General features: G+C 40.8%; 5 protein-coding genes and 1 long non-coding RNA gene across 18 annotated transcripts; 4 read left to right on the top strand and 2 right to left on the bottom strand.

Annotated features, from left to right (window-relative positions):
* The first annotated feature begins 485 nt into the window (after positions 1–485).
* On the top strand, positions 486–20935 carry Plk4 (polo like kinase 4). 3 transcript variants are annotated; one of them, XM_090356971.1, is made up of 16 exons: positions 486–736; positions 1612–1707; positions 2404–2499; positions 2715–2829; positions 3390–4413; positions 6189–6286; positions 9086–9426; positions 11036–11140; positions 11715–11817; positions 13236–13385; positions 15580–15713; positions 15790–15881; positions 16031–16181; positions 16840–16980; positions 19566–19672; positions 20778–20935. In XM_090356971.1, exons 1-16 carry the CDS (start codon positions 707–709, stop codon positions 20875–20877), a joined length of 2883 nt encoding a protein of 960 aa, XP_090213097.1. In that variant the 5' UTR covers positions 486–706; the 3' UTR covers positions 20878–20935. The 3 variants fall into 3 exon arrangements, with proteins under 3 accessions (XP_090213097.1, XP_090213098.1, XP_090213096.1); XM_090356972.1 differs by lacking the exon at positions 486–736 and adding an exon at positions 1355–1527 and having other exon boundaries at positions 3390–4284; XM_090356970.1 differs by lacking the exon at positions 486–736 and adding an exon at positions 1356–1527.
* Positions 20936–22423: 1488 nt separating this feature from the next.
* Positions 22424–57925, bottom strand: Mfsd8 (major facilitator superfamily domain containing 8). 6 transcript variants are annotated; one of them, XM_090356961.1, is made up of 13 exons: positions 57885–57925; positions 44654–44794; positions 41129–41220; positions 39080–39123; positions 36643–36883; positions 35561–35674; positions 34550–34694; positions 33893–33948; positions 31183–31291; positions 30385–30519; positions 26470–26573; positions 26134–26381; positions 22424–25013 (listed from the first exon to the last, which is right to left on the bottom strand). In XM_090356961.1, exons 2-13 carry the CDS (start codon positions 44716–44718, stop codon positions 24807–24809), a joined length of 1560 nt encoding a protein of 519 aa, XP_090213087.1. In that variant the 5' UTR covers positions 44719–44794; positions 57885–57925; the 3' UTR covers positions 22424–24806. The 6 variants fall into 6 exon arrangements, with proteins under 6 accessions (XP_090213087.1, XP_090213089.1, XP_090213091.1 ...); XM_090356962.1 differs by lacking the exon at positions 22424–25013 and adding an exon at positions 25094–25249; XM_090356963.1 differs by lacking the exon at positions 35561–35674.
* On the top strand, positions 45299–70905 carry Abhd18 (abhydrolase domain containing 18). Of its 3 annotated transcripts, XM_090356969.1 has the most exons (12): positions 45299–46210; positions 47432–47516; positions 48234–48334; positions 50589–50667; positions 50775–50859; positions 52552–52579; positions 54961–55099; positions 59883–59972; positions 61011–61109; positions 63320–63698; positions 65405–65567; positions 68039–70905. In XM_090356969.1, exons 1-12 carry the CDS (start codon positions 46119–46121, stop codon positions 68088–68090), a joined length of 1392 nt encoding a protein of 463 aa, XP_090213095.1. In that variant the 5' UTR covers positions 45299–46118; the 3' UTR covers positions 68091–70905. The 3 variants fall into 3 exon arrangements, with proteins under 3 accessions (XP_090213095.1, XP_090213094.1, XP_090213093.1); XM_090356968.1 differs by lacking the exons at positions 45299–46210; positions 47432–47516; positions 48234–48334; ... (1 more) ...; positions 50775–50859; positions 52552–52579 and adding an exon at positions 52043–52056 and having other exon boundaries at positions 54045–55099; XM_090356967.1 differs by lacking the exons at positions 45299–46210; positions 47432–47516; positions 48234–48334; positions 50589–50667; positions 50775–50859 and having other exon boundaries at positions 52071–52579; positions 54045–55099.
* On the bottom strand, positions 57934–75432 carry LOC150047522 (uncharacterized). The gene is made up of 5 exons (XR_016539452.1): positions 75347–75432; positions 74597–74745; positions 72367–72501; positions 61950–62028; positions 57934–58064 (listed from the first exon to the last, which is right to left on the bottom strand). It is a non-coding gene; the product is annotated as an uncharacterized LOC150047522 (long non-coding RNA).
* Positions 75433–76115: 683 nt separating this feature from the next.
* LOC150047521 (la-related protein 1B-like) lies at positions 76116–124626 on the top strand. 4 transcript variants are annotated; one of them, XR_016539449.1, is made up of 12 exons: positions 76116–76701; positions 88857–88915; positions 89279–89338; positions 93967–94141; positions 98823–98963; positions 100290–100433; positions 100984–101149; positions 103408–103552; positions 106440–106614; positions 113486–113658; positions 116947–117265; positions 124541–124626. XR_016539449.1 is itself a non-coding variant. In XM_090356957.1 (11 exons), exons 1-11 carry the CDS (start codon positions 76203–76205, stop codon positions 114465–114467), a joined length of 1770 nt encoding a protein of 589 aa, XP_090213083.1. In that variant the 5' UTR covers positions 76117–76202; the 3' UTR covers positions 114468–114482. The 4 variants fall into 4 exon arrangements, 3 of the variants coding, with proteins under 3 accessions (XP_090213083.1, XP_090213084.1, XP_090213085.1); XM_090356957.1 differs by lacking the exons at positions 116947–117265; positions 124541–124626 and adding an exon at positions 114435–114482 and having other exon boundaries at positions 76117–76701; XM_090356958.1 differs by lacking the exons at positions 113486–113658; positions 116947–117265; positions 124541–124626 and adding an exon at positions 107104–108137 and having other exon boundaries at positions 76118–76701.
* LOC150047520 (la-related protein 1B-like) lies at positions 124567–136250 on the top strand. The gene is made up of 6 exons (XM_090356960.1): positions 124567–124647; positions 126485–126645; positions 127031–127175; positions 132064–132173; positions 132901–133028; positions 135323–136250. Exons 1-6 carry the CDS (start codon positions 124607–124609, stop codon positions 135494–135496), a joined length of 759 nt encoding a protein of 252 aa, XP_090213086.1. The 5' UTR covers positions 124567–124606; the 3' UTR covers positions 135497–136250.
* Positions 136251–142061: the final 5811 nt, after the last annotated feature.

Below are 142061 nucleotides of genomic sequence, written 5' to 3'. Positions count from 1 at the left end.
ACTCACACTCAGCAAGCACACACGCACGCACACGCGTGCGCACACACAGGCATGCTCACGCGCACACGCACGCACACGCGCGCGCACACAGGCACGCTCACGCGCACTCACACTCAGCACACACGCACGCGCGCGCACACACAGGCACGCTCACATGCACGCGCGCTCACGCACGCACACTCAGCACACACGCGCGCACATATAGGAAAACCCGCAAGTGGGGCTGAGGCTCAGGCGGTGGGGCTCTGGCCTTGAGGAAGTCCAAGGACGGGGCTCGAGCCCTGAGCTCAAGCCCAGGACTGGAAAAGAGAAAGAAAAATAAAAAGGGCCACGCGAGGACGTGGCGACCGACCCGAGGCCTCGGCAGGGGAGCGGAGCGGCCTAGGCCCAGCCCGCCGGCCGCGGCGCCGGAAGCGGGCGCAGCGCCCGGCCGGAAGCAGGCGCCGCGCGCTCAGCGCGCACGCGTGGCCTGTGACGTCACGCCGGGCGTGTCGGCCTCGGGCGGGAGATTTTCAAAATGGGGGCGCGGAGGCGCCGCCCCGGCCTCAGGAGCTGTCCGGGAGACTTTTCGGTGGCGTCCGCGTTGTCGCCGGGAGCGGCGGCCTAGCAAGCAGAGCCTGATGGGTGCCAAGACCGGCTGGCTGCTTGGAGCGTTACCTCGAAGGTGCTGCGCGAAGGGAGCGAGCTCGGGCCGCGGCCCGGGAAGATGGCGACCTGCATCGGCGAGAAGATTGAGGTGAGAGACGCGGGGCGGAGAGGGCCGCAGGCTGAGGGGAGGGAGTTCCGGGGGGGGGCACGAGGGCTGCGGGGGTCGGGGGTGGTCCGCGGGGTCTGGAGGGCAGAGGGGCCGGAGGGCGGGGGTACCGGAGTCCGGGGCGGGGGACGGGAGCTCGGGGGCCTCGGGGAGGTTCGGTGGGGTGGGCGGGGCCGGGAGCTCGGGAGGGGCGGGAGTCAGGTGGGGTGGGCGGGGCCTGGGAGGTCCAGTGGGGTGGGCGGGGGCCGGGAGCTCGGGGGCCGGGAGCTCGGGAGGGGCTGGGGAGGTCCGGTAGGGTGGGCGGGGGCCGGGAGCTCGGGGGCCGGGGAGGTCCGGTGGGGTGGGCGGGGCCGGGAGCTCGGGAGGGGCAGGAGTCAGGTGGGGTGGGCGGGGCCTGGGAGGTCCGGTAGGGTGGGCGGGGGCCGGGAGCTCGGGAGGGGCCGGGGAGGTCCGCCCCCGCTCCGCCCCGCCAGCTGCTTGGGGGCGGGGTGGCCCTGCCCCTCCGAGTCCGCGAGGCCCCGCCGGGCCCGGGTTGCGGCCTGGGAGCGCGATCCCGCCGAGGCTGCCGCGCCTGGCGGCGGCGCCGCCTCCCTCCGCCCCACGGGGATGGCGGTTGGCCGCGGCGGGACCGGCGGCGGGACGGGCGGCGGGCTCTGGGCGGGCGGGGTCCCCGGCTGCGGAGCTCTTTCGCTAGGGCGCCGCCGCGGGCCCGGCCCGGCGCTCGGGAGCCCGAAGCCAGCATGCCTTCCTCCCCGCGCGCCGGACGAATTGAGGTGCAGTTTCTGCTTCCAGCCCCTTCCTACCCTTCTTTTCTTTTCCTGTGCCTTCTCACCTAATGTTGACCTTTCACCTTTAAGGATTTTAAAGTTGGAAATCTTCTGGGTAAAGGATCATTTGCTGGTGTCTACAGAGCTGAGTCCATTCAGACCGGTTTGGAAGTTGCCATCAAAATGGTAAGACTATACTAATCGTGTTTCTCCTGTACTTTGCAAGTCCGTTCACAGGTATGCTGTTCCACAAATTCTTGACCTCTACCAGCCATTTCTTTTACTGGAATGTATGTAAAAGGACATAGACCCAAGTCCTATAATTGAGCTTGAGGGTATTTGAGGAGAGCTTGACCTTGCTTCACTAGATTTGTGGTTGGGTCAAAATCCAGTGATTTTTTTTTTTACAATACAGATATGTTTAACAGTCCAAAATACTAGTCTTAATTATTAGAAACCAGTCTAATAAACTAAAATAAACCAGAGTTGTCTACCTGGTGATAAGAACTACAGGTAGAATGCTTGCCTAGCATGAACAGAGTTGGTGAGTTACATCCCTAGCAATTTAGAGCAAGAGAAGAATTATCAAAACCCCTTGGAAAAGGAAAGAGGACTTTTGTGTTGATTTACATAGGTTCCCCCAGTGGTTAGTAGAAATATTTTTCAAAGTACTTAAATTGAAAGAGGGTATTAGAATGCAAAAGACAAAACTTTACTGTGTAGGTTGCCAAGCAGGTTTCTTGAGAAAATAGGCATAGACTAGGACATAAATTAAAAAAAGACTTGTCTGTTTACATTACTTCTAGATTTTCATTGTTGTCTTCTAACAACTTTCTATTTATAAGTTTATCATCAGCATTTAAATTTCTGTGCTATTTTTAGATAGATAAGAAAGCCATGTACAAAGCTGGAATGGTACAGCGGGTCCAGAGTGAGGTGAAAATACATTGTCAGTTGAAACATCCTTCTATCTTGGAGGTGAGTTATAAGTTTAATAAAAGTACCTAAGGAGGAGGCATCATTTGTTACTTGTTTGGATGTTTGAGGTAAAGTCAGTCTATGTAGTCCATACTGACCTCAGACTCACAGTTCTGTTGGCCTCAGCTTCTAGAGTGCTAGAATTATAGATAGGTTTCAGCTTGCCCAAGACTCAAGTTTTGCAAAAATTTATTATATACCCTTTTACATTTCAGCTTTATAATTATTTTGAAGACAACAATTATGTGTACCTGGTGTTAGAAATGTGCCATAATGGAGAAATGAACAGGTACCTAAAGAACAGAATGAAACCTTTCTCAGAAAATGAAGGTAGGCTTCTTTGTCTCTTCTTTCCCCCCTATTTGACAATATAAACATTTTGCCTTCCAGAGTAGTTTTGAGAAGTGTGCTATTTTCTAATACTTTAAGTTTTCAGTCACTATTTTAGGTTAGAAAAGGAGATTTCTGCTTTGCCTCCCTATAAACCATTCACTGATTACTGAAGTAAGAAATTGGTTATCCTTCTTATGTCCCCCCAAATTTACTGTAAATTAAAACAACTAAACATTTCTAAACATTTGGTAATCATATATATACTTTCTAGTCTATAAAGTTTTTGTTTTTTTGAGGGGGGGGTGGTAGGTCATGGGGCTTGAACTCTGTCCCTAGGCACTGTGCTTGAGCTCTTCAGCTCAAGGCTAGCATTCTTCCACACTGAGCCACAGCACCACTTTTAAGTTTTCTGATGGTTAGTTAGAGATAAGAGTCACAGTGTTTGCTGCCTGGGCTGGCTTCGAATTATAATCCTCAGATCTCAGCCTCCTGACTAGCTAGGATTACAGGTGTAAGCCACTACGCCTGGCTGAGTTCTCCTTTTTTCATCCTCATAGCGCGACACTTCATGCATCAGATTACTACAGGAATGTTATATCTTCATTCTCATGGTATATTACACCGGGACCTCACACTTTCTAATCTCTTACTTACTCGTAATATGAATATCAAGATTGCTGATTTTGGACTGGCCACCCAGTTGAACATGCCACATGAAAAGCACTATACACTTTGTGGAACTCCTAATTACATTTCTCCAGAGATTGCAACACGAAGCGCCCATGGACTGGAGTCTGATGTCTGGTCCTTGGGTTGCATGTTTTACACGTTACTTATTGGGAGACCACCTTTTGACACGGACACAGTCAAGAATACCTTAACTAAAGTGGTAATGGCTGATTATGAGATGCCAACTTTTTTGTCAAAAGAGGCAAAGGACCTTATTTACCAATTACTGCGTAGAAATCCTGCAGATCGTTTAAGTTTGTCTTCAGTATTGGACCATCCATTCATGTCCCAAAGTTCTTCAGCAAAAAGTAAAGATTTAGGAACTGTAGAAGACTCAATTGATAGCGGACATGCCACAATTTCTACTGCAGTTACAGCATCTTCTGGTACCAGTGTAAGTGGTACTTTATTTGACAGAAGAAGACTTTTGATTGGTCACCCACTTCCAAATAAAATGGCTCTATTTCCCAAAAGTAAAAGTTCAAGTGACTTTTCTTCAGGTGATGGGAGCAGCTTTTGTACCCAGTGGGGAAATGAAGAACAAGAAACAACCAGTATTAATGGAAGGAGAAGAATAATCCATGATGCAGAAGAAAGGCCACATTCTCGATACCTTCGCCGAGCCCATTCCTCTGATAGATCCAGCTCTTCTAGTCAGTCTCGTGCAAAAACATACATGATGGAAAGATGTCAATCAGCAGAAGTGCTTTCTAAGTCCAAAAGGTCAGGAATTTATGACAAGGAGAAGATATATTCACCCCCAAGCAGTGGTGTCAAGGGTTTGCACTTGTTTAAAGAAAAAACATCCAGTACTTCTGGATCTTTGGAAAGACCTGATAACAACCAAGCAGTGTAAGAATTCTACAAAAGCATTTTACTTTCTGGTAAACATTGTGTGGCATGCATCTAAGTTATGGGGCCCCTAGGGCAATGAATATTGATTTTTATTACAGAAAATAATTTTTAAATTATGGTTAAGGTCTCTTTTTGTGGCACTGGTGTTTGAACTGGGCTAAGAAGGTACTATAGTGCTTGAGTCATGTTTCCAGCTCTTTTTGTTCATTTTTTTTCTTCATGTTATTGGGGTGAGAGCTTAATGGCCTCACCGTTCTAGTGCTCTGCAACTTGAGATACAATTCCACCCCTGACTTTTAAATTTTATTTATTTATTTATTTATTTATTTATTTATTTATTTATTTATTTATTTATGGGTCATGCTAGAGGCTACTGCCCTACCCTTGGGCGTGGGCATTGTCCTTGAGCTCTTCAGCTCTAGGATACTGCCCTACCCTTGAGCCACAGCCCCACTTCCCATTTTCTAGAGGTTAATTGAAGATAAGAGTCTCACAGCTTTGGCTTTGTAGTGCCCAGGCTGGCTTTGAACCTTGATCCTCAGATCTCAGCCTCGTAGCTAGGATTACAGGTGTGAGCTACCGCACCCAGGTTGATTTTTTTTTTAAGTTTGGAGATGGAGTCTGTCTACCTGGGTCTGAGTGGTCAGATCTTGCTTTTTCTAGGCAAGTCTGGAATGCATTTGTATGTGTAACAAGCTGGAGTGACAGGTGCACTCCACCATGCCCCAGCCTTTCCGTAGTGGGGGGTGGGGTGGTGGTCTTCATGAACTTTTTGACAAGGCTTGCCTCAAACCACAGGATTCCTAAACTCTTGTCTACAGAATAGCTAGTGTTTATAAGCATGAGCCTCTGGTTTCTAGGTTTTTTTTTTAAATGAGTGTGGCTGGATATGGTGGCAGGCATCTATAACCATAGAACCAGGAAGATTGGGAGCAGGAGGGGCTTGAGTTTTGAGGCCAATGAATCCAAGGCCTAGTTAGATTATAGTTGTCATAACCAACCCCTCCCACTAAGAAGGGCAAAAATGCATAAATATCTATAGAATACATTTAATTTCGGGTAATTTCAATTTTAACTGGAGTAGATTTCCATTGATATATTACATATTTAAATGTGATCCCTAAACTACTCTAAAAACTGCACGGACTAGTGGGATAAGGGAGCATTGATCCCATGGGCTCTATAAGGCCCTGTCCAAGTAACTGCCTCTGAAATTCGAAAGTTAATAAATCTAGTAGCTTTTTCCAAAGAGATGAAAGCAGTCTAGGCCTGTGAGTGTTATAAATGTCCCAATGGTCTTTTTTGCAGAGAAAAGGTTCTCCACCCCTGCCTAATAGGTAAAAAGCTGAGTCTTGGGAGAAGATAAATCACGGTATTGACTGCCTTTTTCTTTGGTGGGGGGCATTCCTGGGACTTGAGCTCAGGGCCTGGGCACTGTCCTTTTTGCTCAAGGATAGCCCTCTGCTACTTGAGCTACAGCACCATTTCTGGCATTTTCTGCTTGTGTATGTACTACTGAGGAATCAAACCCAAGGGGCTTCATGCATGCTCGGCAAGCACTCTACTATGAAGCCACATTCTATTTTCTACAGTTGTTTTTGAAGTTTTCAGGTATTCAAATCTTCTCTTAATGTATCTACTTGAAAAAGTTGTGTGAGGGTTGAATAACAACCCTGGGTTTTATCTTAGCATGACCTCCCCCCAAAATAGAAAGTTGTCTGATGACTTATTAGTTAATGGGTTTTTCTTTTTGTTGTTGTTCTCTTCTTTAGCTCTAATCATCTTTGTTTAGGAAAAACTCCCTTTCCATTAGACCAGACATCTCAGATGGAAATAGTACAACAATGGTTTGGGAATCTGCAAGTAAATGGTGAGTTTTAATGGAGTAGTTAATGGAAAAATTAGCGAGCTGGAAAATTACAAACGATTACAGATTTCTTTCTTTTCTTTTCCTTCCTTCCTTTCTTTCTTTCTTTCTTTTTTTTGCCAGTCCTGGGGACTGAACTCAGGGCCCAAGCACTGTCCTTGGGCTTTCTCATGCCTAGAGTTCTACCACTTGAGTACCAAGGAATAGAACCCAGGTCTTCGTGCATGCTAGGCAAGCAGTCTACTACCAGGCCCAACTCCTGGGCCTATCTTTTTTTTTTTTTGGTCAGTCGTGGGGTTTGGACACTTGGCGGTTTTCTGGTGATTAATTGGAGATAAGAGTCTCAAAGACTTTAGTACCCTGGCTGCCTTTCAACCTAGATCTCAGCTTTAAGGATTATAGGTGTGAGACCCTATTTGTATTTATTTATTATTTTATTTTATTTTTTTGTGGGTGTTGGGGCTTGAACTTGGCCTGGGCGCCGACCCTGAGCTCTTCAGCTCAAGGCTATCACTGTACCCTTGAGCCAAGCCCCACTTCCCTTTTCTAGAGATGAGTTGGAGATATGAGTCTCAGGTTCTTTTGTGCCCCCGCTGGCTTTGAACCTTGATCCTCAGATCTCAGCCTCCTGAGTAGCTAGGATTGTGGATGACATCCCATGCCCAGGGATGTCACCCTGTTTCTAAGCACTGTTCCCTTGATACCATTGTAGCATTCACATCACCTCAGTGTTTGGATAGATTTATCTTTAAACATGGTAATGATGTAGGTTATAGCTATGACCCTCTGCTATGGCAAAAAAAAAAATCCTCTTCCTTTTGGAGATATATTTTCTTATGAAAACATTTCTAGTAAATTTAAAAAATATTTTGCAATAGCAATAGTGCATATTTAGAACATTTACTGTAAGCCAGCTACTGTATATTCATATATGATTAATTCACTAAATTCAAATTTAAAAATATCAGAAAGATAGCATTATTGTCCTAATTTTGCAGGTGAGAAAACTATACATAGAACTCAGGTTATAGATGCTACACAACCATTTAAAAGAGAACTTAGAATTCTGAGACACATGGTCCTAGCTGATCAGTTGTATTTCTGAGCCTTTTGCTTGTACGGTTTCTGGAGCATAAGCATAATATTTTAAACATGATTTGCCTTTTGTTAACTTAGAGCTGGTAACAGACATTGTGGTCAAGAAACCTCTTGCTAAAGTGAACAGCTCCTACAACATTTTAAAGCAGCTGTCACCCAAGTAATTATAGGTACAGAGTGTAAATAATCCTCCTTAGTGAACATACCATTCACAGAAGGTGAACTGCAAAATAATGATGGAAGAAGGGGGCAAAAAACATATGGAGAGGCCGGGAGTTTGGCCTAGTGGTTAAAGTGCTTGCCTAGCATGCATGAAGACCCGGGTTCGATTCCTCGGTACCACATACATAGAAAAAAGCCGGAAGTGGTGCTGAGGCTCAAGTGGTAGAGCTCTAGCCTTGAGAAAGTCCAAGGACAGTGCTCAGGCCCTGAGCTCAAGCCCAGGACTGGCAAAAAAAAAAACATATGGAGAGGAGGAGATAATTCTTACTAAGTGTTGAATTAGCTTACAGACAGAGTCCATGAGCCTGTAATTTAAGCAGAACTGTTAAGTCACTTCAACTCCACTTTTTTTTTTTTTTTTTTTTTTGTGGGTGTTGGTGCTTGAACTTCAGCCTGGGCTCTGTTCCTGAGCTCTTCAGCTCAAGGCTACCACTCTACCCTTGAGCCAGGCCCCACTTCCTGTTTCCTAGAAGTTAATTGGAGATAAAGAGTCTTAAGTCCTTTTGTGCCCGGGCTGGTTTTGAATCTTGATCCTCAGATCTCAGCCTCCTGATTAGCTAGGATTACAGGAGTCAGCCACTGCACCAGCCAAGTCTGCTCTTTTTAAAGAAGAAATGGATATGATTTTCAGATGCCTACAAGGGAATTACTGTTTTCATGTGTACTTGTTGGAGGTAATTCAAGATTGTTTTTGCCACGTACACAATCATACACTTGTATTTACAAGTATTTTCATTTGGTAATGTGAATTTTGAGATAATAGTAGTATGGACTCTAAAACTGAATTAACATTAAAGCTATTGATATAGCCATTTTTTTCTAGGTAAAGATGGATTAGACAGACCTGAGTGTAAAAGGAATGAATATATGTTTTTCAAATATGGAATGATTATCTGAGACTTCTCAAATCTGCTTATGTTGAAACATTGCTTTGCTTTAGAATTGATAGTTGATGCTATAGTTTCTTATCTTAATTGGAAATTTCATCTCAAATATATATGTGTATATATAATTGTTTATAATGATTACCATTGTGAAGCAAGTTAATATAGCTGTCAGAGTTAATTATTAGGGTTACAAACTTCCTTTTGGCCAGAAAACTAACTTACTGATTTAGATAGTTCTGAGAACTGGGTGCAATGGCTCACTCCTATAATCCTAGCTACTTAGGAGGCTGAGATCTAAGGATAGTGGTTCAAAGCCAACCCAGCACTAAAGTCTGTGACAATTATCTGCTATTAATCACTAGAAAAGTAGAAATGGCCCTGTGGCTCAAGGGGTGGGGTGGTAGCCATGAGCTAAAGAGCTCAGGGACAAGGCTCAGGCCCAGATTCAAGCCCCACGACCGACAAAGAAAAAGAAAAGCAAAGATTCTGGGTACATATATGCTTGCACTTTCATTTTTTTTTAATGTTATGGTCAGCATGTTTATGTCACTTTTCAATTATTTGCTAAACTGCTTTTTTTCATTCTGTGTTCTAGCTCACTTCAGAGAAACTTCTGAGCACAATGACATTAGCCAATACCAAGATTCCCAGGGATATCCAGATTGGCAAGACACATCAAATAATGCTTGGACTGATACTTCTGAAAATGCTCATTCTGTAAAACAGCTGAACACTATGAAATTCATGACTGCACTTCATAGTAAACCTGAGATAATTCAACAAGAACATATTTTTGGCTTAGATACTCCTGAACAAAACAAGACAAGGGGTATGGAATCAGCTTTGGGTTGTCAGAAACGTACATTACGAAGCCTTACAGCTCCTTTGATTGCTCACAGGTTAAAACCAATCAGACAGAAAACCCAAAAGGCCGTGGTATGTGTCTTTTTAAAAGTCACTATTTGATATTTTTCTTAAAGTTTAGTTCTCATGAGTGTAATAATTTTTAATTACTTGATTGTGAAGAATGTATATGATAAAGTTATTTAATAGAAAAAAAGATTGAGTATTCATGGAAAAATATCTTTTTTCCCTCTGGGTTTTTTATTTTTGTTGTTCGTGTTGCTGTTGTTGTTTTGAGACGGGGCTTCTAGTTTATAGTTAAGTCTCGCCTTTGAACTTTTGGTCCTCATGTTTCAGTATCTCAGGCTTAGGATTACAGGTGTACACTAGCACCTAGTTGCTCCCTTTACCATTTTTTCTTCTTTCTTTTTCTTTGCCAGTCCTGGGGCTTGAACTCAGGGTCTGGATACTGTCCTTGGGCTTCCTCCAGGATAGATCTCTACCCCTCGAGCCACAGCACCACTTCTGTCTTTTCTGTGTATGTGGTACTGAGGACTCGAACGCAGGACTTCCTGTATGCTAGGCAAGCACTCAACTACTAGAGCACACTGGTGGCCATTCTTGGTTCTTGAAGTCAGGGCCTCGGCATGAGAATTTTTGCTCAAGGCTAGAGCTTGCCACTTGAGTGACAGCACTACTTCTAACTTTTTCTGTGTATGTAGTACCAAGAGATTGAACCTAGGGCTTCGTGCATGCTAGGTAAGCACTCTACCACTAGACCACCCACATTCTAGGCCCTCAAAGTTCTTTAAGTGTTGTTTTTGATTTTTTTTTTTTTTCCTTTGCCAATCCTGGGGCTTGAACTCAGGGCCTGGGCACTGTCTTTGGGCTTTCTCAATGTTAGTGCTCTACACTTGAGCCACAGCGCCACTTCTGCCTTTTTCTGTGTATGTGGTACAGAGAAAATGAACCTAGGTCTTGGTATATGCTAGGCAAGTACTCTTACCACTAGGCAGACCTCCCTGCACTGGTAAAATGTAAATTTATATTTTTTATATTTTTTGTCTGTTGTGGGACTTGAACTCTGGGCTTGGGCATTGTCCCTGAGCTCTTCAGCTAAAGGCTATCACCCTACTTCTTGAGCCACAGTGCCATTTCTGGTTTTCTGGTGGTTAACTGGAGATGAGTCTCACAGACTTTAGTGCCTGGGCTGACTCTGAACTGAGATCCTCAGATCTCAGTTTCCTGATTAGGTAGGATTACATGCATGAGCCATACCACCCAGCTTAAAGATACAAAATTTTTAACAACTAAAATTCAAAAGTAATTTGTATGTATATTTCAAAATTTTAAGATTGTATGTGAAGTATGGTTTTTTTCCTTTACAAATGAATTTTGTTTGTTCTTTCTTTCCTATTTCATCCATCTTGCCTTTGGTTTTCTTTTGTCTTTTCAAAGCCCTTATTCTCCACCCTACCTTCTGTTTTCTTTTCCCTCATTGGATATCATTTCACACTTCATTATACATCTTTACCTCACCACCTTCTGGCTTAGATGTGCTCAAATTTCCCTGCAGCCTCACTATTAAAGTGAAGCAGCTACTCAGTTTTGACACTGATGTTTGTTTCTGTTATGGTTAAGTACTTTTTAAGTGTCAGATGTTCTAATAAGCAAGATAATTTTTAAAATAACCTTCATTCAGGTGAGCATACTTGATTCTGAGGAGGTGTGTGTGGAACTACTAAAGGAGTGTACATCTGAAGACTATGTGAAAGAAGTTCTTCAGATATCTAGTGATGGGACTGTGGTAGGTATTTGATGATCCTGAAGCTTCAAAATATGATAGATATTTAGTATCCAAGTTTACCTTCCAGTATCAGTATCTTTGGAATTCAAAAATTGAAACACCATACTAAGTATATTTATTTAAGTGGGTTAACTTTAATACGTTTTAGCGAAGTCAGACATGTGTCGCAAAAAAGGAAAAAAAGTATAGGTTACAGGGCTGGAGTTGGAACCTTGGCTCTATGCATGAGGCTTGGTAATAAAAAATCTATACTTCGGGGCCGGGAGTTTGGCCTAGTGGTTAAAGTGCTTGCCTAGCATGCATGAAGACCCAGGTTCGATTCCTCGGTACCACATACATAGAAAAAAGCCGGAAGTGGTGCTGAGGCTCAAGTGGTAGAGCTCTAGCCTTGAGAAAGTCCAAGGACAGTGCTCAGGCCCTGAGCTCAAGCCCAGGACTGGCAAAAAAAAAAAAAAAAAAAAATCTATACTTCGCTAAGTTTTTAAAAATTAAATAACATATTTCTCAATGCTACTATTATGTTTCAACCCTCTATATGCTTAATATAATGATACACAATTAAAAACCTTTACAGATCACTGTTTATTATCCAAATGATGGAAGAGACTTTCCTCTTGCAGATAGACCTCCCTCACCTACTGACAACATTAGTAGATACAGCTTTGACAATTTACCAGGTATGTACCTTTTGTTGTTGTTAGTCATGGGGCTTAAACTTGGAGCCTGGGTGCTGGCCCTGAGCTCTTTTGCTCAAGTCTAGCACTCAATCACTTTGAGCCACAGCTCTGCTTCCAGTTTCCCGGTGGTTAATTGGAGATAAGAGTCTCACAGACTTTCCTGCCCCGACTGGCTTTGAACTACTTTCTTCATATCTTAGCCACCTGAGTAGGTAGGATTATACCCATAAACGTTCAGTGCCTGGCCAGATATGTCAATCTAATAGTAAATAAAATCATGTGATAAAATTTGTATTTCAAGGTGTGATGTCACATGCCTGTAATCTCAGAATTCAGGAGGCTGAGGCAGGAGGATCCTGAGTTCAAGGCCCGCCCTGGCTGAGTCATTTCCTAGATAGGCCTAGGATACATGGCAAGACCCAAAAGAAAAGTAAAAGGAGCAACACTCGTGGCTGGTACTCTTAAACTTAGCCACTCAGAAGACTGAGATCTGAGGATTCCCGTTTGAAATTATCCTCAGCAGACAAGTTTCAGACCTTTTTTTTTTTTGCCATTACTGAGGCTTGAACTCAGGGCCTGAGCCCTGTCCTTAGGCTTTCTCCAAGATAGAGCTCTACCACTCTACTTGAACCACAGCAACACTTTCGACTTTTTCTATGTATGTGATACCAAGGAATCGAACCTGTGTCTTCGTGCATGCTGGATGAGTACTCTACCACTAGGCCAAACTCCTGGCCCCAAGTCTTGAGACTCATATTTCCAACTAATTAGTAAAAAGAACTTAGATTGGAGAATTGGCACAAGTGGTAAGAGCACCAGCCTTGATTTAAAATGCTGAGCAAGAGTCTTCAGAGTCTTAAGTTCAAACCCTAGAACTGGCACAGAAAATATACACAACTGGGATTGTGGCTTAGTGGTGTAGTGGTTGCCTAGAATGTATGATTCTTGAAATTATAATTTTATGCATATAAGTGTGTATAACTTGTGTTCTTGTTCAGTTACTAATCTTTCCTGATTCAGCTTTTAGATATTAAGGGTTAGGGAAGTAAGTACTGAATAGCAGAACAACACTTCATTGAAATGACTTTTAGAAGCAAATAAAATCTGTCTAACCTATCCATATGAGAAATCAAATGGGGGACTGGGAAGGTGATTTAGTGATAGAGTGCTTGCCTAGCATGCATGAAGCCTTAGGTTTGATTCCTCACTACCATGTAAACAGAAAAAGTTGTAAGTAGCTCTGTAGCTCAAGTGGTAGAGTACTGGCCTTGAGGAAAAGCAGCTCAGGGACAGTGCACAGGCAGTGAGTTCAAGCCCCAGGATTGGCAGAAAATAATAAAATAGGTAAGACTATATAGGTAAAACTTCATGTTAAATCAACATTTACTTCCTTAATATTAGGTCATTTTTCCCCTTAGAAAAATACTGGCGAAAATACCAATATGTTTCCAGATTTGTACAACTTGTAAGATCTAAGACTCCCAAAATCACTTACTTTACAAGATATGCTAAATGTATTTTGATGGAGAATTCTCCTGGTGCTGATTTTGAAGTTTGGTTTTATGATGGTAAGTACTATTTAAAAATGGTATTTTTTTCTTTTTGTTTGGAAATTAGTAGTTGTATATATTAAAAATTAATAACAGGAGTCGGGAGTTTGGCCTAGTGGTAGAGTGCTTGCCTAGCATGCACGAAGACCTGGGTTCGATGCCTTGGTACCACATATATAGAGAAAAGCCAGAAGTGGTGCTGAGGCTCAAGTGGTAGAGTTCTAGCCTTGAAAAAAATCCAAGGACAGTGCTCAGGTCCTGAGCTTAAGCCTAGGACTGGCCAAAAAAAAAAAAAAAAAAAAAAAAAAAATTAAAGTTTGCCAAGTGTGTTTGTATAATTATATACTATATAATATACATTTTATATAGTTATTGTGGGTGTGGGGGCTAACATCTGTAATCGTAGCTACTCAGAGCTCTGGCCTTGAGCAAAACGTGTCCAAGGAGAGTGCCCAGGGCCTGAGTTGAAGGCCCAGGACTGGCAAGAAAAAAAAAAAAGAGCTGGGCACAGTAGCTCATTTCTGCCTGTAATCCTAGCTACTCAGGAGGTTGAGATCTGAGGATCATGGTTCAAAGCCAGCCCAGGCACAAAAAAGTCACATGAGACTTCTTGTCTCCAATTAAACTACCAAAAAACAGAAGTGAAGCTATGGCCCTAGGATAGGGCAGTAGCCTTGAGTTGAAGAGCTTAGGGACAGTGCCCAGGCCCAGACTTCAAGTCCTACAACTGACCCCCTCCCCCCCCAAAAAAAGATTTTTAACCAAAATTGACTTAAATACATACTTCTATGGTATTATATATGCATACAAGTCCTCTTTCCTAGTCTAGCTCGGAATTCAGATTGGCAAAGTTTCTTTTCACTAGAAACTCAAATTGACATATACCACATTTTGAGAGCTATAAAGGTGGCATAAAAAAAAAGCAAGGACAGTTTGTAATAGAGAATCTCATATTCTAGACATCTTATCATTTTTTTTTGTCTTCTGAGTAGTTTATTGGAGCTAAGAGCCTGGGCTTGCCTTAAAACATGATCCTTAGATGGAAGCCTCCTGAGTAGCTAGGATTACAAGCATGAGCTACTGGCACTCAATTAACACGATGAGCTTTTGATTGATTGATTGATTGATTTTGGCGGGGTGGAGGGGGCGGGTGGTCAGTCTGGAGCTTGAACTCTGGGCCTGAGCACTGTCCCTGAGTCCCTGAACTCTTTAGCAGCTCAAGGCTACCACCCTACCCCTGGGCCTGGGCATTGTTCCTGAGCCTTCAGCTTAAGGTAACCACCCTACCCCTTGAGCCACAGCCCCACTTTTGGTTTTCTAGTGGTTAATTGAAAATAAGAATGTCAGGACTTCAGTGCTGGGCTGGCTTTGAATCTCAGATCTTAGCCTCCTGAGTAGCTAGGATTACAGGCGGAAGCCACTTCACTGGCTAACATGATGTACTTTAAATTATGAATCACTCTTGGTAGATAACCATGCATACATATCACAATAGTGCACAAAGCATGATGGCTGTCGTTCAGTTATGTTTTTGTTTTGGTGAGTAATGGAGCTTGAAGAAGTTGGCCTGGGCACTGTCCCTGAGCTCTTCAGCTCAAAGTTACTACCCTACCCTTGAGCCAAGCCCCACAACCCATTTTCTAGAGGTTATTTGGAAATAAGAGTCTCAGGTCCTTTTGTGCCCAGGCTGGCTTTGAACCTTGATCCTCAGATCTTATCTTCCTGAGTAGCTAAGATTACAGGCATGTGCCACTGCTCCGGCTCAATTATCTTTTTGTATGAGAGCAGTGATTATTTTTTAATATAAAAATATCAGCTAAAGGGGCCGGGAGTTTGGCCTAGTGGTTAAAGTGCTTGCCTAGCATGCATGAAGACCCGGGTTCGATTCCTCGGTACCACATATAGAAAAAAGCCGGAAGTGGTGCTGAGGCTCAAGTGGTAGAGCTCTAGCCTTGAGAAAGTCCAAGGACAGTGATCAGTCCCTGAGCTCAAGCCCAGGACCGGCAAAAAAAAAAAAAAAAAAAAATCAGCTAAAGCGGTTACATGCCAGAAAAAAAAAATGGGTGACCTGTATAATTGGATATTTTGAGTATCATTTTATTCGATAAATGAATATCAATTACACCTTGATCCTAGAACTATTATTTATTGTTATGATCATTTTAAAACAGGAATGTTAGAAGAGAGTATAATGGTTCTGCTTGTTTTTTAGGAACAAAAATACACAAAACTGAAGACTCAATTCAAGTGATTGAAAAAACTGGGCAATCTTACAATTTGAAAAATGGAAATGAAACTAACATCTTAAAAGAAGAAATAAATATATATGTGGATCATGCTAATGAGGTACCTACCTACTGAAATTAAAAGTGATTACAAATTAAATAAGTAAAGTACTGACAGCACTCTTCTTTTGAAATAGGGTCATCATATTTGCTTAGCACTGGAATCTATAATTTCAGAAGAAGAAAAGAAAAGTAGAAGTGCTTATTTTTTCCCAATAATTATAGGAAGGTAAGTATTTGAAAATTGTAAATACATGTCTAAAATGTATAAGATATATGTAATTCTTAAAAGAATTTCATGTTTACATTGCAAATATTCCTGTTTTCCATCTGGAAAGTTTTAACAGATTACATTTGGAAATGTCCTCTTTACTTCAGAAAACCTGGTAGTACTAGTTCACCTAAGGCCTTATCACCCCTTCCTTCTATGGATGCCAACTACTCAGTGAGAGAGAGGCCAACTTTGAATAGATGGATCATGAATTGTGCTGCTTCTCCAACACAGGAACCAAGACTTCAACCTAAGTCTGTAAGTAAATGTGTCATTTCTGACCTTTAGACCAATAGTGACTGACTGACACCTCTATTAAGTCAGAACTTGATACTGCAGGAACATAACTCTATGGCTCCACACCTATTTATCCTGAGTGACACTCTGGATTTGATCCCCACAACCACAGTCAGTCAGTTAGGGGGGAGACAGTTATGAAACTATAGATATTCAGAAGAACTCTGCTAAGTCGGGAGGGATGTGGTTATGTGTGCTCACATACATATTCTTATGTGTAGCAATGAAAAAAAATTCCTTGGGGGAAAAAAGAAAGACATGTGCCCAAATAAAAACAGCAAATATGTGTTTTATCTTTGTGTTTTCATTATTTTTTTTACAATTGGTATCTTAATTTTATAATTTTTGTTTTAAAAGTTTATTCCTTTATTAATTTATCTTATCTACATTTCATCCTATCTATCTAATGTGCTGGTACAGGAGCTTGGACTTTGGGCCTCATGCTTTCATTTGGATTTTTCTGGTCAAGTTTGATGTTCTACCATGTGAGCCAAAGCTCCACTTCTTAACAGCTAGGCACCATAGGCTCACATCTGCAATCCTAGCTACTCAAGAGAGTTTGTTTTCAGGACTTTGGCAAATAAGATCAGTAAGAAATAATCTTTTCTGTCCTTTGCAGGTAGTTGCAGTGGAAGGACCAGGCCATACAGCTCCAGCTTCAGGAACAAGCATCTCTTCTAATAGTCCAAAAGATTGTCATCCAAAATCAGCACAACTTTTGAAATCTGTTTTTGTGAAAAACATTGGTTGGGCTACACAGGTAAGAAGTTTCAATTTTCTCAGAACCATTTCAGTTGGTTTCTATTGACTAGCAAGTTATTTGAGAAGATTATTTTAATAATTTGACTATCAGGAAGTTTTTATATGTTTCTACATTGGCAGTGTTGTTAAAATGTAATAATATATGCATAAAGTAGAGGTCAAATATAAAATTGAATCTTGAGTCTTACAGCCATTCAAACAGCAAAAAGCTTTAATCTCAGCTACCTCTATAGCTCTAGAGCTTTAAAAGTCATCCTGACCTGACAAATTACTTTTTTCCTCCTGTCGTGGGGCTTGACCTTCTGGCTTGAGCATTGTCCCTGAACTCCTTTTGTTCAAGGCTAGCAGTCTAACCACATGAGTCACAGTGCCACTTTGAGCTTTTTTTGTGATAATTTGGAGGTAAGAATCTCACAGGGAATTTTTTCCCTATGCTAACTTTGACGATCCTCTGATCTCAGACTCTTAAGTAGCTAGGGTTTCGGTGTAAGCCACTCTGCCTGGCCTGAGAGTCTCTTATAGCCAGTTAACCAGCAAAAAGCCAAAAGTGACCATGTGGCTCAAATGCTTAAGTGCTAGCTGTAAGTAAACAAGCTAAGTGAGAGCGCAAGGCCTAAAGTTCAAGCCCTACTACTAGCACAAAAGCCCCAGGACTGTCCCCTAATCTCTGGTCCATCTCTTCCCCTCCCCCTGCCATGGTAGTTTTATATTGTCTCATCTCTGTCAGTACTTATAAGTGAGCCATCTTTTGTGTATTTGGTCTCTGAAGTGTGCCCATGTTTTGTTTTGTTTTGTTTTTCCCCCCTTTGTACTTTGTTTCTTCCTGTTTAGAATGGAATAGTAAAAATTAATGACTAAAAGAAGTTTCAAAGGCTAAGGTATACCATTCTCATTCAGGACATAAATTCTTGAGGCCTAAGGATGAAGTGTTTTTTGTTGTTTCCTGAGACCCTTCTTTTTTCTTTCTTTTTCCCAGTCCTGGGACTTGAACTCATTCATGGCTTGAGCACTGTCCTTGGGCTTTCTCAAGGTTAGAGCTCTACCTCTTGAGCCACAGCACCACTTTCAACTTTTTCTATGTAGATGGTACCGAGTAATCAAACCCAAGTTTTCAGGCATGCTAGACAAGCACTCTATCCCTTGGCCAAACTTTTAGCCCTCTGATGAATCCCTTTTGGATGAGAAATACTATCTGGCGGCCGGGAGTTTGGCCTAGTGGTTAAAGTGCTTGCCTAGCATGCATGAAGACCTGGGTTCGATTCCTTGGTACCACATACATAGAAAAAAGCCAGAAGTGGTGCTGAGGCTCAAGTGGTAGAGCTCTAGCCTTGAGAAAGTCCAAGGACAGTGCTCAGGCCCTGAGCTCAAGCCCAGGACTGGCAAAAAATAAAAAATCATAACTCCTGGGGCCAGGAGTTTGGCCTAGTGGTAGAGTGCTTGCCTAGCATGCATGAAGACCTAGGTTCGATTCCTTGGTACCACATACATAGAAAAAAGCTGGAAGTGGTGCTGAGGCTCAAGTGGTAGAGCTCTAGCCTTGAGAAAGTCCAAGGACAGTGCTCAGGCCCTGAGCTCAAGCCCAGGACTGGCAAAAAAAAAAAAAAAAAAAGAGAAATACTATCTGGGACAAAAAGGAAATTCCTGCTCAGATAATGTAATAGAAATCAATGGGAGACAGGATGCATTTACAATTATTTAAGTATTATGGTGCCTTAGCTATTGAAAGAATTATCTAGCTGGATGTCTATCAGGAGACTGAGAACTGGGGGATTGCCACTCTGGGTCAGACTGAGGACTATAAGCATGGTTGAGGTCAAAATACAGGAACAGGTGCGAGCAAACAGAATGAGTGTGTGTGTGAAAAACCAATAAAACGAAGTAAGGAATCATGTGGCAAGACAGTCTCGGTGCCAGGACAATTACAGCCCTAAATTTTTGGTTATGTAACTTAGAAGTTTATTTTAATAGTTTTCTGCATTTTGGGGGGGGGGTGGTTGTGGGGTTTGAACTCTGGGCCTGGGCGTTATCTCCAAGCTCTTCTGCTGAAGGCTAGCTAGCACTCTCCTTCTTGAACCACAGCCCCACTTCTGGTTTTCTGGTAGTTAATTGGAGATAGAGTCTCACCGATTTTTCATCCTTGGGCTGGCTTTGAACTGCAACCCTCAGTATCCTGAGTAGCTAGGGCATGAGCCACAGGTCTTGGCTGTTTTCTGCATTTTATTTGTGATAGCCTATAAAGTCCAGGTTAGCCTGGCAGTCACCATATATGACCCAGGTTGATCTGGAAGTAAAATTTCTCCACCTTCGGCCCAGGACTTCATGTATACTAAGCAAGCATTCTACCACTAGGCCACGTCCCCAGCCCTAATGACTTTTCTGAAGCTACTTAGATGGCATGGTAGTGCATACCTGTAATCCCACACTCAGACTGGTGCAGGAGGATTTAGGCAGCGTGAACTACTTGGTGAGAACCCTGTCCATGAATGAAAGACAATGTATGGAAACCTATTAAATGAGTACCTTTGAAGAAAATGAGATCTCTACCATGTAGTCATTTTCTATGTTTGTTTATTTATTTTTTAGTTAACTAGTGGAGCTGTGTGGGTTCAGTTTAATGATGGATCACAGTTGGTTGTACAAGCAGGAGTATCTTCTATCAGTTACACATCACCAAATGGCCAAACAACTAGGTAAGTTCTTAAGGATGTGCGTTGAAATGCAACCTTTTCCTGTAATTTTGCTGTGTTCATGTAAATGATAAAGAAAAACCAGTTTTTTGTTTTTTTTTTTTTTGTCATGAGGCTTGAGAAAGTCATGCCTTGTCACCGTCACCGTCCATGAGCTTTTTTTTTTTCCCCCTTAAGGTTCTACCACTTTGCTGCCTGGGTTGGCATCAAACCACAATCCTCAAAGCTCAGCCTCAAGAGTAGCTAGGTTTATGATTCCATAGCCTGAGGAGGATGGCCATTTCAGAATGTACTTCCAAGTAGTATATCTAATACAGAAAGAAATAATCTCTCACTTTTTTTTCTTTTTGTCATGGGGCTTGTGAACTTGGCCTGGGTATTGTCCCTGAGCTCTTCAGTTCAAGGCTCCTGCCCTATCCCTTAAGCCACAGCCCCACTTCCAGTTTTCTGGTGATTAATTGGAGATACAGTCTCGTGGATTTTAGTGCATGGGGCTGGCTTTGAACCAAGATCCTCAGATCTCAGCCTCCTGAGCAGCTAGGATTACAGGTGTGAGCCACCACGCCCGACTATAGTGAGGCTTTGTTCTAAGAATCCTACAGGTGTAGTCAAGTGAGCCTCACCTGTGGTCCCATGACCAAGATTTTACTTTCTGTGGTGTTGAACCTATTGACATATATAGAAGTGATTTCAATGAGTCCAGATTGACAGCTTTAGAAATTGAAGTCTTTTTCATATAAAATTTTGTTAAATATGTTTAGAAACTCATGCGTATAATCCTAGCTACTCAGGAGATTGAAATCTGAGGATCGTGATTTCAGGGCCAGCCCAGGCATAAAAGTACATTGGGTTCTTACTCCAATTAAACAATAGAAATGTAGAAGTGGAGTTGTGGCTCACAAAAGTAGAGCAGTCACCTTAAGTGAGAACACTTAGGCAGTGACCAGGCACTGATTTCATTACCGCCATACAGATATGTACTCATAAATAACTGTATTGTTTTTTTTTGAGGCATTTATATCACTGAAGAATTTCGTAAAAATGTAATGTGCTTTTTTCTTTGTTTTCTTAGAACCAAGTTATATTTTTATATTTCTGTTTCACTTAGGTATGGAGAAAATGAAAAATTACCGGAATACATCACACAGAAATTACATTGTCTTTCTTCCATCCTTCTGATGTTTTCTAATCCTTCTAGTTTTCATTGATCAAAAACTTCTTCCAGATGTCAACATGTAATAAATAACTTTTTGGCTGGCTTTCAAATGAAGTGATTTTTTTTTTTTAATTTAATGCAACTTCTTCAGAAAGCCTTTCTATTAAGGAGAATGGAATCTGAGTTATCAAATATAGTGGTCTGAGAACATATACCCCCAATTTGTTGTGATCATACATTGGTATTGAACTTTTTTTTTTTTTTTTTGCCAGTCCTGGGCTTGAGCTCAGGGCCTGAGCACTGTCCTTGGACTTTCTCAAGCCTAGAGCTCTACCACTTGAGCCTCAGCACCACTTCTGACTTTTTTCTATATATATGGTACCGAGGAATGGAACCCAGGTCTTCGTGCATGTCAGGCAAGTACTCTACCATTAGGCTCTTTTTTTTTCTTTTTTGTCAGTCCTGGGGCTTGAACTCAGGACCTGGGCACTGTCCCGGAGCTTCATTTGCTCAAGGCTAGCACTGTACCATTTGAGCCACAGCACCACTTGGAGCTTTTTCTGTGTACGTGGTTCTGAGGATTTAAACCCAGGGCTTCGTGCATGCTAGGCAAGCAGTCTACCACAAAGCCATGTACATTCCTAACCTCTCAACTCTTTAAAGCAGAAATATAAATGATGTGTGGTATTGTACTTTTATTGTTTCCCCTTTTTTTCAGATGTATTCAGAATCATGGACAAAACAGGCAGTAGTTTTGGCAATTTTGGATGTGTAAATAATGTACATTTTTAACATGTAAACATATTTTATATTTATTTTTGTAGCACAGTGTCTGATGAGACATTTCTGCAGTGTATTTTATAAAACATAATAAATGTGGTGATGTTTCTTTATCTTTTGCTTTATTTAATACTTTGAAGTACTATAAAAATTAGCTTTTAAATTATGTTAAAATTTTAGTTTCATAAATTAAATGTGAAATACTTTTTCTGTAAATATTGTTTATAGTAAAATATGTAGACTTTCATGAGGCTGGGCATGGCTGGCTCACACCTGTAATCCTACTTATGAAGCTGAGATCTGAGGACTGCAGTTCAAAGCCAGCCCGAGGACTAAAGACCATGAGACTCTTATCTCCAATCACTAGAAAACTGGAAGTGGGGCTGTGGCCCAAGGGTAGGTTGGTAGCCTTGAGCTGAAGAGCTTGGGGAGAGCACCCAGGCCCAGAGTTCAAGCTTTCATGATGTCCAAGAAAAAACTGTATGATATAATGTGTTCGTATACAAAGACTAGATGATACTGGGACAGTTATTCTCAATGAACACTAAAGGACTGGAGTAAAATTACTTAGATATGACAGCCTAATATTTAGGATGGTTTGTATGCCAGGAAGATAATTAGGCAAATATACAACCACCAGTGTACTGATTATTTTGGGGGGAGGATTAAAAAATTTACAAATTACATATTTAATTTTTTAAAGCCTAATAGAAAAGTAGACAAGGTAACAGATAGTTTGAAAGGAAGAAATCCATATGATGAACCAAATAGAAATTGTACAATCTTACTAATGGTGAGGAAATGCAAACTTAAACCAGAAGAATCATTTACTTTTATGAGACTTGGTAAAATTAAAACAAAAACTGTCTTGCATCAAGGGCACAAGTACATCAGGACTGTAATCTAGCAACTCTGTAAGGCTGACATCAGGAAAACTGCTGTTTGAGGCCAGTCCAAATCAGAGATTGCCCTTGCCAGGCAAGGTGGCTCACACCTGTAATCTTAGCTACTCAGGAGGCCAAGATCTGAGGATCAAGATTCAAAGCTGGCCAGGGCATTAAAATCCATGAGACTCTTTATCTCTAATTAACCACCAGAAAACTGGAAGTGGTGCTGTAGCTCAAGAAGTAGAGCAGTAGCCTTGAGCTGAAGAGCTCGGGTACATACTTCACTTAATATGATTTTTTCTAAGTCTTTCCATTTCCTAACAAATGGGGCGATGTCATTCTTTCTGACAGCAGCATAGAATTCCATTGTGTACAAATACCACAACTTGTTGATCCACTCATCGACTGAGGGACATCTAGGTTGGTTCCATATCTTTGCTATGGTGAATAATGCTGCAATGAACATTGTTGTGCTAGTGGATTTAGTATGTCCTTGTTTCTGGGTGGTTGGGTAAATGCCAAGTAGTGGAATTGCCGGGTCATAGGGGAGTTCTATGTTTAGCCTTTTGAGGCACTGCCACACTGCTTTCCATAGTGGTTGAACGAGTTTGCACTCCCACCAACAGTGTAGTAGTGATCCCTCCTGGCCACATCCCCTCCAGCATCGGTTGTCATTCGTTTTCCTGATCCTGGCCATTCTAACTGGAGTGAGGTGGAATCTTAGAGTTGTTTTGATTTGCATTTCTTTTACGACCAGAGATGTGGAGCATTTCTTCATGTGTCTATAGGCCATTTTTGTTTCTTCTTCAGAGAAGACTCTCTTTAAGTCTTTGGCCCATTTTTTAATGGGATGGTTGTTACTTTGCAGGTTAGTTTTGGAGTGATTCAATTTTTTGAGTTGTTGATATATTTTAGATATGAGGCCTTTGTCCGTTGTTTGGTTGGTGAAGATCTTCTCCCACTCTGTAGGCTTCCTGATTAGTTTCCCTCATTCGTCATAATCAGTAGAAACCTTGGGCTCTACTAGCAGAGATTTTCAATAGAGCAAAATCTTGATACATAAGGCCATATAATGTGAAGCTAATTGAAAGGACCTCCAGGATATTGAAACAAAAGCCATATAATGAATGATTGTTGTCCTTAATGTACTATGTTGTCTCTCATCTCCTTTGCTGTCCCTTGGTTATCTCATATTGGTATAGTATCTCACTTTGTTATCTGATATATTAAATTTATTTGTATTTGGATATTTGAAATTTGATAGGGAAGGGGGGAAAACCAAGACGGGTGGGAGGTGTGGGGGGGGGAGGGAAATGGGTACCAAGACATGTGAAAGGGTATCAATGTATGTGAATTAATGCACCTTCTATCTGGCAAAAATCATGTAACCCTTTTACTAATTACAATAAAAAAAAAAGAGCTCAGGGACAGCACCCTGGCCCAGAGTTGAATTTCCATGACCAACAACAACAAAAAAGAGATGCCCCATCTCAATCAGTTAAATAGCTGAGCATGGTACAATAAGGAAAGAATAAATAGAATCTCAACCCAGATCAGACCCTATTTTGAAAAATACTAAAATCAAAAAACGGGGCTGGGAGTTTGGCCTAGTGGTTAAAGTGCTTGCCTAGCATGCACGAAGACCCGGGTTCGATACCTTGGTACCACATACTTAGAAAAAGCTGGAAGTGGTGCTGAGGCTCAAGTGGTAGAGCTCTAGCCTTGAGAAAAATCCAAGGACAGTGCTCAGGCCCTGAGCTTAAGCCCAGGACTGGCAAAAAAAAAAAAAAAAAAAAAAAAAAAAGATAAAAGCATGGCTTAATTAGTAGAGCACCTGCCTCAAGTACAAGGCCCCAAGTTTAATCTCCATTTTTGTGCTAGTTCTGGAGCTTTTTTGTTTTTCTTAATGATAGCGCCACTCTTCTTGAGCCACAGCTCCACTTCTGACTTTTTGCTGGTTAACTGAACATAAAAGTCTCCTCTGGGATGGGAGGGACAGTGAGAGAAAAACATGGGGAAAATGGGTATCAGTATTCACGGGGTAATGTACCCACTACCAGATGAATATAACTGTAACCCCTCTATAATCATCCCAACAATAAAATACAATTTTTTAAAAAAGGGGTTTTCTCCTGCCAGGCTTATCTTCAAACTGTGGTCCTCAGATCTCAACCTCGTAAGTAGGACTACAGGCATCTGGCTGCTTTTATAGTTTAACATCAAAATGCAGTATCTGCAGACTGGTACACAGCAGCTGCCTAGCAGAGTAAAACACTAGGAAATGCCACACAGCAAGTGCTTTTCCCTTCTTGGCTTACTCTTGAATCCCCACGTGCCTCACAGAAAAGGCAATGAGTCTCTTGTATACTACTCCCAGGAGTGTGATGGTGAGTATCACTATTCCGCATACGAGGCAGAATGCCCATCGTGGTCCCAGGTAAGTATAAACATGGCTGATGAACACAGGCCCAAGAATCCGTGCTCCGCTTCCAGAAGCTGTTAGCCATCCCATGTACACGCCCTGGTAATCCAGTGTGGGTGGGGAGGATGGGGGAGGAAACAGTATTCAAAATTAAGTTATTTGAAGAAAAAAACAGTGCCAAACTAAACTATGGCAAACAATCACAGCAAGGCCCCCACCTCAAAAACTAAGTGAACAAATAAGCTTATATTACAAAGAAAAATAACTCTAGGACAGGGTTGAGAAGGTGGCTTAGTGGTAGAGTGCTTGTCTGCATGCTGTTCAGGCCCCCAGGACTAGCAAAAAAAAAAGAAAAAACAGGATAGATTTTTTTGTGTGTATGTGGTGCTAAGCATAAACCTCAAGCCTGGGCTGGGAGTTTGGCCTAGTGGTAGAGTGCTTACCTAGAATGCATGAAACCCTAGGTTCAATTCCTCAGTACCACATATACAGAAAAAGCCAAAGGTGGCACTGTGGCTCAAGTGGTAGAGTGCTAACCTTGAGAAAGCCCAAGGCCCTGAGTTCAAGCCCCAGGACTGGCGAAAAGAAAAGCTGGTATTTGGCCGGGAGTTTGGCCTAGTGGTAAGAGTGCCTGCCTAGCATACACAAAGACCCTGGTTCGATTCCTTGGTACCACATACATAGAAAAGGCCAGAAGTGGTGCAGTGCCTCAGGGTAGAATACTAGCCTTGAGGAAAGCCCAAGAACAGTGCTCAGACCCTGAGCTCAAGCCCAGGACTGGCGAAAAAGAAAAAAAAAAAGTTGGGTTTCAAATTTAAAATGCCGAATATGATTTTTAAAGAATCCTCTGTCTTGAGGTTGGAGGCAACGAGTATGAGGAAAAGCATTAGGTAACCCAGTTCTGTTCTCAGACAACTCCCCCTCCCCCCAACACACAATCATCTACGTAAAAGGGAATGGCAGCAAAAAATTTTTTTTTTTTTTTGCCAGTCCTGGGCTTGAGCTCAGGGCCTGAGCACTGTCCTTGGACTTTCTCAAGGCTAGAGCTCTACCACTTGGGCCTCAGCACCACTGCCAGCTTTTTTCTATGTATGTGGTACCGAGGAATCGAACCCGGGTCTTCATGCATGCTAGGCAAGCACTTTAACCGCTAGGCCAAACTCCCGGCTCCATCAAAGCAAAAAAGTTTTTTAAATGTTTACCAAAAGTGGTTGGTTACCTGAGGTCTTGGTCCTATAATTTTTGAATATAGTGTATATGACATAACGTTGCAGGCTGGATAGCCTATTCCAATTAGCGCAGCAGCAGTGAGGAGCTGGGCCAGGTGGATTACTGGGGTATACAGACACCAGGCTTGCTCAATTGGGCAGCCAGTTGGTGGTTCATTGTGATGTTCTCTGGGAGAGTTCCAAAGACCAATAATGATTTCCCCAAAGGTAGTATTAGGAGCTGAATTATTATGTAAATCTGTAAAAACAAAATAGTGCAGAACTTGTTAGTTTAACATAACAGGCTACATAACAAGGGCTAATATCATAGAAACATATAGTTGTACCTTCCCATTGTATTTTAGGCAGTTGACTTCCCCAAGGTAACAAGATAAAGAAGCCAGCCCACACAACTGTGAGTCCTCCCAGTAGAACAGCACGCTCACCAATCCTGTTAAAGAACAGATACTGACTTTTAAATGTCATAATAGTTCTATTATTTTCGTAGTTTAAAAAATAACTTGTAAAAAAAAATAATTGCAGGATACTTATACTAATACAGGACGATTGAGAGTTCTAGGCCAGCCTGGCTATACAATGGTTTTGAGACCAGACTGGGCAACACAGACAATGCAAAAAAAAAAAAAAAAAACCCAAAACAACGACCAAGATCTCTCTGAAAAATACCTAATTTTTGTTTTTTTGTCAGTTGTGGGGCTTCAACTCTGGGCCTCGGTGCTGTTACTGACCTCTTCAGCTCAAGGCTAGCTAGCTAGCACTCTACAACTCTGAGCCACAGCTCCATTTCTGTTTCTGGTGGTAAACTGGAGATAGTCTCTTGGACTTTTCTGCCCAGGCTGGCATTGAACCACGATCCTCCTGAGTGGCCAGCATTACAAGTGTGAGCCCCTGGTGCCTTGCTAGCTAATGTATTTTTTTATATCAAGAAACAAGATACATATCAATTAGGGCATACCTATTTAAGACAAAGGGGTCAGGGTTGATTTTAAAAAGCTGGTCAAAATGTGACAATGTTAAAGAAAAAATTAAAGTATGACAATGTGAGCACTAGAAAAATAATGGTGGCTGGGCGAACATACAGGATAAAGCCTGGCTACCCACCAAGTTCTAGGCTAGTCTGGCCTACAAGACTGTCCCCTCAGTGCTCCCTCGCTTAAAAAAGAAAAAAAAAAAATGCCAGTACAATGTTTCACACCCCAGTGATCCTGGCAGGAGGCAGGGAGTGGTTCAAATTCAGCACAGGCAAAACGTTGATGAGACTTCATCTCAACCAGAAGCCGGGATGATAGTAAACAGCAGCAGCCATCTGTCAGCCACAGTGGGAAATAAAAATAGGAGGATCGGGGCCGGGAATGTGGCCTAGTGGTTAAAGTGCTCGCCTAGCATGCATGAAGACCCGGGTTCGATTCCTCGGTACCACATACATAGAAAAAAGCCGGAAGTGGTGCTGAGGCTCAAGTGGTAGAGCTCTAGCCTTGAGAAAGTCCAAGGACAGTGCTCAGGCCCTGAGCTCAAGGCCAGGACTGGCAAAAAAAAAAAAAAAAAAAAAATAGGAGGATCCAATCCAGGCTGGCCTGGGCAAAAAACCCCCACAAAATACCATCTCATAATTAGAGTTCCTGCTTAGCAACTACAAGGCTGAGTCACATTCCCACGGTGTCCCTCCTCCTAAAAAGTGTACACAGTGGTAGTGTGTCTGCCTAGCAAATACAAGGCCATGGATTCCACTGTCAGTAACAAAGATGAAAAAAAAATGATACGTGAACTGAAATATATACTAGTTTAATAATCCAGGAATTAACATTCTGTTAGTGCTGGGGAATACAATCCAGGGCCTTGCTTTTGCTAGGCAAGCACTCTACTACGTGGGCCACACTCCTGCAGTTCTATCTGAAGCAAATCTCTGCTTAGAGTTACCTTCTTCAGAATTCAACTTTTTCATGATGATGATGAAGTATTTATAAATGGAAAATGTAAAAATTTAAACTAAGGTCAGCAATTTCATGAGTTTATCTTGAAACAGGGTCTTCCTACATAGCTCAGACAGGCCAGGAACTCATGACCATCCTGTCTCTGGCCCTGGAGTAAAGTTCAGTAATTTTTTGTGTGTGTGGGTCATACATAGGGTTTGAACTGGGCCTGGGCGCTCTCTCTGAGCCCTTCAGCTCAAGGCTATTACCCTACCCCTGGGCCTGGGCACTGTCCCTAAGCTCTTCAGCTCAAGGCTACTGCCTACCCTTGAGCCAAACCCCACTTATGTTTTCTAGAGGTTAAATGGAGATAAAAGTCTCAAGTCCTTTTGTGCCCAGCTAGCTTTGAACCTTGATCCTCAAATCTCAGCTCCTAAGTAGCTAGGATTCCAGGTATGAGCCACCGCCCCACCCTGCTAAAGTTCAATAATTTTTTATATCAGTTGTGGGGCTTGAACTCAGGGCCGTGCTGTTCGTGACCAACATTTGCACTCAAGGTTAGCGCTCTACCACTCTGAGCCACAGAGCCGCTGCTTCTAGTTTCACTGGAGAAAAGAACCTCATGGACTTGCCTGCTTGGGCTGAGTTCTAACTGTAATTCTCAGATCTCAGCCTCCTGAGTGGCTAGGGTTATAGGCATGAGCCACCGGCATCCAGTTCTTGTTTTGCTCTTTGGACAGGATGGCAGGACTGCCTCTGCTCCCAAGCAGTACAAGTGACTACTGTAAATTCAGTTTGGTACTAACCAGAATTTTCAAATTTAACACAATGGTTGCAAAGCATATATTACTATATAGGAGGGTAATATTTTGTAAAATACACTTTTAGAAATGCTTTTCAAGAAACAAAATACAGAAGGTATATTAGAGGACAAGTATTCACTTTGCAAGATATTTTGCTTTATCAAAGATATGTCATATTCTACACTACACATCATAACCCAGGATATGATAAGGACACCTGCTCAGCCATGTTCATCACTGCACACTATTCACAATAGCCAGGTGATGGAAACAGTCCAGATGCCCCACTACAGATGAATGGATACAGAGATGTGGTACATATATATAATGGAATTCTACATAGCCAATGGACAAAATAAAATAATGGCATTCGCTGGGAAGTGGATGGAACTACAGCAAATCATGTTCAGTGAGAGAAGCCAAGACCAAAGGAACAAAAGGCGCATGGTATCCTTAATATGTGGCTATAAGATCCAAACAGTACAAGAATGATGACTCAATGTTTGGTACCCAAGGCTATGGACATATGTCAGTCTTGGAGATATAAACATAGCTACATAGACAAAAAAGTCTATGATGGGATATATGCTGTATAGACATAATGTTATATAGATTGATATGTATCTATGACATACAAACTCAGCTTAATTTTAATTATGTTTTAAAATTTATGTGCCAGTGATTGCATAGAGATTCTCTTCTTGAATACTTGTTCGTTAAACATGACATTTGAAACATGATGTAAAAATTAGTGTTAATAAAAATCTTTCAATAAAAAAATGATATGCCATAGAATATATAAATGACATGAGGTCTCAATAAACTACACATCTGCAAAATTCCTTTTATTTTCCTTGTGAGTCATAGAGCTTTGAATTAAGGGAACTGTCCTTGAGCTTTTGTGCTCAAGACTAGTGTTAACAATTTTGATCCACAGCTCCACTCTGGTTTTTCAGTGGTTAACTAGAGATAAGAGTCTCACAGACTTTCCTGCTGAGGCAGGCTTCAAACCTCAATCCTCAGATCTCAGTCTCCTGAGTAGGTAGAATTACAGCATAAACCACCAGTTTGTAAACTTTAGAGAACTGAAACATACATGAGAAAAACTTTAAATTATTTTTAGTAGATTTACAATGTTAGCTTTATTTCATATTTTGCTTTTAAAAATATAGATTTGATATGAGCTCCAGAGACTCATAGGCAAAACATCCATAGGACTCTTTTTTTTTTTTTTGCCAGTCCTGGGCTTGAGCTCAGGGCCTGAGCCCTGTCCTTGGTCTTTCTCAAGGCTAGAGCTCTACCACTTGAGCCTCAGCACCACTTCTGGCTTTTTGCTATGTATGTGGTACCGAGGAATTGAACCCGGGTCTTGGTGCATGCTAGGCAAGCACTCTACCACTAGGCCAGACTCCCTGCCCCCCATAGAACTCTCTTAAAGAGACACACACACAAAATAAATGAGAAGTGGAGGTGTGGTCCGGGAGAGTGCCCAGGCCCTGAAACAAATCCAGAAAAAATTTTAACTTACGTTTTAGAAAGTAATTTAACTCCCATGAAGACTGCAACTGCTTCAACTCCAAGAGCAGCAAGTATTATTCCCCCATACAGCACTGCCTGCTCCTGAGTCCAGCCATACATGTCCATGGTCAATGGAGTCAGTATACTAAGAAAAACAAAATAATTACTGTGACCTTATTTAATGCTCTCATTTAAATTAATACCTACACATTCAAGAATTTACATCTTGTAACAATGACACCAGGCTACAACCACAGCTTATTATGATTGTTTGTTTATTTATTTATTTATGTATTTTTGCTGGCCCTGGGGCTTGGACTTTGCCTGGGCAATGTTCCTAAGGTCCTTTATGCCCAAGGCTAGCACTCTTTAACACTTGAGCTTCTTTTTTACTTTTATTTTTCTCTCTTTCTTCATCAATTTTGTAATACACTTGTTTTTTTTTCTTTTCCGAATCAAGATTTAAATAGAGCTAAAATTGTCAGACTGGGTCCAATCCACATAAGAAATTATGTAGTCTAACATTAATTATATCTTAATACAGTTTACATACTTTCAAACATAAAATATGCTTAATGTATTTTATGTATTATGTAATATACCTATAATTGTAACTATATTTCAATACTGCATATATTAATTTATAATTTAATATATAAATTTACATTATAAATTATATTTACACATAATTAAATATTACTATATTATATACATAATTTTACACAAAATATTTGTATATATAAAATGCCTAAATAACAGCAGATGAAGAAAAACAAGTTAACATCTAATTTGGGTAAGTAAAACTTACGTTTCAAAAAGGGCAAAAATAAACAGAACCACAAAAAATAGGATATTGGTGGCCACAACTGCAACTTGATCAATATTTCCTTGGAGAATATGAGCTTCATTTGTAGTTGCTATAAGTAAATAGAAAAATCACAATAACATATATATTAATTTGCTCATGATGCTAACATAATATAGAAAAGTTGCTGCAAATTCTGTGAATAAGCACTTTTATAGGTTTTGGTCACCATGTATGCCAGTCCAGGGGCTTGAACTAGGATCTGGTCACTGTCCTGTACCTTTTGTGCTTAAGGCTAGCATCTTGCCACCTGAGTTACAGCTCCACTTCTGGGTTTATTTTTGGTAGATAATTAGAGATTAAGAGTATCATGAATTTTCCTGCCTTGGCTGGCTGCAAACTATGATCCTCAGATCTCAGCCTCCTGACTAGTTACGATTACAGGAGTAAGTCATGGGTGCCTGGCACCTTTAAGTTTCAAAGCAGTGTAAAAGTAACAGGATTCATATAATAAAAGTGTGCGTGTGCATGCACACGCATGTGTGCTAAGCATGGGACTTGAACTCATGGCCTGGGTAAGCTTCTTTTGATCAAGGCTAGCACTCTACCACTTGTGCCAGAGCTCCACTTCTAGCTTTGTAGGGGGCAAAGGGAGGAGTATAATTTATTAGAGGTAAGTCTATGGACTTTCCTGCCGTGGATGGCTTTGAACCATATTCCTCAGATCTCAGCCTCTTGAGTAGCTAAGATCACAGGTATGAGTCACTAGGATCCAGCTAATAATAGAATGTGTGTCTGTGTGTGTGGTTAATCGTACTGAGACTTGAACTCAAAGTCTTGAGGTCTCAGGTTCGTTGCCTATGGCTTGCACTCTACTACTTGAGTCAACGTCTCCAGTCTGTAATCTCTCAAGTCTGCCCAGGCTATCTTTCAGTGCTGTCTTCCAGATCTCTGCCTCCTGAGTAGCTAGGATTACAGGCATGAGCCATTGGCTATGTCAAAATGATACTTAAAGCAAATAGAAGCAGGGCATGGTGGCTCACGCCTGTAATCCTAGCTACTCAGGAGACTGAGAACTGAGGATCAAGGTTCAAAGCCAGCCTGGCCACAAAAGGATTTGAAACTCTTATCTTCAATTAACCTCTAAAAAATGGAAAGTGGGGCTTGACTCAAGAGGAGGGCAGTAGCCTTGAACTAAAAGAGCTTAGGGACAATGACCATGCCCAGGGCTAGTGCAGTAGCCTTGGGCTGAAAAGCTCAGGGACAACGTCTAGGCCAAGTTCAAACACTATGACCCACTAACTAACTAACTAACTAACTAACTAACTAACTAACTAAAGCAAGCAAGCAAGCAAGCAAGCAAGCAAGCAAGCAAGCAAGCAAGCAAACAGGCCACGTGTTTGGCCTAGTGGTAGAGTGCCTGTCTAACATGCACAAAGACCTGAGACCTGAGTTCAATTCTTCAGTTAACAAAAATATAGAAAAAGCCAGAAGTGGTGTGGTGGCTGAAATGGTATAACACTAGGCCTTGAGAAAGACCAAGGACATTGTTTAGGCCCTGAGTTCAAGCACCAGAACTGGTAAACAATGAAAGGAAGGAAGGAAGGAAAGAAAAAAAGAAAGAAAAAGAATTGATTCTTCCCCAGAGATAGACTTCAATCCATTCTATTACCTATCAGAAAGATTCAGATTTTCTTTTTTTTGGTCAGCCATGGAGCTTGAACTCTGGGCCTGGGTGCTGTCCCTGAGCTCTTTAGCTAAATACTGGTTCTCTACCACTTGAGCCCCAAGCACCACTTCCGGTTTCCTGGTGGTTAATTGGAGATGACTCTCACAGACTTTAGTGCCCAGGCTAACCTCCAAAAGCCAAAGTTGCTAGGCAGATGCTCCATCACTCACGATACACCCAGACCTTCTGGTGTTTGTTTTTTAGAGACAGTTTCAAATGCAGGCCCTTCTACTTCCAGTTTGTTTGTTTGTTTGTTTGTTTGTTTCTTTTTTGGCTAGTTGTGGGGCTTGAACTCAGGGCCTGAGCACTATCCTTGGGCTTTTCTCAAAGATAGCACTCTGCCACTTGAGCCACAGAACCAAGTCCAGCTTTTCCAATGTATGTGGTGCTGGGGAATCGAACCCGGGTCTTCGTGCATACTAGGCAAACACTCTTACCACTAGGCCAAACTCCTGGTCCCCTCTACTACCACTTTCTACATAGGTGGCATTACAGGTGTGAGGCACAGGTATGCTTGGACTGACAAAGTGACTTTTTTGGTAATGGTTGGAATCTTCCAAATACTTTTCAGCTGAGGGCAGTGGCTTACCCCTGTAATCCTAGCTACTGAGGAGGCTGAGATCTGAGAATCAAGGTTCAAAGCTAGCCTGATCACAAAAGGACCTGACACTCTTATCTCCAATTAACCTCTAGAAAACAGGAAGTGGGGCTTGGCTCAAGGGTAGGGAGGTAGTCTTGAGCTGAAGAGCTCATGGATAACTCCCAGGCCCAAGGGAGGGTGGTAGCCTTGAGTTGAAGAGCGCAGGGACAGCACAGAGCCCAGGCTGAGTTCAAGCCCCATGACCCACAAAAAAAAAACAACAAAAACTTTTCACCCTTGAACATGTTTTCCAACACCCATTTTTTGTCCTCAGAAGCCAAATCCAAGTAAACACCAACAAAATAATTATACACAATTTAATAATGTCATCAGGCTAACAGTACCTTCCTCAAAATTAGTATTTTTACACTGTTGTCCTGTGTCAGTCACACGATGTTCTCTTAAAAAGAAAAACATGGCATAAACATGTAGAAATCTTTCTATATATAACTAATGTAGGTTAATTTTTTAAAGAAAATATTGCATTTATATATATATATATATATATATATATATATATATATATATATATATATATATATATATCTTCTCCCCCTAAAAACTTCCTGAGGTTTTAACCCAGGACTTGTACATGCTAATGATACCACTCCAGGCATGCCCCAACTCTTTTTATTATAAGGTACTTGTTTAGATAGCTCGCTCTATCTATCTATCTATCTATCTATCTGATATTTTCTTCTTTGTGGCCCTCTCAATTCAATAAAGCACCCTGAAGAGACACAAACTGGCTAGAAGTCTATGGCTCCTGCATGTAATCCTAGCTATTCACGAGGCTGGAAGTGACCGGGGTTTGAAGCCAGCCCTAGAAAGAAAGTCTGAGACTCTGATCTTCAATAAACTACTCAGAAAAAGCTGGAAGCTCAAGTGGTAGTGCGCCAACGTTGAGCACAACATCTTAGACTTAATAGGGCTAATTATCCTGTAATCATGACATACATTTCATAGTCTACCTAAGAAGCTTACTATTTCCATCTACTTACCTTAAAACAGTAATGATCAGAATAATATTTAAAATCCCCAGGAAGGCACCAAGTAAAACTGGTGCTGTGTACATGTTTATCTGCAGCTGAATGGCATTCCATGTCACACCCTTTTCTCCAATGAGTACAAAACAAGTCTGAAAAACTAATTAAAAGAAAATGTAAGCTGGGCAGCAGTAACTCACATCTGTAATCCTAGCTACTCAGGAGGCTGAGATATAGGATCTCAGTTCAAAGCCAGCCCAGGCACTAAAGTCCCTAAGACTCTTACCTCCAATTAACCACTAGAAAACTGGAAGTGGTGCTGTGGCTCAAGAGGTAGGGCCCTTGACCTGAAGAGCTCAGGGACAATGCCCAGGCCCAGAGATCAAGCCCCACGACCAACAAAAAAAATGTACACAGATGAATTATTATATGGGAGGCTCAGGCCAGATATATGCAAAAGACATCACAGAACTGGAAACAACATTATGCATTCTCAACAAAGCCAAGAAAAATGATTCATATTATTCTCGTGCAAAGCACTGATATACACACAGTACATAAAATATGTTTGATAGATGTGTTTATAATTTCATGGAGAAGTATTTGGAAAAATTATACTAGGGAAGCAACAAAGAAAAAGCTGAGATACTGATATACATGCATACAAGGGATTATATCTCAAGCACTTTGTTAGTATCTTTTCTTTCTTTCTCTCTCCTTTTTTTTTTTTTTTTTTTTTTTGCCAGTCCTGGGGCTTGAACTTAGGACCTGGGCACTGTCCTTGGGCTTTCTCAAAGCTAGAGCTTGGCTACTTGAGCCATGGCTCCATTTCCAGCTTTTTCTGTGTATAAGGTAGCAAGGAATCAAATGCAGTGCTTTATGCATGCTAGGTGAGCAATCTACCACTAGGCTATGCTCCCAGCCCAAAAAACAAATTCTTGCAAAGATGTCAAGCTCCATGATTATTTGAAGGCCACAAAGGTTTTATTCATTCAGCTCTAAGCTGTACCAGGTGGAGACACCTACCTGGTCCTAGTATGAAGCCTAGTGCTTGGCATGTACTTGTATTTGCCATGGAACCCGTTCTCTCCTGAAGAGAGGTAGCACCAGCAATGTATGACCGAACAACTGCTACATTGCCTATGGAAAAATACAATTATCCAAAGTTAAAAAAAAAAAAAAAAAGCAACCCTTTCCATTTATAAAATTCAACTTAATTTTGTTTTTAAACAGATGAAAAAATAATGGCCAACACTACTATTTCCTCTTTATGATCATACAAAGCATGTAAGATATCTTTTTTTTTTCTTTTTTGCCAGTCCTGGGCCTCTCTGTGATAGAGCTCTACTGCTTGAGCCACAGCACCACTTCTGGCTTTTACTGTGTATGTGGTACTGAGGAATAGAACACAGGGCTTCATGCATGGTAGGCAGGCACTCTACCACGAAATCACATTCCCAGCCCTGTAAGATATCTTTACTAGACTAATTAATTAATGGAATATAGTATTTTTTACTAAAGTAAAAATAATTTTAGCTAGAGTTCAAGCCCCACAACCGACAAAAAAAAAGTTATCAAAAACTGTCTCTAACTAAAAAAAGGCTTATTATCTAATTTATAAGCAAGGATGAAAAGAGAAAAGACTATAAATGAATGCCAGAAACATAGTAGAAAAAGTAAAGCTCTACTAAGGGGCTGAGATGGCTCCATGTAAGATGTAGATCTTTTTTTTTTTTTCTTTTGGCAGGTCTTGAGGGCTTGAACACCGTCTGAGCTCTTCAGCTCAAGGCTATCGCTCTACCGCCTTGAGCCGCAGCACCACTTCCGGTTTTCTGGTGGACTTTCCTGCCTGGGCTGGCCTTGAATGGTGACCCTCAGATCTCAGCCTCCTGAGTAGCTAGGGTTACAGGTGAGAGCCACCCGCACCAGGAAGAACTTAACCTTTGATCTTGAAGGAGAAAGAACCATGAGAATAAATGAGAGAACAACAGAAAACAGGGACATAATCAAAAGAAAACTGAGAAGGAATGAAGTAAGAGAGAGGGCCATAAAAGTTAGGATGAATATGAACTGAACACAACCAAACATACAAATAACGAATATGTTACCTGCTCCGAATCCCACCAGTGCACGAGCAATCAACATGTAGTATTTATTATGGGTAGCTGGGACATGGACATATGCATACAGGCAGTTGGCTGCCACCGAAATAAAGATGGAAACAATAAGAGGTTCTTTTCTTGGCCTATAATTCGACCATAAACCAAATATAGGTGAAGCTACCATTTGGCCAAGACTAAATGAAGCAATAACCCAGCCCAAAAAACTTGCATCAGCTGTCTGATCAATCTGCAGAAAAAAGTACAATGCTTTAGGAATTGTTATCCAAGAAAAGATTTCACCTTTTGACAATTATGAATAAAACAACAGTAAATATTCGTATGAATATCTTTGTGTCAGTTGGGCTACTACATTAGAAGCATGATTTCTAGATCATATAGAAAAACTAGAATTAGCTACGCAAGAAACTGTCAAGCTATACTGTTTGTATTCCTATCTGCAACTCTTACTAGTTCTGGTACTTAATCAAACTCAGGGCTTTGCACAAGCTAGGCAAGCACTCTACCACTAGGCCATGCTCCCAGTCCCTGTTGAAACCATCTAATCATACTAACGGGCAAAGTAAACTAACGTACTGTACATTCCACAGTAAGTATTAATGATTTAAAATGGACATTTATGGAAATAGTTCTCCTTTGGTATCCATAGGATACCAAAGTTGTAGAACTCCTTGAGATACCAACATTAGCAGATCTCCAAGTCCCTTAATGAAATATATTTGCATATAACCTATGTACATTCTCCTATACATCCTCGGCCCTTGAACTTATAATGACTAATACAATACAAAGGCTATGTCAATAGCTTTATTATTTAGAGAATAATAAGGAAAAGCAGTCTTTTTGCAATATTTTAAATCTGCAGATAGTTGAATTCACAAATGTAGAATCAGAGGATAAAGGTGGACATTTATACATGGAAACCCTTCTGACTCAATCTGAGGTGAAGGACAATGAGAAAAAGCTTTTCAGAGGAGGTGACACTAGGGCAAAGGTTGAAGAATGAACGAAAGGTAGCCTTGAGCACAAAAGCTTAGGGACATTGCCCAGGACCTGAGTTCAAGCCCTAGGACCAGCATCCTGACCCCCGCAAAAACAAACAAACAAAGGCACATGGTATCCTTAATATGTGGCTATTAAATCCAAAGAGTACAAGAGTGAGGACTCAGTATCTGCATACCTAATGCTATGGACATGGTAATAGAAATATAAACATAACTATATAGATATAAAAACCTATGACTCTATAGACATAATGTTTTAGTTCATAAATTAATGTTTCTATGACATACAAACCCTTAGCCTAATTTTGATTAAGTTCTAAATACTACATCTCAGTGATTGTAAAGAGAGATTCCCTTCTTGAACATTTAAACCTGTCATGTAAAATGATATAAAAATCAACTAATAAATTCTTAAAAAAAAAAAAAAACAAAAAACAGAATTAGTTAGGAGAAAAGCCAGAAGAGCAATGTCATTAAAGCATTGAAATTAAAAGATGCAAATGAGTACAATACCAAACACAATCTGAATGCCATCTAAAGTACTAAAAACTATTAAACATACACGAGCTATTTTTTCTTGTCATTATCTTCTAAAACACAATTTGATGAGTATTTATGAATATTTATATATTAACATTCTGCTATTACATATGATCTAGAGATGATTCAAAGCACATGAAAGATGTAAGCTGAACATATGCAGACTCTATATTGTTTTGTATAAAGGACTCAGGCATACATAGATTTTGGTGCCCTTTTGGGAGTCCTAAAAAAACAATCTACTGACATAGCAAGAGGCAAGTATACATTACTAATTCTTTTTGTTGTGTGTGTGGTCATGGGGATTGAACTCTGGGCCTGGGCTCCACCCCTGAGCTCTTCAGCTCAAGGCCTGCGCTCTACCACTTGAGCCACAGCGGCACTTCTGGTTTTCTGGCAGTTAACTGGAGTTAAGAGTCTCATGGACTTTAGTGTCTGGGCTGACTTTCACAATCTTTTCTGGAAACCCAAATTAATTCCATGGGGAAAAACATGAAATGACTCTGCATAAATATCATCTGTGTATTTTGGGAGTTTAGACTATTTCTAGTTTAGTTTCCTTTTTATTAGGAATTGGTAATGATGGGATGTAAAAGTAACTTAGAAATAGATGATCAGATATCTTCTTTTGCCTGTGACTTCAAATATAATCATTTTCCTAGCACAACACATTTCTACATCAAACAATTATATTGTTTACACAATAAAATATATGCTAATATACTTATGTTTCTTTTGAGAAAGTATTATCTCTTGTTATTCTAGTATAAATTAAACTACAGAACACTAACAAAACTCTCTAAGATGCTTACCTACTAAGCATCTTAGACGTAAGAGTTAACCTACTACAGTTTTCTGAGAATAGACTGAAATGCACAAACCTTTTGGAGGTATGGCCATATTGACATTATCACAATAGAAAATCCTGTGAAAGGGAAAACTTCATTAGTTATGACAATATAATTGCTATTATAGATGTGATTTTTCAAAGTATAACACATGTTTTAAAATATTCTGAGCAGAGCGAGCGGGGCCGGAGTGAGCGGGGCCGGAGCGAACGGGGCCAGAAAGAGAAGGGGGCCAAAAAAAAAAAAAAAAAAAAAAATTCTGAGCTTATAAATACATACAGGCAAATCTCTCGTTATCAGAGAAATACCAAATTCTAAACAATATGAAAACTGATGTAGTAAGCCAGGTGCTAGTGGCTCACATCTGTAATCCTAGCTACTCAGAAGCCTGAGATCTAAGGACCATGGTTCAAAGCCAGCCCAAGCAGGACAGTCTGTGAGACTCTTATCTCCAATTAACCACAGTAGTGCTATGACTCAAAGTGATAGAACCCTAGACTTGAGCATAAAGAGCTCAGAGACAGCATCCAGATCCTGAGTTCAAGCCCCATGGTCAACCAAAAATAAAAAATTAAAATTAAGACAGACATGGTGGCTCATGCCTGCAATCTTAACTACTCAGGAGGCTAAGATCTAAGGATTCTGGTTCAAAGCCAGCCCTAAAGTCCATGAGACTTTTATCTTAAGGGATAGGGTGGTAGCCTTGAGCTGAAGAGCTCAGGGACAGCACCCAGACAGAGTTCAAGTCACATGATCCACAAAAAAAAACAAAAACAAAAACAATTAAAAGCCAGTGCAGAGACTAATACTTTACTCCTAGTTACTTAGGAGGCAAAGATTGAGATGAGTGAAGTTCAAGGCCAGTCCAGACAAAAAGTTCCTAAGATCCCATGTGACAGAAAAAGCTGAGAGTGGAGTTCATGATTCATTCACAATACATGGGAGGCATACATAGGAGCAGTGGAGTTCAGGCCAGCCTAAACAAAATGTGAATCCTTATTTGAAAATGAGCAAAAAGGACTAGAGGCATGGCTCCTGTGTCACAGTGCCTACATAGCAAGTTTAAGGTCTTGAGTTCAAATGCCAGTACTGCCCAAATAAAATTTGAAGCCACTGTCTGCAGATCTGATGGCAGGCAGAGGCCAAGCTGCTGCCCCTGCAGCAGATACCTTGAATGGGAGAAGCAATGCGAAGCTGACTTCTGGACTATACATGACACCACTTCTTCACAGGGCAATAAGTTTCAGATCAGATCAGTTGGTTATTAGAAAGCTACCAGAAAAAGTAGTAAAAACATATAACCCTTGCGCCTTCATAAAAAAAAAAAAAGTTCTTGGGAAAATAACTTAAGGATGTAACCATTAATGAGGCTACTTACTAAAAGATATAAAGAGACACACATCTCCTTAAGGACCACACTATGTCCTTGTCCTCTGAATTTTAGAAAGTAGATATACTCTGACTGGCCTAATGGAAACCTCATGGCTCATGAATGTAGTACATTACATTCATGTAGCACACTATTTAGTCTTCTAAAGGAAATTCTGATATTGGTGATGATTGAGGACATTATGTGAAATGATATAAGCTAGTAACAAAAAGTTAAAGAATTGTGATTCCATTTTTGTGGTCAAATTCATAGGAATGGAAAGTAGAATAAGTGTTTACCAAGGTGAAGGAAGGAGGAAGTAAAGTTATTTGAATATAACATTTCAGTTTCAAGAGGTGAGGTTTTAGAAATTATACAACAATGTTAATATGCTTAATACTACTGAACTTAGAAATGGTACGCTTAATCTTAAAATATTAAATGAGTAAAGAATATTTTGTATTTTTTTTGGTCGGTCATAGGGGCCTGTGGACCTGGGCGCTGTCCCTGAGCTCTTCAGCTCAAGGCTAGTGCTCTACCAATTGGGCCACAGTGCCACTTCCAATTTTCTGGTGGTTATTTGGACTTTCATGCCCCAGCTGGCTTTGGACTTTGATTCTCAGATCTCAGCCACCTGAACAGCTAGGATTACAGGTGTGAGCCAGCAGTGCCCAGCTGAATTTTTTAAATCAAGTATAATTTCTAAAACTTACCTATACTGCTGAGAAACATAGTAAGATATAGAACCCTAATAGATCTCCACCGGCTCTTATAATGTTCTTCAGTTTCTATAGCATCCCATTCTCTAGATACAAAGAAGAAAAAGGTAATACAAGTAAGCATTTATCATTGAAAATCCAAAATACACTAACATCTGGAATTTTTTAAGTATTTATACCCTAAATAGAAAATTTTATAATCTTACATGACAAGTTGTCAAAATGCAAGTACATTAAAATATTACATAGAACTATCTTTATCTGTTCTAAAATTGGGGAAAATCCAAAGTCTGAAACACATCGTTTCTAAGTACTTTAAATATATAAAGTTGAATATCCCTTATCTCATTTAAAGAATTTTTTAAATTAAAGCCTTTTAATTTATTTATTTTTGGTCAGTCGTGGGGCTTGAATTATGAGCCTGGGCTCTGTCCCTGAGCTCTTCAGCTCAAGGCTGGTGCTCTACTGCTTTGAGCCACAGCGCCATTTCCAGTTTTCTGGTAGTTATTTAGAGATAAGAGACTTTAGTGCTGGGCTGGCTTTGAACCACTGTCCATGGATCTCAGCCTCCTGAGTAGCTAGGATTACAGGGGTGAGCCACCAACCTGGCATAAAGCATTTTTATATAGTAGTAATTTTCTCTTCTATATAGTTATTAAAATGAAGCTGGTAACTGGTAGGTCATGCCTGTAATCCCAGGTACTGAGACAGGGAGCGAGGAGAGAGGGAAAGAAGGTAGGAAGGAAGAAAAGAAAGGGAGGGAGGGAGGGAGGAAGGGAAGGGAGGAAAAAGAAGCAAAGAAAGAGAGGTCTGATGCAATCAGACAATATCCACCCTGGGACCATTGGGACATTGGCCTTTGCTCCAACATGAGTTAACAGGTACTTTCTTGGAAAATAAAAAGAGACCATGTCATCTGCATTGCATAGGCGTCTGGTCTGGACTAAAGGCAAGTACACTAACTGGACATCTAACCTTGACAGGTGATACATAAATGTGTGTGCACAGTGTGCCATAGGAAATGCTTCATTATGATACATATCATAAAATTCACCTGGGTGAGGTGGCTAGGTGTAATCCTAGCTACTCAGGAGGCTGAGATCTGAGGATCGTGGTTCCAAGCCAGCTTTGGCACTTTTATCCAATTTGGTGCTGTGGCTCAAAGGGGCAGGGCGGAGGTCTCCACTGAATAGCTCAAGGACAATGCCCAGGCCCAAAGTTCAAGCCCCCAAAATAAAGTAAGTAAATAAATAAATTAATTCACTCCACTGGTCTTTCTCATCAGTCCTTCATTCACGTGTGTGTGTGTGTGTGTGTGTGTGTGTGTGGGTGTGGGTGTGTATCTGTATGTATGGCTCGGATTCTAGGATGATAGGCCACAGTGCTGAGCTATTGCTTAAGTTGAGGTCTTAGTGATTTTTTTGCCCAACATGGCCTCATACTAGGATCTCTTCAATCTTTGTTTCTCAAACTGCTGAGATTACAGCACATGGCCTCATGCCATTTTTATTTTAGGTGTAGACTCTGTTTTCTTGACAATACATGTAATATTTATTTTTCTGAGTCTGGCTTATTTCAATTAACATGAACTATGCTCCATCTATTTTCCTCCAAATGCCACTTTATTCTTGATTGTACAGATACCCATTTTACTTACCTGTTCATTGGTTAACAGTCACCAAGGCTAATTCCGTTGCTTGGATATAATAAATATTGCTGCACTAAGTGTACAGGTATATCTATGTTGATTTACATTCTTTCATATGCAGAATACACATATGCACAAAAGTGGTAAAGCAAGGTTATGTGGTAGTTCATTTTCAGCTTGTTGAAGACATTGATTTCCACAGTGTCTGTAATTCACTTTCTACTTTTGTAAGGAATAATGCTGGACTTTTTTTTTTTTTCCTTTGGCCAATCTTGGAGCTTGAACTCAAGGCCTGGGCACTGTCCTTGGACATTTTTTGCTCAAGGCTAGCAGCCTACCACTTGATACACAGCGTCACTTCCAGCTTTTTCCGAGTATGTGGGACTGAGGAATTGAACCCAGGACTTCATGCATGCTAGGGGAGCACTCTACCACTAGGCCATGCATCCGGCCCTGACATCCCCTTTTGTATTGGTTATTTTTATTTTATTTTATTTATCTATCTATCTATCTATCTATCTATCTATCTATCTATCTATTTATTTATTTATTTATTGCCAGTCCTGGGATTGAGCTCTGGGCCTGAGCACTATCCTTGGGATTTCTCAAGGCTAGAACTCTACCACTTCAGCCACAACACCACTTCTGGCTATTTTTCTATGTATGTGGTACTGAGGAATCGAACCACAGGTCTTCGTGCATGCTAGGCAAGCACTCTTAACACTAGGCCACACTCCCGGCCCATATATTGGTTATTTTTTGAGATGGAGTCTCATTTTATGCATGGGGTTGCCTGGATTATGGTCCTCTTATTTGTGCTTTCCCACTTCACAGGGTAGGAAAGGAACATATCTTGTGCCCATCCGCAAGGGAAGTCCAATAATATTTGTTTATTTATTTATTTTTCCTAGTCCTGGGGCTTGAACTCAGGCCTTGGGCACTGTCCTTGGGATTTCTCAAGGCTAGGGCTCTACCACAGCACCACTTCCAGCTTTTTGTGTGTATGTAGTACCTAGGAATTGAACCCACATCTTCATGCATGCTAGACAAGCCCTGTACCATTAGAACACCCACCTGGCCCTCAATGATTTTTTTTTTGAGGGGGGTGCATTCCTGGGACTTGAACTCTGAGCTCTTCTGCTCAAGGTTAATCATGTGAGCCACAGTTCTACTGGATGTTTTGTGTGTGTGTGATTAATTGCAGATAAAAGTCTTTTGTATTCTTTCTTCTCCTGGCTGGCTCTGAATTTTTGCCCAGGCCACCCTCAACAATCCTATGAACTTCATGACTCAAACAGCTAGGATTACAGTTTGAACCACCACAACGAGTTTAGTGTATATGTCTGTATTTATACTAAGAATACAAGCAGTATGTGTATGTGTATGTGTGTGTGCTGGTACTAGGCCTTGAAGTCAGGGTCTCAGGCTCTTTCTCATCTTTCTCACTTACAGCTCCTGATCTACCACTTTAGCTGTGTCCCCAGCCCAGCATTTTGCTGGTTAACTGGAGGCTGACTCCTGGACTTCAGAGCCTCAGGGCTCCGCCTCCTGAGTAGCTAGCTAGGCTTACAGATGTGACCCGCCAGTGCCCACTAGCATTGTGCTATTTTTCACGAGTCTATTACTGCTTTCTTACAATGAGAAATCTGGACATTAAATGCCTGACCACTCAAGAAGAGATGTTTAGCACCACTCCCTCCAGCCACCGCAAGAGCCTGGGCGCCCCGGGACCGCTCGCGCCCTCCTCGGCTCGCAGCCCCCGCGGGCGGCCTGGTACCGCCCGGCGCAGCCCGGCCCGCCGGTCCAAACGCTGCGGGAGGGCTTCGGGGAACCCTGAACGGACGCCGGACGCGTCCCCAGTGCCCGCTCACCTGCTTCCGGGCGTGAGGCGGCCCAAGAGCGGCTCCCGCTCCCCCTCGGTTCCCTCGCTCGCCATAGTTTAGGCCCCCCACAGGGTGGCGCGCGGACAACTCTCGCGACACCGGCTCTCGTCTACTTCCGGCGGCCTGAAGCTGTCAAAAAAAAAAAAACAAAAAAAACCCAAACAAACCTGGAAGTGCGCGTGCGCAAGGCAGCTGGCTACCGGAAGTGCGCTGTTCCGGGCGGAAAGGGGCGGGGCGTCGTGCTGCGGGCGGCCTCCAACGGCTTGTGTGTGCGGCCGTCCGGCAGGACTGCGCCGGCAGCCGAGAGGGCGATCCCGGCGGGCATCGGGGCTGCGCGGGAGAGCCGAGAGGGCCCTGGGGTGGGCTGGTGAGCCCTGCGGCGTTTCCGCCGCGCCCGCCGCCCGCTTTCCGGAGCGGCTCCGCGGGGAGCGCGGTCTCGGGGGCTGGCGGCGGCGCCCGCCGCGCGGCCGGTGAGTGGCCGGCGGGCCGAGCCCCTGCGCCGCCGGCCGCTGCGTGCGTGCGTGCGTGCGGGCCGCGGTGTCGGGGCGCGGGCGCGGCGGCCGGGACCCTGGGGTGCCCGCTGGGAGAGTCCTCTGGAGGTCGAGGAGGCCGGCTCCTGTCATCCCAAGGACAGGACCTTCGCCCCGGGCGGAGGGGCCGCGTCCTCGGTGCCCCGCCTCGTGAAGGACTCTTCTGCGAGCCCTGGCTAGCTACGAGTCAGATCCCAAGAGAGACGCAAGGCGAGGTGTCCTCTGTGTTTACACTCTGAGAGCCATGCTGTGTTGCAGAGTTGAGATGCACATCTAATACTTTTCAGCTAGTGTCCCTACGTTGCTTTCCCACGTACGCTAGGTGTGCATGTTTATGGTATTGGTGATGTTTCTGATTTTTGTCCAGTCAGGCACGCTCCATTGGTGAGTAGCTAAACTTGAAATGTATTTTCTGTTCAGAATTATCTTCTGAATCCACGCCTAATTATTTTGTTCTGGTTGGATTTAGTCTTATAAATTAAGTTGTTACAACTTAAAATAACATGCACGGTACAAGTTAGGCACCGGTGGCTCTTGTCTATCATCTTAGCTACTCCAGGAGACGGAGATCCAAGGAAGGTGTTGAGTTCAAGGCCAGCCCGGGCGTGAAAGTCCAAGAGCCTCTCATCTCTATTTAACCATCAGAAAACCGGCACAATTACCAACAAAGGAAAAAAAGCCGGAAGTGGAGCTGTAGCTCAGTGGTTTGATAGAGTGAGGAGCCCAGCAACAGGGCCAGGCCCTGAGTTCAGGCCGTCCCTACATAGATGGACATGTCCGTTTTTAGCCATAATCTTTCTTTTTCTTTTCCTTTTTTGTCGGTCATGAGACTTGAACTCAGCCTGGGCCAGACTCCCAGCCCCAACATACCTGTGTGTAGTTAAGTCATTTAAAATTCTTCTTCTAGATGGTATCTGCTAGTAATGGGTGTGAGCAAGTTAGATGTTCTGTACCGCAGACTTCTCCTCACAAAACTTTTTATCAGAGGATGGGGAAGGCCAGAGGATCTCAAAAGGTAATTTTTTTACTTGAATACTTGTTTTGAATTTATCACTTTAATAAACATTTTAGATTTTAGTTTATAAAATCCTTTATCCTTAAATATAAAATGATTGTTCAAGAAATTGAACATTAGACATTGTAAAAACATATATGATTCCTTCTTCCTTTTTAGTTTTCTTTTAGTTTCTAATAATGTAAGATGGACTATTAAGAAAAACAATTTAGGGGCCAGGAGCCCGACCTGGTAGTAGAGTGCTTGCCTAGCATGCATGAAGCCCTGGGTTTGATTCCTCCCTACCACATACAGGAAAAATGCTGCAAGTAGTGCTGTAGCTCAAGTGGCAGAGCACTAGCCTTCAGGAAGCCCAAGGACATTGCCCAGGCCCTGAGTTCAAGCCCCAGGACTATGAGAGAAGGAAGGAAGGAAAAAAAAAACACATTTTTATTCATTTTTTTCCAGACCTGGGGGTTGAACTCAGCACCTGGGCACTCTCCATGAACACAGTTTTCTTAAGGCTAGTAGTGCCCTGCCACTTGAGCCACAGCACCACTTCCAGCTTGTTCTGAGTATATAGTACTGAGGAATAGAACCCAGGGCTTTGTGCAGGCTAGGTGAGCACTCCACCACTAGGCTATGCTCCGGGCCACAAAATTTATGTTTTAAAATGAACACAAACTGGATATTTAAATTCATTATCATCATGATCATTTTTATTTATTTATTGCTAGTCTTGCACCGCTTCCATCTTTTTCCCCCCCTATGTATGTGGTACCGAGGAATCCAACCCAGGTCTTTGTGCATACTAGGCAAGCAATCTACCAGTAGGCCAAACTCCCAGCCCATAAATTATCATTATTTAACTAACTAGAATTGTACATGGCTTCTAAAACACTGACTTTTCTTGAATGTGTAATGACTCTAAAACTGGGATGCTCTGTAGTTCATGGAAAGTCTTGGCTTAAGTAAATTAATTTTTCAGGAGTGGTTCCTTTGAATTTCAGTCTAAAATGTGATAATTACTTTGTGGGCAATATTATTTATCTTAATTTTTCTGAGATTAGCATTTAGCTTGAAAAACAGTCCCAATAGCCTACCCTTTAATGATGATAATTAAGTTTTTAAGATGGGTCATAAACTATTTATTTTAGTCACTATTCATCAGTCTGTACATTCAGTATAATGAGTGGTGTAAAAGTTAATTTTTTTTCTTGTTTGTCTCCTTTTTTATAATAGACTCTTTGAATTCAGAAAGATAATTGGAAATCGAGAAAGATGCCAAAATCTGGTTTCAAGTGATTATCCAGTATACATTGATAAGGTATTCAAAAGAAAAAAAATATGCATGTATAGAAATTTTGGATTAACATACCCAGAAATAGACTGAGTGTCAGAATAACCCCTAGGACATTAGTACAGTGGATTTTTATATGTAATATTTAAAGATTGCTATTTGTACCCTTACCAGATTTTTTTGTGTGTATGTATACAGGTCTTGAGGCTTGAACTATAGGCATGGGCATTATCTATAAACTTTTTGCTCAAGGCTAGCACTCCCACTAAAGTCACAGCTGTACTTCTAACATTTTCTTGGTTAATTGGAGATAAGAGTCTCTTAGAAGACTGGTGGCTCATCCCTGTAATCTTAGCTACACAGGAGGCTGAGATCTGAGGATCGAGGTTCAAAGCCAGCCCTGGCACTAAAGTCCTTGAGACTCTTTATCTCCAGTTAGTGGCACTGTGACTCCAAGGATGTAGCCTTGAGCTGAAGAGCTTAGGGACCCCGCCTACGCCCAGAGTTCAAGCCCCACAACCTACCAAAAAAAAAAAGGGGGGCGGGGGAGAAAGTGCATGTGTACTTCACGTAGTACATTTTCAGCCTTGGGGGAAAAAAAAGAATCTATATAGCAATGCCTTGAGAGTTTCAGACCCCATACTGGCAAAATGAATAATTTTTCGTCAACAGTTTTTTTTACTAGAAAAACATGTATGGAAAACCAAAATCTCTCAGCCTACTTTGGTGGTTTTTTTGTTTTAGATGGAAGAACAATCTGACTGTAAGATCTTAGATGGACACTTTGTCTCTCCCATGGCCCATTATGTGCCTGGTATCATGCCAATTGAGTCTGTTATTGCAAGGTAAGAATGTTTGTTTAGAAAGTTTAAGCAAGGGCAGTGGCTCACGCCTGTAATCTTAGCTACTCAGGAGGCTAAGATCTTTGAGAATCCTGGTTCAAGGCCAGGAAATGGGACTGGGGCTTTAGTTATAGGCCTTGATCTGAAAAGCTCAGGGACAATACCCAGGCCCAGGGGTAAGGTGGTAGCCGTTAGCTGAAGAACACTTAGGCCCAAGAGTTCAAGCCCCATGACCCACAAAAAAAAAAAAGATGAAAAAGTTTTTTTTTTTTTTTTTTTTTTTTGCCAGTCATGGGCTTGAGCTCAGGGCCTGAGCACTGTCTTTGGGCTTTCTCAAGGCTAGAACTCTACCACTTGAGCCTCAGCACCACTTCCGGCTTTTTTCTATGTATGTGGTGCCAAGAAATTGAACCCGGGTCTTCATGCATGGTAGGCAAGTGCTAGGCCAAACTCTTGGCCCAAGATGATGGTGATGGATAGGAAGTAACAGCTGGATAACCAAGTATATGAATAATACCATTACATGGTAAACTTATAAATGGTAATTTGGGTTTAATAAGTCATACAGGAAAATACATTAAATAACAACAAGATAGCCTGGCACAGGTGGCTTATGCCTATAATCCTAGCTATTCGGGAGGCTGAGTAATGGCAATCAAGGTTGTAGCCAACCCTGGCATGTAAATTGCCCAGAATCTTATCCCCAGTTAACCAGCCAAGTCTGGTGGGAGAAGGGAAGAGGCAGGCTTCAAGCCAGTTGTGACTGAAAAAGACAAGCAAACACTTGGGTCTTTAAGTTCTGGCCCAGTACCACACATTGTGAAGAGAAGAATGACAAAGAAAACCATGCTTACTATTTTCTGGTATAGATTCACTTTATCTCCAAATACCAGATTTTTAATGAATTAGATTCTACCATATATTACAAGGGTGAAAATATAATTTTGTAGTTATTTCAACAGCTTGTATAACAAAGTGTTTTTCCTATGAAGAGAAAAGGCAGAGCTATACCATTAAAGTATATTAAAAATTTATCATATATTTGTAAAGTTTTGATATGAAACTAGATAAAGAATAATGTGTTTGGGGCAGGGAGTTTTGCCTAGTGGTAAGAGTGCTTGCCTAGTATGTACAAAGACTGGGGTTTGATTGCTTGGTGTACTACATACATAGCAAAAACAGGAAGTGGTGCTGTGACCCAAGTGGTAGAGCACCAGCTTTGAGAAAGCCTAAAGGTCAGTGCTCAGGCCCTGAGTTCAAGCCCCAGTACTGGGCCCTCCGCCCCCCAAAAAAAGAATGTGTTTATGTTGTATTGAATATTAACATATTGAAACTAAGCAAATCTACAATATCTTTGTAGCTTTTCCATATATAATAGTTTAATCAATTACAAATTAACTGTTAAAGTTTACATGACACTATCTTAGAAGTAATTTTAAGAGCTGAAGCTGGACATGATGGTTGTCACCTATAATACATGTTCTCAGGAGGCAGAGGCAGAAGGAACTTGAGTTTAAAGCCAGGGTGGATGAAATAAGTTCTAGGCAGTATGAATTACATAGACTCTGTCTCAAAAAGAAAAAGACAAAGTTTGAATTGAAACTCTTGTCTATGTAGGCAGAAGTAGATATTGGAGCTTGAACTCCAGGCCTGAGCACTGTCACTTAGCTTTTTTTTTTTCTCAAAGCTGGCACTGTACTATTTGAGCGATACCTTCATTTCCCAGGTTTTGCTGGTAAATTGGAGATAAGAATCCCCTGGGGCCGGGAGTTTGGCCTAGTGGTTAAAGCGCTTGCCTAGCATGCATGAAGACCCGGGTTCGATTCCTTGGTACCACATATATAGAAAAAAAGCCGGAAGTGGTGCTGAGGCTCAAGCGGTAGAGTTCTAGCCTTGAGAAAGTCCAAGGACAGTGCTCAGGCCCTGAGCTCAAGCCCAGGACTGGCAAAAAAAAAAAAAAAAAAGATTATTCCGGCCGGGAGTTTGGCCTAATGGTAGAGTGCTTGCCTAGCATGCATGAAGACCCGAGTTCGATTCCTCGGTACCACATATATAGAAAAAAAGCCAGAAGTGGTGCTGAGGCTCAAGTGGTAGAGTTCTAGCCTTGAGAAAGTCCAAGGACAGTGCTCAAGCCCTGAGACCAAGCCCAGAACTTGCAAAAAAAAAAAAAAAAAAAAAAAAAAAAAAAAAGAATCCCCTGGACTTTTGAGCCTGACTTGGATTTATTTTAAAGAGAATTTCATTGTTTTAAAAATAGGTTCCAATTTATTGTACCTAAGGAATGGAACAGCAAACACAGACCTGTATGCATTCATCTTGCTGGAACAGGAGACCACGTAAGACTTAGTTTTTATACTTTAACCTCTAAATATTTTGTTAAGTATTTTCCTTAACCATTTGGGTTATTAGTGCTGTGTAAATATGTTATCTTTTTTTTCCATAGCATTACTGGAGAAGACGAACACTGATGGCCCGTCCTATGATTAAAGAAGCCCGAATGGCTTCTTTGTTGTTAGAAAACCCATACTATATCCTTTTGTGATACCTAAGAAGCTTTTTCATAGGAATGATACATAATAAGCTTGTCTGAACTAGTTAAATTCAGTCAACAGCACAGAAAATATTTAAAAAGCAAGAACAAGGAATGAAAGTGAAATTTTTTTTGTTTGTTTTTGCTTTTACCAGTCCTGGGGCTTGAACTCGGCCTGAGTGCTTTCTCAAGGCTAGCACTCTACCACGTGTGCCACTGCACCACTTCTGGCTTTTCTATGTATGTGGTACCGAAAAATTGAACCTAGGTCTTGGTGCATGCTAGGCAAGCACTCTACCACTAGGCAAAACTCCTGGCCCTGGGGGTGGCTTTGAACCCCAGTCTTCAGATCCAAATCTCCTGAGCAGTGCTAGGCTCAAAAGGTTATTTTATGTGTCTTTAAAATTCAGTGGAAGGAGTTTGACATGGTAGCTCACTCCTATAATCTCATCTTCTCCAGAGTCTGAAGCATGAGGATTATATGTTTGAGGCCAGCTTAGGTAGCACAGTGACACCTTATCTTAGGGAAAACAAACCTGAAGATTATGCATTCATTGTATGATAAATTTCAGCCTGGCACTATGGCTCATGCCTCTAATCCTAGCTACTCAGCAGGCTGAGATCTGAGGATCTCCATTCAAAGCCAGTTCAGAAAGGAAAGTCCAAGAGACTTATCTCCAATTAACCACCAGAAAACCAAAAGTGGCACTGTGGCTCAGAGGGTAGAGCAGTAGCCTTGAGCTGGAGAGCTCAGGGACAATGTCCTGCCCTATGGTTGACCAAAACAAAGATAAATTTCATTTTTCTTCTTCAGAGGCTTGTGGATTTTAATGTTAGTAAACCTTTTTTTTGGGGGGGGGTGGCGGTCATGGGGCTTGAACTCTGGGGCATTGTCCCAGAGCTCTTTAGCTCAAGGTTACCACCCTATCCCTTGAGCCTCAGCACCACTTGCAGTTTTTCTAATGGTTACTTGAAGATAAGAGTCTCACATTCTTTAGTGCCTGAGCTGGCTTTGAACTGCGATTCTCAGATCTCAGCCCCCTGAGTAGCTAGGATTACAGGCCTGAGCCACTACGCCTGGCAAGAAACTCATGTTTTAAATGCATTGCAGTAAAGGTGGAGGTTTAGAAGAGTACTTAACTAATTTTCAAGATGATGTCAGACTATGCACAGAAGAACAGAAACTGATGCACAGGTATAAAGAAACATTGAACATTGCTGGCAATAAAAGAAACAGATTTAGGAATATGGCTCAGTGACAGAGTGCTTGCCTAGCATGCATGAAAACCCAGGTTCCATTCCTCAGTACCACATGCATAGAAAAAGCTGGAAGTGGTACTGTGGCTGAAGTGTCAGAGCACTAGGCCTTGAGAAAGCCAGAGGACAGTGCTCAAGCCCTGAGTTCAAGCCACAGGACTGGGGGGAAGTACAATACTGGAGAGGCATCTGAACTGAGTCAATACTACTAATATCTGAAAATTGGTCAGGTCTTTACTAAAAATAGCATTTTTACTGCCTGTCTTGGGAACTTAAAGATGCCTTACATCAAGGCTATTTAGGTAGATAGAAAGTTTTTTTTTTTTTCAAATATTTAATTGTGTTCACATGTAACAGTTTTGCTTATGTCAATGTTTTGTGACAGAAGTACATTTAATTATTTTAAAACTTTCTCTTTGACCCACAATATTAAATGGCTGCAGAAAACCCAAGGACCAAGTGTAAGTGCATATTATTACCTTTTTTTCAGTCTTTGATCTTTTTTTTTTTTTTTTGCCAGTCCTGGGGTTTAAACTCAGTTTCTGGGCACTGTCCTTGGACACTTTTTGCTCAAGGCTAGTGCTCTGCCACTTGAGCTACAATGCCATTTCCAGCTTTTTCTGAGTATGTGGTACTAAGGAATCTAACCTAAGGACTTCGTGCATGCTATATGAGCACTCTACCACTAGGCTACGCCCCCAGGCCCACATTATTTTCAGCGTATATCAAATTTTCATCAATATTAAAAAATTTGGTAGCCTTTAGCCAACTATACTGAGCTTTAATATCCTCGTATTATGGGAGTAGGGAGTGTGAAAGTGTAGCAAGGAGTATTGACTTTTCTTCTTCATTCTTTCCTTATTTTTGATAGTTGTGGGGTTTGTCTGGGCCTGGATTCTGTCTCTGAGCACGTGACCTGTAATTATAGCTGCTTGGAAAGTTGAGATCTGAGGATCTCCTTTCCGAAAAAGTCCAAGAGACTCTTATCTCCAATCACCAGAAAACCAGAAGTGGCCCTGTGGCTTGGGTAGGGCAGTAGCCTGGGGCTGAAGAGCTCCGGGACTACATCCAGGCCAAGGGTAAGGGTGGTAGCCTTGAGCTGTAGAGCTCAGGACCAAGTGTTTGGTGTTTGGCCTAGCAGAGTGCTTGCTTGCTCCAGCATGCATAAATCCCTGGGTTTGATTACTTGGTTACCACATACACAGAAAAGGCTAGAAGTGGTGCTGTGGCTCCAGTGGTAGAGCCCGGTCCCTGAGCATAAAACAAAAGGACTGGACAGTGACAGCTTAAACATACAAATGCTAGCTACCCAGCAGGCTGAGATCAAGGCAGGATAGTCTGTGAAACTCTTTATCTCAAAAGCTGGAAGTAGAGCTGTGGCTCAAGTGTTAGAACATTAGCCCTGAACACAAGTTCAGGGACAGCATCCAGGCCTAATGTTTGAGCCCGAGGAGAGGCACAAAGTAAATATCAATAAAATGATTTTTTGTGAGATTTGGTGAGAGTTCAACTAGTAGTTATATCATTATGGCTTTAAACAAGTTAAATTTTGAAAAAATAAATTCTAATTTGATATTTTAGTAGTAAAACATTATTATTATTATTGCCAGTCCTGGGCCTTGAACTCAGGGCCTGAGCACTGTCCTTGGGCTTTCTCAAGGCCAGTGCACTACCACTTGAACAATAGCACCATTTCTGGCTTTTTTCTATGTGTGTGGTACCAAGGAATCAAACCCGGGTCTAGGTAAGCACTCTACCACTAGGCTAAACTCCCAGCCTGTAAAATAATATTTTTATATCTTCGATAAGGATGTTTCTGAGATATAAAAGGTACTTTATAAGGAAATATACTTCCTGTTAAAGTCAGTTTCTAAAATAGTAAATTCCAATTAAATTGACCTTTATTTAAATTAAATGTATTTTTAGGAATTGGTACTGTGGCTCAAGGAGTGGGGCAGTATAGACTTGAGCTGAAGAGCTCAGGGACGGTGCCAGGCCCAGAGTTCAAACCCCCGGACCAACAAAAAAAAAGAAAAAAAATTAAATGTATTTTTAGAACTGGACATAGTAGCACATACATAACAACTTGTTCTTGGTGCCTGAAATAAAAGGATTTTGAGTTCAAGACAAAGTTACGCTTTGGTCTATTGTAACAATTTCTCTATAAGGTTAAAGCAAATGTAAATGTTTTGTATTTTATCAGCAGACAATTTCAGTTAAGTAGTTATTCATTCTTTTTAAAAATGCAAGCAATGGGGGCCAGGAGTTTGGCCTAGTGGTAGAGTGCTTGCCTAGCATGCACGAAGACCCGGGATCAATTCCTTGGTACCACATGCAGAGAAAAAAGCTGGAAGTGGTGCTGAGGCTCAAGTGGTAGAGCTCTAACCTTGAGAAAGTCCATGGACAGTGCTCAGGCCCTGAACTAAAGCCCAAAACTGGGGAAAAAAAAGGGGGGGGGGGCCAGGAATATAATCTAGTGGTAGAGTGCTTGCGTAGCATGTGTGAAACCTGGGTTTGATTCCTTGGTGTACCATATACACAGAAAAAACTGGAAATGGTACTGTGGCCTAAGTGGTAGAGTGCTAGCCTTGAGAAGGCCCAAGGACAGTGCCCAAGCCGTGAGTTCAAGCCCCAGGACTAGCAAAAAAAAAAAAAGTGATTAATATGTAAAATGTTAGATACACTCTAATTCCACTAATTTATTTCATTGGTTTTCCAAGCTTTCTGGTCCTTTAAAAGAAATGTAGCTGCCAGTTGTAAATCTCCTTGTATTGAAATGTAATCTACAGGTGTCGAAATGTAAATGGATGAAATCATTATCTATTTTGTTTTCTGAGGTTAGGAGGTCCAGCTTAAAAAATGTGTCCGACCTTTTTGTGATGGGAGGAGCTCTTGTTTTAGAATCTGCAGCTCTCTTGCACTGGCTAGAGAGGGAAGGCTATGGCCCTTTAGGGATGACTGGAATATCCATGGGAGGACACGTAAGTCTTCTTGTTCCAACTTACATTTCCTTATCTGTCTAAGATCTAGGGAGAAATTGACTTTAGTTATGTTTGATTTTTTTAATAGGAAACAATTCAATAATGAAGTAATGATACTTTTGTATACTTTATATAGCATTTATTGCATAACTTGCTAAGAACATTATTAACTGTGTGTATGTTCTGATTCATTATATAGCACATATTAGTCACTTGGTATATAAAATTAAATAATTTTTTATTGATTATTTGAATTATAAAATTAAGTTTAAAAAACACCATTCAAAAGCTGGGCATGGTGGCTCACTCCTGTAATACTAAGATTCAGGGATTAGGGTTCAAAGCCAGCCCCTCGGCACATAAGTCCCTGAGACTCTTATCTCTAACAGCATTGAGCTGAAGAGCTCAGGGACAACACCCAGGCCCAGAGTTCAAACCCTAACACTGACCCCCCCACAAAAAAAAAAAATCACTCAGAGCCATATATCATGGCTTATGCCTTTATGCCTAGCACTTGGGGGTATAAGACACAAGGTTCTAGAATTCAAAACCAAGAAAGAAACAAAGAGTCTACTTTTCCTAGGCACTGGTGGCTCAGGTCTATAATCCTAGCTAGCTACTCAGGAGGCTGAGATCTGGGGATTGGTATTGGAAGCCAGAACTGGCAGGAAAATCTGAGACTCTATCTCCAATAAACTTCTAAAAACCTGGAAGTAGAAATGTGGCTCAAGTGGTAGGGTACTATACTCTTAGGGACAGCACCCAGGTCCTGAGTTCAAGCACTGGGACAAGAAAACAAACTTGTTTTTCTCCCCTTACCCCTGGCCCTAGAGCCCCATTTCACATGTGGCTAGTAATAACATGTCTAGTAAATTATGTACCAAGGAATCAAACCCAGAGTTTCGTGCATGCTAGGCAGGCACCACTAGGCTAAATTCCTGGCCCTGTGTTTTAGTCTTCTTTGTGTGTCATTATCACAGTTTGCACTCAGGGCCTGAGTGCTATCCTTTACCTTTTTCCTTTCAAAGACAAGTTCTACTACTAGAGCCACACCTCCAGTTCCAGCCTATTTTTTTTAATATATATAATTGTAGGCATACTTGGAGGCAAGGCTCAGTCAATATAGCATCAGTCAGTAAGCAACAATGTTGGATATCCAGTTCAAATCATGATTTTAGACAAACAAAAGGAACGAAAAGGGGCCCAGAATTTGGCCTAGCATGTACAAAGACCTGGGTTCAATTCCTTGGGAACACACATACATAGAAAAGCTGGAAGTGGTGCTGTGGCTCAAGTGGTAGAGCTCTAGCCCTGAGAAAGCTCAGGCCCTGAGTTCAAGGCCCAGGACCAGCAGAAGAAAAAGAAAATTCAAGGGCAGCCTGGACTACAGACTGAGACAGAGATCCTATCTCAGTAGCAAAGAGCAAACAATAAAAAAACTATTGGAAAAATTGAAATTGAGGGTAGAAAGGATTTATTTCCTACCCACAAGTGTTTCCATTGCTATAACCTCCAAGTTATAGCAGATATAAGATGAGTTTTGTTGTTCCTCACTTTGTTATGTTAGCTGCATTGAATAAATTGTCTATTCTTTTAGCAATCTTTATTTCCCCATTGTATACAGAATAATATAATCTTTTTGTGATTCTAATCAGTCCTATCAGTCCTATTCACATTTACCACAATTGATGCAGGGACTGGTAAGTCCTATTTTAGGCTACCATGAGTAAAGTAATTGGAAGGACTTGGAAAAGTATGCCTACAATGAACAGTACTCGGAAAGCAGAGTCAAGAAGATCATGACTTTGTGGTCAACCTAGACTATGATGTGAAATGCTGTGATGCGGGGTGTGGAGTGTGGAGGGAAGGAAAAAGTTTATTTTCTCATCCCAGTGCTCAAACTCAAGACCTGGGTGTTGCCATTAAGCAGCATTTTGCTCAAGTCTAGTGTCCTACCAGTTAAACCACATTTCTACTTCCAGCTTTTTGCAAGTTTATCTCACTGATTTTCCTGTCTGGACTGGCTTCAAACTGTGATCCTCAGATCTCACCTTTCTGAGTAGCTAGGATTATAGACGTGAGCCACTGATGCCTAGCAAAAAATTGTCGGGGTCCTTCATCCCCAGTCCCTCTTGAGGAGGAATGGGAAAAACACACCCCAACCAATCCAAGCCGCAAGAGGAGAGGGCCCACTGTCCTCCCGCACTCAGCCTTGCTTCTCCGGAGCATGAACATATATTGAGTGCGGGAGCCTATCAGCACAACAGGTGGGCAGGATAAAGAGGTCCACTTGTCTACCCCTACTACAGGTCTCAGCAGAAAGTTATTAGAATGGCGTTACTCGGCCCCCTACATCTCTCCCGTTTTTATCTTAAGACAAAACTTTGGTTATATGGGGCTACCACCATATTAGATCGGCTATGCCTGTCTTAGGTGTCTCCAAGCTCATTAGTCTTCTTACCCGTCATGGGATCACCAAGTCCTTTATACTTGGTTCCTGTCTTAGGTTGATAGGCTAACAGCTGGGACTTGCCCATCTTTGACTACCAGCCGTCCATTTAAGCAAATCAGACTTGAGGGGATGCACCTATTTCCATGGGAGCAAACGCCTGTTGCATTAACATTCACTTTCTGCATTGACTTTGTAGACAGGCAATAGACATATCACAATTATAGTGCATAAAAACAAATCCAAACTGATCAATCCCCAAATAGTGTCAAGATAACCAATAACCCAAAGTTAGAATATTGTAACAATTGTGCACATAACAACTCCAGTCCTCACCTGCTGATTAATGGCTTCTGAGATCTACAATGCAGTATTCAAATCATTTTCTGTAGAAACTGCAGTGGCAAGGGCAATACTCGCAGCAGTAACAGCAGTAACATATCAGTCTCTTCTACTGATAAGTGGGAGAGCATTACTAGTGCCTTACAAGCACTAGTATATACTGAGTGGCTCTGACTACAACAGAGAAAATAGGGAAACATTCCAACATTAAGAAAACATTCACACAAGCCATAGGGAATAGCAGGACAACGGAAGAATTAGAGGAGTCTTCCAGTCCCCCCCCCTTTTGTTTTCCCTTCATTTTAAGGGGGTTATGGGCGAAGATCCATTTTCTGTAACTTCTTCAAGCTGACTCAGGGGCGTTGTCTCTATATTTTGTCAGGGACTTTAAAAAGCTTTAGCCTGTTTTCAACTGTTCTGAACCCGAGCACAGGCTTTCTAAATCACTACCACTTAATTCTCTTTCTCAAGTCTGCGCTTTTCACCTGTTCTTAAACTGTTTACTCCCGTATACTTAGATTTACCTTTCACACACACATTCGCGGTCGTTCCAGTCTGAACCCATTTGGTTCTATTCTAAAATCTCTTTGAAAAATAGAAAATAGGCCTCGCCCTCCGCGAGGTAATTTTTTTTTGACATTTCATTAGAAAATAGGCCTCGCCCTACTGCTCTGGCCAGAGACTCCTGCAGGCCCCTCCCTTCCTGGGACATTGTCTCGCCCTCCTCGAGGTTCCTCCCGAAGTGATCCGTGCTTCCAAGGTGATCTGGGAATGATTAAAATCCCTTTCACACACACATTCACACACATTCGCTGGTTTTTTAGTCTTTGAGGAGTTTTGTCTTTGTCTTCTTCCCTTTTTCCTCTTTCCTTGTGAGCAATTTCAGCCTGCATTTTCCCTTCAGGTTTCCCTGGCCTTTCAGTCCCTTTTTCCTTTCAGGTTTCTCTGGTTTTTCAGTCTTTCCTCCATGTATCTCTCACTTGACTCAACTCACAGTCGTGCCCCTTTTCGTGCCTCTTTTGTGCCCCACATTGGGCACCAATATGTCGGGGTCCTTCATCCCCAGTCCCTCTTGAGGAGGGATGGGAAAAACACACCCCAACCAGTCCAAGCCGCAAGAGGAGAGGGCCCACTGTCTTCCCGCACTCAGCCTTGCTTCTTCGGAGCACGAACAGAAACGCCATGCAGCTTCCATCAAGGCAGGAATCACTCTCTAACACTCCCCTCCTTATATTGGGTGCGGGAGCCTATCAGCACAACAGGTGGACAGGATAAAGAGGTCCACTTGTCTACCCCTACTACAGGTCTCAGCAGAAAGTTATTAGAATGGCGTTACTCAGCCCCAACAAAAAACAGTCTCAAATTCCTATTTCTTGCATTGGAATTAGGAAATATTTCTTCCTCCATTTCTCTTTGCTTTAAACTCTGCTATACTAGAATAAATTTTTACCAATGCCTTCAAAAATTTTCTGCCTAGGGGTAGAGTACAAAGCCCCGGGTTCAATTCCTCAGTACCACATACATAGAAAAAAGCTGGAAGTGGTACTGAGGCTCAAGTGTGTAGAGCTCTATCTAGCCTTGAGGAAAGTGCAAGGATCATGCTCAGGGCCTGAGCCCAGGACTGGCAAAAACAACAACAACAAAAAAACAAAATAAAACAACCTGGGTTCAATTCCTCAGTAGTACATTATAGAGCAAAGGCTGGAAGTGGTGCTGTGGTAGAGCGCTAGCCTTGATGAAGCTCAAAGACAGTGCCTAGGCCCTGAGTTCAAGACTCAGGACTAGCTAAAAAGAAAAAAATCTTCCATAATTTGTTACTGTCAAAGGAGAAATTATGTAACTGTTGAATTTGTGTTTCATATGGTCAGATTTCATGTTTATGTCTTCTCTCACCAATTACTATAGATAGAAAGTTCTTTTGAGTATTAATATTTAAATGTTTTTTATTTGAATAAATAGGAACTTTACAAGAAGCTCTCTGTTATATTACAGATGGCCTCGTTAGCAGTATCCAACTGGCCTAAGCCTATGCCATTGGTTCCTTGTCTGTCTTGGTCCACAGCCTCTGGGGTCTTCACTACGGTAATTTAGTTGCAATTAAAATGTAAATAGCAATATATATGTAATTAGACATAATTGTCTTGAGAGTTCCCCAAAATTACCCCTACATTTGATGATTCACTTAGAAGGAATAGTAAAACTCATCATATATTTGTAGTTAAGATTATATCAAAAGTTTAGGACAGAGCCTATAGTCGTAGCTCCTCAGGAGGCTTAGATCTGAGGATCAAGGTTCAAAGCCAGCCCAAGCACAAAACGGACCTGAGGCTCTTATCTCCAATTAACCTTTAGAAAGGGAAGTAGCCTGGAGCTGAAGCGCTCAGGGACAGTGCCCAGGCCCTGGAGTAGGGCAGTAGCCTAGAGCTGAAAAGCTCAGGGACAGTGCCCAAGCCTAGTTTGAGCCCCATGACCCACCAAAAAAAAAAGTATAGGACAGAAAATCAAGAAAAGGAAAACATACTTGAAGCCAAACCTTGTTCAAGAAAGTAGAGAAAGTGGCACTGTGGCTCAAAGCGGTAGATAACTAGCCTTGAACTCAAGGACAGCACCCAAGCCCAGAGTTCAAGCTCCGTAACTGATCAAAAAAGGAAAGGGAAGCTGTAGTTTAAATGGTAGAGTAGTATCTTTGAGCAAAACTGCTCAGGGACAGCTCCAAGGCTCTGAGTTCAAGCCCAGCATGCGCATGTGCATGCACAAACGTGCACATACTAAAAATAAAACCCAGCAGAAGCTTCTTTCTAGTGGAATCTGTTTTTGCTTAATTCTTCCAGCAGTTGGTTATGAAAAATGGTATGTTCATTGTGTGAGCCTAACATAGCAAGATTTTTGGAAGTATAGTAGCACAGGCATAATGACTCACTTTTATCATTCAAGGAAAATTATATGTTAAAATAAGAACTGTTTATAAGTCAAGTTCCTAGACTTAGAAACAGGGGAAATTTTATATACGAGCCTTTCTGAGAATAGGCAGGATCAGTCTATGATTAACTTATTTGATAATTTTTAAAGGGGGAGGTAAAAAATGGTATAATTTGATCCTCATTTAGTTTCTTATTTTAGGGTGTATTAAGTAAATCAATTAATTGGAGGGAGCTGGAAAAGCAGTATTATACTCAGACAGTTTATGAAGAAATAATTCATATGCTTGAATACTGTGGAGTAAGTATTTTAATTTCCATATAACATTAGGAATACTTGATTTTCTGAATTCGTTTTTGTATTCTATGGTATTTTTTTTTTTAATTGATCATGAGGCTTGAACTTGGCTGGGTATTGTCTCTGAGCTCTTCAGCTCCAGGCTACCAACCTACCCTTGGGCCTGGGCATTGTCCCTGAGCTTTTCAGCTTAAGGCTACCACCAAACTCTTGAACCAAGTCCACTTCCCATTTTCTGGAGATTAATTGGAGATAGAGTCTCAGGTCCTTTTGTGCCAGGGCTGTCTTAAAACCTTGATCCTCAGATCTCAGCTTCCTGAGTAGCTAGGATTACAGGCATGAGCCACCGGGCCTGCCTCTTCTATGGTAACTTTTTTTGAAACACTATTTTAGCTAGAAATGGTAGAGCATACTTGTGTTCTAGCACTTAGGAGGCAGAGAGGTAGGAGGTGTGGATTTGAGGCCAACCTCAGCTATATAGAAAGACCCTTTATTAAAGAACAAAAGGACCCTGGGTGCAGGTGGCTCACACTTGTAATCCTAGCTACTCAGAAGGCTGAGATCTGAGGATTAAGGTTCAAAGCCAGCCCAGGCAATACAAAGCCAACTAAAGCCTAGAGACTCCAATTAATCTCCAATTAATCACTAGAAAACGAGAAGTTGGGCTGTGATAGAGTGCTTGCCTTGCATGTGTGAAACCCTGGGTTCAAATCCCCAGTACCACATAAACAGAAAAAAGTGGTGCTGTAGTTCAAGTGGTAGAGTATTAGCCTTGAGCAAAAGCAGCTCAGGGACAGTGCCTAGGTCACAGGAGGTGGTGGAAAAAAAGACATAGAAGTATACCTTGGCAGCAGACATCTGTAATCCCTGAACGATGGATAGGATTGCAAGTTTGAGGCTAGCCTTGGCTACTGGCAAGACTCTGTTTTTAAAAAAAAAAAAAAAAAGAAAAGAAAGGAAGTCCTTTTTATTTGTTTCGTTCTTTTTGTATGTCATTTTAAAATAAATCTTATATAGAAAACATGTAACTCAAATGTATGGCTTATTACATTCATTAAAATGCAAACACACTGTAATTGTTGATTAGGTCAAGAATAAAACTTGGCCACCAATCTGGAAGCACCTATCTAAATGCATAGAATTTTCTCATCTTCCCAAACTTTGAACAGAAGCTTCCATTCCTCCTTTGTTTCAGCCCCTGGCATCCAACCATTGTTTACTTTTCATCTTCATTAATTTGAGGGTGGTGAAGGCCTTATACAAGTGGGACTATATGATATTGCCCTTTTGTGTCTGGCTCATTCACATGGGATATTGTGTTCCAGATTCATTTTATACCATGTGTCTTAAAGCCTAGTGGTGGCTCACGCCTATAAGCCTAGCTACTCAGGAGGCTAAGATCTGAGGATCAAAGTTCAAAGCCAGTCCAGGCACAAAAGGACCTGAGACTCTTATCTCCAATTAACCTCTAGAAAGCAGGAAGTGGGGCTTGGCCCAAGGGTAGAGAGGTAGTCTTGAGCTGAGGAGCTCAGGGACAACGCAGTGCCCAGGCTGAGTTCAAGCCCCATGACCCACAAAAAAAGTGGGAGGGGGAGGGATTTAATACCAGTTACTGTGGTGCATGCCTATCATTCCAGCTTCCTAGCAGGCAGAAATTGGGAAGATTGAAGTTTGAGGCCAACCCAGGCAAAAGCTTGAGCCAGCAGCTGAAAAGGAAGCTAAAGCAAAAAGCTTCACAGCGTGGTTCAAATAACACAGCAGTTGCCTAGCAGACACAAGACCTTTTGTTCAAACCCTAATACCACCACCAAATTAAAAGAGTGAAATAGATTAAAATCTTTTATTTAAAAATTTCAGCTAAGTGCCAGTGGCTCAAACCTGTAATCCTAGCTATTGAGAAGGCCAAAACCTTTAGGATTGCAGTGCAAAGCCCATTTATCTCCAATTAACCACCAAAAAGCTGGAAGTAGAGCTGTGACTCAAGTGGCAAAGGACCAGTGGTGGGACAGGCAAGGGACAGCACCCAGGCCATAAGTTCAGGCCTCAATAATGGTACAAAATAAATAGAACTTTCAGTACTTATTAAGACGACATTCCATTTTATGTGTATAAAAATCACACTGCATCCCTTGATGTTTACTTTTGTTTTGTTTTAGAAAAGAAAGTAAAACCTTTTAGTCTATATTAATTAATGCTTTATTTTTTTTATCCAGACAGATTCTTTCAAAATGGGACAAGAGTTTGTGCAATACTTCCCTAACAGTACAAGCAAGCTAACTAACCTTAATCTGGTTTCTAGGACTTTAAATGTAAATATGACAAACCAAACCATGCCTCCAAAACATGTTGAATGTCATAATGCTAGTAAAACTTCCACTAGTGTTACATCAGAAGGACTCTTGATGCAAGATACCTCTAAGACGGAGTGCTTGAGTCAAACACTTTCAACCAACAAAAGTTGCTATACAAGTTACAACCCTCGGTCAAACTACCTGCTCAGTAAAGAACAAAGAAGAAACAATCTTCAGAAAGAATCTTTAATATTTATGAAAGGAGTCATGGATGAATGTACTCATGTAGCCAATTTCTCAGGTAATAGTTCCACATGAAATTGGTAGTATTCACTGGTGTTTATGTGTTAAGCACATTTAAGAATGCTTTACAAGGTAATTTCATATTTCCAGAGATACAGGTCTTTTGTTGTTATATTTAGGATGTATTTTCCAAAACAAATGGGTCATTTTAAGCATACCATTGTATATATGAAAATTAAGAAAATTTTGTATATTCAAAACCATATTGGAGGGCTGGGCATTTGGCCTAGTGGTAGAGTGCTTGCCTAGCATGCACGAAGACCTGGGTTCAATTCCTCAGTACCGCATACAAAGAAAACGGTGGAAGTGGTGCTGAGGCTCAAGTGGTAGAGTGCTAGCCTTGAAAAAGCCCAAGGACAGTGCTCAGGCCCTGAGTTCAAGCCCCAGGACTGGCAAAAAAACAAACAAACCAGAGCCAGGCGCTGGTTGGTGCATGCGTTAACCACCAAAAAATACCAGAAGTGGTAGGGCATTAGCATTGAGTATTGGAAATGGATCTCCAGCACTAATAATAAAAATGCACTGAATATGTCTAGAATATTAATTTCATTTTGTTGGGTGATTATAATAATCACCAGTACTGGAGCTTGAATTCTAGGGCCTTAACACTTTTGCTCACCTTTTTCTCTCATAGTTGGTGCTATACCATTTGTGAGGCACCTTATGCTTTGGCTTTGTGGCTAATAGGAGATAAAAGTATTGAGGGTTTGTCCAGACTGGCTTTTATCCTTCCCTTGTTCATTAGATCTCAGCCTTCTGAATAGCTAGGAAGGATTATAGATAGAAGTCACCAATACCTAGCTTTATAGTTAATCTCACATCTGTAATCCTACCTACTCTGGAGGCTAAGATATGAGATCACAGTTTGAAGCCAGCCCAGGCAAGAGAGTCCATTAGACTTTAACCACCAGAAAACCAAAAGTAGTGCTTTGGCTCCAAGTGATAGAGTGCTGCCTTGAGTGAAAAAGCTCAGGGATGGCGCCCTATCTTTCTCTCTCTCTCTCTCTCTCTCTCTCTCTCTCTCTCTCTCTCTCTCTCTCTCTCTCTCTCACACACACACACACACACACACACACACACACACACACACACACACACGCAAGCGTGCGTGCACGCACAAAGTTGCTGAGCCAGGGGTCAGTTGCTCAAGCCTGTAATTTTACCAATCCAGACCAGGGAAAGGAAGTCCATGAAACTCTTACCTCCAGTTAACTACCAAAGGCTAGAAATGGATTTGTGGCTCAAGTGGTAGAATGCTAGCACTCAGCCAAAAAGCTCAGGGACAGAGCCCAGGCCCTGAGTTCAAACTCCAGGACCAGCTCCAAAAGAAAAAGGTTTTTTTAGTTTGACAGATGTTTTACTTACTATGTTGTGGGGTTTTTTTTTTGTCATTGGTCACAGGGCTTGAACTCTGGGCCTGGGACCTGTCCCTGAGCTCTTCAGCTCAAGGCTACCACTCTATGCTTGTAGCCACAGCCCCACTTCACATTTTCTAGTGATTTAATTGAAGGTAAGAGTCTCAAGGACTTTAGTAATGTCCTGGCTGGCTTCAAACAATTACTCAGATCTGAGCCTCCTGAGTAGCTAGGATTATAGGTGTGAGCTGCCTTGCCCAGCTATAGGGTTTTTCTGTTGTTGTTGTTGTTTTGCTAAAATCACAAAGTAATTTTAGAGCTTTTTAACGTGTCTAAATTCTGTACTTAGTTCCAGTTGATCCAAGCCTCATTATAGTGGTTCAAGCCAAAGAAGATGCCTATATTCCACGAACAGGAGTTCGAAGTCTACAAGAAATCTGGCCTGGTTGTGAAATTCGGTATCTAGAAGGGGGTCATATTAGTGCATATCTTTTTAAACAAGGACTTTTCAGGTAAATTGAAATAGCTATTTATTTGTTTGGGGGCTATTTTTCAATTCAACATACATAAAACTAGTGTTTTTATTGTATGCTTTAGTCCTGTTTCCTTTTTTCCTCTCATCTCATATTGAGGTATTTTTCTCTTTAACTATCTTACCCCATTATTTTTCTACCGGAATACTAAGGGTGGCAGATAACTTAATATCCTTTATCAAGTTTTTATTATCTCTTTAACTATAGCCAGGTATGGTAGGGTATGGGAAGGATTGTTATGGTTTGTAAGATCTGTCAAGAGTTTATTCCATCTACATGAATAATTCTCAGAATGACTTTGGCATTTGCAAAAATAACCTAGCAATGCTTTATAACAAGCAAGTGAATATTGAATCCTAAATAAAGTACAGTAGTGATTTTAATATTAATGACTTTGAACTTACCAAATCTCTTTTTTTTTGTGGATCATGCGGATTCAACTCAGCCTGGGCGCTGTCCTTGTGCTCTTCAGCTCAAGACTACCCCCCCCCCAAAATCTCTTATAGTTATGGTATCCCATGTAATTTTCACTTCCACCCAAATTTGAACATTAAACATACTACCATTGGGCCAGGTGCTGATGGCTCATGCCTATAATCCTAGCTTCTAAGGAGGCTGAGATGTGAGTATCTAAAAGCCAAGAAAGTTTCTGAGGCTTAGCTCCAATTAACCACCAGAAAACTAGAAGTGGTGATGTGGCTCTAAGTGGTAGAATGCTGACCTTGAGCAGAAAGAGCTTAGGGTCAGTGCCCACGCTATGAGTTCAAGCCCCCACAACCAAGGCAGAGAAAAGTACCATTGGGCTGAATGCTGGTGGTACAGGGCTGAGAATCTCAGTTCAAAGCCAGCCCAGGCAGAAAAGTCCATAAGACTTATCTTCAGTTAACCACCAGACAGACAAGTGCATCCATGGCTCAAATGGTATAGTGCTAGCGTTGAACAAAAAAGCTATAATCTCAGCATTGGAGAGGCTGAGGGGGCCGGGTGGAAAAGTTCCAGTCAAACTTGGACTACATGTCAACATGCTATCTTAGAAAATAAATAACTGGAAAAAGTAGATGGAAAGTACCTGGGTTCACTTCAGCAGCAAATACTAAAATTAAAATACAGCAGACTAGCTGGGCACCGGTGGGTCATACCTGTACTCAAGAGCTGAGATCTGAGGATCACAGTCTGAGGCCAGCTGGGGGAAAAAAGTCCCCATGAGACTCTTAGCTCCAGTTAACCACACAAAAACCACAAGTGAAGTGGTGGCTCAAAGAGATAGAATGCTAGCTTTGAGCAAATGAGCTCAGGGACAGTACTCTGGCCCTGCTCCATTAAAAGAAAGGAGGAAGGGAGGGGCATGTGAAAAGAATAATGCCACTTAAGAGTGGTAGCATTTTGACTTCTCCTTTCCCATATTTTTTTTATTTTCTGACTATTCTCTATTGAAGGTGCTTGCTTATTTATTTTGGCCAGTCCTGGGGCTTGAACTCAGGGCTGGGCACTGTATGCCACTTGAGCCACAGCGTCACTTCTGGCTTTTTCCGTGTATGTGATTCTGGAGACTCGAACCCAGGGCTTCGTGCATGCTAAGCAAGCACTCTACCACTAGGCCATGCTCCCAGCCCTGAAAGTCCTTATTATTGTTTTTGTTGTTGTTGTGGGATTGAACTCTGGGCTCAGCTCAGGGCTACCACCCTACCCCTTAAGCCACAGCACCACTTCAGGTTTTCTGGTGGTTAAACGGAGATAAGACTCTCTTCTTGGACTTTAGTGCCTGGGCTGGCTTTGAACCCAGATCCTCAGATCTCAGCCTACTGAGTAGCTAGGATTATAGGTGTGAGTCACTGCGCCCAACTTCCAAGACTTTGGTTGCCAGGAACATACTCTTGAAAAACAAAGAGTCTCTGTTATAACCTGTCAAATAAATCTCAGACTCTCAAAAGTTATGTAATTGATTTTCAGCAGTGATAAAAATATTATAAGTACAGGCCGGGAGTTCGGCCTAGTGGTAGAGTGCTTGCCTAGCATGCATGAGACCCGGGTTCGATTCCTCGGCACCACATACATAGAAAAAAGCCAGAAATGGTGCTGAGGCTCAAGTGGGAGAGCGCTAACCTTCAGAAAATCCAAGGACAGTGCTCAGGCCCTGAGCTCAAGCCCACAACTGACAAAAAAAAAAAATAAAAAAAAAATATATATTATAAGTATACACATATATATTTATAAATAAAGACACAAAAAAGTGCTTCATAAAAATATGCTGTTGGATCCATCGTCATTTGGAAATTCCAGTAGTGTGGTGAAATTACCTGAACCCAAACACTACTCAGGTAGTTGCCTTTTTTATAGCTGCTTAAAGAGGAGCACAGATTGTAAACCATAGATAACTTGAGAAATACTGTAAAAGTATTGTCAGCTCCACTATGTTTGCTAATTGTTTGGATTTTGTTTTTTCGTTTTAGACAAGCCATCTATGATGCATTTGAACGCTTCCTCCATAAGTATGCTAACTAATTGAATCATTGTGTTGTAAGGCAGTGCAGCCATCAAGGTTTCTTACAAAAGGAGTTTTTCATCATGTGATGATGATACGAACACACAGACAGTACTATAACTAGTATGGCATTCAGTATTACAAAAGTCTATTATAAACTTTAAATATATTTCAGTAATTTAAAACTATTTCAGTTACATAATATTAAAATATTTTGTTATTGTGAGAATCCCATGTATTCAGTCTTTTCTCTGGTTACTTCTTGTGAAAACTTAAAATTTTTAATTATGAATAATTTATTAAAAATGAATTTATTCATAGACTCCACAATGATTTTTGAAGGACTTGCATATTATATCACAGACTAATATATCAGTCTGTACTGTGTACACTTATGTGATATTTTGTGACTCACTTGATTTGAGAACTATGTTTCTTTTCTGGGTATATGGCAAGTTTATAATGTAGTTTTATCCTTTAGCTTTTTTTCTTTTTTTTTTTAATAGAAATTTTATGGTATGAAGTCTAAAAAATTCCTGAGCTTTTGTAGATAATTCCTTTCAATAATAAAAATGAATGCTGAAAATTCAGATAACATTAATTAGAATGGATTACAATTCACTTATCACAGACTGGGTTAGAGGGAAACTAACCTACCTTCAGCATAGCTGCCTGAAACCAGCACTGTGAGAGGTGGGCTAGCGGGGGGAGAAGGAAGCCAAACATTTCTTCTAATTAAAAGTTTTAAGTTTTGGGGCTGGGCGTTTGGCCTAGTGGTAGAGTGTTTGCCTAGCATGCATGGAGACCCTGGCTCGATTCCTCATATATGACATACATAGAAAAAGCCAGAAGTGGTGCTGTGGCTCAAGTGGTAGAGCTCTACCCTTGAGAAATCTCAAGGACAGTACCCAGGCCCTGAGTTTAAGCCCCAGGACTGGCAAAAAAAAAAAAAGAAAAAAAAAGAAAAAAAAAAAGGTTTCAAGTTTTGAAATAAGATCTTTTTATTAATTGATGAATTCTGTTTAAATTTCTTATATATTTATTTCCTCTTCTAAATTTCTAAACATCTCATTTCAGCTCAAATACTTAACAGCTTTAGCTTGTTAATATGAGTTTAACTATAAAGGAAATTGATTTCTCCCATATAAACTTTAGACTTTTTGTTTTATATGTAAACTGCTCTTAAATGTGATATTATATGGCTAAATTTGGTGCTTTATATTAAACATCTTTAACTGAAAGCAGCTAAAATGCTAACAAAAGGTATTTTGGAGTATTATGTGGTTTGGAGTAATTAAGTGTATTTGAATTTTGTTTGAAATCTGTGTTTATGAATGATTTAAAACTAGTCTAGTTAAGGATATGTGATTATGTGCCTTTTCAGCCTTTCTAAATATATATATATTTTTTTTGGTCTGTCATGGGATCTGAACTCTAGGCCTGGGTATTCTCCCTGAGGTCTTCAGCTCAAGGCTACCACCCTACCCCACAGCACCACTTCTGGTTTTCTGGTGGTTAAGAGTTTCAAGGACTTTAGTGCCTGGTGGCTGGCTTTTTACAGTGATCCTCAGATCTCATCCTCCTGAGTAGCTAGGATTACAGGCCAGGATTATTGGGAGCTGCTGTACTCAATTAATACTTCGTCATTCTTAGACTTGCATTATAACTATCAGAAACTAACAGAAACTTATTGATGGCAGAAAAATTAATAGCTTCTTTACAACCATTTTTATACAACTAAGTACAACTATTAGAATTATACTCCGGGGGGGGGGCATGCACGCACACCCACACATGCGTGTCCTCGGGTGCAGGTGCCCCCCTGCAGGTCCTGGGTGTATCTTAGTTCCCCCCAACACCCACACATACAACACACTAAATGTTGGTGCTCTACCACTTGAGCCACAGTTCTCCTTCTGGCTTTCTTGGTAAGTTAATTAGTGATGAGGCTCTTATAGACTCACCTGCCTAGAAGTCATAGGGAGATTAGAGAGTCTCAGGGACTTTCCTGTCTGGGTTGGCTTTGACTCTTGAATCCTCAGATCCCAGCCTCCTGAATAGCCAGGATTACAGGAATTGGTCCCTGATGCTTAGCTAAATTTCATCTTTTAACCAGATGTTTTAGAATATATTGACGCTATCTAAATTGATGAATTCAAAAAACAGCATACCTTGTCTCAGAGCCTTTTTAATCCATTCCCTGTATACTAGTAGTTTAGTCAGTCTTAAATACACACATAAGTGCCATCTACCATTTTCCTTCCATTTTAAAGATTAGGTACAGAAAATGCTAAAATTCATTTAGACAAGAATTATGAACTGGTAGGCCACACCAACAAGTTACCACTTGAACCACATCTACAGCCAGCTTTTTACTTATTAATTAGAGATGAAGTCTTAATGGACTTTTTTCTGCCTGACCTAGGTTTGAACTATAATCCTCTAGGTCTCAACCTTTTGAGGCATAAGCCGCAGGTGCCACCCAGAATTTTATTTGGGACAGATGCTTCCATTTGAAAATTGTTTAGTATGAGTATGCCATTCTCAGGTTTGACACTGTGTCTCTAGTCTGTATTTCCTACTCGACCCTGAAGACATTCAAGTTTGAGAGCTTTCATAGAGGTCACTGATTAGGAAGTTTCTGAATTTTGTAGTTTGTTGATGCTGTAGTTTCTATTAAACTTTTGAAATACGCACTTTTTGGATTGTGTCTTATGGAAATGTATCTTTTTTAAGGTGGTGCTTTTACAAAGATTGTTGAATTATCCATGTGTATTTGAAAAATTTCCAAATATTTTACTTAATAAAGGTCTTTTAAAAGTTTGTTTTCTTAAAGCAGCATTACTCACATATGAAGAATAAATGTCACATTGACTAATACACAAACACTAAGCATGTGTTTCTCCTTACCTATTTTAATTTCCATCTTTTAATATTATAAATGTGCTAATACAGAGATTACATGTCAAGCAAACATGTACATTTGTTTTTCAACAGTGTCACCCTCTCCTTTGCTACCTACATAGAAAGTCAGAAATAAGTAAAGGAAGCTTTACTAGAATGGTATTCATAACTCTAGTGCCTCTTTTCCCTGAAATGGACCTGTGAAAAACAAGCAATCTGACAAACTTAGTTATCTCAATGCTGATTCAGTCTTGGATATTAAATTTATCAGATACATTTTTACCAGAAAAAAAAAAAAAACAGCATATGGACTGGAATCACTTGGGTTGGGAATGGGATCCTGTGAAGAGGCTGTGGTAGAAGCTGGGTTTGGCAGTGTGAAGACTATGGCAAGCAATTACATGGATATATTTTGTCCATTGTGCAGTAGGACAGCCTGATTGGAGGAATGTTCTTAGATCCTAGAAAACATTAGTTTTTTTTGTGTGTGTGAAGGATTGTAAAAATCAAACATTTGAACCAAAACTAGCAGAAATTCAGTACTGAGAGATTAATATGCACTTGTAGGAGATGAAAATATAAACAATCATAAAAGCAATTTGTGGGGGCCGGGAGTTTGGCCTAGTGGTAGAGTGCTTGCCTAGCATGCACGAAAACGTGGGTTCGATTCCTCGGTACCACGTACATAGAAAAAAGCTGGAAGTGGTGCTGAGGCTCAAGTCATAGAGCTATAGCCTTGAGAAAGCCCAAGGACAGTGCTCAGGCCCTGAGCTCAAGCCCAGGACTGGCAAAAAAAAAAATAATAATTTGTTTATAAACCCATATATGACTGGAGTCAAACATTTTGCTTCTATGTTGTACCTGCATAAGTCCACAAAAAATAAGTTGCTGCTCAGCCGGGTGCAGTGGCTCACGTAATCCTGGAATCCTAGCTACTCGGGAGGCTGAGATCTGAGGATTGAGGTTCGGAGCCAGGCCAGGCACTAAAGTAGGAGAAATTCATCTCCAATTAACCAGAAATGGCCCTGTGGCTCAAGGGGTAGGGCAGTAGCCTTGAGCTGAATCAGAGTTCAGGGATAAGGCTCAGGTCCAGAGTTCAAGTCCCATAACTCAGAGACACAGGAGGAGGATATTGAGGATATGAAGGGACAAAAAGAAAAGTTGTTTCCAAAGACAGATATGCGAGAGCAGGAATTTTTAGAACATATTCAAGAGTAGAACAACAGCCAATTCCTTCCACAAAAACTAGTATGGCATTGAAGACTTCAAATATGTGCTACAAAGTCCTTAAGTCTACAGTTACCATCTGGCTTTATTCATCTGGCTGGGGTCCTTCTGCTGTACCAGACAAGAATCACAGATAGGCAAAAAATTCTTCCCATTTTCTCCTACCTGTGATGTCTTTTGAGATGGGGCAGATTACAGCGAGCAGCAGAAAGTTGTGCCTTCTGGTGCAACAATTCTTGAACACACGTTGTCTCCTGGAATCCCTAGCCTTCAGGTCTTAAGATGTCAGGCACTCGAACACTTGATAGTGATGACAGCAATTGTTAAAGCTCTCTTTCAGCAAGGAAGACCTGCAGTCTCTCTCTCTTTTCTGGCTCCCCTATCAATTTTACTCTTAACAGTTGCTACCCCTGCCCACCTGTTAACACAACTGCTTCCCATTCCTATTGCTTTTTACTACTGCTATCTGCAGTATTGCTACTGCCACTAGGGTTGCTTTGGTCACTGAAAATGCTGACTCCATTACTGCTTCTGCTTTTGCTGATGCCATGTCTTGTCTTTGGATTGGCTGCAGATAGCAGCTTTGATGCAGTTTCCACAACACTGGCTCTGATCAGCCACTGATGACAATTGCTCCAGTGCTACTGTGGGTGGACAGCTACTGTGCAACCTCCACCATGCTACCGGCTGTGTCTTTTTTTTTTTTTTTTTTGGTGGGTCATGGGGCTTGAACTGCGCTTGGGTGCTGTCCTTGAGCTCTTCAACTCAAGGCTACAATCTTACCCCTGAGCCTGGGTGCTGTCCTTGAGCTCTTCAGCTCAAGGGCTACCACCCTACCCTTGAGCCAAGCCTCACTCCTGTTTTCTGGAGGTTAATTGGAGATTAGAGTCTCAGGTCCTTTTGTGCTCAGGTTGGCTTGGAACCTTGATCCTCAGATCTCAGCCTCCTGATTAGCTAGGATTACAGGCGTGAGCCAACCCACTCTGACTCTGTATCTCTTTTCTTCCTGTTATCAATTCTACAAAAGTAGATAAGAAAAGACCATTTGCAAAGAAACCTACATTGGGTCTAATACTGTAACACCTAGGGACAGCCTAAGAGGGTATCTCCAGACTTTAAGAAATGAGCTAATTTGGCTCATGCCTGTAATCCTAGCTATTCAGCAGGCTGAGATCTGAGGGTTGGTAGGAAAAATCGTATCTCTAACCCCCAAAAGCCAGAAGTGGAACAGGGGTTCAAGTGGTAGAGTACTAGCCTTGAGCAAAAATGCTAAGGGTCAGTGCCCTAGGATTGGCACCAGGAAAAAAAAAAGCCAAACAGCTAACATGTACATAACAGAAAGGGGCATATTAAGAATGCCCATGCCAGTGAAGGCAGTGGCTTCATGAAATTGAAGGACTGTCTTTATATCTTCCTGCTGGGCCACCAGGGTAAGTACTTCCCTGTGGCCTGGGTGGAAATAACTGCAGTCATCTAGAGCTTATTCATCTAGTATAAGCTGTTTGCTGGAGAGTGCCTTTATAAAGCAGAATTGTGCTCTAGTATCAAACTATGACTGCCAAACAACTTTTTTTTTTTTTTGCTTGTCCTGGGGCTTGAACTCAGAGCCTGTGAGCTGTCTCTGAGCCAGTGCCACCCGTTACTTTTTCTGAGTAGTCTATTAGCATTCATGCACTTCTTTGCGTCCAGGCTGCCTTCAAGCTGCGACCCTCAGATCTCAGCCTCCTGAGTAGCTAGGATTACAGGTATGCGCCACCATGTCCAGCCTGTTTCTCATTTTGTTTAAAGGAAAAATAAACCAGCTTATTTAAAAGACAAACTGTAAAATGAGAGGACCGGGAGTTTGGCTTAGTGGTAGAGTGCTTGCCTAGCATGCAGGAAGACCTGGTTTCGATTCCTTGGTATCACATACATAGTGGTGATGCAGCTCAAGTGGCAGAGTCCTAGCCTTGAGGAAAAAGCCCGAGGACAGGGCTCAGGCCCTGAGTTCAAGCCCAAAGACTGGCAAAACAAAAGAAAACTGTAAAAGGATTATGTACAATAAAGGATTATATTAACAGTGCTTTAACCACAGCATTTCAGTGGGCTCAAACATGGGGTCGGGGAGGGGGGCTATCTGTGGCTTTGCGGGCATTTCCTGGGAAAGTCTCCTAGTCCTCCTTTGCCCAGTACTTTTGCTCCCCTATCATGGCTTCTCACCAAAAAGACAACACAGTCATCCTAACTCTTAGGAATCAAACGTGAGGAAGCCATTTCCACCTCACCTTCTTCCCACGGACTCAGTCTTTAAACCACATGTATTTGGGTGGCAAATCAGAACTCATGTGCTGAGTCATGGCGACTAAGAATTCGTGGACGGGCTTTTGCACGCCCTGCCAAGCTTTAAACCACTTACCGGCAAGTTTTGAAAGTCAAGAGGGCTCAGCGGAGGAGCCCTGGCCGGCAAGGCTCCCCAGTAACAGAACCGTGGAGATGGCATCTCTCCAGGGGCGCCGGGGGGCAGGTGCGATCCCCATTTAATAGCATCCACTTTCAGGAAGTTGTCTGGGGTCAGAGATACAGGAACCGTGAAATGGCGAACACCGAAGTGGAACTGGGTGGGCGCGGAGACAAAGCTCTCCCGGAAGAAAACGGTTCCACCGACACGAACCCGCGGGCACAGGCGCTCGCGAGCCCAGCCTCTGACTCGCAGCTGGGCGCTGAGCGGGAGGCCGAGCCAGGCCCCGTCCTCGGGGCGGCATCCGCGACGGGCAGGGGGCCGGCATGGGGGGGCCGGCGGGGAGGGGCGGGATGGGGGGGCCGGCGGGGAGGGGGCGGGATGAGGGGGCGGGGTGGGGGGGCCGGCGGAGAGGGGGCGGGGTGGGGGGCCGGCGGAGAGGGGGCGGGATGAGGGGGCGGGGTGGGGGGGCCGGCGGGGAGGGGGCGGGATGAGGGGGCGGGGTGGGGGGGCCGGCGGAGAGGGGGCGGGGTGGGGGGCCGGCGGAGAGGGGGCGGGATGAGGGGGCGGGGTGGGGGGGCCGGCGGGGAGGGGGCGGGATGAGGGGGCCGGCATGGGGGGGCCGGCGGGGACGGGGCGGGGCGGGGGGGGCCGGCGGGGACGGGGCGGGGCGGGGGGGGCCGGCGGGGACGGGGCGGGCAGGCTCACCGTTCGCTCCTCTCCGGCGCTCAGGGCCTTTCGGTCCGAGGGTGCCCAGCGACGCGGGCGGGGGAGGCCACCTCTAGACGCACGGGCCGTTCCCGCCGCTGCAGGGAAGCTCCCAGGGAGGCGGCCTACGGGACGCCGCCACCGCCGGACCCGCCCCGAGCCCCGGCCGGTCGCCCCGCCCCTTGCCCGCCGCTGCGCTCCGCTCCCAGCCGCCGCGCCGGGCGTGAGGGAGTCACACAGCCCGGGCGCGCCCGGGCCCAGCGCCCTGCGGGAGGCCGACGCCCGCGCGCTCCCGCTGCGAGGCCGGGGCCGCCGGGCGCGGGCGGGGCGGGGTGGGGCGGGGCGCGGGCGGGGCGGGGCAGGGCGGCACCTCGCGGGTGCGTCCGTCGAGTCGCGGCGCGCGACTGGGCGGGAGCAGCGACCGGTGAGTGGCCACGTCAGTCTCAGCGGAGCCCCGCCCCCAGTCGCCCCGCCCCCTGCGCGCCCCGCCCCCGAGCGTTACCGGCTCGGGCGCTCGAGCGCTGACTGGGACTGAGGCGCGCCGTGCGGCTCCGCAGCGCCGCCGCTCCTGCCGCTGTCCGCGCGGGCTGGAGGCTCGAGGCTCCGGGCGGCCCGGCGCGTGTTGGCGGGCGCCGGCCGTGCGCTGCCGCCGAGGCCTGAGTCGGCGGGCGGTTAGTGCTCCGTTCGGCGCGGGGAGGGCGGCACGCCGGGCGCTGCACTGCCTCGGCCGGCGGCGGCCGGGCTCCCGGGGTCTCTGTCCCAGGCCCGAGTCAGTCGCTGTCCCCGAGGGGAGACGGGCGGCCGGGCTCCCTGGTCCCGGGCCCTCCCCGGCTGGGGAGGCTGGGGCAAGGGAACCATGTCCGCTCGCGCCCCGGTGCCCGCCGCTCGCCCTCGGGAGGACCCGCCCGCGGCGGCGGTGGAGAGGGCGTCGCTGTTGGCGGCGAGCCGGCCGGCGGAGCCGCCGCCGGAGCGGGAGCGCAAGGAGGCCGTGAGGGAGGAGAGGGCCGTGGCGGCCACCAGCGCGGGGGCGCGCGGGGAGCCGTCGCCCGCGCCGGTGCGGGGACACAGCGTGCCCCAGGCGGCCGTGCCCGTGCGGCCGCTGGCGCTGCACCTGGCGCACAAGGCGCGCGGCCCGGGGGGCCCCTTCGGCGGGGAGCCGCCGCCGCCGCCGCCGCGGGAGCCGCCGGCCGAGGACGCCCGGGAGCCGCCGGCACCCGCGCCGGGCGCCGAGGAGAAACTGCAGCCGCCGCCGCCGCCGCCGCCGAAGGAGAATCCTTGGACCAGGAAACCTCCTCGACACCTGTCCCCGGTCGGGGCGGGCCCGCTGCTGTCGCCTCTGGAAACCCTGGAGGCAGGTCGGTGGTGCGCCGCGGCGGGCGAGCGGGCGGGCCGGCCGGGGCTGCGGCGGCCGAGGGCGGGGGGAGCGGGCTGGCGGGCTCCGCGCCCCGGTTCCCGGCTCCCGACCGGCCGCCGGCTTCGTGCTCGGTGCCATGCTCGCTGCTGTTTACATACGCGGAGCTCTGTGGGGGGGGGACGAGGGGGGGGTGGGACCCGACGTGCGCCGGACTGACGGGCGCCCCGGCCGGGCTGGCCCGGCTGCGTGGTTGGGTTTTGCCTCCACGTGCAGGAGATTTGGACAGGGAACTAACTTCAGAAACTGCGGTGCATTCGTTCTGTGGGGAAGATCTCGTGTACCTATCCGAAGGGCTGGCGCAAATGGGAGTAAAGGAATTCATTTGGAAGAGGAAGCACATTTATTTTCAAATAATTCAGAAGCTGAAAGCCCTGATGCTTTCAAAAACATTGCCAAGTGGTCGGCATTGAAGTGCTTTGTGTTTGAAAATAATTGAGGTAGGATAGTTGACTGGTGCATTGTGCGTTCAGTAAAATGTTGGATTTCTTCTTGTATTTGGAGACTGATGCAACAGTGGTCCATGGCTTCACTTTGGATGTAGTAAATGCAGTTAAAAAGTGGGGGGGGGGGGGGTTGTCAGTAGTTTGGCCTAATGGTAGAGTGCTCACCTAGCATGCACGAAGACCGGGGTTGGATTCCTGGGTAGCTCAAGTGGTAGAGCTCCAGCCTTGATTGAGAAAGCCCAAGGATAATGCTCAGGCCCTAAAAAGTCAAAAAGGTGAGAGTGAAAAATGCCAAATGAATCAGTTTTGTTTTCTAAATTAAGCTGAAGTACAATGACTGGAATTTTATGGATTTATGTATTTTGATACTTGCAGCAAAAAAACTTTACAATTTTCTTCACACTTAATAATAATGTAATTTCCTGTAAGCAAAAAAGATCTGCTTATGTCTGTTAGTAACTGAATAGAAAATTTTCATCAGTAAAGTTTCCTTAAAATTTAGCCAAAAGAGAAGTCACTAGTAGATTATTTCATTGACTGTCTCACTTTTTCTAGATTTATATGCAATATAATATATATAATATATATTTATAGTATTGAACGTATTGCCAAGATATAGGATCTTTGTTGGCTATAAAATCTATTTTGCATGTTTTAAATTTTTGCCTTTTTTTTTTTTTTTGGTGGGTCATGGGGCTTGAACTTGGCCTGGGCGCTGTCTCTGAGCTCTTCAGCTCAAGGCTACTGCCCTACCCCTGGGCCTAGGGGTTATCCCTGAGCTCTTCAGCTCAAGGCTACCACCCTACCCTAGAGCCAAGCCCCACTTACCAAGTTTTTCTAGAGGTTAATTGGAGATAAGTCGCAGGTCCTTTTGTGCCTAGGCTGGCTTTGAATCTTGACCCTCAGATCTCAGCCTGAGTAGGTAGGATTACAGGCAGGAGCCACTGTGCCCAGCTTAATTTTTGATTATTTTTGTGTCCAGCCTGGAGCTTGAACTCCATCCTGGGTTGGAGTGGTTTTTACTCAAGGATAGAGTATAACCATTTAAGCTTTAGCTCCACCTTCAGCTTTTTTGGTGCTTAATCTTTTGTTTGGTGCTTAGTTGGAGATAAGAGTCTCAGACTTTCCTGCTAAGGCTGACTTTAAACCACGATCCTTAGATCTCAGCTTCTTGTGTAGCTAGGATTACAAGCACGAAACAGCACCAGTCTTTTAAAACTCACCTTGTAGGTGAGTTATTTACCTAACTGCCGAGGTTAAACTCAGAGCTTTGCACATGCTACTCAAAAACTGCATCCTTCAGCCTTGAGACTCACTGGCTTTACACTTGCCAGTGATCTTGCCAGTGGATTAGGGATTTTTTTTTTCTCCTGTGGGTATTAAACTCAGAACCTTGACATTGATTGTCCTTGAGCTCTGTGCTCAAGGCTAGCATCCATCCCTTTGAGCCTGGGTTTTTTGTTGTTTTTGTTGTTGTTGTTGTTGTTTTTTCCAGAGTATATTGGCCATAAGATTCTCTAGGACTGGGGCTGGGAGTTTGGCCTAGTGGTAGAGTGAGTGCTTGCCTAGCATGCATGAAGACCTCCTGCACGAAGACCCAGGTTCAATTCCTCAGTACCACATATACAGAAAAAAAGCCGAAAGTGGTGCTGAGGCTTAAGTGGTAGAGCTCTAGAAATTCCAAGGACAGTGCTCAGGCCCTGAGCTCAAGCCCAGGACTGGCAAAAAAAAAAAAAAAAAAAAAGATTCTCTAGGACTTTCTTGCCTGGGCTGGCTTTGAACATTTGTGATCCTCAGATCTCAGCTTCTTGAGTAGCTGGTATGACAGGTATGATCTACCAGTGCCTAGCAAAATTCAGGAATTTTAATTGCCAGTTCTTTCAAAAATATTAACAGTTTATATAGTTTATTGATCCCTTTGTTTTCCAGTTTTTGGAGATTAAGACTATGCTGATACCTAATAGGGTATAATTAGACCTGAAATCCCAGCATTCCAAAGGTAGAGGTAGGAAGTAATCAGAGCCCAGCTTGCACTAGTGAAATACTGCAATTCCCTCAGTCCCTCCTCCACACTGAATAAAGTAGTGCTTAGTATGTGATGTGATTCATAGTAGTTTTAGTTTCCTTGATATCTGTGTAGGTAGTAGTAGTGAATCCTGGGATTCACTCTACATCTTTAGCTATTACAGTCTTTTTTTTTTTTTTTTTTTTTTTTGCTAGTTGTGGGGATTTAACTCAGGGCGTGAGCACTGTCCTTGGGCTTTTCTCCAGGTTAGCACTCTGCTACTTGAGCCAGTTCACCACTTCCAGCTTTTTCTATGTATTTTGTACCAAGGAATCGAGGAATTCAACCTGGTCTTCATGCTTTGCTAGGCAAGCACTCTACCACTAGGCTAACAGACCTAGAACAATAGTCTCTACACAGCCCTCCCTTTTCCCAAGAAGATTTGCATTTAAATAGCCAAAGTAACTTAGATAACAGATTGTAGTCTAGAAATGAACTGCTTGAGAACTGAGTTTTAGTACTGGTTTTACTTACTAGCCTAGGTGACTTATGCTAAGATTTCAGAGTCTTAGTACAAATAAGTGAATGGACCAACTCATTTCTTTTGTGATGGTATGTTTTCAAAGTTGTCTACACTGGCATTAAACTTAAAATTCTCTTTCCCAGTAACTGGAATTAGAGGTATGAGCCACTGTGCTCAGCAGAGTTCCATCTTTGTACAGTCAGAGTGCTTTGGTTTCCTATATTTCTAAGTAAATCTGCAACTTCAAGAATAAATGTCTAGTGATCTGGGAGTTTGGCCGAGTGGTAGAGTGCTTGCCTAGCATGCACGGAAGACCTGGGTTCTATTCCTCAGTACCATATACATAGAAAAAGGCAGAAGTGGTGCTGTAGCTTAAGTGGTAGAGCTCTAGCCTTGAAAAAGCCCAAGGGCAGTGCACAGGCCCTGAAATCAAGCCCAAGACTGGGGGCTGTACCATGTGCAGCTCCTCCAAACCCATAAGGCCAAAGAATCATTTGAGCCTCAGTGTTTGAGAACTTCTGAATAAAGTAGTAAGATCACATAGCAAAACAAAGTGGGGAGAAAGAATAATGATTTGATGAAAGGGTATCAATGTATGTGAATTAATGCACCTTCTATCTGGCAAATATCATGTAACCCTTTTATTAATTACAATAAAAAATTATAAAAAAGAATAATGATTTGAGTAGATCCAGATATTATTTAGGTCTCAGGAAAGATTACGGATTGTTAAGCTAGGAACCTAGGATACCTGTAGAATTCATTCTATAAAATAGGATATTCTGGTGGCTCATGCCAATAATCCTAGCTACTCAAGAGACTAAGATCTGAGGATCAGGTTCACAAAAGTCTATGAGACTTATCTCCATTTAATCCCTAGAAAAGGAGTAGTGGGGCTGTGGCTCCAGGGGTAGGGCTGTAGCCCTGAGCTGAAGAGCTCAGGCACAGCACCCAGGCCCACAGTTCAAGCCCCACAACCAACCCCCCCCCCAAAAAAAGCAGCTTAAGTTTATTTCCATCATGAGACTAGAAATGTTTTTCCCAAGGCCCAGAACTGTCTTAACCTTGTGTTAAAGCATTTTACTTTAGAGTCCATTTTTGAAGATGAAAATCTGTAATTTACTAATCACTGGCTTGTAGCTATAGTTATATCTTGTATTAAAAACCAGGCTTTAAGAAGCATTAAAAACAGTTTAAACAGTTTAAGCACCAGTGGCTCTCACACATATAATCCTAACTACTTAGGAGGTGGAGATCTGAGGATCAAAGTTCCAAGCCATTCCTGGCAAGAAAGTCCAGCAGACTCTTACCTTCTTTAACACCATGAAAGCCAGAAGTGGAGCTGTGGCTCAGTTGGTAAAGCTAACTAACCTTGAGTACAAAAGCTTGGGGATTGGGTCTAGGCCCTGAGTTTAAGCCTCAAGACCACCACAGAAAAGAAAGTAAGGAGAGAGAGAGACAGACAGACAGAGAAACAGAGAGATAGATATACAGAGAGAGAGAAAGAGAGATGGGGGGAGGGAAAGAAAAAGAAATTTAAACTACCGTTTTGTCTGTTGGCTTCACACATATTCGCTAATCCTAGGATATTTTTAATTCACAGAAAGTCTCACTATGTTGCCTAGACTGCTGTTGAACTTAAATCCTTTTCTTCGACAAATAATGCTCTGTGATTATGTGTTTATCATATGTTTAGAGCATCAGATATTGAGCTGGGCACTGGTGATTCACATCTTTAATACTAGCAATTAATTCTTTTTTGTGTGTGTGTGGGTCATGGGGCTTGAACTCACCTTGGTTGCTGTCCCTGAGCTCTTCAGCTCAAAGCTATTGCCCTACCCCTGAGCCTGGGTATTGTCCCTGCACTCTTTAGCCCAACAGTACCACCCTACCCTTGGGTAAAGCCCCACTTCCCCATTTTCTCTGGTTAATTGAATATAAGAGTCTCAGGTCCTTTTGTGCCCTGGCTGACTTTGAACCTTGATCCTCAGATCTCAGCCTCCTGAGTAGCTAGGATTACAAGCGTGAGCCACCTTGCCCAGCAATTAGCAACTCTTAAGGCTGAGATATGAGGATCAAACCCCTTAGCCAGCCTGGCAGGAAACGCAGTGGGACACTTTTATCTCCAGTTAACCACCAGAAAACTGAGCACTGTGGCTCAAAGTGGTAGCCTTGAGCAAAACAGCTCAGGGACAGTGCCCAGGTCCTGAGTTGAAGACCCTTGACAAAAAGAGAAAGAACATAAAAATATTGTTCCCCATCATTTTCATTTAAGTTTTTGCTGATATTTCCCCCCCTAATACTGGGCTTAATTTAAAAAAGGCTGTCATACATGTTCTACTTTCTACTTATGGCGGGTGTTTTACCATTTAAGCTGTACCTCTAGTTCCCACTTTTTGCTGGTTATTTGGAGATAAAAATGCTTCTCTCAACTTGTTTCTAAGATTGCAGCCTCTTGAGTAATTAGGATTATAGGCTTGAGTTATTGGTACCAATTTAGCTTATCCTTTTTATTTTTTAATTTATTTTGTTGGTCATGGAGCTTGAACTCAGGGCCTGGGTGGTGTTGTCCCTGAGCTCTTCAACTCAGGGCTGCCACCCTGCCCTTGAGCAACAGCTCCACTTCCTGTTTCCCAATGATTAATTGGAGATAAAAGTCTCAGGTCCTTTTGTGCCGAAGCTGGCTTTGATCCTCAGATCTCAGCCTCCTGAGTTAGCTGATCCTTTTTATCTAAATATTTTTAAAACTTTTAAAAGAGTAGCCTAATGCCTCATCCCCATTTCTTCCCAGGCTCAAGGCTTGCAATCAGAGCTCTTTTCTGCTCAAGGCTAGCATTCTACCACTTGAGCAACGACTCTATTCCATCTACTTTTGACATATTGATCAACTCAACAGTTTGAAATTTCTTATTTAGATGAAACTGAACATTTTTACACTTTCCTACTCTATATGTGTTTGTTAATTTATATGTTTACATATGTGACTAAATTAGTATTGCTGTTATTTCAGTAGTGGGGTATTTAAGTCTTTCTTGGTTACATTTTTAGCCTTTTTATTCTTGGTATGGATTTTCTTTATGTAATCCAGTCTGATGATTTACTTAGATTTTTCCCTTTAATTCCTAATCTAACTGTGGTACTGTTGATGAGTTTTGTTTTTATATGTGTACTGGGGCTTGAACTCAGAGTCTGGATGCTATTTCTGAGCTTTTGTGCTCAAGGCTAGCCCATTACCCCTTGAGCCATAGCTCCACTTCCAGCTTTTTTGCTGCTTAATAGGAGATGAAAATCTTACAGACTTTCTTGGCTTGAAAGTCAGATCTCATTCTCCTGAGTAGCTAGGATTATGGGCATGAGTCACCTTAAACTTTTTTGATAAAAATTACGGCCATGAAAATTAAGGTGATTAATTCTTGGATTGTAGTTTTTGAATATTCATGCCCTTGAAAATAGTTTTTTATTTGTTGAAATTGTTTTAGGAAGGGAGAAGGGAGTAAAGCAAGTAATAGAAAGTAAGAAATTGAGTGGAAATGTCACAAAGAAATCCTCTCCCTTGTTTAGCTAATGTTTTAACTGCCAGGTACTGATGGCTCATACCTTTAATCCTAGCTCCTTGATGACTGAGAGCTGGAGAATTGTTTCAAAGCCAGATGGGTCTGCAGTCTTCAGCACTCCATCTCCAAAATAACCAGCACAAAGCAGTTGGAGAGGTGGCTTAAGTAATAGAGCTGTAGCCCAGCAAGCAAGAGCAGCAACAAGCTCAAGGCCTTGAATTCAAATCCTACTGCTAAATAAATATATAAAGGTTTCCTGCCAAATAATCTTTTTTTATCTGCTTAGAACTGTTCCCCCATTGATTTCCACAGCTTAAAGAGTACTATCTTAGAGAAGGGTGTGTGTGTGTGTGTGTGTGTGTGTGTGTGTGTGTGTGTGTGTGTGTGTGTGTGTGTGTGTGTGTGTGTGTGTATACACACATATATATATACATATACATATCAGCGGTGGAGTGTCATTTGCATGATCCCAGGATCACACCCATAAAAATTAGTTATTAACCTGTTGTTCAGGAATGTATTGAAAATAGAAAAATGATATCTGTTAAGTTATTTTAGGATGGAGGAAAGAGGGTAAGAGAAGTGAGACTGAGACTGATTGGAATACATTGTATTCTGCTACAATGTATGTTGTATAACAGTGTGGAGATGTTTCCTTTTCCCCACTAATAATGTATGCTAAGAGTGATAAAGAATTGTGTGCTGGCATATAGTGCCTCACCATTTTGATATTTGAAAAATGGATAGAGATCACATGTTCATATCTCTCTCTCTCTCTCTCTCTCTCTCTATATATATATATATATATATATATATATATATATTCTTTAGATTTGTTTCTAGGTTTTATCCAAGCATGAGTGAAAAGTATTGAGCCTGGGCACTGGTGGCTCATGCCTACAATCCTGAAATTTGAGGATCATAGTTCAAAGTCCTTCCTGCCCGGAATGTCTGTGTCTGTGCTACTCTTATCACCAGTTAAGCACTGAAAAAGCTGGTTGTGGAAATAGCTTCAGAGGTAGAGCTCTATCCTTGAGAAAGCCTAAGGACAGTCCCCAGGACAGGACCTGAGTTCAAGCCCCAGATCTAACACGCATGCACGCACGCACAGAAGTAATTCTTCGAGTATGGTGGGTCATGGGGCTTGAACTTGGCCTGGGTGCTGTCCTTGTGCTCTTCAGCTCAAGGCTACTACCCTACCTTTGAGCCAAGCCCCACTTCCCACTTTCTAGAAGTGGGAGATAAGAGTCTCAGGTCCTTTTGTTCCTAGGCTGACTTTGAACCTTGATCCTCAGCTCTTAGCTTCCTGAGTAGGTAGGATTACAGGCATGAGCCAATGCACCCTGCTTTATTGGAGGTTTTTTGATGTTGTTGTTTTGTTCTGTTTTGTTTTAAGGCAGATAGGAATTGGTTAGGATTGAATTCATAGCCTTGTACATGATAGACAAGAGCTGAATCCTTAGCCCAATGTAATGATTTATAATAAAAGTATTCAGTTCTATATGTTACAGGTACTTTAATTGCAGCGTATACTATGAAAGAGTATTGGCTTTAATTTTTATGTGGTTAGAGTAATTGTCTTGTATTTCTCATCTTGCCTTAAGTAATGTCTACTTTAGTTGGGTCTGGTTACACAGGGGTGTAATCCCCGCACTCAAGGAGGCTGTGAGGCAGAGGGGTAGTGAGTTGGAGGTTAGTCTGGACTACATAGACAGAAGTCAGGATGTTTCAGCTTCCCCTACATACATACTTTCCACCCAACACAATCTTAAGTAATTTGTAAAACTTATTTGTTAAATTATTTGTAAAAATAATTAAAATTTGATGAGATACTCTATTTCTTAGGTTATTTTTCTATTATACCAAATAATTTGTATGTAGCTTTATTTTATAACATTTATTCACTAAATCAGCAGTATTTGGAACATGTTTTCCATGTTGTTGAGGGAAATAGCTCCTCAAAGTTGTGTACCAAATAACCTTGATAATCTTTTTTGTTTGTTTGTTTTGCCACTCCTGGGGCCTGGGCATGGTCCCTGAGCTTCTCTGTGCTCAAGGCTAGTGCTCTACCAGTAAGATGCAGCATCACTTCCAGCTGTTTTTGTGTATGTGGTACCAAGGAATTGAACCCAGGGCTTCATGCATGCTAGCTAAGCAAGTACTCTACCACTAGGCTACACTACTGACCCCAACTAGATAATTTAATTTTATTATTATTTTTTTATTTTTATTTTTTTGATGGGTCATGGGGCTTATCCTTCGGGGCACTTTAGAGGCTGAGGAGTTGTTGTTGGTCATGGGGTGTTGGGAGCCAGAGTGGAATCAAACTGTACCTTGACTTGCATCAGACCATGGCTTTATTGTCTTATTGCTTTCTGGCCCTATTCTATGTAAATGACCTGAGAATTACCATATGAATGTAACACCTGGAGGTTCCCGGGGTCTGGAGGAGGGGAGAAGGGGGAGTGGAAAATAAATGCTGCAGTCTCGGGAGTCTTTGCCTGGACTGTGGACATCCCGGACCCGGTGTGTCTGTCTCTCTTCTTTTTCTTCCTAGTCCTTGTCCCCTATTTCAGGAACCCCAATCTGCGAACCCTGGTTTGCTGCCGGTTGGCCCCGGCATCGGGGCTTTAACTCTGGGCCTGAACCCTTTCTCTGAACTTTTTAGCTCTAGGCTACCACTCTAACACTTGAGCCACAGCTGGACCACATCCAGTTTTCTGCTGTTAATTGGAGAAATAGTCCCAAGGACTCTTCTCATATGCCTAGGCTGGCTTTGAAGAGTAATCCTCAGATCTCAGTCTCAGTAGCTACCATTACAAATTACAGGCATGAGCCTCTAGGACCCTGCTTAGATAACTTAAATACTATTTTGTTGTTGCTTTATGCCAAACCTGGTACTTGAGCTAAGTGCCTGGCACTGTCCTTGAGCTTTGAGCTGGAGACTAGCACTCTACCACTTGAACCAAACTATTACTTCCAGCTTTTTTGTTGCCTAATTGGAGATCAGAATCTCAATACTTTTCTGCCTGGGATAGATTTGAACTGCAGTTTTCAGAGCTAAGCCTCATGAGTAAATGCTGTTTTTATTAGGGATTTAGGCCTTTTTCCTTACTTGTGGGCATCGTTTTTTGGGGTGTGGGGTGTGGTCCTGCTTGCCTGTATTTTTTCCCTATGGCATTTAGTTTTTCTAATGAAATATTTAATCTATATGTACATGCTCATTCATTGTATGCACTTAGACATATTTACATAAACTATAAAGATAAAAAAGCAGGCTCTGTATACTTAACTATCTTAAAAAAAAATAGAATGTAAAGTTCAAGAATTTTTGTATGTTTATCCAGATCTCATTGCCTTTTTCCTCCCTTCTCTTTCCCTTTTGTCTCCCCCTGGCCTGATTGCTGTCCCTGAGGTCTTTTTTGCTCAAAGCTAGCACTTGACACTTGACCACTTAAAGCCACGGTGCCACTTTTGTTTTTTTGTTTTGTTTTGTTTTGTTTCTGATGGTTAATTGGAGATTCAAGTTTCATGAACTGTAGTGCCGACACTGGCTTTAAACAGTGATCCTCAGATCTCAGCCTACTGAGTATTGGGATTATACCAATGCCCAACTCTTTCTTTGTTCTTTTTGGAGGGTGTGTGTGTGTGTGTGTGTGTGTGTGTGTGTGTGTGTGTGTGTGTTGATGGGAGTATCATTGACCTATGAGACTCAGTTTCACACAGATCAGATTACTTCTGGCTAACTTTTTCCTTTGGTAAATGTTCTGTATCTTAAATATGCTTCTATATTTTTAACCTGCTTGTTCTCTAAGTTGGCTGTTGCTTTTTACTGTACTATCTATAGATGTAAATCTATCTGGTATTGATTTTTTTCTTTTTCTTTTTTCTTTTTGGTCGGTCGTGGGGCTTGAACTCTGGGCCTGGGCGCTGTCCCTGAGCTCTTTAGCTCAAGGCTAGTGTTCTCCCACTTGAACCACAACTACACTTCCAGTTATTTGGAGGTAAGAGTCTCATGGACTTCCATGCCTGGGCTGGCTTTGAACCTGAGGATTGAACTAAGATTACAGGCATGAGCCAATGGCACTCTGCCGGCATTTTTTTTTTTTTTCTGCCAGTCCTGGGGCTTGAATTCAGGGCTTGGGCACTGTTCTTGGGCTTTCTCAAGGATTGAACTCTACCACTTCAGCTACAGGACCAGTTCCAGCTTTTTCTGTGTATGTGGTACCAAGGAATTAACCCAGGCCTTCATGCATTCCTCATTACCACACGTACAGATGAGTTCAGAAGCGGATAGAGAACAAATTCATAAATTTTCAAACTGAAACATTGAGGAGATAACTAGCTCATTACCATTCCCTATCTAGTAATGTTATAGTCAGTATTATATTTTTATTGTCATTATACTCCTGAAGACATTTTTCACTTTAATTTGAGTAAAATTAATGTAGCACTGAATACATACAAATAGGGGCAGAAACTAACATTAAAAACTAAGGTAACATTCTCAAAGGCAAACTTGCAGTTCTCTAATTTACTTCAGCTTCTGGAATATACCCCAGATCTATCTTTGTTTCCATCTGCATTCCATTACACAAATTTAGGCCTTCCTCTTCTTTCATGTAAAGTGATCTTCCTGACAAGAATCTAAATCAGTGGTTCTCAAAGTGTAGATCCTTACAGGGATCTTAAGAATATTCAGAAAGACTCCAAAATCAAAACTGTTTTCATAAAACAGTAAGATATTGTTTGCCCTTTCTATCGTGTTGAAATCTGTTCTGATGGCACAAAAGCAATTCATATCATGTTATGCTTACTGATATAAATTGAGGCAGCAGCACCCAACTTTTCTTACTACTGATGTATTTTCACTGCTATGTACTTTCCAAAAAAAAAAAAAAAGAAAAGAAAGCCAATGTTGTTTTGCTTTGTTTTGTTCTTTTCCAGTCCTTGTACCATTGAGTGACTAAGAGGTTACTATCTCTTTTTTTTTGCCATTCTTGGTGCTTGAACTCGAACTCAGGACCTGAGCACTATCCTTGAGCTTTTTACTCAAGGTTAGAGCTCTCCCACTTCAGACACATCACCACCTTTGGCTTTTCTATGTATGTGGTACCAAAGAATCGAACCCAGGCCTTAGTGCATGCTAGGCAAGTACTCTACCACTAGGCCAAATTCCCGGCCCAAGTTACTATCTTTTATGGCTTGAATCTGGGCATAACCTGTTAGAGTTGCCAAACCTGTTGTGCCCTTTAACAAGTTTTGTCTTTTGACCTATTTTCTGAATGCTTAGTTCTATAAGAAAGAAAACCCTATTAGAAAGTGAGTTAAACTTAAGTGATAACATAATGTACTCATGGGATAGCCTGTTTGATTGGTTTGCTAATTCATTTGTGTGTATATTATCTTAGTATTTCCTACTTCTTGGTTTGGACGTGGATAATTAATCTGAATCTTATCTATTAAGTATTATTGATATCTTGGGATTTTGTTGGCAATATTACTGTAATAATACTTGCTTTGCTAAATAGGTTGAATGAAATGATTGTAACAATTATGTGTTTTCTTTAGAACTCAGTTCCCCCAAAATAATAAAAGCAGGAAAACTCAAGACAAAGAAATCAAACAAGGTATGTCTTAATGAGAAGTAATTCTTAACTATTAGTTTTGCAAGTTTTTTGGGAACCAACTCAAAATTACTATACTTGTTTTTCTATTTATATTCATTTAAAGATATTCATAATCCCCATATGCCACTATCATATGTATCTCATTTTAATTAAAATCATTAAATTCTTGAAGTTTGATTATACAACAAACATTTTCAAAATGTTCTGTTTGAAACATTTGAATTAATGAAGAAACATTAATTTGGCGAAGGTCTACATAATTAAATGTAGCTGGTTTTTTAAAATTATTAACACCTTTAGCAAATAGTTTTTCTATTTAAAAATTATATATTTCAGGCATAATACTTATTTGTTACTTTTTAGGCCAGTGATTTCAGTGATATGGCAAATTGGCCAACACCAGGTGAATTAGTGAACACTGGAGTAAGTATTATTTTAAGACATTTTTTACCAGAAAAAATAACAAAAAGTAGTATGTTCTCATTTCAACATGTAGAATTTACTTACAATCTAAAGAAAGTGGTTATCAGGTATATGCCTGTAGTCCCAGCAACGTGGGAGGCAGAGGCAAGAGGGCTGCAATTAGGGAGATTGTGCCTCTAAACAACAAACAACACTCTCTCCAAATCTAAAGTCTAAAGAATTACTGCCATGAAGGACATAAAGATGTGATTAATCATTAAGCTTACTGTTTTCTTTTAATCATTAAGCTTGCTGTTTTCTTTAATTTATGATTATCCTGTGGTACTGCCTATAGTATTAGTAACCTGGTAGCTTCAAATATACCCAGAGTAAACTTTGCCTACCTTTTTTTGGTAGTAATTTTAGCACATAAGTCAAAATATTTCATTGTTATTATTATTACTGTTATATTACAATATTTACAGTATGTTACTATTACATTATTAGTCATTAACATTATTTACCAGTAATATTATTTGCTTGAACTCAGGGGTCTCTTACTTGCTCAGCTTTCTTGACCACAGTTGATTCTTTACTGCCTGGGCTGACTTCAAAACAAAATTCTTTTTGGTCCTAGCTGCTTTATTAGGTAGAATGACAGTGGTGAACTACTGGCAGCTGTCTCAAAATTCTTGCTTTTATGAATCTGTATAACTTGTCATTTACCATTTATAATTTTACTCAATAAGGTATTTTGTTTCATTTACATATCTTCATCTAGAATTTTGTACAGGTGACCTTACGTTTGCATGTGGTAGAGGCATATGGTCGTCATCATTCTGTAATACTTAAAATTAAGAGATTAATGTGTGTGTGTGTGTGTGTGTGTGTGCACGCGCACGTGCGCGCACGTGTGTGTGTCCGTCAGATACTAGGGCTTGAACTCAGGGCTTCTTAGACTTAGTAAGCTTTTTCACTCAAGGATAGTAGGCTATCACTTGAACCTCAGCTCTACTTCTTGCTTCTTACTGGTTGACTGGAGGTACACATCTTAGATTTGTCTGCATACGCTGGCTTCAAACCTCAATTCTCAAATCTCAGCCTTCTGAATAACTAGGATACTAGGAATAAGCCATCAGTGCTTGGAGATGCCTATTTTACATATTAAAATTTATGCTGTGTGCATATTTTTTATAATCTTTAGTATATGTTGAAAGTGTTAACTACACAAAACACTTACACACATACATGCATATGTATCAAAAACTGCAATCGCCAGGCTGTGGTGGCTCATACCTGTAATCCTAAGTATGTAAGGCGCCAGTAAAATATCCCATGAAAGGCTTCTTAGAAGGGTATTACCTGGTTTCATTTTTTTCAGTTGACACTGTCTTCATTTGCTCATTGGCAGTATGCATTACCATTAATGTGAATTAACATAATAGCTTAATTGAAATATAAATTACATGGATTAAACTAAATATATAAAGTACTTGATAAGTTTTGGCTTAAAAACCATCACCTCAATCAAAATGAAAACTATTGCCTTCAAAAGTTTTCTTGAGGGAAGTGGTATTGTGGCTCAAATGGTAGAGCCCTAGCCTTGAGCCCAGAGTTCAAGCTCCACCACTAACAAAAAAAAGGGGGAGAGGGGGTGCTGGGAGAATGCCCTAGTGGTAGAGTACTTACATGCTTGCAGGATAGCTTACAGAAAGACCTGGATTCGATTCCTTGGTACCACACACATAGAAAAGGCCGTAAGTGGTGCTGTGGCTCAAGTGGTAAAGCTCTAGTCTTGAGAAAGCCTAAGGACAGCGCTCATACCCTGCGTTCAAGCCCTAGGACTGGCCCCCCCCCAAAAAAGCTTTCTTATAACCTTTTATAATTTTTCCTGCCCCATCCATCTTTACCATTTCAGCCACCATAATATGTTATCATTATGAATTAATTTGCATTTTCTATATATGTAGAATTATGTAATAGATAAAATCATAGTTTGTGCCAAGCACTACTTGCAAGGCTGACATCTGAAGATCATGGTTCAAAGCTAGTCCAGGCAGAAAAGTACCTATGAGACTCTTAAGTCAAATTAACTTACCAGAAAACTAGAATTGGCACTGTAGCTCAGAGTGGTAGAGAGCTAGTCTTTATTATTATTATTTAATTTTTTGCACCAGTCCTTGGGCTTGCACTCAGGGCCTGAGCACTGTCCTTGGGATTTATGCAAGGCTATCACTCTACTACTTGAGCCACAGCACCATTTCCAGCTTTTTCTATGTATATGGTTCCAAGGAATTGAACCTGAGTCTTTGTGCATGCTAGGCAAGCACTCTTCCACTAGGCCAAACTCCGGGCCAAAAAATTTTATTTATTTTTTATGTGTGTCATGGGGCTTGAACTCTGAGCCTGGGCACTGTCCCTGAGCTCTTCCACTCAAAGCTACCACCCTACCCTTGAGCCAAGCCTCACTTCCTATTTTCTAGAGGTTAATTGGGAGATAAGAGTCTCACGTCTTCTTGTGCCTGGGCTGGTATTGAACCTTGATCCTCAGATTTCAGTCTCCTGGGTAGCTAGGATTACAGGCATGAAACTACCACCCAACCAAAACCATTTTTTTGATAGTCCTAGGGCTTGAACTCAGGGTCTGGACACTGTCCCTTAGCCTCCTGAGTAGCTAGAATTACAGCACTCTATCACTAGGCCAAACTCCCAGCCTTGTTTAGCTTTTTAAAGAGATTTCCAGTCTTGCTGAGTACCTTCACATACCACACACCTACAATCTTAGTTACTAAGAGGCTGTGATCTGAAGGTCAAGATTTGAAGCCAGTTTGGGCAGGAAAGTCCGTGAGACTTTTATTTCCCATCAACCAGCGGAAAGCTGAAATGGAGCTGTTACTCAATAGTAGAGTACTAATCTTGATTAAAAAAATCTCAGGGACAGTGTCCAGGCCCTGAGTTCAAGCCTCAGAACTGGAGAAAGGAAGGAACAAACAAATACACAGTCTTTACATACACAACATCATGGTAATTATAGTGGCTTCATCTTCAATCTTTAATGTTGTTTATAAAACAACCTTATGGTAATATGTCTTATATTTGAGTTTGGCAATTCAAAACTGGGACTGAGGGCCGGGAGTTTGGCCTAGTGGTAGAGTGCTTGCCTAGCATGCACGAAGACCCCAGTTCGATTCTTCAGTACCACATAAATAGAAAAAAGCCGGAAGTGATGCTGAGGCTCAAGTGGTAGAGCTCTATCCAGCCTTAAGAAAGCCCAAGGATAGTGTTCAGGCCCTGAGCTCAAGCCCAAGACCGGCAAAAAAAAAAAAAAAAAATCATAATAAATGCCATTTCATTAATTTTTATATCTGTTCTATAATTAATAATGTTAGCAAGGATTTTTTTTTTTTTAACAGAACTGAGAACCAAACAGGGCCTTTTACGTGCCAGGCAAATGCTCTTCCACTAACCTAAATCCCCAACCCCTAAAAGGCATCTGTCATGGGGCTTGAATGGAGGGTCTGGGTACTCTCTATAAGGTCAGGCTCAAGGCTAGTCCTCTACTGCTTTGGGCCACAGCTCCAATTGTGATTTTTGAGTGATTAGTTGGAGATAAGAGTTTCACAGAGACTTTACTGCCTGGGTTGGCTTTGGATGTGATCTTCAGCTTTCAGCCTCCTTAGTAGCTTAAAAGTACAGGCATGAGCCACTGGCACCGGCCTGAAAGGTATTTTTATTTAGCCAGTTGTTTTTTTTAAATATATTTTTATTGTAATTAATAGAAGGGTTACATGATATTTGCCAGATAAATGGTGCCTTACTTAGCCAGTTTTGTCATGTCATAGCATAGATGAATCTTGAGGATCTTAAGTCAAATCATCCAGCCTATAAGGAAGACAAATATACAGCAATTCCATTTAAAGTGCTTTGTCATACATATTTTCCATGGAAGTATCTTGATTTAATGGTACTAAGCATCTAAACCAGGGGCCTCATACCAGTTAATCTTGTAGCTGCAGCCCTTCCATCTGTTTTTGTTGTTATTGCTCATTTTGTTGTGACTTATTTTATTCTGGTGCCCTGGCTTGAATAGAGAGCCTGGAGCTCTCACTTGGCTTTTCTTCCCTTCCCTTTCTCTCCCCAATCCCCAGTCTCCCTCCCCCCACCCCTGTCTCCCCCCTCCCCCTTCTCCCCCCCCAATCTAACTCCCCCCCATCTCCCCCCTCCCCCTCATCTCTCCCGCCCCATCTCTCTTTCCCCTGCCTCTCCCCCCCCCCCTCCTTTTCTTTGTTGCCAGTCCTTGTCCCGTGAGCTCAGGGGCTTGGGTGCTGTTCCTGAACATTTTTGCACAGGGTTGGTGCTCTATCACTTGAGCTAGAGCTATGTAGTTCTACTTCTACCAGTTTTGGTAGTCCATTGAAGATGAGGGTCTTACAGACTTTTCTGCCCGAGCTGGCTTCAAATCATAATCCTCAGATCTCAAGCTTTCTGAGTAGCTATGATTACAGATGTGAGCTATTGGCACCTAACAGGTTTTTTTTTTTAATATTTTCCATTTGTTTATTAATATTTAAGTAGGATTTATTGCACAGATTTATGGATATAGTAAAACCATAATGAAAGTGATTTCATTCTAAACAATTTTTTTGCAGTCTCAGAGTGTTATAAGCCAAGGAAATAAGAAGCTACAAATTAGAAAAGAAAAAGAAGAAAAGATTGAAAAGAGAAGTAATGGAGAGAGTAAAGAAAACCGGGAAGCAAAATCAGATGGTCCTGGTGAAAACATTAGTGAGGATGAGGCTCAATCAAGTAATCAAAGAAAGAGAGGTCAGTTTTTCTTTTATTTTCTTTGCATTAAGTCTATTTTGAAAGTGCTCCCTATGGGGGGGCAGTTTGGAGAAATATTTCATTTTTCTAAAGAAACCTGAGAACAATTGTACTCAACTTTTTCCTTCAAAGTACCTTCATAGCATTTCCCTGTTACTAAGGTATTATCTAGAGAGATTACCATGTTATAGTTTAGGTGCTATGTACATTTCTTGTTTGGGCAATGTCACCCCTTCCTTTGCTTTCTCCCATATTTCCCCTCCTGCTCCTGCCCAGAAGTTACATAGTTCATTTTCTACATAGTGTATGTTAAATACCATGATTGCATTTGTTCATTGTTCCTCTTTCTGCACCTCCTTGTTAGTCTCCTAAGAAGTAGAAAAAGAAAAAGATAAAAAGCACACACAAATATTGCTATCTGCAGCATAAATAATCCATATTTCTTTTTCATGGAATTCATTCTGATAAAGAAAATTATCTGGCATCCTCTTATTTTTTATTTTTTGGTCAGTCATGGGACTTGAACTCTGGGCCTGGGCATTGTCCCTGTGCTCTTCAGCTCAAGGCTACCGCCCTACCCTTTGAACCACAGTGCCACTTCCTGGTATCCTCTTTTGGTCTAAATCTTTTTTTTTTTTTTTTTTTTTTTTTTGCCAGTCCTGGACTTGAGCTCAGGGCCTGAGCACTATCCTTGGACTTTCTCAAGGCTAGAGCTCTACCACTTGAGCCTTAGCACCACTTCTGGCTTTTTTCTATGTATGTGGTGCCAAGGAATTGAACCTGGGACTTCGTGCATGCTAAGCAAGCACTCTACCACTAGGCCAAACTCCGGGCCCCTTGTTGTTTTTTTGTTGTGGGGCTTGAACTCTGGGCCTCAGGGCTGAAAGTGTTCTTTCACTTTGGGCCACAGCACCACCTCCAGGTTTCTGGTGCTTAATTGGAGAGGAGTCTCATGGTCATTCATGCCTGGGCCGGCTTTGGACCTTGATCCCCAGATCTCAGCTTCCTGAATAGCTAGCATTACAGGTGTAAGCTTTGATCCTTTGGTCTAATTTTATGTGTGAATGCCTCTAGTCCTGTGTAGGTTATCATGTTCAGTTATATTTTAGATCTTGCTTCTGCGTATGAGAGAAAACTTATTGTTTTTCTCACTAAGCTTGGCTTGCCCCACTCTTAACAAATTTATTTTAGGTCCATCCATTTCCTTGGAAATGAATATCATCTTATTCTTTCTAAATGAGGTAAAATTCCATTATGCATATGTACCACATTTTTTGGATCTACTCATCTACTGTAGAGCATCAGGGCTGTGTCCATAATTTTGCCACTGTGAATAGTGCAGCAGTGAACATGGATGTTCATGTATTTTTGCCATATCCTAATTGTAACATTCTGGGCAGATTCCCAAAAGTGATATGGCTACATCATAGGGAAGTTGTGTCTTTTTGAGGAAAGTCCAAGCTGCCTGCTAGAGTTTGAGTGGCTGTACAAGTTTATATTCCCACTAATAGTGCACTAGGGTTCCTGTTTTCCCACATCCTGGCCAACATTTGTTATTTGAATATTTGATGGCAGCCAGTCTAACTGGGTGAGATGGAATCTCAGTTGTTTTGGTTTGCATTTTATTTATGGCCAGGGTTGTTGAGCACTTCTTTCTGTGCTTATCTTTTCCGTATTTTTAATGCTACTGTTATTTGAACTCAAAACTCTACCACTTCAGCCATATCCTCTACATTTTTTTTTCTTGAACTTAGGATGAGTCTAGGGACAGATTTTTATAAGCATCTTTGTAAAGGCATTCAGTGTTCTTGCATCAGGAGAAAAGTGAGGAGATGTAGTGGGAGACAAGGCCTTGGTATATAGCCAGGACTACACAGGACGTTGGCAACTTGAATTTAGGATTTTGAGTGCTTTGGGAAGCCAAAATGTACATTTTTGTACAAGGTACAAAAATGATGAATATCTAGTCTTTGTATGCAGGTTAAATATTGGGCTCCCTTGATAAAGTGAATAAAGGCTAATTACTTAAATATAGATGGAATAGGCTGGGGGCTGTGGCTCACGCCTGTAATCCTAGCTACTCAGGAGGCTGATCAGGGTTCAAAGCCAGTCTTGCCACAAAGGAACCTGAGACTTTTATCTCCAATTAACCTCTAGAAAATGGTAAGTGGGGCTAGGCTCAAGGGCAGGGCAGGTAGCTTTGAGCTGAAGAGCTCAGGGACAACACCCAAGCCCAGGGGTAGGGTGATAGCCTTGAGCTGAAGAGCTCATACAGCACCCAGGCTGAGTTCAGGCCCCATGACCCACCAAAAAAAAAAAAAAAAAAAAAATAGATGGAACAGGACCAACCTTGTAGTTTAGTGGTAGAGTGCTTGACTGGGCCTGCATGAAGCCTTGGGTTCATCAATTCCTCAGTATTACATATACAGAAAAAGCCAGAAGTGGCACTGTAGCTCAAGTGGTACAGTACTAACCTTGAGCAAAAGAAACTCAGGGCCAGTTCTCAGGCCAGGCCCTAAGTTCAAGCCCAGGACAGACAGACAGACAGATAGATCGATCAGCTAGGTACTGATGACTTTATCCTGTAAATTACTCAGGTACTGAGATCTGAGGATCACAAATTCAAAGGTACTCTGGTCAGAAATAAATGCTAGGATATAGCTCAGCAGCATGGCCCTCCCCAGTACCAAAAAGAAAAGACTGGGGGGAAAAAAGTACAGCTAAAAAAAGCACTCAAACAAAAAAGCAAGAAATAGGGATTGGAAGCTTTGCTAGTCAGTGGAGCACTAGCCGGTGAGTGAAAGCATCAGGTCTCCAGTTGTACAAGCCAGAAGTGGAGGAGTGGCTCAAGTGGTAAAGTACCAGCCTTAAGTGGAAAAAAGCTTAAGAGGAGGTAATGCCTGCCTCTGAGTTCAAGTGCCACCACCAACATACAGAGACAAAATATAGATGGAAAAGAACATACAAGCCCTTAGAATAATTTATCCTATTTCTTTTTTTGGGCGGGGGGAGGGAGACGGGTCAGTTGTGGGACTTGAATTTTGGGCCTGAGTGCTATCTCTGTTTCTTTTGGAAAAGAACAAATAAGTCCTGAGAATAATTTATCCTATTCCTTTTTTTTTTTTTTTTGCATGGGGAAGGGTAAGTTGTAAGACTTGAACTCTGAGCCTGAGTGCTGTCTTTGAGTTTCTTTTGCTCACAGCTAGCAATCTACCACTTGAGCCACAGCACTGGTTTTTGAGTGGTTAAGATAAGATTCTCATATGTAGTTTTCTGCAGTGGCTTCAAATGGTAATCCTCAGATATCAGCCTCTTAAGTAGCCAGGATTACAGGTGTCTGCCCCCTGCAGGCCCTCCCTCCCTACTAGGAAAACACATCATAGCTATTTAAAAAAAAAAATCTAAAATTAAGTTGAGGGTTTGTATGTCATAGATACATATTAATATATGTAAAAAATTGGGGGCCGAGAGTTTGGCTGAGTGGTAGAGTGCTTGCCTAGCATGCACAAAGACCCGGGTTTGATTACTTGGTACCCTACATATATAGCAAAAAGCCGGAATTGGTGCTGAGGCTCAAGTGGTAGAGTGCTAGCCTTGAGAAAGTCCAAGGACAGTGCTCAAGCCCTGAGCTCAAGCCCAGGACTGGCAAAAAAAAAAAAAAAAATACGTCTATGGAGTAATAGCCCATCATAGTATGTAGTTATGTGTATATCTCCAAGGCCATGTCCATAACCTTGGGTACCTGAATACTGAGTCATCATTCTTGTACTGTTTGGATCTAATATCCACGTATTAAGGGTACCATGCATGTTATGTTCGTTTGGTCTTGACTTATCTAACTCAACATAATTTGCTCTAATTTCATTTGACTATTCGGATATTCAATGTATTATCAATAATCTTGGTTTCAATTGTGTATATTATGCTATCTAAAGCCTAAGAATAAATACTAGCTAGAGATAATGTATTGTTTTGAATAGCTTGTCATCTGAATTAAACAAGGTGAACTCTTATATGAAATAATTCCAGTGATAACTCAAGTCTCTTGATGTTTAGAAATGTTTGCAAAAACAAGTGTATCAAGGCTCTATACTATGTAAAGTGGAAAATGAGTCTCTTGGTACCACAAAAATAGTCTCTTTAAAGGCAAAATTTTTTTTCCCTTTATTAAGATTGGGTAATTACATTTGTAATCATTTTTATATTCACACTGATAAGGATCATTCTGATTTACCAAGATTACAAATACTATAAAATACAGAGGGCTCAAGTTTTACATAGGAAAAAGTTTAATTCTTCAAACATTATTATAAAATTGTTTCTTCCTGATGGGGTGAGATATATACATTTCCTTCCTGTTGCTTAGCCTCATCTGTTCCCACCCCCCTCAACACTGCTGAGTTGCGCAGTTCACCTTCCACTAACTTTGTGCCCTCCTCCCATTTTCCTACAGGTGTGCACTTGTTTGCAAAATAAATTATTATGACAGTACATGCACGCATGCATGTACTGGAGCTTGAACACAAGGCTTGGGAGCCGTCTTATTGCTTTTTCATTGAAGGCGGGGGCTTTACTTAGTCACAGCTCTGCTTCCATACTAATTAATATTTAGAGTGCTTTCAAATTGCATACCTTTAGTGAAAACTTTAGGCCATTATGATCTTATTTTGTTTTCTTCAAGCTAATAAGCATAAGTGGGTACCACTCCACTTGGATGATGTAAGACCAGATAGTCAAGAAAGGCCTGGATCTCGGAACAACACAAGATGTCAACCTGAAGCAAATAAATCAGTGCATAATAATAGGAGAAATGATACAAGAAGTAAGTAACATTCTGCCAGAAAATGACCAAGGAAAGAATTTAGTTTTAATGCTGATTATTTTAAGAGCTATGTGTGGTTTATTCTTTTGAGGGTTAGTTGCAAACATATCTATTCACTTAGTCCTAAATACCTTCTGAATATATTTTATAAAAATAGTATAACTGAATTAATGCACCATCTATCTGGAGAATATCATGTAACCCTTCTATTAATTACAATAAAAAATATATGAAAAAAATAGTATAACTGTAGCACAACAATGAAACTTAGCATTAATACAGTGTGATTCTCTACAGGCAAACTTTTAAATATTTCTTATAATTCCCCTTTCTGCTCTTAGTTTTTTTCGTTCTTTCTTTTTCTTTTTTCTTTTTGCTGGTCTTGGGGCTTATACTCTGGGCCTGGGCACTGGCCCTGAGCTCTGCCACTTGAGCCACAGCGTCACTTCTATAATCCTAGCTACTCAGGTGGCTGAGGTCTAAGAATCATGATTCAGAGACAGCCCAGGCACTAAGTGAGGCACCAGCATGAAGCCTAGTTTTTCTTTTTCTTTACTTTTTGTGCTAGTCCTGGACTATGAACTCAGGGCCTAGGCATTGTCTCTAAGCCACTTTATTCTTTCATTTTTATTTTTTTCCTATGCAATTAATTTTTTTTTGTCAGTCCTGGGGCTTGAACTCAGGGCCCATCCACTATCCTTGGGCTTTCTCAAGGATAGAGCTGTACCACTTGAGCCACAGAACAACTTGTGGCTTTTTCTGTGCATGTGATACTGAGGAATCGAAACCAAGGCTTTATGCATGCTAGGCAAGCACTCTACCACTAGGCCACACTCCTGGCCTATTTAATGACTTTTATTAGCATATATTAGTTATGCAAAGGAATGCGTTATTGTGATATTTCTACACAAATTGTAAGCCATGTATCCAGACTAGCCTCACTCTGTCTTCCTCTTCCTTTCCCCTCTCTCTTCCTGAAATACTCAGGCTGGGCTAGAACCACAGTCCTCATAATAGTTATCTCCTTCAGTTCTCCTAATCTCTACCTCCCTAGTAGTTGAAATTATAGGCATCAACCACCATGCCTATATAGTGCAAACTTGGAATTTTGTTAAGTGTAGAGCTAATATGTTAATTACTAAGTGGAATGTCTTCTTTATATGCTAATCCTTTTATGAACCCTCCAACCAATTCATATTGAATCTCTATCTAAAGACTGCCGGCTACTATAAACTAGTCACAATGGGGGGAATGCCATTACTGTATTTTTAAAAGATGCTTATTTTATTGTAAATTGGAATTTATAAAATTATTTTTGTTTAAAAGGTTGGAGAAGAGATAGAGAAAAGAGAGATGATCAAGATGAAGTATCCAGTGTGAGAAGTGAGGGAGGTAATATCCGAGGTTCCTTTAGAGGCCGAGGAAGAGGCCGAGGACGGGGAAGAGGCCGAGGCAGAGGAAATCCTCGATGTATGACATGAGGTTCTTTGTTTTATTGTTTTTATGTTTTGTTTTGTTTTTTTTTGCCAGTGCCAGTCCTGGGGCTTGGACTCAGGGCCTGAGCACTGTACTTTGTTTTCTCAAGGCTAGAGCTCTACCACTTGAGCTACAGCACTATTACTGGCTTTTTCTATGTATGTGATTCCAAGGAATTGAACCCAGGTCGTGCATGCTAGGCGAACACTCTACTACTAGGCCAAACCCTCAGCCCATGGTATAAGTTTTAGTTTGTTAAATAAGATAGACTTTGAAAAAAAGGGATTAAGGGTCCCTGGTTTTTTATATTATCCTGTTTAAACTTTTTTTTTTTTTTTAATTTAGGGCTGTGATGTAGCTCAGTGGCAAACTGCTTGCTTAGCCTGTACAATATGTCTTATGTTTGATCCCAAATAACGACAAAAAAAAGACCAAGAAAAAATAATAAAGCTTGTTTAGTATTTGTTTTCCCTTAAAGTACTTCAGTTTGGATTTTTCTTTATTTTTTAATCTGTGGCCTCCTTTTTTCTCCCTTCACATCAAGTGAACTTTGATTATTCTTATGGTTATCGAGAGCATGGTGAAAGGACTGATCAGCCATTTCAAACAGAACCTAATACCAGTATGATGTACTACTATGATGATGGTACTGGAGTGCAGTTGTATCCTGTGGAAGAAACTTTGCTTAAAGAGTATATTAAGCGACAAATGTAAGTAAAATCTATTACAATGTCAAACTTTTTTTTTTTTTTTTTTTTTTTTAGCAATATCAGACTTTAAATCATTGGTTAGTAAAAGTTGGAGGATGACAGTATTTTGATTTTTTTTTCTAGGATCAATTAGTAAAAATGTAATGGTTTTCTTTATCTATTTGCTTTGTGTTCATATGCCATGTGCTTTCCCTGCTGTTTAGATTATTTCTCTGAGTAAAATAGTGCATAATATGAATAAGAATAGCAATTTAAAAATTCTACATTACTGGGCCGGGAATTTTGCCTAGTGGTTAAGTGCTTGCCTAGCATGCATGAAGACCCAGATTCAATTCCTCAGTACCACATACATAGAAAAATCTGGAAGTGGTGCTGAGGTTCAAGTGGTAGAGCTCTAGCCTTGAGAAAGTCCAAGGATTGTCCTGAGCTCAAGCCCCCCCCACAAAAAAATTATTATTTGAAATGAAACAGTGAAATTTGCCTCATTAGGCAGGCCCTCTACCACTAGGTGATGCTCCCACCCCTGGCTCATCATCATCATCAATAATCATTATCATTATTTGTTGGTGGTAGGGCTTGGATTCTGGGCCTGTGGGCTGTCCCTGAGCTCTTTAGCTCAAGACTGCCACCCTACCCCTTGAGTATCAGTGCCACTTCAGGTTTTCTAGTGGTTAATTGGAGATAAGAGTCTCAGAGTCTTTAGTGGCTGGCTTTGAACCATGATCCTCAGACCTCAGTCTCCTGACTAGCTAGGATTACAGGCATGAACTACCATGTCCAGCTTTGCCCCATTTTTTTTTTTTTTTGCCAGTACTGGGGGTCAAACTCAGGGTCTGGGCACTCTCCTTGGACTTTATTTTGCTGAAGGCCAGCATTCTGCCACTTGAGCCACAGCGCCACTTCTGGCTTTTTCCGTATATGTGGTACTGGGAATTGAACCCAGGGCTTCATGTATGCTAGGTGAGCACTCTACCACTAGGCCAAACCCCTGGCCTGCCTCATTATTTTTAAGTAGATGTTTTATGTTAAAACTTAAATGAAGAGGGGCAGGAATTTGGCCTAGTGGTAAAGCGCTTGCCTAACACGCATGAAGACCTGGGTTCAATTACTCCATACCATAGACATAGAAAAGCTGGAAGTGGTACTGTGGCTCAAGTGCTATAAGAGATAGCCTTTAGGAAAAAGCCCAAGGAAAGTGCTCAGGCTCTGAGTTCAAGCCTGAGGAATGACAATAAATGAGTACATACATATATACATAAATACATACATGCATTCATAAATTTAAACAAGTGGCTGAGAGTTTGGCAAATGCCTAAAATTCCTGAAGACCTAGGCTCAATTCTTGGGTAGCATATACATAGAAAAGCCAGAAGTGGTACAGTGGCTCAAGTGGTAGAGCTATAGCTCTGAGAAAGCCCAAGGACAATGCTCAGGTCCTGAATTCAAGCCCCAGGACTGGCAAAAAAATAAAAAAATAAATTAATAAATGAACAGCCAGGTGCATACCTGTAATCCTAGCTACTCAAGAGACTAAGATCCTAAGGACCATGGTATGATTCACTAGTGCCCAGCTTGCAGTTAAGTTTTAATTTTTTTCTTTTAATATTATAACAATATTGTAATATAATTACATATTATAATATAGTATGATAATATACTATTAAATACATTAATATTTTTACATTTATTTTCTTCTTGTAGAAAAAAAAAACCCTTCAGTTTAAGCTTTTTCTTTTTTTTTTTAGGCGGTTGCCAGTTTTAGGGTTTGAACCCAGGTACTGGGTTGCTATCCCTGTGTTTTTAGCTCAAGGCTGGCACTTCGCCATTTGAGACAGCGCTCTACTTGCTGGTTTGGGTTAGCTAATTGGAGATAAGGGACTCATGAATGAGGGTCATACCTGTCATCCTAGTTACTCAAGAGATTGAGTACAAAAACTAAGAGCACTTAGGCCCGAGGTTCAAGCCTTAGTACTGGCACCAAATAAATAACTTTTAAAGTAAAATGATTCTTAAATCTTAGGTGGATCTGAGCTGAGTAGATCTGAATTTTAATTATTTTAAATAGTTTTATGTTCATGTGTAATAAATACTAATTCAGTAGGTTTTCTTCACTATTATACCCTGTGTTGTGCAAAGGTATGTATATTGTATCTATAGTGTTGCTATTAAGCTCAATTATTTTCATAGAAGTTGATATTATAAGCAGTGGATATTTTTGTTCTTGAACAGTGGCTGAAATTTATCTTTACTTTTATCAGCGAATATTATTTTAGTATAGAAAATTTAGAAAGAGACTTCTTTCTTCGGAGAAAGATGGATGAACAAGGTTTCTTGCCTATTTCCTTGATTGCTAGTTTTCACCGCGTCCAAGCTCTCACTACAAATCTTAATCTCATTTTAGAGGTAAGTATGCATTAAAAGGTAAATCTGTACTTTCAACTCAGTTTTCCTGTGAATATGCAACTCTTCTAAAAAATAAAATTATTTAAAAGAGGTTGTAGGCTTGGTGGCATGTTTCTTTAACTGCTCTGGAAGTGGGAATAGGATTGTTAGTTATAGTCAGTTGGATTACATAGCAAGACTTGTTTAAAGCTCTCCTCCCCAAGAATGTATATGATCAGAGTGTTAGAGTGTTGCATATGTATAGTCTTAGCTCCTCAGGAAGCTGAGGTGGATGAGTTTCAAAACTAGTCTTAAAAACTGACCAATTGGCTTGGAGTTTGGCCTAGTGGTAGAGTGCTTGCCTAGCATGCACGAATACCTGGGTTCGATTCTTTGGTACCACATACACAGAGAAAAGCCGGAAGTGGTGCTGAGGCTCAAGTGGTAGAGTGCTAGCCTTGAGAAAGTCCACGGACAGTGCCCAGGCCCTGAGCGCAAGCCCAAGACTGGCAAAAAAAAAACGAAAACAAAAACTGACCAAGTTCTAAAAACTAAGTCCCAGTGATTGTATACAGAGATTCCCTTCTTGAACACTTGTTTGTTAAACTTGTCATTTGAAATATGATGTAAAAATCAATGTTAATAAATTCTTTAATTAAAAAACTGACCAAAAAAAAAAAAAAAGCAACTCTTAAAAGTAGGTTAGAAGTTTGGCCTAGTGGTAGAATGCTTGCCTAGCATTCATGAAGACCCGGGTTCAATTCCTCAGTACCACATACATAGAAAAAGTCTTGAGAAAGCCCAAGTGCAGTGCTCAGGCCCTGAGTTCAGGCCCCAGGACTGACAAAAACGAAACAAAACAAAACAAAAAAAACCTTAAAGCTGATGGCTCTTTCCAGATTTATGTCACATGGTGCTTTTAAGATTCATCTATGTTGTTGCATTCCTCACCTCAGGCTCCTGCCTGTAATCCTAGCTACCCAACAAACTGAGATCTGAGAATCTTGGTTTGAAACCAGCCCAATCAGGTAACTCCTTGAGACTCTTGTCAGAAAGTAGAGCTATGACTAAAGGGGTAGAGTACTAGCCTTGAGCAAAAAAAATCACAGGGACAGCACCTATACTGAGTTTAAGCCCTAGAACATGCAAAAACAAAAAGAAAACCTGACAATCTGTAGTTGACTAGTGCTCAGAAAACAACTCATAGCTTATTTCTATTTTACGAAACACAACATAAATGCCTTAAAAGACCACAACAAATTAATCCTGGTTCTTCAAACTTTAGTCTTTGTAGTTTATTGTCTTTTATGAAGGCTTATCTGAAATGCTTCTGATGTCTACAAGTATAACACTCAAATTTATCTTGTAGAGGTGGAGCTTATCACAAGCCATAGAGCACTAGCCCTAAGCAAAACAGCTCAGTGACCAAAGGGCCCTGAATCCAAGAGCCAGGATCAGCTTCTATACATACATACAGAATTTTTTTTTTTACCATGTGTCATTTTGTTCTGCATATACCTCTTAGCAACAACTATCTTGGAATTTGTAGCTTTTGTTTCTGATTTTGTTGTTGTGTTGTTTTTGAAACAAAGTCTCATTCACTGCTTTACACTGGTCCCTTCTCCTGCCTAAGTGTGTCCTCAGTGCTGGTACTACAGAAATGGAACATCAGACACAGCTTTCACCAAGCATATGCTTTTAAGATTCATCTGTATTAATGCACACCTGGATAGTTTCTTCTTTGATATTACTGACTAGTATTCTATAGTATAGATGTTCCTATTTATATCCACTTTTTTTTATTTGGTCAGTCTTGGGTGTTGTCCCTGAGCTCTTCAGCTCAAGGCTACCGCCCTACCCCTTGAGCCACATCCCCACTTCCCATTTTCTACAGATTAATTAGACATAAGAATCTCAAGTTCTTTAGTGCCCTGCCTGGTTTTGAACTGTGATCTTCAGATCTCAACTTCCTTAACAGCTAGGATTTCAGGCAAGAGCCACCGTGCCCAGCTTTTATACCCACTTTTTCTTAGGCATTTCGGTTGTCTTGTTTGGGAAATTATGAATAAAGCCTGTGTGGTTATACATTCTTATTAGGTAAATATATAGAATTGTGATTGCTGGGATTGTAATATCAAAGTACTCAGAGGGTTTAGAGTTGAGGATTGTGGTTCAAAGCTAGCCAGGAAAGTCAGGGTGACTCTTACCTCCAGTTAGACAGCAAAAAGCTGAAGTGGAGCTATGCCTCAAGGCATAGAGACTACCCTTTCAGAAAAAGCTAAGGCATAGTACCCAGGACCTGAGTTCAAGCCCCAATACTAGTATGTACACATGCGAAAATAAATAGCAAACAAAACAACAACAAAAATCCCCATAAAAGCCCAAAACAACAGAAAACCTTACTGATAGAAGTTGTAGGCTTAGTGGGGCACTGGTGTAATCCCAGCTACTTAGGAGGCTGTTACTGGAGGATCACAGTTCAAAACCAGCCTAGGCAAGAAAGTCTGTGAGAGTCTTCTTTCCAAATAAACACCAGAAAACTGGAAATGGCACTGTGGCTCAAAGTGGTAGAACACTAGCCTTGAGCTGAAGAGCTCGGGGACAGTGCCCAGGCCCAGAGTTCCAAATCCCCCCCCACACACACACCTACCGAAAAAAATGGGGGTGGGGATATACAGGCTTCTAACATTTTAAAATCATTAAGTACAGTTATTTACTATTTTACAAGAACAACTGATTTTAAAATTTGCTTTATTTAACTGCTATTTCACAACTGCTATTTTTACAACCAGTAACTGCAAGATAATCTGCTAACTTGAGATCTTAAAATTTTCAAATTATTTACAGGTATAAGTTGCAATTAGTTTTTTGAGTGAATTCTTTAATATCTCAAATTTTATATTTTTAGGCACTGAAAGATAGTACTGAAGTAGAAATCGTGGATGAGAAAATGAGAAAAAAGATAGAGCCAGAAAAGTGGCCAATCCCAGGTCCTCCTCCACGAAATGTGCCACAAACAGACTTCTCTCAGTTGATTGATTGTCCAGAATTTGTACCAGGCCAAGCCTTTTGCTCACATACAGGTAACAGCTTTTCTTTTACAGCAAACAGCATAATAGTGGGCTGTTTGATCCATTTTACCTATCTTTTTTTATTTTATTAGCTTTAATAGAAAAATTAAATATAAGCAATTTGTAATTCTCTTCATTTTATTCACATTGTTTCCCACACAGAGCTATACTTTAAGGATCTAACAATTACAGATGGAGCTCTTGTGTTCTCTATTAAACAAAGTACATGTGTTTTTATTATCTGGAGTTCCTATCTTAATTTTACTGAATTACTATAGATATGTCACTTTCTCCTCCTGTGAGATTTGAGTAATCTAGAATTTTTGACTCAGGAGTGGGATAGCTTTCCTTTTGCTGCCACTATGTATTAACCTTACTCTTTGAAAGATAAGATGACCCACCTTCTAAAACAACTTTGGGGTTCTATTTAATCTGGTTGTTTATAGAGTTTCCAAAAACTATTAAGAGTTTTTTTTTTTTTTCCCTTGGATCATTTTAAAGACATTCCCTCTTGGGAAAAAAATGTGTGCTTAAACTTTTTTCAGTCAGGGTGATGATCTACTGATGCTCTTGGATGTCATTTGGTCGGAATACGCAGTGGAATAGGTGACTCACTGAAATGCCATTGTAAATATTGGAACAAATTGTGCTGCAGAAATGAGAACGACCAGACTGCCTTCTGTACAAGAATATCAACTCTCAGGCCCTTGTGAAGGAGGTTGGGCCAGCACTGCAGTGGAGATACCCACCTTTGGGACCATGTGAGACAGACCGGAAGACTGCTATTGTTATTACAGGAGCTGCTTATTGCTGTGAAATTAGCCTGGGCTTCATGGGCTACTTTTATTCACGGTGGGAAAGTTAATTTTATCATTGTGGAAATGCTGCAAGATTCTGTGTTTTGTTTCCAAGCATATATACTTGTGCCGAGATCAATAAAGCAGAGAGGATTGAGTAGCATTTCCCAGATTATTAGCTCCTTTGCTATTTGATTTTCCTTTCAGAAGGTACAGTGCAAAACACATGTTGTCATGGTGTTTCACATGGACTATAAGATTTATTAATGTGGACACGTAAGTAATAAGAAATTTAAGAAATAAATAAGGGTATTTTTCCTTTACTCTTAAGAAATGTATTTTTTATACATCAGTATGAAAGAGCTGCCCATCAATAAACCATGATGGACAGTTTCAAAGATACTTTTATCTCATATTTCTTGTTAGTCTCTTCTATTCTAGTTAGAAATTTGGGTGAGTGTTTTAATTGTTGAAGAAAAGTGACATTGTTTAAATTTTTTGTTTATTTTTTAAAAAGATATAATGACTGATTGTATAAGTTACATTTATTTATTGTATAAACTTGGGTCCAAGATGATATTTTTCAACCATCTTATGAACAATTGTTGGGTAAGTTGGATACTATAGAAAATTCCTTTCCCTCAGGATAGCAGATAGGTCAGTCAAGTTGGTGATGCCTGTCTATTAACATTTTGTGCATTATTAATAAAATTGCAAGAATAAAATCAATACTTTGTACGTTTTTGTGATTTTTTTTTTAAAACATACTAATGGCATTCACATACATGTCTACAAAGGTCAGGGAATAATAAAGTTTCACAAGTATTAAGAGAGTGTGTATGTATACCTCACTGTCCTGGGGCTTGAAGTCAGTGCCTGTCCCTGAGCTTTTTCACTCAAGGCTAGTGCTCTGCCACTTAAGCCATAACTCCATTTTCAGCTTTTTGGTGTTTAATTAGAGATAAGAGTCTCGAGGATTTTATTGCTTGGTTCCTGGCCAAATATTATATATATATATATATTTTTTTTACAATGTTCTAAGAAGGTAGGTGTTAAGATGGAGTGTTCTTAGAATTTGTTGATTTATTTTAGGGCTAAATATGTATATAATCTTTCTCTATGACTCCCCAAATTTTGACCAACAATTCACTTGTGATAATAAAGGTAGTTTCCTAAAGTCAATGAAGAACTGGTATGTCAACAAAAAATTGAAGTACAAATGAGATGCGAAGTGGCCCTAAACCAGTAGTGCATTCCTATAATCCTACATATTCAAGAAGCTGAGATCTGCCGCCGGGAGTTTGGCCTAGTGGTAGAATGCTGACCTGGCTTGTATAAAGACAGGGTTTAGGTTCTTTGGGACCACATACATAGAAAAAGCCGGATGTGGTGCTGTGGCTCAAATAGAGCTATGGCCTTGAGAAAGCCCAAGGACAGTGATTAGGCCTCGGGTTCAAGTCCCAGGACCGGGGAGAAAATAAGCTGAAATCTGAGGATCATGGTTCAAGCCAGTTTATGAGACACTCCTATCTGTAAAACTGAAAGTGGCTCAAGTGGTAGAATATCAGCCTTGACTGAAGAAAGCTAGAGGACAGAGCCCAGACCTAGCACCTATAGAAACTTTTTTTTTTTTTTTTTTTGCCAGTCCTGGGCTTGGGCTCAGGGCCTGACCACTGTCCTTGTGTTTTTAGCTCAAGGATAGAGCTCTACCACTTTAGTCATAGCACCAGTGCTGGTTTTTTCTATGTATGTGGTACTGAGGAATCGAACCTGGGTCTTCGTGCATTCTAGGCAAGCACTCTACCACAAATTTATTTTTAAAAGGGTGGCTGAGAACCCGTGGCAATCCCAGCTACCCAGGATGCTGAGATCTGATAATCACTGTTCAAAGCCAGCCTGGGCACAAAAGTCCATGACAGACTTTATCTCCAATTAACCACAAGAAAACCGGAAGTGGCACTGTGACTCTAGTGGTAGAGCACTAGCCTTGAGCTGAAGAGCTCAGGGACATCGCCCAAGCCCCTAGTTCAAGCCCCATGACCAACAAAAGAAAAATGAGAGGAGGGGGAGTTCAACTATTAAGTATAGCTACTTTAAGATATTAAAAACAACCTTGGATATATACTTTAAAGATTTTAATGTGGTAAAGTATTTTATTATAATCCATCCTTATCAAAGATTTAAATTCTATTTTTTCCTCTTTGGAGGTTGAATTGTAACATGGGTTGACATTTGCACTGAGCAGAAGACCTTAATGCACCACAAAAGGTTGATTATGAGAATGGTAAGATTACTTTTGAAATGAGGTTTTCCTCTGTTAATGGACATAGTGTTGTACTATCAACTTAGATTGAGAACTTAGGTTCCCAAAAATCTTGATTGCTTTGCTTTAAAAAAAAATGACTATTAAATAAGCAGTGAGATTTGCTTTGAAAATGATAAACTGAAATGTTTGAAAATGCCACACAGAAACTATATAATCCTTTAGAAAGTGCTTGTAATTCTTCAGAACTGTGAAAACTGGGAATAAAAGTCATACTAAGTACAAGTGTTTATGACAATTTGTATTTGAAAAGCCAATCTGACTTAATGGAAAAGAAGGAAAGATTAATTTTATGTTTTCACAAATTGTAAACAACAACCTGTTAAAGTTATGTGTCCTAATAATTTATATCTTCATAAATAGATTTGATAATTCAAATTATTTAAACTCATTTGGGCTAGAAAATGTTATGGCTGGCGATTATTCTTAAACTCTACTAATGTATCATTTAGTATATTCTTATTGTCAAAGAAAATAAAAGGGTAGAAAACCATATAAGGCATATGTATAAACGTAAATCTTAAATGTCTTATTCAAATTATTTTAAAGTTTTTGTCATACCCATATTCTTTGGTGTCTTGGTGAAATTCCATTTTTAAGAGCATATGTTTTGCAAGCAATGAAGCATACTCTGGTGAAAGTGTAGTTCAAGCTTAATGAACATTTGAGAATGATTGCATGATAAACAGGCGGATGTTAGAAGATTAAGTTTCTACATTAAAATAGATGATTTTTGGACTATATGCTGGTTGCAGTTCTTGTCATTCATATATGTAGTAAATTTTCTATATTAGTAGATAAATTCATAGTGTTAGAAAGTGCCCAAGAGTTAATATTTTTTTCCTAACAATGCAAGTTCATCTATATGAAGAAATCTAAGCCCTGTATTTCATTTGTACTATTTTAGAAGGATCAGTTGATGTACTATTAGTCATTAGCAGCATCCAAAAGAAATATATTACATAGACATAAAAAGTTAGTTGCTACCAAACATTTAATTAAATAATTAATTAATTAATTTTGCCAGTCCTGGACTTGAGCTCGGTGCCTGAGCACTGTCCTTGTGCTCTCTCAAGGTGCTCTACCACTTGAGCCTCAACACCACTTCCAGCTTTTTTTTCTGTGTATGTGGTACTGAGGAATTGAACCCAGGTCTTTGTGCATGCTAGGCAAGCACTGTACCCCTAGGCCAAACTCCTGGCCCCACTACCAAACATTTAAATTCAGCACTATTTTCATTAAATATTTAATTTTAATTTAGATTTACAACATATGCTCAATGTTAAAGTTTGAGAGTATTTGGGAAGGCAAGATACCAGGTCTTTTCTCTTTTTCTGAACACCTTTAAAAAATAACCATATTTCAAGTGCTCAGTAATTGCATATAGCTAGTTACTGGTTGATTTTTGGTTTTGTCAGGAGGCTTGTTCTCAGAGCACTATTCTTGGCTTTCCCAAGGCTAGAGCTATACATCATCACTTCCAGCTTTTTTCTATGTGTGTGGTACTGAGGAATTGAACCCGGGTCTTTGTGCATGCTAGGCAAGCACTCTACCACTAGGCCAAACTCCCAGCACCACTAAAATAATTTTTTTTTTTTTGGTGGGTCCTGGGGCTTGAACTCTGTGTCTGGGTATTGTCCCTGAGCTCCTCAGCACAAGGCTACCACCCTACTCCTTGATCCACAGCTCCACTTCTCCTTTTCTAGTCATTAATTGGAGACTAAGTGACAAGGACTTCAGTACCCGGGCTGTCTTTGAACTACAGTCCTCAGATCTCAGCCTCCTGATTAGCTAGGATTATAGACATGAGCCACCAGAGCCTGACAAACATTTTTAACTGTATGTACTTTTGAGTCCATCCAGTTTAGGAAGATAGTTTGAGCTCTGACCAATATACATTTGTGTATCCAACAGTACAAGATAGAACATATTCCTGACACACCAAAATCTTCTGATATCTTCACAGACAATCCGTGCCATCCATTCTACGTTCTCCAGCCCCAGTTAACCACAGATGTGTACAACAACTTTTTTAAATTTGTTTTAAGGGCCCTGGATTTTGATCCAGGGCTTTACATCTGAAAGGCAAGTTCTCTGACATGGAGTATGCCCACAGTCAGTGTCTGCTGTATTGAAAGCACAGTTTTAGAAGCTTTCTTTTTTCTTTTCTTTTTCAATATACTTTTTCTTTTTTTTTTTAATTTCAATACATAGAGGGGTTACAGTTATGTTTGCCAGATAGAGGGTGCATTACTTCTCACACACTGATATCCATTCTTACGTTTTTGTCCCCATTTCCCTCCCTCCACCCCTAGAAGCTTTTCTTTTCAGAAATACTGACTCTTTTACAAAATAATCTGGGAGACATACTAAAGATGTCCTGTATATGAAAGTAAAATCTACCAGTCCTGCAATATGCCTTCAGTTTAATACATGAAAAGATTGTTGGTATTTATTTCAGCTTTCTGATGTAACATTCAACGATGTAATTTAGGAATTTTTACATTAAAATTTTGTGTTTTGAGGTTTGTAACATGTTTCAGTATATACTTTTAAAATTAAGTTCATGAAGCCCAATGACAGGGCTCAGGCTTGAGTTCAAGCCTGGGACTGGCAAAAAAACAATAAATAAGTTCATGGAAGTGGGGCTGTGGCTCAAGAGGTAGGGCAGTAGCCTTAAGCTGAAGAGCTCAGAGACAGTGCCCACGCCCAGAATTCAAGCCCCATGACCTACTAAAAAAAATCCATATTGCATCTTTCTGAACTACACAAATAATTTGAAGCATATAATGTATATTCTATATTTTTAATTTAGGTCAGTCCTGGGGCTTGAATTCTTGGCCTGGACGCTGCCCCTGCGCGCTTCAGCTCAAGGCTCCTGCCCTGCCCCTTGATCCACTGCGCCACTTCTGATTGTCTAGTAGTTAATTGGAGATAAGAGTCTCAAGGTCTTTAGTGCCTAGGCTGGCTTTGAACCATGATCCTCAGCTCTCAGCCTCCTTAAGTAGCTAAGATTACAGTTGTGACCCACCTCGCCTGGCACTAGTCTGTATTTTTGTTTGAAATAAACAGGCATTTCTAATTTGAAAAAGAAGGGCCTTTTGAATTCCAACAGTTTTCAGATGTTTTGAAAGTTATTGCTGAAGTTGTATACTTCAGTGTAATGACATGCTTCTCAGTATTCATTATGAGCCAAGATGGTAATTTTCTGTTTTGTTTTAAATCATGATGCTTGAGCTCAGCCTAGGCATTTGTCCATGAGCTCTTCAGCTGAAGGCTAGCACTCTACCACTTGAACCACACTGCTACGTCCAGATTTCTGGTGGTTAATTGGAGATGAGTCTCCTGACTTTCATGTTTGAGCTGGCTTTGTACTACAATCCTAAAATCTTAGCCCCCTGAGTGGCAAAGATTACAGGCCTGAGCCACTGTGGTCAGGCCAAGATGATAATTGGGTAGCCTGCATTTAGCACATTAATCTTGTTAAATGTGAAAAGTAGGTACAATGGCCACCTTAAAATCTAATAATTAACTAATTTTACCTTAATGCTATAGAATAACTATAATTGAAAAGCAGTTGAAATTGTATGATTTAATTATAGCTTACTGGTTTCAAGTAAAGATTTTACCAATAATTTGATTCCCAAATAGATTATCATCATAATTAATGGTTCAGACTGATGTTTTTAAAGTTAGAATACATGTGAAAATGTATTTTGTAAGTAAGGAAAACTTTTAACATAGAATTAATTTAAAATTTTAGGGCCTACCCCAAATTCTCCAAGAATTGGCAGTCCCTTGAGCCCAAATCAAAATAATGAAGCAAGTAATCTTCAAGCAATGTCTAGAGGTTTATCTATCAGTTTACCTGATTTGGGATCAGAGCAATGGCTGGAAGTAAGAATGCAACAATGTCCATTCCCAGTGAAATTGAAGGTATGTTACACTAAGTCAAATGAACCAGATGTAGCTGGGCGACACTGGTACAGTTGTTGAAGTTTCTGTTTGTCAGATACATGTATAAAATTTGTAAAAGTAAGGACTGGGAGTTTGGCCTAGTGGTTAAAGTGCTTGCCTAGTATGCATGAATACCCGGGTTCAATTCCTCGGTACCACATACATAGAAAAAAGCCGGAAGTGGTGCTGAGGCTCAAGTGGTAGAGCTCTAGCCTTGAGAAAGTCCAAGGACAGTGCTCAGGCCCTGAGCTCAAGCCCAGGACTGGCAAAAAAAAAAATTTGTAAAAGTAAGAATGTTAAACAGTTGTGTAGTAGAAACCCATTTTATTTAATTTATTTTTTAAGTTGGTATTAGTAGTAGGACTTGAATTAGCTGTTTGTTTGGTTTTTTATGTTTATTTTTTTATTGTAATTAATAAAAAGGTTACATGATATTTGCCAGATAGAAGGTGCATTAATTCACATACATTGATACCCTTTCACATGTCTTGGTATCCATTACCCTCCCCCCACCCCACCCCCACTTTGTTTTCCCACCTTGAATTAGCTGTTTTGCTTAAAGTTGATTCTCAATTATTTGAGTCACATGCCCCCGTATAGTTTTTTTTATATATAAAATTCTTAGGTATAAGAATTTTCAGCCTGAGTTGGTTTTGAACTTCAAATTTTTAGATCTCAGCTTCCTGAATAGCAGGAATGAGCCACTGGTAGATACCCAGCTATTATATTAATTTTTGTTTGTTTTCTGGTCCTAGGGCTTGAACTGTAGGCCTGAGCAGTGTCTCTGAGCCTCTTTTGCTCAAGGGGATGCTTTAACCACTTGAGCCACAGGCCACTTCAGGCTTCCTTGAGTAGTTTCTTAGAGGTAAGAGTCTCCTTTTGTTTACTGCATGGACTGACTTCAAACCAGGATCCTTAGATCTCAGCCTCCTGAGTAGTTAGGAATATAGTCGTGAGCCACCAAGACCTGGCTTAACTGCATTTCTTTAGAAATGAATTAAAGAAAAAAGAAATGAATTAAAGAAATACCAAGGGATCTGAATTTCCCTAGCTTACAGCAGATGGCAGTTTTAAACTTTTTAGAGGCTTTTTGCTTTCCAGTCCAGTCCTGGATAATCTTGCAAAGAGATTTAGCCACTTAATTCAAGGCCCAGCCATTCACATTCCACAAAGTCTAGCATTACAATGTGGGCTAGACATTTCACTTTGTGTAGAGAGATCTATGCCTTTTTTTTTTTTTTTTTTTTTTTTGGAGAGAAGCAGTATATACAGACCCCATGAAATTAAGGAGGGATCATCTGTAGACTGCAATCAGTCTCCACAGGCTAAGGTCACGAACCTTAATTTCCTTGCTAAGTGTTTCTAGTTGCTTTCTTTCTCAAAAGCAACTCAGAATACACTACATTAAGCTATAGAGATTGTTTCATTAATGTCCTTGGTTATTTTCAGCATTAGATGTTATAAATCAATGTTCTAAAAACAGAACTAGGTTTATAAACAAGTGCTTACTAGAGTTGTTTTCCATAGATGCTATAAAGGATCCAAACTGTACATGACAAAAACTGTGGTTAAAATTTGTAATTTTAGTAATTTAGTAATACAGTTTAGTAATTGACAGAACAGTCTTGTTATTTTTAATACACATGGCATTTTATGAATGACTTACACTTGCACCATTAGGTTTTCTTTTCTTTCTCTTTTTTCCTTTTCTTTAATTTTTTTTTTGCCAGTCCTGAGGCTTAAACTCAGGGCCTGGGCACTGCCCTTGAGCACTTGAGCCACAATGCCATGTCCAGCTTTTTCTGTGTATGTGGTACCAAGGAATCAAACCCAGGGCTTTGTGCGCGCTAGTCAAACACTCTACCACTAGGTCATACTCCATTAGGTTTTCTTTTATGATTAGGAACGTTTGTACACAAACCTACACAAGGGTAAAATGTAACTAAGTTGAAGTGTTTTCTCATGCTTGGAAGTTTAGGATTATATACTTTTATTTGGGTACATAAATATATTTAATAAACAAAGGATCCACCAATAGTTATCACAGTTAATACAGATGACACAAAAATATTTACTTAGCTTTCTAGGCACTGAGAAACTGCCTATAGCACTGAGAAAAATCAACACTTTAGGACTTCAAATATAGTGGACAGTACTTGTGAGTGCAAATAGACTTGTATCCTATTGCACAATTGTATATTCTATATACAGTAATGTTCAAGTATCCTAATGTACATGAGAACAGAGTGTTTTGCATGAATTAACCTTATATACTTTTGTGGGGGGAGCAGAGTCATGGGCCTTGAACTCACTTGGGTGGGTGTTGTCCCTAAGCTGTTCAGCTCAAGGCTATTGCCCTACCCATGAGCCAAGTCCCACTTCCTGTTTTCTAGAGGTTAGTTGGAGATAAGAGACTCAGGTCCTTTTGTGCACTGGCTAGCTTTGAACCTTGATCCTTAGATCTCAGCCTCTTGTGTAGCTAGGATTACAGGCGTGAGCCATTGTGCCCCCCACCCAGAGAATTAAGCTTACATATTAACTGCAAATATTAGACAGTTTTACATACCTTTAATTATAGACCTTTAGTGTTTTCTTAAAATAGTAGTTGTTAGTTTAACCACAGTTGTAAGGTAGTCATAAAAAAAGAACAAAATAAGAATAGCCACTAAGAATGGTGAGACCAGAGCCGGGGGTTTAGCCTTAGTGGTAGGGTGCTTGCCTAGCATGCACAAAGACCCAGATTTGATTCCTTGGTACCACCTACAAAGAATAAAGCTGGAAGTGGTGCTGTGGCTCAAGTCCTAGAGCTCTAGCTTTGAGAAATCCCAAGGATAATGCTGTGGGAAAAAAAAAAAGAATACTGAGACCTGTCGTATCTCTCTTTTTATTTCCTTTAGTTTTCCGTTTAAATCTGAGCCTCTTTGTGCCCAAGCCTAGTGCTTTACCACTTTGAGCCACAGCACCATTTCTGGTTCTTGATTGTTTCATTGGAGATAAGAGTCTCAAGAACTTTCTGCCTGGGCTGGCTTCAAACCATTATCCACAGATCTCAGCCTCCTTTACTATCTAGGATTATAGGTTTGGCTACTGGCACCTAGCTTTAGCAATTGCTTTTTATTAGGCCAAAATACTGCTAAATTCACTAAACATACATATAAGCTTAATGTTACTTATTTACAATATTGTTATATTACATTTGTTTTAAAAATGATAAAGTCAAAAAAAATGATAAAGTCCTTCATAAACATACCATTTCTTTAATTTCAGGAATCAGTATCTGTATGTGAAGAGATATCAAATCAACTACATTTTCCAGTAGAACAAGAAGAACTTGATTTTTTATTTGAAGAGTTGGAACAAATAGGACCAAAAAACACACTTAATGATTGGTCCAACAGTGATTCAAATTATGAACTTGATGACCACGATTTAAATAAGATTTTGATGCCACCATATTTGAGAAAACATCCTGGAGAAGGTAAAACAGGCAGAAATTACATTGGAGCTTGCTAAAGTTATCAAAGATGGCTTATATTATTATGAACAGGACCTATGGACAGAAAAAGAAGAAAGCACAGCCATAAAGGTAATACTTTCTGGCCAATCTCTTTCTTCTGATAATTGTGCTATAATGCTTGTGTTTTATTAAACTGCATGATTTTATGAAATTTTGAATATAAATAAAGTACATTTAGTTCAAAAAATTCCTTGAGGTATATTTGGTAGTCACAATCTAAGAAATAGTTTTAATTGACATTGTAATCAATATTGCAATTATGAAAAAGAAGTCCTCTTTCTCATATTTTCTCTTTTCCTATGAAGGAATTAAAGTGAAGCTATTATGTATATATTTAATTTAAATACGCATTCCTGCCCTGGCTCTTACCCCAGCTGCATGGGCTAGTAACTTTAGAGATCCCACTTTATCTTGGCCCATGTTATATGCACTGCAACACTAGAAATGGCTTGAGGCATGGTTGAGTATTAAATTGGCAGTTTCTCCTTGTTCAGTCATTTCTGTGGTGCTATAAATACAAATACCTATAACCTTGCTCTAGATATCTTGCATATCATCCCAAAAGGTGACCCTTATCCTGGTAGTCAAGGTAGAATAATAAGAGATCCATAGTAATTTCCTGAGTAACTACATTTGTTTTGTTTTGCTTTTGTTTGTAGTGGGACTTCCTGAGTAGCTAGGATTTACAGGTATGAACCATTGACACTCAGCTTAGTTTGGAATTTATTTAAAGTTTATATGCGGAATTTTACACATGACCAAGAATGGATTGTGAGAAGAGTTAATGTTGCACAGAGAAGCCGTGGCTTAAGTGATAGTGTACTGGCCTTAAGCAAAAAACTAAACAAAACAAACATAGGAACAGTGCCCAGGCCTTGAGTTCATGCCCCAGGACTGGCAAAAATTAATTAACTAATTGATTAATTCTGTTTGTCTATCTATATCTTTTCTGTGAAAGACACTTGGTAGAATATGGAGGGACTTGATAATAGCTCAGTGGTAAATCATTTGCCTCTGGAGTCAGTCTCTTGACACCACAATGAATGGATGGGTGGGTGGGTGGGTGGGTGGATCAATGGATGGATTGCAAGCCAAAGAGCTGGAGAAAATATTTGTCAAAAACCATTCCACATCTAGCCTTGACAATCATAGTATGTTTTATTTTCCTGAGGGGGAATAACTTATAATGCTGTTTAGTTTTGTGCTATTGGTGTATTGGTGAATTTTTATACTGTGTGCTAACTGCAATAAATTATATGAATGGACAAAAAAAAAAAAACCAAAACCATTCCACAGAAAGTGGTGCTCTTACTCAAGTGGTAGAGCTATAGCCTTGAGCTGAAGAGGTCAGGAACAGTGCACAGACCCAGAGTACAAGCCCTTCAACTGACAAAAAAAAAATCAATGAAGTCTGTTATGAAAGATTCATATTAACTACCTCAAGTACAGCACAAACACCAATCTGGCTCATACATGTAATCTTACTCAGGAGATTGGGATATGAAGATCTCTGTTCAAAACTGGAAGTGGCATTGTGGCTCAAAGTGCTAGTCATGATCAAAGAGCTCTGGGACAGCTCTCAGACCCTGAGTTCAAACCACATAACCACCAAAAAGACAACAGGGGAAAAAAATCAGCTAAAACAGTGAAAAGAACTAGAACCACTTATCAAAGAAACTAAACAGGTGGCCACGTAAGTATATGAGTACATATTCCATTATTTATTATCTTTCTTTGGGGGAGTTTCAAAGATATATGCAATAGTATGATTACATCTAATTATGACCACCAAAATACAAAATAATGCAAAATATAGACAAATATGAAAAACAAGAGGAACCTCTCCTTAGGGTTTTATGCAAAATATACAGCCACTTTGAAAGGCAGTTCGACAGTTTCTGATGAAGTTAAACCAAACCAGTGAATTTCCCAAATAAGTTGAGACTTATAGCTAGATTTTGGTTCAAACATAAAGACAGGCATGTTAGATGGATAGAATAGTATTCCCATAAATATCCATATATATTTATATGCTAGTGTGTTTTTTTTTTAAAGAGAATATACTGTGACAAATTTGAGAGCCTCTTTAAATTGTGCTAGGCAAACTAGAATTGGACATTTACTTTATACCATATTTTAAAAGTGTTCTTGGCTAGTCATGCACTGGTAGCTACTCAGAAGGTTGAAAATCCAAAGATTGAAATTCAAAGCCAGCTCAGACCGGAGTGTCAACGATATTTTTGTCTCCAATTAATCACCAAAAAAGCATGAAGTTGAGCTGTGGCTCTAGAAGAAGCTGGGGCACAGGCTCTGAGTTCAAGTCATTTCTGATAGGAATTTACCTTCAATTGGGTACCAAAGGGCGCCTGATATGGAGTGTAGCTCCAATGGTAGGAGCTCAAGGACATTGCCCCTATCCTGAGCTCAAGTCCTAGGATCTAGCGACATTGGTGTGTGCCAGTAATCTAAGTACTCATGTGGCCAAAGCTGGAGGATTGCAGAAAATATCTGAGAAAAATAGTTGACAAAATTTTCATCTCCAAAAAGATGGGACAGAGGCATTGCTCAAGTGGTAGAGCTGGGCCAGTACAGTGCCCTGAGTTCAAAATATGGTACCATAGCAAAAAAAAGTAATTGGAACTAGAATGAAGATTTAAATGTAATACACTATAGAACACAATAGAAAAATACCTTAAGATGAAGGCCTCTTGCCATTGGATTGATCAGTGGTTAACTGGCTAGCATATCAAAACTATATTATAAAAGTTATCTTATTAGTGTTGGGAATGTGGCTTAATGGTAGAGTGCTTGCCTATTAGGTATGAAGCCCTGGGTTTATTTCTTCAGTATAAGTAAACAGAAAAGGCTGGAAGTTGTGCTGTTGCTCAAGTGGTAGAGTTCTAGCCTTGTACAAAAAGAGTTCAAAGACAGTGTCCAGGCCCTGAGTTCAAGCCACAGGACAGGCCAAAAAATAAATAAAAATGAAAAATACATATTTGTTCCAACCAGCAATCACATATCACCTTGTAGGTTAGATTTTAATGTTCTTTCATTTAGAAGAGTTCTATTGCCCTGTTTTCAATTTTTTATTTTTAATATTTATGAAGATCCCAAACCAGCAGTGGGATTTACCTGAATTTTGCACCAATAGTTTCAGGTTAATATCTTTTATAGGAACATTACATATGGAATGTGCCTCTTCAGAGTACCTCAAAAGGTACACAAATGGTTTATATGGTGAGAACTGATGATTTGATCTTTTGGTTATGATGATGTCTACTAGATTTCTTTTTTTTAAAAATTTTTTATTTTTTTTGCCAGTCCTAGGCCTTGAACTCGGGGCTTGACCACTGTCCTTGGGCTTTCTCAAGGCTAGAGCTCCACCACTTGAGCCTCAGCAGCATCATTTCTGGCTTTTTCTATGTATATGTGGTACCGAGGAATCGAACCCGGGTCTTCGTGCATGCCAGGCAAGCAGTCTACCACAAACTCCCGGTCCACCTTTTTTTTTTTTTTTGGTCGATTTTAGGACCTAATTCTGGGCCCAGGTGTTTTCCCTGAGCTCCTCAGACTGTTCTACCCCTTGAACCACAGCTCCACTGGAGATAAGAGTCTCATAGACTTTAATGCCAGGGGTGGCTTTGAACAGTGATCTTCAGTTCTCAGCCTCTTGAATAGCTAGGATTGTAGGCGTGAGCCTCCACACCTGGCTGTATTCAAGTTTTCTAAGCTATGTTTTGGCTCCATCAGTTACTGCACTTAACTGTAAAATCATAATCGTTATGTTATTCCATATTAACTAGCATTATTCTCTAAAAAACTTTGCATTTTATATAAATATATAAACTAATGCCTTTATGGATGCTAGAATTCTCTAGTGGGAAAAAGAATTTTAGGTAGTCCCTCTCATTTTCTAATCTCTTTGTAAATTAACATTAAAAAAGGAAGGTTAGCAGGGGTGAGGTCAGACCTGGACTCAAACACAAAAGCTCAAAGATCCTAAGACTGGTGCATGTATGCGCACACACATACACATACACATACGCACCATCCCCACACCACCCTCCCCCACATACACATACCACCCTCCCCCCACACCACCACGACCACCACCCCACACCACACATACACACACATCACCTTTCCCCCCACATACACACATACCACCCTCACACACATACACACACCACCACCACTCTCCCCCACACCACCCCCCCACACACCCTACCACCCCACACCACACACACACACACCCCACCACCCGCACACCACACCACACACACATACACATACATCATTACCCCCACACCACAGACACATACACACACACACACACACCACCCCCACCACACACACACACATACACACACACACACACACACACACACACACACACACACACACACACACACGCACCTATATAATTTTCCTTTCTCCCCTAAATGACTTTGGAACCTTTCAATCTTAAAAGAGGATTGGAAGAGTTGACATTCATATCTTATATTGGAAAAAAGAAGAACCAAAATGTTTTCTTGCATAATTTAACTGGTAACTTTCAGTTGACAGGCTGCCATAGTCTGAACTTAGAAGATGACATCAGGTTATTTTTTAACTACAAGAGAAGTCAGTGAGATATTAGTGAAAATTATCCAGTATAAATAAAGTGTTTCCTGTAATGGATAGTTAATAGTGTTATTTAAAAAGACTCATAAACCTCTAAGGAATTACAAAGTCTATATATCCTGCCATCCACAAATAAAATATTAAGTTGACAGCTACTATTAGGATGGCAACCTGTATCTAGTTGTTGTCTATTTTAGATGTGATGGTTAGAGTAGTTGTATATCTAATATAGATGTTTATTTATTTATTTGTAGGTCCTGGAACTTGAACTCTGGGCCTGGGCATTGTAACTGAGCTTTTCAGCTCAACGCTATGACCCTACCCCTTGAACCACAGCTCCGCTTTTGGTTTTCTGGTGATTAATTGGAGATAAGAGTCTCAGGTCCATTTGTGCCCAGGATGGTTTTGAACCAGGATCCTCAGATCTCAACCTCCTGAGTAGCTAGGTTTATAGGCCTGAGCCACAGCACCTGGCTTAGATGGTACTTTTTATTTCTCTGAACATATTAATAATTCTCTGTATTTGAACACTTGGTAAGATATATGGATGCTGTGTGAAAGAGCCATCACCCCACGCAAATTGTTATCTTTTTAAAGACACAGAATGATTTACTGCATGTCAGAGGGTTTCACTACCTAATTCCCTCATTGCATGTTTGAAGTTTTTGTAACTCACTCTTTTAAACCCTCTTCAAGAGAGACTATGAAAATGTTAGTAGCACTGGGTGTGGTGGCTCATGCCTGTAATCCTAGCTACTTAGGAGGCTAAAGATCTAAGGATCAAAATTCAAAGCCAGTCTGGCCTGGGTACCAAAAAGTGTCCAAGCCCCACGACCAACAACAACAACAAAAATTTGTGGGTACCAGTGGCTCATATCCTGTAATCCAACCTATTCAGGAAGTCTAGATCTGAGGATCAAGGACAGGCCTCAGGACTAGTGAAAAAGAAAAGAAAGACAAAGATAACAGCCATTTCTTTTAACAGACAGATAGCATCATACTATTAATATCTAAATATCTGCGTTCTTTAAAATATCTAGAGTCTAGATTTCCTTATCTTTTTTTTTTCAATTTCCTCAAGTCTCTAGATTCAATTTTTGCGAGATATTGATAGTTACTTTTTTTTTTTTTTTGGTGGGTCATGGGGTTTGAACTCAGCCTGGGCACTGTCCCTGAGCTCTTCAGCACAAGGCTAGCATCCGACCCTTGAGCCAAGCCCCACTTCCCATTTTCTAGAGATTAATTGGAGATAAGAGTCTCACGTTCTTTTGTGCTCTGGCTAGCTTTGAACCTTGATCCTCAGATTTCAGCCTCCTGAGTAGCTAGGATTACAGGTGTGAACCACTGTACCCAGTTGATAGTTACTTTTTAGTCAATTGATTTTTACTATTTTTCCCCTACAGATTGTTTCCCACAATATGTTGAAGAAACTGGGTAGTTTGTCTTACATAGTCTGGATCCTTCAGACTTCAGCCTCATGCTTTCATTTAACCTGACATAAGAGTTGATTAATTTGTAACTCAATGGTATTTATTTTGAGGTGGGGTCTTACTGTGTTATCTAGGCTGGTTTTGAACCTGTAAACTTCAATTTGGGGGCTGGTTTTAAAGTTTTTTTTATTTTGTTGTGTTGGTTGTAGGGCTTGAACTCAGTGCCTGGGCATTGCTTTTGTGAGCACTTAAGCACTTTTTGTGCTCTAGGCTAGCCACTTCCAGGGTTTTTTGTTTTATTTTGTTTTTGTCCTCATTTTGCCAGTGCTGGGCCAGGGCACTGTCCTTGAGCTTATTCAAGACTAACACTCTACTACTTGAGCCACAAAATACTACTTGAGCCACAACACCACTTTTCTTTGAGTGTGTATGTGTGTGTGTATATGTGTGTGTGTGTGTGTGTGTGTGTGTGTGTGTGTGTGTGTGTGTGTGCGCGCGCGCGCGCGCACGCGCGTGCGTGCACAAGTGTCTTTAAAACGTGTTTATCAAAGAAACCAAAAATACTGATTAACAGGTTTCCCTCACCGACCTCAGCTAGTCTTGTCAATTTTCAGAAGGTTCTGTAAGAAATTATACATAAATACACACATTTAGTTGGATATCATGCAAATTCTAAAAACTACATACACATATTAAACAAGTTGCTACAGTACACTTAAAGGGTCAATGTTAATCACAGTTCCTTTTTAAAAACTTCTATCTTGATCACTGATACCTTAAATTGTAACTAAATGACCAATCAACTTTTGGTAAACAAGGAGTAAAACCCAGGGCTTCCTGCATGATAGGCAAGCAGTCTACCAATAGGCCAAACTAAGTGCTAATTGAAGATAGAGTCTCACTGGGCCTTTTCTGCTGAGGCTGGCTTCAAGCCATGATCCTCGGATCTCAGCCTCCTGTGTAGCTAGGATTACAGGGTCCGATTCCTCGGTTCCACATACATAGAAAAAAGCTGGAAGTGGTGCTGTGGCTCAAGTGATAGAGCTCTAGCCTTGAGAAAGCCCAAGGACAGTGCTCAGGCCCTGAGCTCAAGCCCAGGACTGCCCCCCCCCCCAAAAAAAGGGTGTCAAGGTACAAAGAGCCTTGTTTGTTAAGTTTTGTAACATGTGAGATGCTTGAGTTTTGTGACTTCATATGATTTCATAATGTGTCATCCTTAGAGGCAGAGGGTTTTACTTTTGAAGTTCACACTACCAAAAGTAATTGCAATGTCTGACTTTGTTGCCTTTAGTGTCCACAAAAAAGAAAAACAAGGCACAGTACAGACTCCTCTCTAGAGTGCCATGTTGGTTGGGTGATGGATTCCAGAGATCACGAACCACGAGCATCCTCTGTCAGGTACCCTATTTGCTTCTTTGTTTGTTAAAAATGGTGCTAATTTGATATTTGGAAATATTTAAAAAATCAGAGTCAGTAAATTACAAAACAATGAAAATAAAAAGAATCAAAAGAAGGGGGAAACTCAAGACACTTTTAAAATAAGTATATTAGGGGAATGGTTTAGTAGGACACCTTATTTTCCATTTAAATCAATTTTTTTACAAATATGAGTCTTTGAGACACAAATATAGGCCTTTGAGAGTTAACTTAGTGGCATTTAGTAGTTCTTGTAAATGTTTATTGAATTTACCTGCCAAGCAGTCTACCCAGACTATAGAAGGAATACAGAAATAAAACACATTATTTTGGATTTTTTCCTTGTAGGGGGAAATTGTTTAGGGTAACTGGTTATTAGCAGGAAATGTGTTTCTTCCTTAGCCTTAAGGCTGTCATTTACCTAAAAAAATACCACTGAACAGATCATTTTGAGTCTGAGGTGAAAGCAGTATGATGTTCTTCCAAAAGGACCAGGAACTGGTGGCTCACACCAGCTACTCAGAAGGCTGAGATCTAAGGATCTTAGTTCAAAGCCAACCCAGGAAGGATAGCACAACTTTTGGTTTTCTGGTAGTTAATTGGCTTTGAGTCTCTCATGGCTTTAAGAGCCTCTCAGCCATTCCTGTTTAGGCAAGCTTCAAACTGTGATCCTTTGATCTCAGCCTCCTGAGTAGCTAGGATTACAGGTGTGAGCCACAGGCTCTTTTTTTTTTTTTTTTTTTTGCCAGTCCTGGGCTTGAGCTCAGGGCCTGAGCACTGTCCTTGGACTTTCTCAAGGCTAGAGCTCTACCACTTGAGCCTCAGCACCACTTCCGGCTTTTTGGTATGTATGTGGGGTACCGAGGAATTGAACCGGGGTCTTCATGCATGCTAGGCAAGCACTGTAACCACTAGGCCAAACTCCTGGCCCCCGCCACAGGCTCTTGAACAACAAAAACATCTTACATAGGGGCTGGGGGTGTGACCTAGTGGTGAAGTGCACGAAGACCCTCGTTCCATTTCTATGTACTGTGTACATAGAAAAAGCTAGAAGTGGTGGTGTGGCTCAAGTGATAGAGCTCTAGCCTTAAGAAAGCCCAAGGATAGTGCTTAGCCCCTGAGCTCAAGTCAGGGACTGGCAAAAACAACAACAACAAAATTTTACATTGAAGTTGGCATTATTTTCTTTTTTTGGGACATAGCAGTGAAAATACATCAGTAGTAAGAAAAGTTGGGTGCTGCTGCCTCAATTTATATCAGTAATTATAACATGATATGAATTGCTTTTGTGCCATCAGAACAGATTTCAACACGATAGAAAGGGCAAACAATATCTTACTGAAAGAAGAGGAAGGTCTAAATTTGTGTAATGGAAACAAAGATAGATCTGGGGTATATTCCAGAAGCTGAAGTGAATTAGAGAACTGCAAGTTTGCCTTTGAGAATGTTACCTTAGTTTTTAATGTTAGTTTCTGCCCCTATTTGTATGTATTCAGTGCTACATTAATTTTACTCAAAGTGAAAATGTCTTCAGTAGTATAATGACAATAAAAATATAATATTGACTATAACATTACTGGATAGGGAATGGTAATGAGCTAGTTATCTCCTCAATGTTTCAGTTTGAAAATTTATGAATTTGTTCTCTATCAGCTTCTGAACTCATGTGTATTGGATGTGTAGTAGACCTGTATGTCATTAGTTGAGTATTAGGGACTATTTTCTCTTGTATCGCTCAAATAGTCATTACTAAGAAAAATAGTTTATACCCTTGTTTCCTGGTATTTCCAGCTGAAGGTTTTTTCCCCTTCTTAAACAGCAGTTCAAATGCTTCGCCTTCAGAAGGTGCACCACTAGTGGGAGGTTGTGAGTGTACTCCTCACTCATTCCCAAAGTTTCAGCATCCTTCCCATGAACTTTTGAAGGAAAATGGCTTTACCCAACATGTGTATCATAAATATCGTCGAAGATGTCTAAGTGGTAAGATGCTTGTGCTTTACCTAGATATATTTAAAAATAAGATATTTAAAAAATTCTAATTATTTCATGGAGTATCTTAATAAGATATTCTTTAATTTTTATAAGTAAATAATGACCTGGATTAAATTTATTTTTGTGTGTATCCATTTGTTATAGCTTAGACACATTAGGAAATAAAATTCAGTATATATTTTCGTTACTTAAATTTTTCTAATTTGGGCAAATGTATCAAAAAAATAGGTTAATATTTGTCCTTTGTTTTGAGAAATAACAATTATATTTTGAGGAATAATATGTTTTAGCCTTGTTCATTTTAGGGCCAGTTATCTTGGTTTTTAAAGGTAATTTAATCTTGAAGTGTTTTGTTATTGGTATTTTTTTCCAGAGAGAAAGCGCTTGGGAATCGGACACTCCCAAGAAATGAATACCCTCTTTCGTTTCTGGTCCTTTTTCCTCAGAGATCACTTCAATAAAAAAATGTATGAGGAATTTAGACAACTTGCTTGGGAAGATGCAAAAGAAAATTATAGGTAAAATATCTTCTAGTTAGTTTAACTTGGCAAGCTAAAAAATAGTAATTTAATGGGCCGGGAGTTTAGTCTAGTGGTAGAGTGCATGCCTAGCGTGCATGAAAACCAGGGTTTGATTCTTTGGTACTGCATACATAGAAAAGCCGTAAGTGGTGCTGTGGCTCAAGTGGTAGAGTACTAGCCTTGAGTAAAGCCCAAGGACAGTGCCCAGGCCCTCAGTTCAGTCCCCAGGACTGGCAATAATAATAATAATAATAATAATAATAATAATAATAATAATTATTTAAGAAACAAGTACTGAGGTAACCTGACTGAAAGTCATGCAGCATAATGGAAGTGTGAGTCCTGTGCCTATTTTCTGTTGCTGTATTGATAAACTTGGAAGATTAAAACAAACATATATTAAATTGTAGCTTCTAAGGATCAAGACTCCAGGATCCTGCTCTCCAGGGGATTCTGGTCCAAGGTCTTCCAATAGGTTCAATCAGTGTTTTTGATGGAGTTGCTGTCAGTAAAGACTTAAATTGAGCTAGAGGATCTCCTGAGGCTCCATCATGTGATTTTTTTTTAGGCAGAAGTTGTTGGTTCGTGATCACAGCAACCTCTCAAAGGATATTTTACAACATAGCTTCATTCAGAGTGAGTGATGTAAGAGGAGATAGCTTTGAGGTCTGTATCAGGTAAAACCTACATCTGGAAGTGGCACATTGTTACTTCCCTACCATTTTGCAGTACACATGCAGACCAGCCCCATACTATAAAGTTCATAAATAATTGATGGCAGGATTGGTAGAAACCTTTGGAGACTGGCACAAGGACCGAATAAAATTATATGAATTTTCTCTCCTATAATCTTGACATCAGGGATAGGGAGGGGAAACTAGCCAGAGAAACTCTTTCCATGGCATTAGAAGGAGGAAGGGACAGTTGGGGTCTCCTCATTCACTCCCCCTCCAAACTCCTCAGCTCTTTTCATTTCTCCCAATTCAGTATTTGCTCCTCAATCTCCTTTGAACCCCTTGGAGAATTTTTTTTCTTTTTTATTGTAATTAATAAAAGGGTTACATGATATTTGCCAGATAGAAGGTGCATTAATTCACATACATTGATACCCTTTCACATGTCTTGGTACCCATTACCCTCCCCCCAACCCACCACCCAACCCCCCCCCCCCCCCCGTCTTGGTTTTCCCCCCTTCCCTATCAAATTTCAAATAACCAAATACAAATATATCCAAATATCAGGTAACAAAGTGAGATACTGTAACAATATGAGATAACCAAGGGACAGCAAAGGAGATGAGAGATAACATAGTACATTGAGGACAACAATCATTTGTTACCTTGGAGAATTTTTGGTGTTGATTTTGGCTATTTTGAGAATAAATAGCAATTCTCGCAGGGAAAATATTTTTTCCCTCCCATGCTTCACTGTTATAGATGTCATTTACATGTGTCTAAGTATCCCCAAATTTATACATGCTCAAAGCCAAAACATGTTGTAAGATTTTCTTCAAGATGATAAAAAACAAAGCTTTTCCTAAGTCCCTTGACCTCTCTGTCGAACCTCATTTCCCCTACTGGTCCTCTAGTACTCATAAGTAGCACTACATGTTCTCAGTGACCTGAGTTCTTTGTACTTTGAATATATACACCTTGCCTCTCTTCCACATCTCTTCATCTGCCTGCTTTGCTAACTCATGGTGTTTGTGTCTGTCCTTCATGGAGCTTGTCTCCTTCAACAGTATTCAGGGAGGTCTGAAAAATGCCTGTAGGGTTGAGAGTGACCAGACCAAGAGGCGAAGTGGGCTCATGTGGGCTCTTTATTCATGGAAAAAAGGGAAAGGAAGAGAAGTTGAAAGAAGGAAGAAAAGATAAATTTTCACTGGAAGAAAATTTACCTAACGTTATCCGTCATCCAATTCAAATAAATTATTGTTAATCAGATGTTGTGACCTTTGCAAGGGATAAAGTGCTATAAATAACTTTTATGATAAAACATATTTTTCCAGACATGTGAAAACAAAACCTATTTAATTTTTGTCTGAAATTTCTATTTAGCTTGGGAATAGCAGTTACATGACAGATGTACTTCTGTTTCTGTGACTTCTGTCCAGTACTGGTTTATAATCAATCCCAGTACTGTTTTATGCTTTTCTTACCACACTTTTCAGATTTATACCATCTTATCTTGGCTTTAATATTGACTTGCAGTTTACCCAAATTGGCACAAAAGGTAATTCTTAATCTCAGTGTTCTTATTGTCATGGTGATCTATTTCCCTTTAGTAGGGTGCAAAACCAATTTAATAACTTTTACTTGCCTTTAGAACTGTTGTATAAAGTGTCAGACTTCAGAAGTCAGCCTTACGATTTATACCTTCTTGCAAGTTTAAGAACTGATTTGTAAGACCTGTATATTTTATGTGCACACATATATGAGTGCATGTACTGACTTGATTCCAAGGTAAAACTGTTGTGTGTATGCCGGTCCTGGGTCTTGAAATCAGGGCCTGGGCAGTGTCTGAGCTTTTTTGCTCAAGACTAGTTAGTGCTCTATCACTTAACCCACTCTATCACTTAACTCCTCCACTGCAGGCTTTAAACTGCAATCCTCAGATCTCAGCCTCCTGAGTAGCTAGGATTACAGGCGTGAGCCAGGTCGCCTGGCGGTAGATATCTTCATGGAGTTACTGTGAAGATTAAACAAAATATGTGAAGGACTTAACACTAATATTTACAGTAAGTTCTTAATAAATAATTGTTATTAAAGAAAAATCAGTGCTAGCCATGCAATGAAAACCCCAGTAAGATGAATTCTAGAAGAACAGCATTCACATTTTCTGTATTTCTTTCTTTTTGAGGGGGTTGGGGTGGGAGCTCTGTCCTTCTGGGCGTTGGTCTTCCTGCCTGGCAGTTGCATGCAGCTCAGCTCCTCACACTTCCCCTCCTTCCTCTTGATGTCCCTGCACACCCTGAGCAGCTCCTGGGCCCACTGCTCTGGGATCACGTCCCGCACACATGGACGTGCTTGGTGAGGCATCTGGCTTACTCATGCTCTTTGTCACTTTGTGGAGGCTGCCCAGAGCCATGGCTGCTGCGGCTGAGGGCCATGTTTACTGTATTTCTTCAGTGTGCCAGCTCTGGTCCAAGAGTTCTACAAATTCTTTCCTCGAAAAGAAATATTATTATCTGTATTTTAAATATAGTAATATATTATTTGATTATAAGCCTCTAGGACTCAAATTTTCTTTTTGATTCTAAGGATTTTTTTCCCCAATCAAAGCTGGTACTCTACAACTTGAGGCATAGCTCCACTTCCCAAATTTCAGTGTCTTCATGGTGCATGATGACTTACTAGTCATTTGCCTCTACTCTTTCCTCAAGCAATTACGTTGCATATTTTAGTCTTGTTATTAATGGAATTTTCTAGGTCTTTGAAATATTCTGCTAAAATATGAGTAAAAATCCAAACGTAGCCTAATATTGAATAAACTCACAGGAGAATCATTAACTCACATTCTAATATAATCAGTGTAAGATAAGACATAAAAAGAATGTCAAGGCACATTTGTTGCTGTATTTAAGTCCTTCATTGCGTTAATTCTTTTTTGTTTGTTTGTTTGCCAGTCGTTGGGTTTGAACTCAGGGCCTGGGCACTGTCCCTGAGCTTTTTTTGCTCAAGGCTCACACTCTACCACTTGAGTCACAGCACCGTATTTGGCTTTTTCTATATGTATGTGGTACTGAGGAATCAAACCTGGGTCTTTGTGCATGCTAGGCACAAATACTACCATTAGGTCAAACTCCTGGCTCCCTGAGCCATCTTTTAATTGTGATATTTTTCATTTCAGTCACCTGTATAAGGTCTATTGCTGACATTTTAATGGCTTAGTTCCCTTTCATTGTCCTGTTCATCACGGTTACTTAAATGTTGAGTCCATGCTGTGCAGAACTTGTCCCGGGTTTTCTAAATAGCTAAAGGGAAAAGCAAGTAAATTTATTTTCTAATTTGTGATCATTTATCAGGGCATGTGCTAGTATCTGTACTTAACAACAAAAGCAGGGGCTGTCTCTTAGCACATTTTCACTAGGTTTTTACCTTTTTAAAAGCATCTGAGTAGCTGGACGCATGAGCTGGGGGTTCATGCCTGTAATCATAGCTACCCAGGAGGCTGAGATTTGAGAATTGTGGTTCAAGGCCAGTCTAGGCACTAAAGTCGGTGATACTCCTATCTCTAACTAACCACTAGAGAAACCGGAAGTGGGCCTGTGGCTCAAGGGATAGGGTGGTAGTCTTGAGCTAAAGAGCTCAGTGACTGCTCCCATGCCCAGGCCCAGAGTTCAAGCCCCAGAATCAGGGTTGGGGGTGGGGGGCGTGGGAAGGACCTGCCTAGATTACAAAGTACAAAAGATTAAGAGTGGCCTTATTTCTTTAGAATGAAGATTACATTCAAGAGTATTTTTATGCTATAGAAAAACACCCAGGCCCAGAGTTCAAACACCATGACCAACAGAGAAAGAGAGAGAGAGAGAGGGAGGGAGGGAGGGAGGGAGAGAATGAACACTGAACACGTGTGGTTATAAATTTTGTTTTAAGAAAAATCAAAACCATTTCCAATTTCAGCAGTGATACAGGGTGAGATATACTGTAGGTCTGAAGCTCTTAAAGCCTTCTCAGACCTTCACAGTACTAAGCCATCAAAAACAGTAGCAAAGTCATTCAAATGTTACTAATTAGTATTTCTCTTAAAAATCTACATTTGAAGCCTCATTTCTCATTTAGTTATTTGTGTTATGATGTTTATATTAATGCTACTATGATTGTTACTGATTATATTATGTAATGGCAAAAATATTTACTATAAACCTTCTGTTTCCTTTTCATAGGTATGGGTTAGAATGTCTGTTCAGGTTTTATAGTTATGGACTGGAAAAAAAATTCAGACAAGAAATTTTTAAGGATTTCCAAGAAGAAACAAAAAAAGACTATGAATCTGGTAAAAACAAATATTTAGAAACTATAAATTTGAATCTTTCCACAAATAAGGAATTTATAGTTTATGCTTTGGAAATAAATCATTTAAAATGCTCTATTATGGTTCAAGGGTAAAGGATGGAGCCCTTTAATAGTGTTCAGAAGGCTTTTTCTGTTAGGTATTAGAAACTAATGCTTTTAAGTATTTCCTTTGTGGATTCGCTAACATGCTCTTACATGAGGATTTTATGTAATATCAGTGGGTAAGCTTGGACAGGCACAGTGTTGAAAAGTTCAGGGTCTAGGCCAGATCCCTAGATCAAAGTTCTATTTCCAGTACATAGTAACTTTATGATCTTGGGTAAGTTACTTCATCTTGCAAGCCATTTTTATCAGCCTGTTACATATTTATGGTTCAAATTAATATATGTGTGTGTATCATATATACTAAGGCAGTTAAATATTTGCTACGTGCACTCAGTAAGTGTTAGCTACCATTGTTGTTAGTTCATTGCATGTTTTACTTTTAAAATCTAAAAAAATATATATAGAGAAGAGAAATAATATATTACTAGTTGAATCATATGTTTAATATGGGTCTTTTGTGGGTTTTATTTTTGTTTTGTTGAAACAGGATCTTGCTTTAGCCTTCCAAGTATTAGATTTACTAGGATTACAGTTACCACTATGCCTAGCCAGTTTTAAAGAATTCCATGTGTCTTACAATGCATATTCTTCTTTGTTATTAGGTCAGCTGTATGGACTAGAAAAATTTTGGGCCTATCTGAAATATTCTCAATCTAAAACGCAGTCTGTTGACCCACAACTTCAAGAATACCTCTGTAGGTTTAAGAAATTAGAAGACTTTCGAGTTGATGTGAGTTTTAAGTTCTTTTCTTCATTATTTTTTTAAATCAATTTTATTGTTATTCTAAAAGTAATGTATGGAGGGGTTACAGTTGTATAAGTTGGATAATGAGAACATTTCTTTTTGATCAATGTCTCCCCTTCCCTTGCTCTCTGTTTCCCTCATGTCCCCATCTACAAGTTCATTTTTCACATAGTGATGCATTCTCTGTTCTTTTTATTACTGACATATTTCTGCATCTTACTAAGGATTTTCTTAGCTTCAAGTTCATAAGTTCTTAATTTTCAATTTTGAACATTTAATTTTTCAATTTGAAAATTAAACTTTGCCACAGGCATAAAATGCTTGGAAGACCACCATATATTTTCCACTAACATTTCCTAAATATGAGCATCTTATGTAAATACAGTACACTTGTAAGCTCACTTTAATTTTGATATGGTCTGCAGTGAAGCATTTTATGGATTTGGCAAGCTATTTCTGGATGTGCTTATTTCACAGTAGTGAAAATGTTTTATTGTGTGTGTGTGTGTGTGTGTGTGTGTGTGTGTGTGCGCGCGTGTGCGCGCGCGCGCCTGTTTGCGCCTATCCTGGCATTTGAACTCATAACTTGGGTGGTAGTGTCCCTGAGCTTTTATTGCTTAAGGCTAGGGCTCTACTACTTGTGCCATCAAAGCTCCACTTCCAAATTTTTGGTGGTTAATTAGGGATAAGAGTTTTACAGGCTGGTAGTGTGGCTTAGTGGTAGAGTACTTTCCTAGCTTGCATGAAGCCCTGGGTTTGATTCCTCAGTACCCCATACACAGAAAAGGCCAGAAGTGGTGCTGAGGCTCAAGTAGTAGAGCCTCTAGCCTTGTGCAAAAGAAGCTCAGGGGCAGTGCCCAGGCCCTGAGTTTAAGCCCCAGGACTGGGGGTTTTAAAAAAAAAGAAAAAGGATAGTATCATAATTAAATATATTTTTGTTTTAAAAAAGAAAAGTCTCACAAATTTTCCTTCCTGGACTGGCTTCAAACTGTGATTTTTAAGTCACAGCTTCTTTAGTAGCTAGGCACCTAGTGATACTTAAAAAAAAAACAGGTTTTGTTTCTTGTACTAAGCATTAAAACCAGTGTTCTGTGCATGTTAGGCAAATGCTCTACACTGAGCTATGTCTCCAGCCCCCAAGTTTTTTATCTTTTTTTTACTTATATAATTTTTGTACCATGTTTGTTTGAATTTATAGTTTATTCATAATAAAATGAAGCAAAGGGCTAGAGGTAACAGCTCAGTGGTTAAAATGCTTACCTACCATTTGCAAGGCCCCAAGTTAGATGTCCAAAACCACATAAAGTATATAATTATATTGTTATGGGCAGACAGGAAAGAAGACTTTAATCAGATTGATTTCACAAGAAAAAGAAAGGCTTTAACAAAGAAAATGGGATGAATATAAGGAGGTTAGGACAAAGGAGAAAAGAAAACTAGTACAGAAATGAAGAAAGTATAAGAACTGCGGCTCGGAGTTTGCCCTAGTGGTAGAGTGCTTGCCTAGAATGCATGAAGACCCGGCTTCCATTCTTCAGTACCACATACATAGAAAAAAGAAGCTGGAAGTGGTGCTGTGGCTCAAATGGTAGAGAAATGGTTGAGAAAGCCCAAGGGGACAGTGCTCAGGCCTTGAGCTCAATCCCCAGGACTGGAAAAAAGAGAAAAAAAAAACAAAACAAAACTATAAGGTCCATTCCTGCTTTGGGTTGTGTGGGGTTTTTTTGTTTTGGTTTGGAGTTTTTTTTTTTTTTTTTTTTTTTTGCCAGTCCTGGGGTTTGTACTCAGGGCATTGTCCCTGAGCTTTTGCTCAAAGATAGTACACAGCTCCACTTCCAGCTTTTTCTGTGTATGTGGAACCAAGGACCAGGGCTTTGAGCATGCTAGGCAACTCTACCCCTAGGCCACACTCCTGGATTGTGATTTTTGGTCTTTTGGTTCTGTGTAAATGGACTTGATGGCTCAGGAATGGAGTCAGTGGAAATTCCTATGTTTGGAATTAAGCTATTTTTCTTATTCCCTGTTCTGTAGTTCAAGACCCAAAACATGAGCTTTATGAGTATCCATTGAGTGAAAAGGTGAGCATATACTATTAGGCCTCTGATTTAGTTAGGGAGGAAATTTAAGTTTAATACTTTTAAGTGCTGTAGGGAGTCCTTGTATTGATAAAGTCTACTGAAGCACCGAAATAATTTTCTCCCTACTGGAAAAGTCTGGCCTTAGATTCTGAAGGACAAGACAGTAAAATTGTAAACTACGCTGCCTTTCATAATTTGCAGCACCCTATTGGTGAGGAATTTGGAAGAAAAAGACATTCATCTACTTCTGGTGAGGAGCGTAATCGTCATAGATTTCCATCTAATTCCTCTACAAAGCCACCAAATGGTGCTAAGCCTACATCTGCCAGTGAGCTTCACATCGCAGTAAACTCTCCCAGAAGGAATACTTCGTAAGACCCCGCAACAGTTTACACCTGACTAATGCTGCCTCAGTCTCAACAAGTCCTGAGAAATAGACTGTTATGAAAGTTGTGTGCCCTTGAAATCAACATTTACATCAGTATTGACGTTGGGAAATCTTCTGATGTTTAATTGTGATAACAGATAAAACAAAAAGGCAGAAAAGCAGTAGCATTTCTTCTAGCAAGGTAAATTTCACAAGCACTTTTTCTGATTTCATAAACAAGCATAGTTTGTGTTCTCCCCACCCCAGTGATGCACTTTGACCTCACTGCTGTTTCTTTAATGCTGTGTTCACAAGAAGAATTTAAAAGAAATATGAGGAATGCCTGACATTTCAGCTCATACTTCTTAAAGAGGACCTATATATAGTAAGTTCTATTCACCTCTTCCATAGAGCCCTTAAAGAAGCAAATGACTGTACTGTCACTTCGTATTTGGACGTGGAAAATGGAAAGGAAGATGATGTGTTTATTTATTTATTTATTTATTTTTGCCAGTTGTGGGGCTTGAACTCAGCACTGTCCTTGGACTTTTCTCAAGGCTAGAGCTCTACCCTTGAGCCACAGCACCACTTTCAGCTTTTTTCTATGTATGTGGTACCGAGGAATCGAACCCAGGTCTTCGTGCATGCTAGGCAAGTACTCTACCACTAAGCCAAACTCCCATCCCTATTTTTTTAATTCACAAAACAAGTATGATATATTTATTCTAGGTATATAAAGAAAGCAGCTTTTTTTGTTTTTTTTTTTTTTGCCAGATATAGGTCATGAGCTTAGAGCCTGAGCACTGTCCTTGGGTTTCTCAAGGCTAGAGCTCTACCCTTTGAGCCACAGCACCATTTCTGGCTTTTTCTATGTGTATGGTACCGAGGAATCAAATCTGGGTTTTTTGCATGCTAGGCAAGCACTCTACCACTAGGCCAAACTCCTGGCCCCAAGAAGCTTTTAAAAAGAATAGAAATAATAGAGTTGCAAAAAAAAAAAAAAAGAGTTGCATTGAAGTATATCTACTTTGATGCTGAATTTGCTTTTTTTTTCTTCTTAGTCATACCTCATGATTTTCATCATTGGTATGTTGGATAGTGTTTTCTCAATTGGCATAATATAATTTTATGTTTCTATTAAAGCTTGCACATGGAATTGGAAACTATATCAGGATTGGTCTGAATATTTCTACAAATTAATGTCCATTTGTTTCAAATGTAGTCGCTGTAGTACATCTGCAGATTGGTATGTCATAAGTAGCTATGTTTTTTTTTGTTTTTTTTTTTTTTTTTTTTTTTTGCCAGTCCTGGGCTTGAGCTCAGGGCCTGAGCACTGTCCTTGGACTTTCTCAAGGCTAGAGCTCTACCACTTGAGCCTCAGCACCACTTCTGGCTTTTTTCTATGTATGTGGTACCGAGGAATCGAACCCGGGTCTTCATGCATGCTAGGCAAGCACTTTAACCACTAGGCCAAACTCCCGGTCCCATAAGTAGCTATGTTATCTGTTTCAAGGTAGTATTGCTTTTCCTTTTTGTTTCTTTAAATTCCTGCTTTTATTTATTTATTTTTGTCAACCATGGGGCTTGAACTCTGGGCCTGGGCACTGTCCCTGAGCTCTTCAGCTGGTGGTTAATTGGAGATGAGTCTCACGGACTTAAGTACTCAAGCTGGCTTTGAACAGTGATCCGGATTCAGATCTCAGCCTCCTGACTAGCAAGGATTACAGGCATGAGCCCCTGCACCCAGCTTTCCTATTCTGGACTAATTTAATTGATTTATAAACTATTTTTATTTAGAATATACTCAGAAAGCTATAATATTCAAACTGTACTATCAGAAGAATTTTACAAATGAACTTTCATATTAAAGTTTCTTTTACCATTTACAGTAGGATTCACAAGTATTTTATATATTGGCAGAAATTGATGATTTCTGTACATTGAATAAATATATTGTTGTCTTTTTGTGTCAACTCACATACCTTCTTATAAATTGCAATATTAAAATGTAGCTAGGGTGTTGCTCAGTGGTAGGACAGAGTTGTTTAGTAGGGGAGAAGCCTGGGCCTAATTGCCAGGGAGTTATAGCTCCCCTGCCACAAATCCTAAAAACCCCCAAGACACGTAATCTTACATATTCTTTGGATAAAGGGGCATTTATCAGTAAATTTGCATTCAGTTATCTTTCATGTGTAAGTGGCTATATTTTGAAGTTTTATGTAATATTTATTCCTCGAGTGATTTTGGTGCTTTAATTTTTGGAAGCAGGTCAATTTGGAATTTATTACTTAGAAAATAAATTTTACTCAGATGTTATTTTTTAAAGGATGCAGAATGTGTGTGTGCTTGTTTATATGCTGGTATTGGATTTGAACTCAGAAAGAATTCCAGCTTGGGACTTCATATTTGCTTTGCTGGTGCACTGCCACATAAACCACACATTCAGCCTGGCTCCTTGCTTTCTTTCTTTTTCTTTGAGATGAAGCATTGTGGACTTTGCTTCCCAGGGTGGTCTCCAATCCTGATCCTCCTAGTGTCAGCCTTCTTAATAGCTAGAATTAAAATGTTTTAAGTGTTTATTGGTTTGTTTTGTTTTGGTGTTTTGGTCTGTCATGGGGCTTAAACCTGGGGCCTCAGCGCTAGCTCTGAGCTCTGACAGCTTCTTTGTACAACTACTTAAAGATAACAACAACAAAAAAATGCAGCTAAGTCTCAAGTATTTTTATTCTTATTAACTATTTTATTTGAAGATTGCTTAATTATGTTTTCCAGTTAGAGTAATTATCTCTTTCGGGTTGATTTCCAAGATTCTTTCTTTTCTTTGCTTTTTTTCTTTCTTTTTTTTTTTTTGCCAAAAAAAAGCCAAAAGTGGTGCTGTAGCTCAACTTGTAGGGCACCAGCCTGTGAGGAAAAGCTAAGGGCTAGCACACATGCCTTGAATTCAAGCTCCAGGGCTGGCTTACACACAAAAAGTTGAAGCTGCATTTCTTACCTTGTTAAAGGAATAGTTGATGCCATTGTTGATATCCATTATATTAAGAAGAATGGAGAGGCAATTAATATTTAAAAATGGACATATTAGTCTTTAAATTTGTATATTTTTGCAGCAGTAAGTCCATCTGTTGCTATGTGACTTCCAATTTACAATTCTTTTGTCTTGGTCTCTGGGGTGCCAGATTACAAGGCTGCACCACCATATCTGGCATAGTTTATTTATTCAAATCCAGGGCGTTGTGCATGCAAGGCAAGCACACTACTACTAGGCCACACTTCTGACCCTGCTTCTGGCTTTTTCTGTGTATGTGCTAGGCAAGCACTATGCAACTAGGCCAACTTCTGGCCTAATTGTTTTGCTAGGTTGAGATTATACTGTGGCATTCTCCTATACTTCTTGATGTTGCACTTTGTGAAATGTTGTGATATTCTCTTGTGCAATCAATATTCTTTCAACTAATTTCTTAGGTCTTAAAGTAATTTTATTATTTTATTCTTGCATGGGAAATTGATGGCTAATGGTATTGCCACTAGATGGCAGAATTGAACAAGTCAGGTTTACAGACTTATTTTTTTGCAGGGGGGTGGAGGGGGGAATCAGTCATGGGACTTGAACTCAGGGCCTGGGCACTGTCCTTGGGCTTTCCCAAGGCTAGTGCTCTACCACTTGAGCTACAGCACTACTTCCAGCTTTTTCTATGTATGTGCTACCAAGAAATTGAACCCGGGTTTTCATGCATGCTAAGCAAGCACTCCACCACTAGGCCAAACACCCAGCCCAGATTTGTAGACTTTTCACAGAACGGGGAGAAAGAGGGAAGGAGGGAAAGAAGAACGGAAGGAGAGGGAAAGAAGGAGAGATATATTTAAGTGTCTTATATAGCTAGGTAATTAAATCATACAGTAAAGTTAGAATACGGATACTGCTAGAACACAATAATCTCACAGTTAAACTAGAACAAGTTAACACATAGCTTGTCAAATGTATAAGCTTGTGTTTAAATTCAAGTAGTGCGACTGTAGAGCATTGGTTTTTCATCTTAACCAGACGGTTCTTAAAGGCATGCAATATGGGAACACTTTAAAATCTTGTATGATGATTTTGTGTATATGTGTGTATATAAGCATGCATCCTGGGGCTTGAACTTGGCCTGGGAGCTGTCCCTGAGCTTTGTGCTTAAGAGTAGCATTCGATACTTAAGCCACAGCCACGAACAGTTTTTTTATGAATAAGTTGTTAGAGATAAGAGTTTCACAGCCTTTCCTGCGTTTGGCTTTGAGCTGCAATCCTCAGATCTCAGCCTCCTGAGCTAGGATTACAGGTGTGAACAACTGGTGCCAAAATAGTTTCTAGCAGTATGTCACATATTGCTTCAGTAAATTCTTAAAATCAGAACGTGCTATTGTTCTATTTTGTTTTTGTTTTTGTTTTTTTCCAGGTGATATTGCAAGTCTAAACACGTTAGTACCTCTGCTCGTGTGGAGTTGTTTTATTTCAAGATGGGGTCTCTTTGTAGCCCATACTGGCCTTGTGATGTATAGTTTTGGAGGGCAGGAGAGGTCAGTGCCTCACTTCCGGACATAGCTGTCCCATACCTGTGGGCCGTCTTGCTTTTCTTGGCTCTGTGGGAACCAGATGTTGAAAATGACCAAAGCCCAATGGGAGAACCTCTGTCTCAGAATGAGCATCTACTCTCTTTAATGACTGTGTATAGAAGAAAATGTCTTTTAGCATAGTGTCTTTTAGTATGATTTAATATAATTGTCTTTTAGTATATTAAGTCTTCTCAAGATTTTGGAGCTACTACTGTTAAATTAGCTGTGCTCTAATAATATTATTTATGTCAGTTGTGGGGCTTGAATTCGGCCTGAATGCTGTCTCTGAGCCTCTTTGTGCTCAAGACTAACACTCTACTGCTTGAACCATGGCACCACTTCTGAATTTTTTTCTTTGTTGGTTGTGGGGCTTGAACTCTGGGCCTAGGTGTTGTCCCTGAGGTCTTCAGCTCAAGGCTACCTCCCTAACCCTTGAGCCATAGCACCACTTCTGGTTTTCTAGTAGTTAATTGAAGATAAGAATATCACAGACTTTAGTGCTTTGAACTGCAATCCTCAGATCTCAGCCTCCTGAGGAAGGTTTGGGTTAGAGACTTAGGAATGAAAATACACACACACACACACACACACACACACACACACACACAAATGTACATAGAAAAAGTTAGAAATATGGAAAGGAAATATAAACTCATGGATAAAGGATAAATATATGTTTCTATTAGAGAAGAGCTTATTTTTTGGTGTGTGAATCTTGTCACTACTGGAACTGGAACTCAGGGTCTTGTACTCTTCCTTGCCATTTTTATTGTTATTGTTAAGGTGATACAGAGAGGGGTTGTAGTAGCTGGGCGCCGGTGGCTCACCCCTGAAATCCTAGCTACTCAGGAAGGTGAGATCTGAGGATCAAGGTTCAAAGTTAGCCCAGGCACAGAAGTCCGTGAAACTCTTTTCTCCAATTAATAAACAGTAAACCAGAAGTGGCACTGTGGCTAAGAGGTAGAGCATGAGCCTTGAACTGAAGAGCTCAGGGACAGTACACAGGCCCACAGTTCAAGGCCCACAATGGACCAAAAAAAAAAAGAGAGGGGTTGCAGTACGTCAGATAAAGAGAGCATTTCTTTTGGATAATGTCATGCCTTCCCTCACTTTCCCAGTTTTTCCTTCCATCCCCACCCACAAGTTGTGTAATTAATTTTCAACATAGTGGCCAGTGAGTACTACTGCATTTGTTCACCCTTTGTCCCTCATATATATACTACTCAGAAAAGGCCAGAAGTGGTGGAACTGGCTCAAGTGATAGAACACTAGCGTTAAGCAAAGAAACCCAGGGGCAGTGCCCAGGCCCTGATTTCAAGTCCAAGGATCAGCACAAAAAAGAAAAAAAAATCAAGCACAGCTAGTGAGGGACTTTACCATAGAGCTTGGATATAAGTCAGTCACAAGGGACATGAGTAGCAGACAACAAACGAATGTAAGCTGTGGGAAGCCACGTTGGAGCCAGGGACCCAGAGACTGCAGAAGCGTCTTCAGCAGATACACTAAGAAACAGCATAGAAAGTCTGACTGTGACTATAAATCCCAGTCTAGGAAAATCTCAGACAACCTTCCCCCCCCCAAATCAAGAATAAGAAATTAATACTGTAAGTTAATCTTGGAGGTTTTTTGTTTGTTTTTGCCGGACCTCGGGCTTGAATTCAGGGCCTGGGTACTGTCCTTGGACTTTCTCAAGGCTACATTCTACCACTTACTTGAGCCACAGCACCACTTCTGGCTTATTCTATGTATGTGGTAGTGAGGAATTGAACCCAGATCTTCGTGCGTGCTAGGCAAGACTCTACCACTAGGCCAAACTCCAGCCCCATTAGTTTGTTTTTTGAGAAATTTTAACTGAATTCTTTTACCATTTATTTGCTAATTTTTTGTTGGTTGTGGCATTGAATTCAGGGTCTGCTCTCTGTCTCTAAGCTGTGTTGCTCAAGGCTAGAGCTCTACCAGTTTGAGCCACAGTTCCACTTCTGG

This window comes from Megascapheus bottae, chromosome 23, assembly GCF_031878675.1.
Source record: "Megascapheus bottae isolate mThoBot1 chromosome 23, mThoBot2.hap1, whole genome shotgun sequence".
Classification (NCBI taxonomy): Eukaryota; Metazoa; Chordata; class Mammalia; order Rodentia; family Geomyidae; genus Megascapheus; species Megascapheus bottae.
This window is presented reverse-complemented; position numbering and strand designations above follow the sequence as displayed.

Bases quoted from the DNA above. Each gene is read 5' to 3' on its own strand.
- Plk4 (XM_090356970.1), top strand. From the start codon at position 1,495: ATGCCTTCCTCCCCGCGCGCCGGACGAATTGAG. The intron at 11,141-11,714 runs GTAGGTATTTGA...AAACCTTTACAG, and splicing joins TATCTAGTGATGGGACTGTG to ATCACTGTTTATTATCCAAA. The intron at 11,818-13,235 runs GTATGTACCTTT...TTTTCCCCTTAG, and splicing joins CAGCTTTGACAATTTACCAG to AAAAATACTGGCGAAAATAC.
- Mfsd8 (XM_090356961.1), bottom strand. From the start codon at position 44,718: ATGGCGAGCGAGGGAACCGAGGGGGAGCGGGAGCCGCTCTTGGGCCGC. The intron at 41,221-44,653 runs GTGAGCGGGCAC...CTTTGTATCTAG, and splicing joins CGCCTCACGCCCGGAAGCAG to AGAATGGGATGCTATAGAAA. The intron at 34,695-35,560 runs GTAGGTGTCTCC...TCTTTTAATTAG, and splicing joins AGGCTTCATACTAGGACCAG to TTTTTCAGACTTGTTTTGTA.
- Abhd18 (XM_090356969.1), top strand. From the start codon at position 46,119: ATGGGTGTGAGCAAGTTAGATGTTCTGTACCGCAGACTTCTCCTCACA. The intron at 46,211-47,431 runs GTAATTTTTTTA...TTTTTATAATAG, and splicing joins AGGCCAGAGGATCTCAAAAG to ACTCTTTGAATTCAGAAAGA. The intron at 61,110-63,319 runs GTAAGTATTTTA...TTTTTTATCCAG, and splicing joins ATATGCTTGAATACTGTGGA to ACAGATTCTTTCAAAATGGG.
- LOC150047521 (XM_090356957.1), top strand. From the start codon at position 76,203: ATGTCCGCTCGCGCCCCGGTGCCCGCCGCTCGCCCTCGGGAGGACCCG. The intron at 76,702-88,856 runs GTCGGTGGTGCG...TGTTTTCTTTAG, and splicing joins TCTGGAAACCCTGGAGGCAG to AACTCAGTTCCCCCAAAATA. The intron at 113,659-114,434 runs GTATGTTACACT...TTCTGGTCCTAG, and splicing joins CATTCCCAGTGAAATTGAAG to GGCTTGAACTGTAGGCCTGA.
- LOC150047520 (XM_090356960.1), top strand. From the start codon at position 124,607: ATGGATTCCAGAGATCACGAACCACGAGCATCCTCTGTCAG. The intron at 126,646-127,030 runs GTAAGATGCTTG...ATTTTTTTCCAG, and splicing joins TCGTCGAAGATGTCTAAGTG to AGAGAAAGCGCTTGGGAATC. The intron at 133,029-135,322 runs GTGAGTTTTAAG...CATAATTTGCAG, and splicing joins TAGAAGACTTTCGAGTTGAT to CACCCTATTGGTGAGGAATT.